The sequence below is a fragment of the Pituophis catenifer genome, unplaced genomic scaffold (assembly GCF_029215685.1).
Source record: "Pituophis catenifer annectens isolate HBS135680 unplaced genomic scaffold, rPitCat1.0.hap2 SCAF_1, whole genome shotgun sequence".
NCBI classification, from domain to species: domain Eukaryota; kingdom Metazoa; phylum Chordata; class Lepidosauria; order Squamata; family Colubridae; genus Pituophis; species Pituophis catenifer.
The window spans coordinates 186,932,414-187,044,415 of NW_027256881.1; the positions used below are offsets into that span (position 1 = coordinate 186,932,414).

The following is a 112,002-nucleotide window of genomic DNA, read 5'->3' on the forward strand; positions in this document are numbered from 1 at the left end:
TGATCACTATTTGCAGAAATAAAAGGAATGGATGTTACACATGTTTGGTCCGAATTGAAAATAATACCCTCAAAAAAGAAGGGGGTCAGAGGAGCAAGTGCAGTACCCAGCTTCCCCACTTAAGTACTCTTGGTTTGCAAATTGTAGCTGAAATAAATCTTCAATATTCCACTCTCACCCAATATAAGTGAGCACATGTCAGCTCTTTACATCTGTTTATATATGTACGCAAGTGGATATAACTGCCAGAAGCTACTTTCCAGAAACTGTAGAGGCAGGACAAAAAAAGTCACTGGTTCAATTAGTAACTACTGATTACAGTTGCTTGTAAAGTAAGGTTCTCCCTTTACCAAATGGATTGATCTCCATCAATATAAATCAACTATTTATTTATGGATAAAAGATTGGATCGAACTCAAAAACATAAGAACATTAATATTGGAAGGTTTTGCCTTGACAAGGGGATGGCATGCATATCTTTGGGGAGAGAAAATTACAAAACAAGAACAATTTCGCAGACATATTGTAAGAGACAATTTGCTTAAAATATGGAATGAAATCGGAAAATATCACTATAATAGGATTCTTAGGTGGACTTCCATAATGGAAGCACATATTTATCCAAATACAATAGATACAAATAAATTTAAAACATATCAGGACATCTTAAATGAAGAAGGAAAACTAAAAACAAGAGAAGAATTGAGAATGCAAAATGTGGAAATAGAGTGGTGGTCATATTTGCAATTAAAATCCAGATATAAATCTGATATGGAAAAAACTGGAATTCAAATGGAACCAAATCAGTTGGATAAAATTTTATTAGGCCCCAATGAGAAATTAATAACCAAAATTTATAATTTTCTATTGGAATATAAACTAGCAGAGGAAGTCGTTAAAGAGAATATGATCACATGGGCGACGAATTTTGGGTATGCAATAGAATTAAATAAGTGGGAAAAATTGTGGAAAAGTATTAATAAATTAACATTATCTGTACCATACAAAGAAAATGCTTATAAATTGTTCTATAGGTGGCATCTACCACCGGCGCGAATTTCTAAAATGTTTCCCAGTATATCTCCACTCTCTTGGAAATGTAAAGAGCATAAAGGGACATACTATCATATATGGTGGTCATGTCCCAAAGCTAAAAAATTCTGGAACAATATAAAAATTCAACTGGAACAAATAATAACTCAAAAGGTACCATTAAAACCAGAAACTTACTTATTAGGAATACCTACAAGCAAATATGAAAAAGAAATAATATATTTAATAACACACATTTTGACTGCAGCAAGAATCATATATGCACAAAATTGGAAACAAGAAGAGGTCCCGACTCAAGAGAAATTAATATCCAAAATTATGGAATGCGCTGAGATGGATAGACTCACCAAGGAGATCCAAGGAAAGGAAGAATCTGAATATTATCTGGTCTGGCAAAAGTGGTATAAATGGTTAGAGGGAAGTGAAAAAAAAGAGAAGAAGAAAGAAAGAAAAATTAAATAAAAGAAAAGATATCAATAGAGTAAAATAAATTTTTACATCAAATGAAATTTAAGAAAGAGACGCCAGATATCAATAAAATAATATCATTATATAAGGTGAGAGAAATAATGTATACTGAAGAATATAGGATATTGATATTGTAACAATTCAGTTATTATAGGTAGATGTTATTAAGATGATGCTTGTTGTAAATTGTTTTACTTGCATTTATAAATGTATTATGTGGTTTCTTAAATTAATAAAAGTTTAAAAATTAAAAAAAAATCAACTATTCTTTCTCTTGGATGCAAACCATTCCAACATATGGAAACATATAAATGTATGCACAAATATGCCCTTTCCTTCTTCCAGCAAAAACAGCTAAAAGGTAAGAGGGAAAAAAGGAAGCAAATAGAATAAAAAGAAGGAATAGCTACAGTGGTGAGAAGAGGGAAAATAGATGGAGATGTGATACAGGTAATCCTTGATTTTCAACCATTTCTTTAGTGACCAAAGTTACAACAGCACTGAAAAAAAGTGGCTTATAACCATTTTTCACATTTAGGACCGTTGCACCACCCGGTGGTCACATGATCAAAACTCAGATCGGGGTGAAATGCTCCCAGTTCAGACCAGATCGCCCGATCTGGTAGCGATGGAGGCAGGTGGTTCAGAGAACCGGTAGCAAAAATCCTTGCCCCCCCCCTCTGCTCAGTTGAGCCGCACAATCATCAGAGGCTTTTTTCCTAACTTTTAAAAGCATTTTTTCTACAACCTCTTCGGCCAAAAAAATGCTTTTAAAAGTAAAAAAAAAAAAAAGCCTCTGATGATAGCACGGCTCAGCTGGGATCGTCAAAGGCTTTTAAAAGAAAAAAAAGTCTCTGCTGATCAGGCAACTCAGCTTGGATCGTCAGAGGCATTTAAAAGAAAAAAACCCTTTTTTTCTTTTAAATGCCTCTGACGATCAGGCAACTCAGCTTGGATCGCCAGAGGCTTTTAAAAGAAAACAAGCCTCTGCCAATCAGGCAACTCAGCTGGGATCGTCGGAGCCTTTTGAAAGCATTTTTTTACAACCTCTTCACCGAAGAGGTTGTAGAAAAAATGGTTTTAAAAGTAAAAAAAAATTGGCCACACCCATCCAGTCATATTACCACCACCCCCAAAGCCACACACATAGAACCGGTAGTAACAAATTTTAGATTTCACCACTGACTCAGATGCTTGGCAACTGGCATGTATTTATGACAATTGCAATGCCTTGGTCTTATGTGATCATCTTTTACGACCTTTTGACAAACAAAGTCAATGGGGAAGCAGATTCAGTTAACAACTGTTACTAACTTAACAATGCAGTGATTCACTTAATAACTGTGACAAGGAAGGTTGTAAAATGGGGCAAAACTCAGTAATTGTCTTGCCTAGCAACAGAAATTTTGTTGATAAATTTTGTAAGATAAATTTTGGTGGCGCGACAACTACCCCGATACCTGGATGAAGTTGTCTATCTGGATCCGTTCCAGTCGGGCTTCAGGTCACGATACAGCACGGAAACGGCATTGGTCGCATTGGTGGATGATCTCTGGAGGGCTCGGGACAGAGGTTGCTCCTCTATCCTGGTCCTATTAGATCTCTCAGCGGCTTTTGATACCATCGACCATGGTATCTTACTGCACCGGCTGGAGGGGTTAGGAATAGGGGGCACCGTGCTTCGGTGGTTCTCCTCTTTCCTCTCTGACTGTTCGCAGTTTGTGTTGGCAGGGGGGCAGAGGTCGACCTCGAGGCACCTTATTTGTGGGGTGCCGCAAGGGTCAGTCCTCTCACCCCTTCTGTTCAACATTTATGTAAAACCGCTAGGCGAGATCATCCGTGGTTTTGGGGTGAGTGTTCATCAGTATGCTGATGACACACAGCTATACATCTCCACCCCAGACCATCCCAATGATGCCCTTGCTGTGATGTCCCGTTGCCTGGAGGCCGTGCGGATCTGGATGGGGAGAAACAAGCTCAGACTCAACCCCTCCAAGACCGAGTGGCTGTGGCTTCCAGCGTCCCGGTATAGTCAGCTAGTACCATCACTGACAATAGAGGATGAGATCTTGCTCCCCACAGAGAGGGCCCACAACTTGGGTGTCCTCCTGGATTCACGGTTATCTTTAGAAGATCATTTGACGGCCGTGGCCAGGGGTGCCTTTTATTAGGTTCGCCTGATCCGCCAGTTGCGTCCCTTTCTGGATCGGGACGCCTTGCGCACGGTCACTCATGCCCTAGTTACCTCCCGTATGGACTACTGTAATGCTCTCTACATGGGGCTCCCCTTGAAAAGCACCCGGAGGCTCCAACTGGTCCAGAACGTAGCTGCACGGGTGATTATGGGCGCAGCTCGTTACGCCCATGTAACACCTCTCCTACGCGAGCTGCACTGGCTCCCGGTGGTCTTCTGGGTGCGATTCAAGGTGTTAGTTATCACCTTTAAAGCGCTTCATGGCTTAGGACCTGGGTACCTACGAGACCGTCTTTTGCCACCAATAGCCTCCCACCGACCAGTTCATTCTCACAGGGAGGGACTACTCAGGGTACCGTCAGTCAAATTATGTCGACTGGCAACTCCCAGGGGGAGGGCGTTCTCTGTGGGGGCTCCAACCCTTTGGAATGAACTGCCCCTGGAGATACGGAATATCCCTGATCTCCGTGCTTTCCGCCGTGCCCTCAAGACCCTGATGTTCCAACAGGCGGGGCTAAACATACGAACATGTGAATGATTTTTTAAATGTTATCTAATTCTGGGTTTTATTTAATTGACCAAACTAAGTAATAATTTTAATTAGCAATTTTATGATGTTTGTGTGTCTATATTTTTCTTGACTGTACACCGCCTTGAATCCTACGGGAGAAAGGCGGTATAGAAATATAATAAATAAATAAATAAATAAATAAATAAATAAATAAATAAATAAATAAATAAATAAATAAATAAATTTTGGGCTCAATTGTGATCGTAAATTGAGGTCTACTTGTACAAGAAATAACAGGAGAATAAAAGAAACAATTATGTGAGTTAAAAAAAAATCATAGGTAACAGCACATAATCTTTGAATTTATCCAAGATTTGCAGCAGTACCTTTACAGCCTATTGCCTCATGCAGAGTGCTTGTTTTCAAGAGCTTATCAGTGAATGTACAGTATTAACATTTCATGTCCCCTTTTTTGCTGCAGTGCTATATTGTTTGAAAAGGGTGAAATCCAGCAGGTTCTGGAGAACCGGTAGGGGAAATTTTGAGCAGTTCGGAGAACCAGTAGCGGAAATTTTGAGTAATTTGGAGAACCGGCAAATACCACCTCTGGCTGGCCCCAGAGTGGGGTGGGAATGGAGATTTTGCAGTATTCTTCCCCCAGGAGTGGGGAGGAAATGGGGATTTTGCAGTATCCTTCCCCTGGAGTGGGGTGGGAATTGAAATTTTGCAGTATCCTTCCCCTGACACGCCCACCAAGCCACGGCCACAGTACTGGTAGTAAAAAAATTTGGATTTCACCACTGATTTGAAATAAAGATATATTTTAATTTACCCTGATTCTTCCTATTTGCTTTTCACAGATGAAGTCATATCTGATTGCCAGTGTTTTTATTTCTTACTTCTATATCAATTTCTTGCGGTTGTTTTCTTCCCAATTTGGAATAAATCCATTAAATCCATTACAGATGCAATCATATTTTTATTTGCATGAAACTGCATGGTAACAACTTCTTTTCTGCTATCACAATATAGACAATATGTTTAAATTTTCTCTTCGGACAAAGCATATTTGAGTGCCCCGACATTAACAATTCTTGGTCTTGAAACCTGAATGAGGTCAGAAGTTGTTGTGTGTGGAAATTGATAGTGTCCAGATGCTGGAATGCGGGGTTTCTCCAGAGCTTTTACTCTTCCCATTATATGTGAAGTTGGGGGAATTAAAAAGAGAGAATCCTTCGGGCGAAACTTTGCTTTGTATACTTTAACACCAGTACCTCGAAATTTTTCTAGAAAATAAAAGCAACGCTTTTACTACAATCAGTATTATCTGCCAGATATTTCAGACTGTTCAGACAAATAATGTTGCAACATGAGGAGGACTACTTGTGGGCTGGATCCTTATTCCACCTGGTTCATTTTAACAGAAGTGGAGTGAGTAGCTGCATTGGAGAATGGTTCCTGCCAGCTTGAAAATGATGGCGGTGTGTGCCCTCCTGGTCAGGCCACCTCTTAATCTGGCCATGCTACACAATTAATGAATTGCGGTGGCACAGTGGTTAGAATGCACTACTGCAGGCTACTTCTGCTGAGTGCCAGCTGCCTGCAATTTGGCAGTTCGAATCTCACCAGGCTCACGTTTGACTCAGCCTTCCATCCTTCCGAGGTTGATAAAATGGGGACCCAGATGGTTGGGGGGGCAATATGCTGACTCTGTAAACCGCTTAGAGAGAGAGCTGTAAAGTACTGTGAAGCTGTATATAAGTCTGCTATTGCTATTGCTACTGTCTGGCATCCAATCTTCCCTTTTTTTGGGAGGGGAAGTTTGGAGAAGGTGGTTGGGGAAGCAGATTGTCAGGCCTAGATATGGAATAGAAACAGCATTGGTCACTCTTATGGAAGGAAACTGCATATAGGAATGGACAGCTCCTGATCCTTTTAGATTAGTGTTTTTCAAACTTGGCAACTTAAAAGATGCGTGTGCTGCAACACGCAGAATTCCCCAGCCAGCATGCAGTGGCTTCCAAGTATGCATTTTAAAGCTGCTTTAGATCAGCCATCTCACCAAGCTCATGAGTCTTCAAGAACAACAGCTTGAATTATAAGAAATTTCTGGTGGAAAGCAACATTAGAAGCGCCTATCCACATCACAAGTTTTATTAGATAATGTATTTTTTTTATATGCCCAGCCCACTCTGCATAAATCCATGTGGATTAGGCTGCATATTTATGCTTTTATATATTTTGTGTGGTTATTAAATGCTTTCTTGATTTGTGTACTGCATTATATCTATTAGCTAGGCATAAATTACCTCGTATGTGTACAGGGACAGCAGGTGGTCCTCCATTTATCTCCAGGCTGAAAATAAAAACCAACTTTTAAGTTAGGATGCTGATAATTGCTAAGCCCCTCTGTAAAGTACTTTCACTGAAGTCCTGAAACCATTATTAAATAATGTAGTTTGAGAATTCTGTCAACCATTCTTTTTCCCCCCTGCTTAACAGTTAAACCTAATATAACCATTCTGTGTTTCTGAACTGGTATGTTTACTTCCATTGAACTTCTCCATTATCTATAATCTGATTCATCTGACAGCGATGCCGCAATAAACACATACAGGCTTCAGGAGTCTTGTTTTGATTAGTTGGCTAGTCTCCTTAAATTTGACAATGATTACATGATAGCAAGTTTATGAATCCATGACATTATAAACATTCACAGGATTTATAGAAATATTTAACATCAGTCCTGATGTAAGATCTCAGGCTTTCTAGTATTCTTTGCTTAATAAGATATGTATATTAAACTGTGAATTAAACTGAACTGCTATTCAGTAACATTTAATTAAAATTAATTAAAACTACCACAATTTTCTAATAAGTTCAAGACAATTATGAAAACACAAATAGCATTTTGAAAATGCTATAAAATGCTACGAATTATCTATAATCTGATTCAGCTGACAGTGATGCTGCAATAAACATACAGGCTTCAGGAGTCTTGTTTTGATTAGTTGGCTAGTCTTCTTAAATTTGACAATGATTACATGATAGCAAGTTTATGAATCCATGACATTATAAACATTCACAGTATTTATAGAAATATTTAACATCAGTCCTGATGTAAGATCTCAGGCTTTCTAGTATTCTGTGCTTAATAAGATATGTATATTAAACTGTGAATTAAACTGAACTGCTGTTCAGTAACATTTAATTAAAATTAATTAAAACTACCACAATTTCCTAATAAGTTCAAGACAATTATGAAAACACAAATAGCATTTTAAAAATGTTACAAAATGCTACAAAACCCAAAAGGACTACACAGCAAATAGAAAAAGAAAATATGTTGTGGAATCCAGTAAATTCAGCATGTTCTTCTCTCAGGTAATCATGAAAGGCTTTATACTTGAAACATGCTTTCTAAAACATTTAAAGGTAATCTTGCAAAAATCCAAGTGTTCTTGTTCTGGAATAAAGTCCTACTTCCAAGCCAGAAATAGACTTTCACCAAGTTTGTATTAGGGCATTCATTGTATATAAATAAAAATCTTTCATTTTCTCAGGCTTGGAGTAAAATCTCAAGCCTCCATATTTTGAATGTTTATTTCCCAAACATCCATATGATTCATCCTTTCAAATAGAAATATATTTTATTCTAAAACTGATGTGCACAGTATTTGGAAACTTCACTAAAATTTTAAATACTGTTCGTACCTGAGAGATGGGAGCCCAACTTTTTTCTGTCTCCTAAATTCATTTACAAAATCCGAATTTATTTTTGCATCTTTGCTGAGATTTATTATTAGCCTCTTGAACAATTTGGGCTTATTCCTACATTGCACCAATAGATGGCGATATGCAGTTCTGTTAAAAGTTAGATAGCCAAGAGCACATGCCACAGCTGAACGAACCTAGAAAAGATATCCGCATTATAGAAGTGCAGTTTATTAATTTTGTTTAGGATCAGTGAATCAGATTATTTTACAGTAAGCAACAAAGCAAGGGAACTATGAAAACTAAAATAAAAACTCTGGATTGTTCTGAAAAAAAATTCCTTGCAGAAAACAGAACCTCTGTATATGTCACTTCTGTCCATTATTTGGATATATCTCCCAGTTGCCCAATTTTGTATGTGTGAGTTTGTGAGCACTGTACTACATTTTTGATGGACCGAGATGAGTTTGATATCTGAAAATCACAGTCTAAAGGTACTAGAGCCACTACTAATAGGTCCAAGAAAGCAAAGATAACTAAGAGCTCAAGAGTGAAATGAACATATAATAGTACAATACAAAACAGTGTTACATGATGTGGTCAGTGGTGGGATTCAAATAATTTAACAACCGGTTCTCTGCTCTAATGATTTCTTCAAACAACCAATTTACCAAACTGCTCAAAGTTAACAACCGGTTCTCCCGAAGTGGTGCAAACTGGCTGAATCCCACCACTGGATGTGGTGCTCCATTCACATCAAGTGGGGAGGAAGAGATTCTGGTCTCTACTGAATGGTAAGAAAACTTACTAGAATTTTAAATTCCTACCTCCTCTTCCTTTGCATATAAATGATAACAAAGACGTTGGACAGTCCCCAGGCTTGTGATTGCTTCTGGAATGCCTGCCCTTGTGTGGGCCAAGCTGGCTAATAATTTTCCTAGGGATGGGGAGATGGAATTAAAACATAAATATTTGTAAATTGTTCATATAAATTATATCCAACACAATTCAGTACAACTAGAACTTGCAAAGTATCAAACCAGAATTTTTCAAACTGTGAGCCAGAATGCCCTATCATGGGATAACATGCCACTTAAAATGGATTTGGTTTTTATTTTTTGAAAACCTTGCCTAGCGCAGACAGAATAGAAGACTGAAAATATCATTTGGGCTTTGCTTCTGTCTTTGCCTACATTAGCCTAGTGGACAGTTGTGGAACCTGTAAGATATAGATTAACATTAAATTATCAAAAGTAGCGTTTTTATTTGATGCTCCACTTTAATCTCAATACTCATGGAAATTATACACATTCAGTTATCATTTTATGGAGCTCCAGCACTGCAAAATCTGAAAAATTTTGTTATCAGTCAATTGTGATTTCTTAAAATATTTTAATGAAACAAGCCTTTTAATATACTATTATATTAAAGTATAGTATATACTACTATATACTTTTAATATACTATAAATTATGAAAAATAATTTTCATTATTTTTGTTTCTCTTCTTTTGGTATGCTCAGCCAGGTGAAAAGTTAAGTATGTGTGAATTCAATTAGCCACTTCTACAGGTAGAGAAATGCATAGATATGTTTATGAAGGATTCAAACTGAAATTGACTAAAATATTTATTAAAATCTTTGCTTATTTCAGAGATATTTTCCAGAAAATTGTGATGTAAACTCTAGTGGATTATCAGCCATATAATTACTTCAGTGATATATCTTAGGCACCAGGAAAGCAAATTGGCTTATATTTATATGTAGGCTTTGTTTCAAAATAATAGAAGCAAATATTAATCCGGACCATTGTTACATCACAATATTTATTTATTTATTTATTTATTTGATTTTTTTTATCTTGCCCTTATTATTTTTATAAGTAAGGTAATGAACGTATCTAATGATCTTATTTTCCCCATAACAACTACCTTCTGAGGTGGGCTGGACTGAGAAAAAGTGACTGGCCCAAAATCACTCACCCAATTGGCATTCATGCCTAAGGAGGAATGAAAACAGTGTCCTGGTTTCTAAGCCAGCATTTTAACACTGACTGTCTATTTTAAATATATTTTTATTGTTTTTATAGTTTTGTTAGTGTATTCCAATTAACTATTTTCTATTAACTGCCTGAAGAATCATAAATCAATCTCTTTCACCACCATCCCTTTTCTCCTAGGAATTCTCCCCTCCCCTGAAGTTGCTGACCATCAAGATAGTATGTTTTGTTGTTGTTAGTTGCGTAGTTGTGTCCGACCCATTGCGACCTCATGGACAACGTTCCTCCAGGCCTTCCTGTCCTCTACCATCCCCCAGAGTCCATTCATGCCGACTGCTTCAGTTACTCCATCCAGCCACCTAATTCTCTGCTGTCCCTTTTCTTTTGCCCTCAATCGTTCCCAGCATTAGGCTCTTCTCCAGTGAGTCCTTCCTTCTCATTAGATGGCCAAAGTATTTTAGCATGCTTTACATCCTATCTAATATGGTCTAGATGAGTGTTTCTTAAACTTTTTCTTCTCAGGATTCTTCCTCAGATTTAAAAATTATAGCAGTACCAAAAGAGTTTTGTTTGTAGGGTTATATTTACTGATAACCATATTAAAAAGAGCCTTGATAGTACAAGGGTTTAGTGCACCCTGTTATTAACACAGCTGCCTGCAATTTCTGCTGGTTCGAATCTCTCCAAGGCTCAAGGTTGACTCAGCCTTCCATCCTTTCTAAGGTAGGTGAAATGAGGACCCAGTTTGTGGGGGCAATAAGCTGACTTCGTATAAAATATACAAAAGAATGAAGGCTATTGCTTAAAGCATTGTAAGCCGCCCTGAGTCTCCGGAGAAGGGCGGCATATAAATCAAATTTAAAAAAAAAAAAAAAAATTAAAATGGATGTCCTCATTGCTGATACTGCTTCTCATGATTGCTTGACTGATTTTAATATGGTATTATTTTTCAACATAGGCTAGCAAATAACTTTGATCTGGGGATCCTGACAGGATGTTGGAAACCTCCAAGGCTCCCAGAACCATACTTTAAGAAACACTGGCCTGGATGGTGATCTAATTTCTCCTTCCTTTCATACTTCTTTCAAAGTTAATGTAGACTGATGCCTTTTTCTGTATATATGAACATAATCATGTGAAGCCTTCTGAGACTGTTTAAGGATACAGGGACTACTTTAGCAGTAGCACTTAGACTTATATACCATTTCATGGTGCTTTACAACCCTCTCTGAGCCATTTACAGAATCAGCATATTACCCCAGCAATCTGATTCCTCATTTTATCGATCTCAGACTGATGGTAGGCTAAGTCAACTTAGAACCAGTCAGGATCAAACTGCTGGCAATACTGCAATACTGCATTCTAACCAATGTGCCACCATAGATTAGCCCTATTTCCTTCATTAAATCTTCACTCTTAGGTACCGCGTTATAGTTAATAACAGTTTGTCACTACAGTGATACTGCACAGTATTTTAGTATTTTATATACATTTCCCCTTTTATAGCATTAGTTACCTGTTAACACTAAAGTGGCTGATTTTTCTGAACATAGTAGGTCAACCAAGGTAGAAATTCCTTTTGCAGACAAACTAACTTGATCCATACCAATTATAATTTTTGCTAGTACTACAATCTGAAATAGAAAATACTTTTTGACACAACAGATAAAACAGGTTGCAATTTTTTCATTTCTTATTTTTCACAATATAATAGTCTAAACATTTTAGTTACAATATTAAATACACACAATACTGAGAATTTTATAATTACAAAATCATAGTAGTAGAAAAAATATTTGCATTAGTTAAGGTTTTAGGTAAAGCATTTTATATTATCATCATCATTCCCTTCCTCATTTTGGTTTTTTGGAACATTGCCATATTCATTATGCTTCAAATTTAAACATACTTACCTTTCACTAAATTTCACATAATTTAGTCAATTTTAATTCTATATAGACTTGCAGAAGATTGCAGCAAAACAAGACAAAAGCCCACAATTCTAGCAAAAGGGCTCAAAGTATCCAATAATACCTAAGAACAAACCAGGAATAGGGAACAAAATAGGCAAAATGTTTTCAAAACATTAATTAATCTCCTAGAAATATCTGAAGAAGTTTGAATCAGCCATCAAACTCCTCAAAGATTTCCTGGAAAATTAAGATTTTAACAGACCAACAAAAAGTAGAAACGAGCCTCATCAGAAAAGGTGTAGAGTGTTTTTCAAAACATTTGTACAATGATAGAAAAGCCGTTGCTTTTCATCTTATCTAGCTACTCCACTTTCTACAACAGACCATTAAAAAAGAAGGGCCCATCCCAGATCAATGCTTCACACAGCCCATCAATTTAGCCTGCCTCAATCTGTGGAAAGCCTTCCATTACATAAATTTATTTTAGGAAAGCTTTCTACATCATCGCCAGTCATTAGCCAGATTTGTGGGAACTGATGGGAATTATGAGTCTGAAATTTCCAGAGAACAACATTTGGAAAATCTGGTCATAATATTTCCATATTCGGGTGTTAAGGAAATCTACTTTTTTGGGATTCCAGTAGAATCTTCCCAGCAGGGAATTTCAAGTTCTATGTTACAAACTACATTCTTCCAAAGTGCTTATTATTAATTAATTATGCAGGAATAATTCTGAACCAACCCTTCATGCAATACCTAGTCTTGTACCTGAAAGGCAGCCATTGCTCTATCTGTCTCGACATCTGAGCCTAGAAGAGGTTCAAATACATGGATTGATATGGGTCCAGCCTCTAAAATCAGTACCTGCTGAGTAGGATTATTGTAAGCAAAAACTGCAATAGCATATCCTGCTCGTAAACGGATCTCCTTAAAAGAACAAGAAAATAGTAACATGTAAACGTTGTTCACATTTAGATATTGAGATTTTTCAAACAAACCAAACCACCGTATCTCCTCTGAATTCCAGGAGAGTTAAAAGGATTTAATTTCTTTTTTGCACTATTCATTTAAAGTTTTGATATTCTCTTCTTCATCTGGAAAGACACTCAGGACAGCATAAGTAATTTAGCATTCCTGTCTTCAGAAATACAAGATATAACAGAAAAAGATGGAAGAGAAAAAGAAAAGATAATAACAAGACCTCTAATAAAAGGAAAAGGTGATGCTGTCAGAGTGAATCCTATCTGTTATCAAATGTTATTAAATTGGCAAGAGGATATCTATGTATATAAAATGTGTATAGTTACTTCCAATACATGTGGATATTTAATTGTCACCAGTTAACAGATTGCATACACATTTCATTATTTACTTAAGTGACAAAGGTTTTTTTTTCCACATGGAAGTGGGCCACATGGACATTATACCATTGACCCAGTAAGTTAATTCTGGGTCTAGTAAACAATATTTCCAGGTTTTAGTAGGATTCAATTTATTCTTCCACATTAGCTATATCACCTAAATATTACATCTCAATTAATTATTCTATTTTGCCTAATTAATCATTACTTCAAAACAGCAGGGCTACAAGTCTTGTGCTATAAAATTGGGGATCAGTTTAGGTGCAGAAGAGAGAGAACATTTTACACTTTATTCCCATCTAATGGTTGTGTGGAAATTTGCAGCCCAGATTTTATATTCAAGGAACCTTTATTCGTCAAATGCATTTTTTAATTGCTGATTGACTGCAAAACCCAGGCAAACAATTTCTAAACACTTACTGCTAGTAATTATTCCAGTGAGATAAAGCCTTCACTGGAGCTTCTCACATTCAAGTTCTGAATAGATTCACCCACACACTCCTCCACATTTTCATATGTATATAAATGACAATATTTCAGTTAGAGATTTAGCTATGACATACAACAAACCAAGTATCCCTCTAGGAAAGATGCCAGAGGGTCCAATGCAGAGGTGAAATGCTCCTGGACTGGATCGGACTGGATTGGCCGGTCCGGTAGCAATCTTGGCTGTTGGTTCGGTGATCTGCTAGTGATGGTGGAGCAAAGCTCCGCCCACCCACCTGGGTGTCATTACTTCCTGATTTTAAGCGCGAAGTAATGTTTTTTTTACCTTCTGCATGCGCAGAAGGTCTATACGCACACATGACGCGCACAGTGCGCGCATTTCCGAACCAGTAAGGAAGTTAAGTAGATTTCACCCCTGGTCCAATGCTTCCCTAGAACAGGTTATCCATTGATGTCAGCCCTAGCCATTATCTGTTTTAATACCTAGTAGAGGGTACCTGTACCAACAATGATGATCCAGCCATGTTATCATCTATTGGCGGGGGGTGGGTGGAGGGGAGGGAATAAAATCATCCTCATTCACACAAGGTGGCAAGCACACAATAGGAGCGTTGCATCTTTCCTACCTGATGTAAGTCTCACAGGCACACCACAGCATCATCAGTACTAGAGTGTAAAGACAACCCAAATCTCCAGAAATACTCATTCTTGATACCAGTATGTCCTAGTCCACATTCAAGTGTAAGAAAGCACTAGATTGTGGAGGGAGAGGTTGCGAGAATTCAGCCTCATTGTTTTGGATCACATCTAACTCATCATTGCTTTCAGACATTTGTTAGATGTTTTGAAGAAGTAGAGCTTGGTGTTATCAGCATATTGATAGTATCACATGTCCAAGCTCCTGATAGCCATTTCAGCAGCATTGTATAGATATTAAAGTGGGATAACTAGTTCATCTGCCATTCTCAGATGGCCCATCAATCACCTGTAGATCTCTCTAGCAAGCATTCTTCTTCCACTCCTCCTGATGCAATTAACCAGTGGAACTGCTTGCCTCCAGAAGTTGTAGGGGCTCCATCACTGTAGGTTTTTAGGATGAGATTGGACAACCATTTGTCTGGAATGGTATAGGGTCTCCTGCTTGAGCAGGGGGTTGGATTAGAAGACCTCCAAGGTCCTTTCCAACTCTGCTATTCTATAAGTACCTTTTGGCATCCTACAGTAGAACTGCCAGGGTGCCAAGGCTCCGTCATCCGATATTACTCTCTAAAAATTTCCCTGCAAGTCTGAGTAGCATCACAGTAAGACTGTGTCTTCAAAGTGCATTTCATGGAAGTTATTCAAAAGGATAATTGATGAAAGATCCACAAACTTCAGAAGAATCCTACTTCCTTTATCCCTTTTCCGCAAAATGTCATCTACTAGTGTCAACAGAGCCAATTCTGTCCCTTATCAAAAGTAGAAGTGGGTATTTTGTGGTTTGAGTTAACTCTAACCATTTTTGTGCATCCTCAAAATTCCAAATTTACCTGCAGCCCTAGATGCTGAAGATACTTAATTTATTATTTGATTTTATAATTTGAATACCAAATATTTTACCTTATCTGGTGCATGAAAAAGTTTAAGGACATCCAAATAACAAAAACCTTCTTTGTCTTGTAATACAGTCTGCAGAGCGCTATTCTTTAGAACAATACAAGCCAAGGAAAATGCAACTTCAACCTAAAGATTAATTAGAATTGAAAAAATTAAAACTTGAATTATAATACCTTGTAAGGCATGAAAAGAATTGTTATGGCTTCAGGGAATCTACCTTTGGTGCCTAAGAATATTTTCTTCAGGAAAGGAAAGTTCCTCTTTTTCTTTCTTTTTCACAGCAAAAAAAAAATAATATATTTTTTTAATATATCTTTGTTGCTATTTAATGGTTGTCCAGAGTTTTGCAGCTCAGATCTGGTGCTGTAACCCTATCAGAACGTGACGTCTACATTTTTTTTCTCAACCTTTTATATCATTACATTTTAGAAGAAAATAGCAAAAGGAATTACACTATATAGGCATGAAGCATATCATAAAACTTAAAATTAAAAGCAAAAACCTTTCTATGAGTTTAAAGTGTTTTCTTCTTTTCAAATCCCCAAATCTGTGGGTTTTTCTCCTGTTCTGTTTATCCTAAATGTCATGCAAACCGTTCTAACTACTGTAACAAAGTGTACATGCATAGAAGAAAAATACACAGGCACAAATATTGTAGCAACCTTTCTTATCTGTGCAAATAACAAATACATCTCACTGAATATTCTAATATCCTTAGGAAAACCTCAGGATCTAATAATCTTTAATATTCCTTCTCTTTGTGCATCTATATAAGTGCCAGTGTGATTTATGATTCTAGTGCTGGGGTGAAATAGAGCAGGGGTCTCCAACCTTGGCAACTTTAAGACTTGTGGACTTCAACTCCCAGAGTTCCTCAGCCAACTTTGCTGCGTGAGGAACTCTGGGAGTTGAAGTCCACAAGTCTTAAAGTTGCCAAGGTTGGAGACCCCTGAAATAGAGGGCCCACTAAGCCAGGATTGATCATAGTCTTGATCTATTCTAGGCTTTCAAAGCTAGCTAATTCTATGAAACTCTCTCTCAAGGTCATTGTGTCATTAGGATATGACTATCGTAAGGTGACCAGATTTTAACACTGGTAAAGAGGGACATTGTGGGCGTGGCTTATTTTGTGGGCGTGGCTAGCTGGTCATGTGACTGGGTGGGCGTGGCTAGCTGGTCATGTGACCGGGTGGCCATGGCTATGTCTATAGGGTAAGGTGAACAGATTTTAACATTGGTAAGAAGGACACCATTGTGGGCGTGGCTTATTGTGTGGGCGTGGCTTGGAGGCCATGTGACTGGGTGGGCGTGGCTAGCTGGTCATGTGACCGGGTGGCCATGGCTATGTGTATAGGGACTACTCAGAGGGCTGAAAAGTCATTTCTGACAGGTCCTCACACTTTTGACTGGTCCTCACACTTATGACCATCCTCACATTTATGCCCGTGCAGCATTCTTAACAACCATGTCACTCATTTCACAACTGCTTCTCTTCAACAAGGTGACAAGATAGGGCAAAAATGTAAAATGTGAGGACAGTCGTAAGTTCGAGGACTGGTCAAAAGTGTGAGGACCAGTCAAAAATAACTTTTTCAGCCCTCTGAGTAGTCCATATGCACAAAAGGACTAACCAGAGGGCTGAAAAAAGTCATTTCTGACAGGTCCTCGCACTTTTGACTGGTCCTCACACTTATGACCATCCTCACATTTATGCCCGTGCAGCATTCTTAACGACCATGTCACTCATTTCACAACTGCTTCTCTTCAACATGGTGACAAGATAGGGCAAAAATGTAAAATGTGAGGACAGTCGTAAGTTCGAGGACTGGTCAAAAGTGTGAGGACCAGTCAAAAATAACTTTTTCAGCCCTCTGAGTAGTCCATATGCATTAAAGGATTACAGCAATAGAGAGGGATGAAGGAATGGAAATTAGAGTAGGAGTGAGGGTAAGAGAGGGAGGAAGAGAGGAGGAGAAGGAGAAAGAGGAAGTAGGGAGAAGAAGAGGGGGGAAGAGAAAGTAAGTAAGAAAGAAAAGACAGAGGTGGTAGGTTTGAGGAGAAAGATTGCTGTACAATAAAAAAGATGAAAGGGAAGAAAGCCAACCCCAAGCAAATATAAAGATATTAAGATAAAGAATGAATTGTTAAACTTTAAAGAATAAAAGAGAACAAATATGAATAAATAGCAATAATTAGAAACACACATACAAACATACAATGTATTTTCTTTGAACAGAATATTTGGCTGGTTCACAAATTTAAACAGCGTTTAGTCATTTCAATTAAATTTACAATTTCTATATTTCCTTTTTGCCATATTTATTCCTCATCTATTTTTTAAAAAAACCAATATTACCCTTCATCCTCATCTCTAATCTTAATCAAATTCAAATTTTCCCTTCTATTCTATATTATACCCCTTCCCATTGTCATCTATTTTTATATCCATCCTCACATTGTTTAATTATGTAATTATGTAATACAATTGTTTAATACAAATTCAACATTTTTGTTGCAATATTTTCAGGATCAGACTCAATAAAGTTAATAGAAGTTAGAGGTTTAAATATATTTCTCTTTAATCATAATAGGCATTCTATATTCGCTGAATATTCAAGATAGAAGCAAGTAAAATGGGGAGGATGGCTCCTTATATATACAAGGGGTGGAGCCAGGAATGGGAGTGGTAAATTATGAATACATTAAAGTCCAAAGAATAAGTTAACCCCTGATGTTCCATATATACATTATTTACACATTAGAGAATAAGGCATTTACATCTGACAAATCCCCCTCTAAATGCCGGTTCGTTATACAACACCAGTTACATTCAGATTCAGGACAATATAATACATATAATTTAGAAGTTAAATATTTGTGTTGTTTAGAAGGTAAGGGTTTTGTTAATATGTCAGCTAATTGTTCAGAAGTATCACAATGTATTGCTTTGATGAATCCGTCTTGAGATAGTTGTCTCACGTGCTTAAATTTTATATCAATATGCCTGGACCTTTGTCCAATTGCATCGGATCTAGATATTTCAATGGCCGCTTTATTGTCTTCATGCATAATAAATGGTAAAGTAGGTTTCTTCCAAACATCTGTGATCAAATCATTGAACCATACAAGGTTATTTGCAGCTTTAGACAAGCAAACATATTCCGCTTCTGTGGTAGAAGTGGCTACCAGTTCTTGTTTACCAGTATACCAGTAAACTGGACAATCGTTCAATAGAAAAACATAACCAGAGGTACTCTTTCTGCATGATGTATCACCAGCCCAATCTGCATCAGCATAACAAGTAATTTTTGGTTCTTTGTCATTATTGGGTTCCAATATTAAACAAAAATCTAATGTACTTTTCAGATATCTTAAAATTCTTTTGACAGCTTCCCAATGATACAAGGTTGGTCTGCTAACATATCTTGACAATAAATTGAGAGGTAATGCAATATCTGGCCTAGTCCAATTAGATATATAAAGGAGTGAACCTATAACTGATCTGTAAAATGTGTTGTCTTTAAACTCAGGGGAAGATTCATCAATGTTTCTGAGAAAATCAGTTTGCATAGGTGTGTCACATGTTTTGGCATTATTTAAGTTACATTTGTTTAGGAGTTCAATGATTTTATCTTTCTGAGTAAGTTTGAATCCCCTTTTTGTTTTGTTAATTTGTACACCAAGGTATTTGTTCACTTTACCTAGTGATTTCAATGAGAAGTGTTCGTTTAACTTATTTACAAAGATTTCCCTGCTCTCTTTATGCTTTCCAATATATAAAATATCATCAACATAAATTAATACAAATTCAATATGATCATTACTCTTTTTTACAAAGAAACAGTTATCAGCAGTGGTGGCGTTGAAATCCATGGTCTTAAGTACTTTTACCAAACAATCGTACCACCTTTTGCCAGATTGCTTCAATCCGTACAGACTCTTATTTAATAACCAAATTTCGTTCTTATTAGTGTATTGACTGTGTGGTGCTCTTACATATATTTCCTTATCTAATTTTGCGTGTAAGTATGCAGTCTGTATGTCATATTGAAACACGTCCAGATTGAGTGCAGATGCTACTACAAGAGCTGTTTTGACACTCTCTGTTCTCACTGTTGGTGAATATGTGTCAGTATAGTCTTCTGGATATTTTTGTGCATAACCTTGTGCAACTAGTCTGGCCTTGTATAAGGTATTACCTCCTTCTAAATTCTTAATTTTATAAATCCACCTGGTACCTATAATTGTTTTATCCTTAGGTGCGATCGCAGGTGTGAATACATTTAATCCTTGTAAACTTTCCATCTCTTTTTCCATAGCTAGTTCCCATTTTTCTCTTTCTTCACGGGGAAGTTTCAATACTTCCTCATATGTATTAGGTGTTATTTGTTCTTCATCCATATGCATTATGTAATCTTTGTATTTATTTGGTATTTGGTTTCTATTGTTTCTAATATTTCTTTCAGGTTTGCTATGGTTGTCATGCAAATATCTAGCTTCCTTTTTTGTTAATGTGTCTGTCTTTATTTTATGCTGACTATTTGTCCAAGTTTTGGTTTTGTTCTTACTTTTGTTAATACTTTGATTTTCTGTTGTTCCTTCCTCGCAAGATATATTATCTTTGCTTTTATTAGGAAATATTTCATTAAGGTGCAATTTAGACCAATTGGCCTGCTCATGGAACACAGCTGTTCTGGATACTATAAATTTGTTATTATTATCAATGAATCTGTACCCTTTGGTTCCAGTTTCGTATCCCATGAATCTTAATCTCCTGGATACGTTTTCTCCCTTTCTCCTCAATTGTTTAGGTATGTGTACGTCTGCAGTAACTCCAAATATGTGCATGTGTGCTAATTTGGGTTTTCTATTGTACATCACCTCATATGGTGTCTTATTCACAATACTGGACCATGTCCTATTTTGAGTGTAATTTGAATAATGTAAGGCTTCTGACCAAAATTGTTTGCCTAAACCAGCATCCTCTAATGTGCATCTAATCATGGTTTGTAGTGTGGAATTCTTTCTCTCTGCAATCCCATTTTGAAATGCAGAAAATGGATTGGACGTGAAATGTAGCATCCCTCTATCCTTTAACCATTGGGAGAATTCCTTAGACATGAATTCACATCCCCTATCTGTCATAATTTGTTTTATTTTGATATTATGTTGTGTTTCTATGCGTTTGTAGAATTCCTTAAATTTCTGAAAGGTTTCATCCTTGTGCTTTAATGTGTAAACAAAACCATAGCGACTGTAATCATCCACTATTGTTAGGAAGTAACGTTTTCTATAGGTAATTGATGGAGTTAATGGACCAACTAAGTCCATATGTATCAAATCAAAAATGTTGTTGGTTGATCTGTTAGATTTTTTTGGTCTGGGACTGGTTTTTAGTTTGGTGGATTTACATACTGAGCATTCCAAATAATTTTCACAATTTTTTATTTTGACACCTTCTGCGTGTTCAGTCATTTTTTGTACTACAGGAAAGCTTGCATGTCCTAACTTCCTATGTAAGATGTGAGCACACTCATCATGAATTGGTTTACCTATTTTTGGTTTCTTCTCATTGTGTGCATTTTTGTTATCATGAGTTATTCTACATTCATCATTGTCACTGTTACTGACATTTTCATCATCTGCTTCAATACAATCTTCCATATTTGAATCAATGTTATGTAACCATCTTTCTTTGGTTCAGATAGGGTAGACCCCCTTTTATCATCACAGTGCCTACATTTGTTTTGTTCTTTTCTATAGTTGCTTTCCCCTTTGAGAAAACTATATTGATGTCAGATTCTCTGCTTAGTTTTATAGCACTCAGTATGTTGTGAGGTATTTCTGGGATTAATAATACCCCCTCTATTTTTCCTAAACCAGGCAAGGTCACATTTCCTCTGCCTAATACTTGAACCTTTTCTTGATTAGCTACCTTTATCACAAACTTATCTTCTGTAAATGAAGATAATATACTTTTGTTGTTAGTGGTGTGATTTGTTGCACCAGAATCAATAAGCCAATTATTGTTCTCATCTTGTTGTGTTCTGATGCTGTCTTGTTTATTTAGCCCATTTAGTGACCCAGATTTTCTCTCTTTTGAATTTTCTCTACCCCCTCTACTTTCTCTGTAATTTGGTGGACTTCTATATTTGTGTCTATCTGTGGAAGATTGTCTGTAATTGTATTTGCTCCTATATTCTGGCCTATGTCTCTCCCTTGGGACTTTGGGACAGTCTCTTCTACTGTGTTCCCTGGATCCACAATTGTGGCATCTAAAGGCCTCATTATATTTATCTTGAAAGACTACTTTCCTAAAAGATTTGTGTTCTGTTTGGTTACTGGAACGATTTTTTCTTGAATTGTCTTCTGCTATCAATTTATTAGATAGACTTTCTATTGATAAATATCCCAAATTAATGGTATCTAAGTGTGACATAAAGTTATCCCATGATGGATCAAGTGAATTGATAATAACACTTTTCATTGTTTGATCTGAAATCACTTCCCCCCTCAATTGCAACTCAGCTCTTATTTTGTTTAGATTTATCAAATGCTCACTTATAGAAACCCCTGGTTTCACTCTAGAAGAAAAGAAATCCTTAGACATTCTTGTGGTTGTGGCTACGCTATCGCTGTGAAATAGATTAAACATGCATTGAATTATTTCTGATACAGTTAGGTTTGGTTTGATGCTATGATACATTGCAGGAGACACGCTAGAAATTATTATGAAAAATGCTCTATGATGTAAACAATCTATTTTTAAAGTCCAAGGTCTTCTTGGAGGACTAGTTATAAAGAATAGTAAATTTTCTTTCATAAAAATAACCTGAAGCTGTTGGTACCACTCTTGTAAATTAATGCCATCAACTCTAAGTTTTGGGAAGTCACTGGGTAAATTCCCCACATTATTTTGTCCATTACTTACAACCTGAGGCAGTCCGTGGTCTCTCAAGTGCAGGAAATTACAGAACGGCATTGGGATGCTTGTAACGAGTCTGCGCGGTTCTCTGGCCAGTTCAAGTCTTTCGGGGCTGTCTACGTAGTTTTGCACATGCGCGTTGCTCATTTCTTCTTTGGCGCCGTTGTGGAAGGTTCTCTCCATTTCAGCTCTCTCGATCCGCTCCTCTTCAGATGAGTCGGTCTCTGGCTCGGTTTTTGGGGCTTTGGTGATGGCGACGGTTCTTCTCTTTCTCTTGTGTGCGCTGGCACTCGATTCTGTCTGCGGTGTAGGACGGAATCGGCATGGCTCTCTGGGCTCGGGTGTCGTCGTTTTCGAAGTCAGGATGGGAGCGTGCAGGTCTTGAGTTGTCGGTTTGATTTCTTGCTTCTTTGTTGATGTCTTGGAAATTTTCAATCTTGGCCCAAAAGCAGCAAAAAGCGTTTTCAATGCTGACTTTACTTGAGACTTTGTTAAATCGTCTTCACTTTCTGATTTTGGTTCTTCTGAAGAGTTTGAGACTTCTTTTTCACTTTCTTCGTCTGATAGCGTTTTTCGCGCCAGAAATTTTGAACTGAGCGTTTTGATTGGCTCTGCTTCACTCTCTTTTGAAGTTCGTTGAAACCAAGATGGCTGCCATTCAAAATTTCGCGCGATGTCACATCTTTTCTTTTTTACAACTATTTTCTCAGTAGTCATTTCACTCACAGTTTTTTGATCTTTGGGTTTTTCTTTAATGACGTTTTTCTCTCTCGCTGCTCCGCTGTTTCTCAGCATCTCCTGGAGGTCCGCGATGAGGCTTTCATCATTCTTTTGGCTTTTTAGTATCTTTAATATCTCTGACCTGAGTTCGTTATTTTCTATCTCGATTTCTTCCTGGTCGTTGTTTTCACTCATCAGTTCTTCTTCTTCAGTGGTGTATTCTTCGGATTCTCTCGAAATCGCATTAGTGGATTCGTTGATCGTCTCTTGATCAGTTTCTATTTCTTTGCTGTAGGCCCTGGTGTTGGGCCTATCTTTCTTGGACATTTTTAATTACTTATTGAGTCAATTAACCATCCTCTGCTACCAGCTTGTTGCAATATTTTCAGGATCAGACTCAATAAAGTTAATAGAAGTTAGAGATTTAAATATATTTCTCTTTAATCATAATAGGCATTCTATATTCGCTGAATATTCAAGATAGAAGCAAGTAAAATGGGGAGGATGGCTCCTTATATATACAAGGGGTGGAGCCAGGAATGGGAGTGGTAAATTATGAATACATTAAAGTCCAAAGAATAAGTTAACCCCTGATGTTCCATATATACATTATTTACACATTAGAGAATAAGGCATTTACATCTGACAATTTTAATATAAATCAATTAGTTATAAAACTATCTTTTTTGTATATTAATCAATATGAACATGAATATTCCAATTATTTCCATGCAATCCAATTTCTTACAAATCAATTAATTATATTTACCAATAATAATAAACCAAATAATTTCTCCCATATATTCCTCCGAACCACAACTTAACCATTTCTGCTTTCAACACAATATACAATTAATAGTATCTCAATTATTACAATTCCCTAGTTAAATACAGCTTTTTTTCCTTTGTGTTTTAAAATCTTCAACTCTCCTCCTAAATTTCCCATTGTTTGCAGTTTTTCACCTACCTTTTTTGGGGAGGAAAAATAAAAATAAAAATAAATCTCTCTCTGCCTCATTTTGTCACGCTGCACCAAAGACCCTGGTTTCGTTTTCGTTTTCGTTTCTGAAGCTTAGCTAGGGGAAAAAAAAACTGCTTTACACTGATTGCCTGTAGGGCGGCCCTTTGAAGCCCCGGGCAAGAGTTTAAACAGTTTTTTTTTCTTTTAGCCATCAGCTGGGGCTCAAGAAAAATCGGGACTTTTTTGAAACGCCGCGGGACGCGGGACAAATTGCTCAAAAGCGGGACTGTCCCGCCAAAAGCGGGACGTCTGGTCACCTTAGACTATCCACTTCTGCTCCCAGGAAGTCAGCTACTTTACTGGTTGTAAAGGCACTGCCCACTTGATTTTAGTTGTTTTTATGGTAGCTATGTATATTTCATCCCCTAACTTCATTCCTACACACTGAAATAATATTAATATATTATCCATTATATTATCCATATTTTAATTAATGCTGATATTATGGCAAAATCAAATACAAAGTCAAGATTGAAGTTCTATTATCTAATGTGATAGGCTTTTTATCAGCAGCTAGAGCAGCTAGGGCTGTCAAAGTTGCGGCCCGCAGGCCACATACGTCACACACTGGTTACGCCCATGCGTGGTTTAGCGAAGCAGAAAAAAGTCACAATACATCACATGACGACATAACAACGCGAGTTTGGCGCCCCTGAGCTAGAGTCTTCAACATTCTGCAAATGTTTATATTATTCAATGAAGCAAAACTATCAAAGTCATTCAAGAACTATAGCTAGTCCTAGTTTAGTGACCACAATTGGAATCGGCAACTTGGTTGTTATGAGAAGTAGTCACTAAGTGAAACTGTAACTATGTTTATATTTTTAGTTCAGCTTTCCTTTGCTTTATAGATCAGTGAAGGTTGTAAATGTGGGGAGTGATCATAAAGTTATTTTTTTCATCACCATTGTAACTGAACAGTCGCTATCCGAGGCACTTGATAAATGAAGACTCTCTAGTTTAGAGCTGTACGATAAATATTTAAAACCCACCTTTATCTGAAGGGATGGATGAGTTTTAAGTAAATGAACAAGTATTGGCAAGGCCCCTTCATCCACTACATTCTCTTGACTAACTGGATTGCTTATATGAGCTTCACCTAGACGTTTGATATCAGGCAAAGAGATCCATACCAAATATCCATACAAATAAAAGAAAGGTAGGGAAGGAAAGTTAGCACAAACAAAATATGACCCCTTAACTGTTCTTTACTTTTAAGCAAACATATGCTAAATGCTGTAGCTCAAATCAATGGAAAGTCCTCATGAAGCAAAACTTAGCAAAGCCCTGTGGGTCCAGAAATGAGGCATGTTTTTCTGTCCAAGTATAAACAATATATAAGAGAGCCAATTTGGTGTAGTGGGTAAAACACCAGGCTAGAAAGTGGAAAACTGGGAGTTCTAGCCCCACTTTAGGTACCAAGCCAGCAAGGTTAATTTGGGGCAGTCACTCCCTCTCAGCCCTAGGAAGAGGGTAAGGGCAAACCACTTCTAAAAAAAACCTTGCCAAGAAAACTGGCAGGATTTGCCCAGGCAGTTGTTATGAATCAAAATTGGCACGAAGATAAATAAATAAAATCTAACAACTCCCCAAATTAGGAAACATAATCTTGTGAGAAGTAGAATTGGGATTACTTTTAAAGTTTTAAAATGCTAGATGAAGAGGTTTTTAAATTCCCAGACATTAAAAAATATTTTAGGATGTTTAGAATTTACCATTATTTTACTACTGATTTTAGTATGTCATTATCATCAGTTGCATTGATTTTACCTCACAAAGCTAGTTTTATTTTGGCTTTCTTATTTGACCCTGGTAGTATCCTGGATTTAAAAAGGATCAGGTAGAAGATTAAGGATGAGTCTGCAGCTGACATCTATACAGTACAGTACTGTCAGAGTATTGTATTCTGTACTGAGGTAGAAGGATATATGGACTGACTAATCTGATTTAAAGCAATATTGTATATTCCGAAGATATCAATGGAAATGATTGTATTGTCTATTCTTGGATAAGGTCTTCTAGAAAAACTGGGACTAAAAATAAGTTGCTCGCATTAATTTCATACCATCTGTTCTGATGATTTCTTTAGACTTACTTTAAAAAAAAAAAAAACATCTCACCAAGCCAATTATAGCCTCAAAAGCTTATACCAGGAAATTCAGAAAAAGAATGAACTAAATCCTGATTGGGCAATAGTTGGCTTTGTGAGTCACAAAGTATGTAGATGTAGGATTGTAGCTTATTGATAATGCATCTGTTTTATGAAGAGGGCTGCCATATAATGGGGAAATGGATTGCTGCAGCTCTCAAACCTGTCCAATATTGTATAATATTAAGACTACTCTTTCCTAGGCCCTTCCATGGTTCTTACTCAAAAGCTTTATACTTTGGGAGCAAGAGAAAAGGAACGACAGACCAATACACATTGTGCCTAAGGCTTTGATCACACTGAGGAGGGTGCCTTCTGCTATCCTTCCACTTCTTAACAGCCGGACCAAAGGGGCGATTCCATTCCCTTCGCATATTTGGTTCTGGTGAATTTCACTGTCCTTGCTAAGAGCTATGACAGCTTCTCCTCCTTCCAAAACAACAAAAGTAACAAACACATTTAAGAATATTTGAACTCCTGTATGAGTTTGTGCCTGTGATTGCAGAACAACAGTGACTTACCAACACACTGCATTTTATCAGATGGTGATAGAAGCATGTCTATAATTAAATTGTATCCAATCTGTTCTGCCATGAATTTCTGCTGCTTCAGGGTTTGTCCGGCTAGGGCCCAGAGGGTTACAGCCCCTTGTTCTTTCACCTTCAAGTGAAAGGCCTGGAAGTTGAAGCAAAATGAGAAAGCTACAGTATATATGAAAGCTTACAAGCATAAGCATATCTACTCTATAGGAAGAGTATTGATGCTTTTGAACTTTGCTGTTGAAGAAGGCTCCTGATAATACCATGGAGAGCCAAGAAAACTAGCCTATGGACCATCAAACAAACCAATCCAGATCTCACTTGAGGCACAAATCACCAGGCTGAAATTATCCTACTTTAAAGCCTTTATGTGAAGGCCCAGCTTTCTGGAGAAGACTTTAATTTGCGGAAAGATGAAAGGAAAGAAAAGGACCACAGCAGTCAGGCGGGTGAACTCAGTTATTGTTGGGAGACCTGAAGGACCAGGTTAGGGACAGGTAGTCATGGGAAAGTCTAGAAATGTAGTCTCTAAGAATTGACAGTACTTGATGGCACGTTGTCATCATCATCATCATGTCATCATCATCCCTTATACAATGACTTGGGTAAGACAACCCACTAAAAAAATGAAACACTTGCCTTTAGGAGCTTCAGAAGGAACTTGGTCACAGATCTGGATAGAAATCTCATCTGGATAATAGTGTTCCCTTCACAGAGTGCCTCAATTGCTGTTGCTCCTTTAACCTGGACACCGATTTTCCTTCCTCTGAGAAGTTGAATTAGAGGATCAATAACATTTGCTGCCACGATAGCATTCTGCATTTCCATATTCCCACGAGAAATTTCTGCAATTACTGCTGAGGCCACTGCCACCAGGATATCTTTAAGCAGAAAGAAATACAGGAATAAAAGCCAGATATGTGTAGAATCTGCTTTAATCTTTTAATGACTCTCATTACTTATAGTATTAATGACAATTTACAGGTTGAATATTTCCTTTTGAATGATTTTTTAAACTTCTCTGACCAATGATAAATCACCTCAAATTCATCAATGAATTCTGAAATGGTAATCACTATTATACCTATAGTTTTGAAATAATCATTTACTGTATACCCTTCATGTTATGTTCCCAGTTTAAAACAAGAAGCTATAGCAGGTTATCCTCTTTATATTGGTATTGATGTGCCAGGAGTATATGTTTTCAATGTTCATGGAAAAATTATGAAATATTATAATATACCTAAATAAGAGGCATAAACTATAGATGTTAGATTTTTAAAATATTAGGGTGTATCCTCTTATTTTATTCTTTATTATATCTATTTCCTGACTAAAAGTTAAAATGCTTGACAAAGACTTGTTGCTGTACTTAGATAATGATGTTACATTTTTTCCCCTTCAAAGTATTAAAGTCAGTTTTCTAGCACTTGTAAAGCAAGATATTCCTTAATGAGTCATACAAATGAAGGACAGAACCAGGAATGAGAAGGTAAAAGTTTCCTAGTAAATGTATTTACTCCCTTTGGCACTGAGACTTCTAAGTCTGCATTTTATTGTTGAGTCTAACTTTGTCTGTTTATTAGAGAATAGATACTGCTGGTGAAACATATGTCTTCTCCTGCAAGTCCCATCACCCCAGAAGTAAAATGATCTAGAAAGTTGTGATCAGTAAGCTGCGTCATTCCCTTAAAACCGATTAGCCAATTTTACTATTTTTGTTTTTACCTGAATCCGAACGTAAGAACTGGACAAGTGGTTCAATACCAAGCATTTCTTTCACTTTCAGTTGATTCTCTTTATTATTCTTGCATAATACTCGGATACAGCTCATTACATTCACAAGCAGATCTTGTAAGTCATATTGCAAAAGATTGATGAGAGCAGGAATTCCACCCTACATTAAAAAAGTTATAAGGGACATAGGCAAAAGTAGAATGAATAAGAACTGAACAATACAATGGGCTGAATCTAACAAAAAACTCAATTTTTCACAGGGTGGAAAGGCAATCTTTCCTAATTTACTCCTTTTCTCCACAGTTCTTGAGATCTCCTGGAACATGGGGTGGGAGGAGTGGGGTTTGTGGTATCTTCCTTAGCCTTGATGGTTCGATGGGATGAAAGGAAGGAAGGGAAAAATTCAGTGAGGATCACTCTCCTTTTCTCTACCAACAGAAATATTCCATCAGAACTCTAGCATAATAAAAGTAAAAACCTGGATTCAAGACAATCTGTCATGTTAAATACACTGTAGTTCACAAAACAGAATTCACCTTCAAGATTGCATACTTTCAACTCTTGAGGATCCTTCTCCTTTCCTCCTTCAGCTCATCACATGGCTGCTTTTCAGCACATGGCCATTTTTAAAAAACAAATCAGTGTTTTTGTTGTCCAAAGATGTGATTTAAAAATGTAATATCTCAAGTCAAGCAGAATCCCAATGATCAAGAGTAACCTTAACTACAATTAAAATTAGTTCAAGATGTAGCTCAGCAATCATTAACATTGGGGCAGAAATTCATTTCAAAGACAAGTGTAGAAAGAAAGAATTATACTCAACAGGCATGTTCCTGATTTCTCAAACCCAGTCAACAATAAGTACAACAACAAAAGTCACAGTTGTGGCTGCAATGTGAAAGCAGAACTCAGAATTGGCCAAATCCACTCAGACAGGCCTCTACTTTATAATACTTGTAAACATCAAACAAGTCTGAATAATGTCACAAATAATAAAAGGTGTGTTCCTTTACCATGGAAAAGCACAATCTTATTCTTCTTATTTAATTAATTTATTAAAGAAGGGTAACCACACAAGTGAACATTTTTTCCCCTGATTAGATTTACCAGTTCAGCGATGATGACTTGATTATTATCCAGCTGGGCAATATCATATAAAAACACTGCACAACGAGACAGCAATTCGGGTTCTTCCATAGACAAGAGTTTAATTAACACGGGAATGCCTCCAGCTTCTACAAAGGCTCTGACAATTAAGTCATGGGTGGAGATGTTACTCAGCACTCCCAGAGTGAGGCACTCCAATTTGATGTCTTCGCTCTTCAACAAGCTGATTAATGAGGGTATGGTACCTGCCACCAAGAACAAAAGCAACCCACAGTTACAGCAATGCAATATGTCGTGAATCTCTCCAAGGTTCTGACTTTCTTAGGAGAGAAGGAAGGTAAATTCTTTTGATTAAGAACTTCTGAGCAGGGGGAAAATGCAGTGAAATCTGAAGGAGGAATGATTGGCACTGTAGAATGAATATATATATGGATAATGGACTGCAAAATTGGGTGTCTGAATGTTACAGCACATTTTTGTTAGGAATCCTGACTCTTGTGGGATGCTATTTGGTTCTGTCTGAAGCCATAAAATGGCTTAGACGGCCATTATATAAACTTATGCAGACAAATAAGCCCCACAGAATATGCAAATCCTTAAACTTTGCTTGCTATTTTCTTCCTTGCCACTGAACCAAATAAGATAAAAAGCCTTTTATTCTTTTGCCATGGGAAAGCACACAATAAAGTAATCAGCAATATTTTCTCTGTACTTCCCTTTTCTTTTTATTTATCGATGCCCCTCCATTTCAATGAATTAATATTTGTATACGGATATCAATGTCTTGAAATGCATATTTTTATTTTGAAATTTTGCAAATATACAATTTTTCAGATAATTGTTTTAATTAAGTCCTCTGGTAAGTTATTTCCAGAAATATTTTTAATATTTGTATAAACTTTCCCCTAATATAAATTTGTTTTATTGGGAAAGTTATTAAATGTAACATCAGGGTTATCAAAAGCCACTGAAGGCTCTGGGGGAACTAGATGAGCTGTACTTGCTACATTCTTCTTTAGTCAGAGCTCATCTAAGCGCCTCAGTCTCAGATAAAAAGCCCAATTGAAATGGATCCAGATAATATTACACAGGTGTGTCTGCAGCTGTGAAATTATTACCTTTTCCTTTATCTTTTCTAGAAATGAAACGCTTGAGGCTAGACTATTAACTGCAGTGACTTCCCAGGTAAAGGAAGAGTATCTTTTTGGAAAGCTTTGAGAAATGCTTCTTTTAGGCAATTTAGTTGAATCACTTTAAGTGACATTCCCTCCCCCCCCCCCGCCCCCGTCCATTATTCCTGCCAAGGCTAGGAATTAAATTGTCTAGGAAGATAAAAGGGTCACATGAAGCTCCTTTACATCACCACTTTTATTCAAAGAAAACACCAAATGTGATAGGCCCTGTTTTATGTATGGTTATGGATTCTTGGCCTAGTAGGAAATTTCAGCATGACAAGTGCCTTAGGACACTAATTTTAGGTAACCAAAAGTCATGCCATCCATCTCAGGAAGCCAAAATGTTAGACTACAGATAAATAGTGTATTAGAACAGCAACCCCCACCAACTTTGGGGTGCCAGGAACCGGTTCCATAGAGGGCAATTTTTCTACAGACCAGAGGGGCATGTTTCATGTGCTGCATAGATCGGCCTTTGCTCACTTGCATAGCCTGGTGCCTGGTGGGCCGAGGAACCAGTGCTGGGCCACGGCCCAAGGGTTGGGGACCTCTGTTCTAGAAGACAGAGAAGTTGGCTTGACCTCTTTTACTATGTTCATTATTATTAAAATTAGTTCTAGCAGAAAAAGTGACAAATGGTGCACATCAGTGGTAGGTTTCAAAAATGTTTACTAATGGTTCTGTGGGTGTGGCTTGGTGGGCGTGGCATGGCTTGGTGGGCATGGCTTGGTGGGCGTGGCAGGGGAAGGATAATGTAAAATCTCCGTTCCCACCCCACTCCAGGGGAAGGATACTGTAACATCTCCATTCCCTCCCCAATCCAGGGGAAGTTACTGCAAAATCCCCATTTCCTCCCGATCAGCTGGGACTTGGGAGGCAGAGAATAGATGGGGGCAGGGTCAGTCAGAATTTTTACTACCGGTTCTCTGAACTACTCAAAATTTCCGCTACCGGTTCTCCAGAACTGGTCAGAACCTGCTGAAAACCACCTCTGGTGCACATGGTATCTTACCTGCCTGCAATATACATGCCCAGTAATCATCTTTGGCAAGACAAAGTACTTCTAAACACTGTATTGCCATTCGTTTCCTAAAATAGGATTCGCAATTCAGCATACCTGTTAAGATTTTTTAACAATAATTTGTTAACATTTAACGGTTGCACTAAACACGGTCATGCATTTGCCTTAATTCTGGTTTACAACAGTGTTTTTCTTTATAGTCTAACAGGAAAGTTAATGGTAAATACAAGGCTTGTGGTTCTCTTATTGCAGAGATTTTCCAACTGTGGGCTGGATTATAAGCAAATTTGAGGAAGGAATTCACATGGGGAAGGTGTGTTCTGCCAACAAAGCAGCATCATTCTTAAAACTTGCTTCTGCTTTAACTGGACAAACCAGCTTACCCAAGCAAATCCCAAGTAAACTTGACAAGGTCCTACTATAACTTTGGGTTACAAGCCTCACAGCACATGCGCCATCAGCGTTCACATCTGCTCTGCCTGAGTAAGCAAGCAGACAGTCAAGGCTTTCCAGAAATCAGAAAAAGATATTGATCTAAAATCAATAGGGAACCAGAAGCAAGGGTAACTGTATCAAAACCAATAGCCAGATGCAAAAGTGGGGAAGGAAGTTCATCATTGCCAATACATTTTTAGATTTAAATTTGGTTGGTTTATTTATTTCTAAATAAAGGGATTGATTTTATAAATTTGAAAGTATCTATATTTGTTTTCTTTTACATACAGATTCTTTTTCATATTAAAAGTCAGGAATATGTCTATTGCCCAATCCAAAACCCATTAGGTTTGTTTGTCTGTGAGGGTTACATAAACATATTTATAATTCTAGGGGTCATGGCGCCCACAACTTTGAGAACCCCTGTGTTATTTGATAATATTATACTCCTGTGCTGACACCAATTACTCATGCGTGCTTTCCACTGTGCCCTCAAAACATTCCTATTCCAGCAGGCCGGCCTGGCCTAACCTCTTTTTTAAACTGTTTTTAAATTTTTTAAATTTTAAATTTGTCTTATAAATTTGGGGTGTTTTAAATTTTGTTTTCTGGGCCAAATTATTTAATTGTATTTTAATGGTTTTTTAACATTTGTATTATATGTATTTTATCTTTTGGCTGTTCCCCACCCTGAGTCCTTCGGGAGTAGGGCGGAATACAAATTTAATAAATAAATAAATAAATAATAATAATAATCCAAGCTGTTGATCTATCTGCATTTACACTCTTAAGGCACTTCTGCCCTATGGGTCCTGTTAACTGGAGTAAGCTATTTTAAGAAAATTCTGCTATATCTGGCAACAGCTGGCAAAGAATTCAGCTGGTTTACAGGTCCTCCTGATGGACAATTCCTTTGCAATTGTCCCAACTTTCCTTGGAACATGAGATCCAGAGCTCTGGAGATCATATTGGGAAAGAAGAGAAGGCAACTCCACCTCTCAGCATCCCTAGGCTGCATGGCTTCATCCTGGAAGTGGGTGCCATTTTGGGAGCAGCCACAATTCAAGCACAATTCACCGACTGTTCTGGGAAAGCAGGCCCAAGGTGTGTGGGGATTCTGAAGGGTGGGAAGTGAAAGGACACGTTCCATTAAAGTTGTAGTTTGTGGACTACCTATATTTATAAAAAGAAAGGCAGGATAAAAATCTAATGAATAAATAATAAAAATATATGTGTGAATGTTTACACACACACCCACACACCCTAAAATTAAAGCTTTAAAGTGCACATATATGCATGCTGATAGCAAGCCTTAAAATTTGTTTTTTTAAAAAAGCTTTCTTGCTGATTTTCTATTCTAACATATTCTAGAGATACCTTTAAAATGGTGTCAGAATAATGCACCTGATTTGTAAGCTAGGGCGAAGAATTTTTACCTCAATTGACTGGCGAAATCATGAACAGCATGCCAGTCAATATATTAAAAAGTGTGTGTGGGAGGGAATCTAAAGCAAAAGTACCTCAAGGAAAGAAAAATATGAAAGAAACCCAAACATATTCTTAGTAGGTTTCAAATCAGCAGCTTCTTTGGGCAAGACAAATATAATAAGCACTCTACTATTTAGCACTTTTCTCATATGAGACTCTAGAACAGGGGTGTCAAACTTGCAGCGTCACTTTGTCATCACGTGATGTATCTGACTTTTTCCCCATTCACTAAAACGGGTGTGGGGGTGGCCAGCGTGTGACACATCCAGCCCATGGGTCATGAGTTTGACGCTCCTATTCTAGAAGACCATGATATCCACCGATTCTGTTAAGGAGATGTTCTTGCCTGTGCAAGATAGCCACTATTGAAAGCACAGTGAAGACTACATCCGTGATGGATAAATCATGAATATAGAATGCTATTGTCTGTTCCTGATATCCAAAAATGGTGGCTTGTATTGACAAGGCAAACTAGAGGTAGAGATAGGTCTTTTGCAACATTATCTTTGTTGACTAGGAACCTCTCACCAACTGCTGTAGAGCCTCTCCAGAATGTTTTTTTTTAATCACATCACCCTCGTGTTGTCACCAAAAGAGAGCTTTAGCCATCCAGGAGAAGGGAAGCATGAATCTGGCATATGGATTATGGCTCAGTGATTAAAGATGCTGAGCTTGTCAGATGGAAAGCTGACAGCACGGGTTTGAGACCCAAGCACCCACATGACTGGGTGAGCTCCTGTTACTTGCCTCAGTTCCTGCTAATCTGGTAATTCAAAACAATGTGAAATGTGAGTAGATAAAATAGGTACCACTTTGGTGGGAAAGTAACAGCATTTCATGTGTCTTGGGTTATAGTCATGCTGGCCATATAATCATGGAAGTGTCTTCAGACAATGCTGGCTCCCTTGGCTAAGAAACAGAGATAAGCACCATCTCCTAGAGTTGAACACAACTGGGCATGGGAAAGCTTTACTTTTTTAATCTCATTCTGAAACTTTTCAGTGATTTAATCAGAAGTACTACAGTATATAGGGTACTTACCAACAAGAGTTTTCCAAACTGGGAGAGCAGGGTTATTTAACTCAATTAGATGCTTCAAAACCTCTGTGTGGAAGTTCAGTGCAGCCAAATGTATTATGTTATTTCCTTCACCGTCTTTTTTTAGCCAGTCAGCATTAAGAAAAAACAAATACTTGATACTATCTAGTGCTCCAGATACAGCTGCAAGCAAAAGTGGTGTGGAATGATATCTATTGACAGAAAAAGAACAAAATACCGTGGTATGAAACAAACTGAACCAAATGGAAAGGAATACACTGAATTTTATTTCATGTACAGGTATTCCTTGATTTAGGACGAGTTGCTTAGCAATCATTCAAAGTTATGATGGGCTCCCCCAAGGTACTTATCAGAGGTGGGATTCAGCCAGTTCTGTCCAGTATGGATGAACCAATAGTGGCGACTGTGGGAGATTCCACCCACCCGCCCGCCCGGACATAATGCACGAGCTCTCACATTTGCGAAACAGTAGGAAAGGTAAGTGGATCCCACCTCTGGTACTTATGACCCAGTTCCAAAGTTCTAATGGCTGCACAAGGAAGCTAGCCTGCATTTACAGCCATTTGCCGTGTCCTCCAGTCATGTGACTGCATTTTACCACATTTTTGTTGAAAACGATTGTTTACAAATATATCCCATAAGGAACAAGGGGTTCACTTCGTGACCACCATAGTCACTTTACAACCACAGAAAAAAAAAGGTTGTAAAAGCAGGTCTGGTCACATGGTCACTCACATTTATGACCATCATGATTTAGGACTGTCACGGGCAAGCTCCATTACAGCCATTAAGCTGTGGACTATCTGTACTTCATCTATCAAAAAAACCTCAATGGAAGTCCAAGTAAAGAAATTAAATTTACATGGCACATTAGTATATTGATAAGTAAGCTCTAATGAGGCCTCTGAGACTATCAGATGAGACTCATTTTTCTGGTGAACTATACCAAGACTCAAAGGCAAATATAATCTATGTCAGGGATGTCAAATTCAAGGCCCCCAGGCCGGATCCGGCCCACGGGATGCTTAGATCTGTTCCACTGGACCGCTCTGGAAACAGCGAAGGACTGACCCGTGGTGCCTCTGCCAGTGAAAACGGAGCTTGAGAGCTCCATTTCTGCTGGCAGAGGGTTGCAGGAGGCCGTCACAGCTGAAAACGGAGCTTGGGAGACTGTTTTCGCTGGCAGAGCATTCAGACCACCACAAGTGCCCTGACATGAGTGATGTCGAGCTGGCCACACACACCCTGGCCACACACACACACACACACCGAGGTCAAACCCAACCCTGATGCAGCCCTAAATAAAATTGAGTTTGACACCCCTGACCTATGTCAAGGGTTAGGGGTTTTTAGCCTCCTTAGAAAAAATTCTGTAAGGAGGCTAGCAGAATTTTTTTTTAAATGTCTATTTCTATTTCTGTTTTAATAATATTACATTCCTCTCAGCTGTTCTTCCTAGGATTTATTATTAAAACAAGGTGTTGAGCTAGATAACATTTGCACACAATAAGACATTGGAATTTTGACTCAGGAGTAACCTTATTTGACTTGGTGCTAGCACAGAAGATCTGTGCATATATAGGTAATCCTTGATTAATGACCGCAATTGATCCCAAAATTTCTGTTGCTAAGCGAGACAGTAGTTAAGTGAATTTTGCCACACTTTATGACCTTTCTTGCCACTGTTGTTAAGTGAATCACTGCAATTGTTAGTAACACAGTTATTAAGTGAATCTTGCTTCCCCATTGACTTTGCTTGTCAGAAGGTCGCAAAAGGGGATCACATATCCATGGGACACTGCAACAGTCATAAATATGAACCAGTTGCCAAGCACCTGAATTTTGATCACACCTGGCCATGGGGATGCTGCAACAATCATAAATGTGAAAACGGTCATAAGTCACTTTTTTCAGTGCCTTTGTAACTTTGAATGGTCACTAAACAAACTGTTGTAAGTCGAGGACTACCTGTATAAGCATATGTATTCATTGACTGGGCCTCACTCTATCTGCCCAGATTCCTTACTATCATGCCTTCGATTGTTGTTCCATGTTTGAGGCCCAGTTGCCAAAATTCTTGCTTCCACCCTCTCCCCATGCCTCTGTTCAGGCTTCCTTTCCACTAAAGCTCCTCTCTGGATCCAATTCAATGTAGGTAACAGCTGACAACCACATCCAATTACTGTATATAGCTGCCCAGAGTCACTTAATTGAGTTGGATAGCTATAAAAATTGAATAAACAAACAAACAACCGAATAAATACCTCAGGTCTCACTCTGACCTCCCTTCTGGCTTCACAGCAGCCTAGAACCAACCCAATCATTCCAACCACCCACTCAGCGGTGGGTTTCACAAATTCTTGCCAACAGTTTGCCACGCATGCACACGCTCACTTTGCGCACACGCCTTCTGGGCATGTGCCCGGCTCGAAAACATGGCTAAATAGGATGGCATTATGCCAGGGCGGGGGGGGGGGCAGGTTCGCCAGAACTGGTATGAACCGGCACCCACTCCTTCTTCATTCTAAACTCTACCAGCTTCCTAAACCCAACAAGAGACCTGTCTCTGGTCTCCCCCCACTCCCAACATTCTTTCTGGATACCCCCTTCTGCTTACTCACAGAGATTGAGTTTCCGCCTCTATCAGCTCTGCATCTTTTCTGTAGAGGACTGTAATGCAAGCCACATTGTCATAATAGGCAGCAAAATGGATCGGCAACCATCCTCGGTCATCGGGTATTTGGTAATCTGCTCTTAAAGCCAGAAGGAAATGAAGCGCTTCAAGGGAACCGCACTGGGCTGCTAGATGCAAAGCTGTGGGTCCCCAAGCTGATAGACAACAAGAGGCAAGAGTGACTACTGGCCTTGAGGAAGGAAAGCAAAATCTCTATAGAGTAGAATGATTATGTGCTAGCTATGTATCGGTGCTGTGTTCATCATTTTGTTTTTGTGTAATTAATATTAAAATTATGCTTCCAAAGCTGTATTTGTTATTATTGCTGCTGCTCTTGATATCAGAAAAGCAACACAGGCAGATAAGCATAAAATGAACTGCATTCCAGCATTTAATAACTCAAAACAAAACAAAAATAAACTTTCTGCAAATGGGGGTCCAAATATAAATGATATATATTTGTAAATTTAGAACTGATGTGTGTCTGATAAAAGTGTAAGAATACTTTAAGGCAGACTTTTCCAGCTGAGAGTTCCACTGGCAAAATAGGGATGACATTCCAAAAAATAGGCAGATGGTGGGACCAGAACAAAATGGAGTCGACATGGAATGGGGACAGGTTGAAAACAAATTTTGATTTCAGAGTGAGAAGACCTGTGGTATTTATTTGTTTTTAACCTTTCCCTGTTCCATGTTGACTACGTTCTGGTCTCAGAATCTGCCTATTTTAATTAAAAAGAGTGAATTTGAATTCATGAAGTATATTTAATGGTTTTCACTTTGCATTGTATAAAACAGAAGATTTCAAGTGGCACTAGGAGCTGTTGCAGCTCTGGTACTCCAGCTTCCTTCTTCTGTTTTATCTTATTCTTACATGTACAATTTGGAAACATATGTACCTCAGGGCCTAATATCTTGTACTTAAAATGCATGGATGATTAGCACCATAATACGCACAAGCAAAAAATCAATGGCAAGATTAACTATGTTTAATTCTTATATGTAATTTCAAAGGGACAGCTGAGAATAATAATGTTATTAAATTATTTCCTTTGAAATAAATGGATTTGGATCCACATGCTTCATTTGAATGGATTGTACTCAGGATTTCTTGAAATAGAATAGAAAGGGCAGTCAAATGTGAAAGCAAGAGAAATAGCTGTTTGCATTTGATACCAAGCCAGATCTAGTGCAACTAATTTACCTTTCACAGGGTGCCAATTAAGATAATTGTTAATGCAATTAGAAAAACCTAAATTACTTCATTATCATGTTCGAACTGTATGATATTTTTTTTTTAAAAAACTTAGAAGTCATCTCTCATTTTCATTTTTTTGATCTCAAAAAAGGAGATTATGGATTTGGAGAACACTGCAGTGTGTATATAGGACAGAAGCGTGGGAATCATTACCAATATGTCATATCCAAGGGTACATTCTGTACTGCTATTTAAGAAAAAGCATTATCCTGCTATTCCATGATTCTCCTCTTAACATATACTTCCACACAATGGAAGAAACTGCAAGAGTACAAAGGAAAATTGCAAATGGGAAATGATTACCAGTATCCTCTGTAAAAAAAAAAAAAGTCAGTGTTTGAAATAAGGCAATTGTACACAAAAATGTGTCTGCAAATATCCTTAATAGGTACAATGTTAATCCTGCATTTATTTACAACTCACAACTTTTTTCTCCAATCATGACATCCTTTTCTATGAAGGCAGGTGTTCCTGAAAATAAAAAGATTCATTTTCAGGTCACAGTTATAATTTCTACAGGTAGTCCTTGACTTACAATCATTCTTTTAGTGACCATTCAAATTTATAACGGCACTGAAAAAAAGTGACTCATGACCAATTTTCACATATTGCACCATCCCCATGTTCATGTAATCAAAATTCAGATGCTTGGTAGCTGGCTCATAAGACAACTGCAGTGTCCCAGAGTTGTGTGTGATCATCTTTTGCGACCTTCTGACAAGCAAAGTCAACAGGGAAGCCTGATTCATTTAACAACCGTGTTACTAACTTAACAACAGCAGTGATTCGGTTAACAACTGTGACAAGAAAGATCATCAAATGGAGCAACTTAGCAACTGTCTTGCTTAGCAACAGACATTTGGGGCTCAATTGCGGTCATAAGTCGAGGTCTATCTATCTATCTATCTATCTATCTATCTATCTATCTATCTATCTATCCATCCATCCATCCATCCATCTAGACAGCTAGCTTTAATATGATAAAAGCTACATTGACAATATCACACGCAGCTACAATGTCATTAATATTGCATACAAACAAAATAGTCTCAATTATTCAGAATTTTCAGGGCTTTCACAAAATGCTGTAAGCTTCACTTTAAATTAGTTTGCCCCTCCAGCTGGTTATCGAGCAAATTGATTTTTGAAATAATTTTTCACATAACATCAAATTTGCATTTATGAATTATCTATTGGAAGACCTTTGTCTGACTACTGCTAAAGAGCACTGATTGTAAAATAGGATAGCTGCTAAAGCTTTATTTTATATAAAAAGAGGATAATAGATTCATAACATACCACTTTTTGTTTCTGGTTTTTGGGAACGTTTTCCTGGAAAAAAAACCAACCCAAATTATATTGATATTGTTCTTGTTACTGCATTTTTATATGATCGTTTGTGTTAAAACTCTTATCACATGAGAATTAATAAATAATGAATTAATAACAGATTTGGCACAGTTAAAGATAAACTCTAAACAGTGCCTACTTATTACTAGGTAAGGATTGTGGAGTGACAATCTTAGGGTGATTTAATAGGTGAGGATTAGATGACTATTGTGTATGCCTTGAAGTTTTAATTTAATTTGTTTTTCTAAAGAAAAGTTTACAATGGCTCAGTTCATATATTCAACTAAGCCATAATGTGCTTTGACTTTGGTTTAGCCCTTAACTTGAAGCTTAGCCTTTAATGAGTTTACTCAACAAACTATGTTTATCAAATCCTGGCAAAGCATGATTTTGTGTGAACCCAAACATTGAAGCAAACATTTAAATCTTGGGTGCTTAATTAGGATAAAAACTGAAAAACAGCATGCCAAGTTGGATAAATTTCTCTAATTAGATGACAGAATGTTAAGTACAAATGTTGAGAACAGATATTAAGCATGAATCCCACATCAATAAGTTATGAAAGCTATGGAAGGAGCAAAACAGGATTTCATAAATTTTGGAAAATAAAACAAGTGACACCCTGAGGAAGGAATACTTTGCAGAATGGAAACTAATTAAGGAGAAAAGAAACCTAGAACTAAGGAGAAATTTCCTGACAGTTAGAACAATTAATCAGTTGCCTGCAGAAGTTTTGAATGCTCCAACACTGGAAATTTTTAAGAAGATGTTGGATAATTATTTGTCTGAAGTGGTGTAGGGTTTCCTGCCTGGGCAGGGGGTTGGACTAGAAGACCTCCAAGGTCCCTTCCATCTCTTCTCTTCTCTTCTCTTCTCTTCTCTTCTCTTCTCTTCTCTTCTCTTCTCTTCTCTTCTCTTTTCTTCTCCTCTCCTCCTCTCCTCTCCTCTCCTCTCCTCTCCCCTTCCCTCCCCTCCCCTCCCCTCCCCTATTCTATTCTCCAAATTCATTTTTTATTATTTTTATTTAATTTCCAAATTCAGACTTTTAGTGTTTCATATAAATGGGAAGGAGTAGAAATCTGGTACTCACAACTTGTTGGCAGCATCTTATCTTTCTTACCTTGGCTCACTGGAATAGAACGCCTTTGATTAATAGTTAGATGTAATTTAACCACCTGAGCTATAATTGCCACACGGTTGTAAATAGCGGCATGATGGATGTATGCATAACCATAATCATCTGTAATAGCAAGACTGTTGATGGAGGTCCTACGGCAGAAGGTAAGGAAGATGGCAGCCAGTCCTCTATCAGCAGCAGATTTCATGCCAAAAGACAGGCTCTAAAACCATAGAAAGGAAAACAGTGAAGGTCACTCATGCTATTTATACTTCCAGTTATGATTCCTTCTTGGTTTCAAGTATGATGCTATAGCCTTGAGGGAAAATATAGTAATTTAAGATGTCATTGTGATAAGTATGTCGAGACAGCAGAATAGAAGAGAGAAAAACTGGAGAAAATAACAAAATACAAAGATCTGTAAATAGAAGTCAAATGACTGTGGCAAAAGAAAGCAAAGGTAACATCAACATTAATAGGTGCCCTGGATGCAATCCTAAAACAACTGGAATACCATTTCAATAGTATTAGAATTGACAAAATCACCATCTGTCAATTGCAAAAGGCAGTCACCCTAAACATCTGGCTGACTGTTAAGTCTAAACATCTGGCTATTCAGCCAACCATTATATAATAATATACTTTACTTCTTTTTTTCTGTTGTAGTTTTTCACTTTCAAAGCACGTTTTATATGTCATTTTATATGACATTGATTAAAAAATGCCGGCTCTTGTGAACCAGGGTTTCAGCAAAAATAAATAAATAAATAAATAAATAAATAAATAAATAAATAAATAAATAAATAAATAAATAAATAAATAATTCTGTGTAGCTAGAAACAAATTTACAGATCTGATATTAAAAATTGGATTCATGGAATGTGTTATCAACTGATGAAATTATTTACATTCTAAAAATGATATGGCAGTTGGAGGGAGTGATAAGGAAAGAAATTGTGGTAAATGTAGAAAGAAATTCTACAGATCTCAGACACTGCCCCCGCTGGTCCTCAAGAAAAAAATATTTTCTGAATATGAAACTGGCCACTGGTACTTTTCTTTTCAAATATAAGCAGGGTCTTTACTGGAAGATGTTTGCTATTATACCACAGAAAGAAAGATTTGAATTCTCCTCTAGCGTATGTGCACATCTATTAATTATCTGCCTCAATTCCCAAATGAAGCTAATTAGGTTTTTTTTTTAAAAAAAAATAATGGGAGTTTAATTTCAAAGACCACTTTAATATTGTTTAGTTTGGCTCTCCAGTGCAAACGTTTCTCGAAAATGAAACAGTAAGAAATCAGGATGTCCATTCGTCACTTGAAAATTGCAACATGTGAATGAGTTACCACAAATAACCCAATCAGGTCATTTACAAAATTGCATTGGACTCTTGAAAATCTAATAATTTTGCACTAAAATTATGAACCTTACTATTATTATTATTATTATTATTATTATTATTATTATTATTATTATTATTAAATTTAATTAATTCAATTTATATGCCGCCCCTCTCCGAAGACTCAGGGCGGCATTATTAATTAATTAATTAATTAATTAATTAATTAATTCTTATTGTTGTTGTTGTTATTATTATTGTTATTGCTATTGCTATTACACAGCTATTACACAGCTGATGAACTGTAGAAGCCCTGTTCTATTATGGAGGTTAAATATAAAGTCAAGGAACAGAAAGGAAAAGCATTAGCAGAAATGGGACAGAAACTGGGTTTGAAGAACAGTAATAAAGATTAGTTTGTTTTGGTGATTAATACATTTGCTTTAAGATAACTGTCACAGTAATAAGAATATAAATACAAGTTTTTACAGACGTGTTCTCTAGGATATATTCAAACCCTTAAAACATACCTTACATTTAATAGCTTTCCTATAGCCAAATCTTTTCTTGAATTGATCCATTGCTTGTGTGTCAGTTAATGGAAGCCTTTTTGGTTTAAGGGTGCTTATCACTTCATTGATAGCTCCCCACCACTGACTTTTAAAAAGCATATAAAAAGCTTCAAGCTCAATGCCAATTACGTAATATCTGTTTTGAAAAAGAAGCCACATTACTATAATAAGCAAATCTTTTAACGCATCAAATTGTGTCTGTATAGTTAACAATGCTTTTGGAAGGAACCTGCATGAGTAGTGATCTTTCAGTCAAGCGTAATCTATATCCATCAGCTATTTCTACTTCATCTCTGACAGGCAAATTGGCTTGGGGGGGATCTAGCAGTCTCCAATACTTGGATGGCAGTGTGGCTGGCTGCAAGCTGTGTATGAATTTAATTAATTCAACCCAATCAACCTGGCCAAACCCAATGGCCTGCAGACTTCTTAGACTACAGCTTTGTAGCATTAACTTTGTGGACGTGAGTTTTAATTAAACCAAGCTATTTGGAAGGCAGCTAATTAGGGAAAACTGATTCATATACATCCAGTGAGAGAGAGGTGACATGAATATACTAGAATACAATTATATTTTATACATCTTCCCTTCCTTGACAGAATATATGGTTCCCATATATTTTAACTTGATAAATCATAACTCGTTACTAATTTCAGAGCGAAGAACTCAAAGTCACTCAGTAAATCTTATGGCTTGCGAGAAATTTTAACCTGCACCTCCTAGTCAAACTCCATACCATGATAGCTTTGCAGAGAGACTCTATGGCAGGGGTCCCCAACCCCTGGGCCATAGTCCACTACCGGGCTGTGAGCTGTTTAAAACCAGGCCGCCCAAAGTGTTGAGTGAGCACATGTGAGTTCACACAACCCTTGTGTGAACAGTGGGCAAGTGAAATGAAGCTGCAAGGTCACAGGTGTTTGCCTGCCATTTGCATGAAACCATCCCCTCTCCCCCTCTGCACCGGTCCGCAAAGCCGGAAAGGTTGGTAACTCTGCTCTATGGGGCTGCGTGTGTGTGTATATTTGAATGAATTAATGAACAGGGAAAATCTATTTTCCATTTAACATTTCTGATTGATTGTCAGCATTTGTAATAATTTCTGCGTTTTTACTTACAGGTATCTTCAAATTACAACCATAATGGAGCCTGATCATCATGGTTGTAAGTTGTAAATTGAATCACTCACATGGCCGACATGATTTTATAACCTTGTTTGTGGTGGTTGTTAAGCAAACACCATGGTCGTTAAACGAACACTGCAGTAGTTAAGCAAACCAATGGTTTGCTATGGGCTGTTTTTACTGAAAACAAGAAGTAACTACTGGGTTTTGCTAGATCCATTGTAAAATGTAGTCTCATGATGGCCGAATGCTGCCAATGGCTGTGAATGTGGACTGTGAGCTCCCAAAATGCAATCACATGCCCTCCAGGGGAAGGGCAGCCATTGGAACTTTAAAACAGGACCCAGATTGTTGGGGGCAATCTGCTAACTCTGTAAACTGCTTAGAGAGGGCTGTAAAGCACTGTGAAGTGGTATATAAGTCTAAGTGCTATTGCTATTGCTATTATTACTAAAGGACTCAAAATGTTTCAGCTACTTTGAACTTAATCTAGTGAATTTTATAAATGAATGGAAATATTTCTGCATGCTCTTTACCTTTTGCCATCAAAATCCATTACTGGAATAGGATAATGTTCTCTGTAGGGTGCATCTGGGTCCAGCAGTTGAGTAAGATGATTTATTGCACATGTGTGCATTTCATCATAGGCAGCCTATAACAAGAACATGATAAATATATACTTAGTTAAAGAATAACAGAGTTGGAAGGGACCTTGGAGGTCTTCTAGTCCAACCTCCTGCCCAGGCAGGAAACCCTATAGCACTTCAGACAAATGGTTATCCAACATCTTCTTAAAAATTTCCAGTGTTGGAGCATTCACAACTTCTGCAGGCAAGTTGTTCCACTGATTAATTATTCTAACTGTCAGGAAATTTCTCCTTAGTTCTAAGTTGCTTCTCTCCTTGATTAGTTTCCACCCATTGCTTCTTGTCCTGCCCTCAGGTGCTTTGAAGAATAGTTTGACTCCCTCTTCTTTGTGGCAACCCCTGAGATATTTGAGATATTACATGTTTTTACAATTTACAATGTAAATTTGTAAATTTAACACAGATTTTCTGTTATTGTAAATATTCTACCTCTACTTCTTTGCAACCCATTTCCATATTTTCCTCTGTTCTAGAGAGGAACATCCCATATAGTATTATAATTTGCATGCTGATATATAGAGAATTTATAATGAACAAAAGGAGATAGTTAACAAAAAAAATTATTGTATGTATGATAATTTTGGTATATTAAGCTTTCATTACAGAGCTGAGTGCCATTACAGAAATCTGTATCTGAGAGTGTCAATTATCAAAAAGTATTCTGTGCTGCCGATTTTATATTAATACCCAATGAAGCTGATTTCCAGAACTCTCAATTTATGAAGCAGAGTCTTCAGATTAAATACTACTTAACCTTACAATTGAACTCAAATAAGCCTCTGCCCAAAATTGAGATAGTAATTCTCTCTTCTCCCTCTCCCTACCTCCCTCTCCCTCTCCTTCTCCCTCTTCTCATCCATCCACCCATCCATCCCTGTGATAACTTAGCACAGTTGTTTTTGTTCTTAAAAAAAACAGCTTGGTACCTTAACCTCTTTGGAAACATCTTCAACTGAAGGCGTCCCAACATCAAATTCAATGCCACCATGGAGATGGAAATACTGATTCTGGGCATACAAAAAATGTTGGCATTTGAAATCTGTTCCAAGCAAAAATGGGGGTAATTCACGTTCGGTTTTAACTTTGTCATCTATAAAAAAAAGAAACGCAAGAGTTTGATTTAGAACGATGATTGTCATTATTGATCGATCTGTTTTACCAATTTTTTTAAAAAAGGAATTACACTTTCCAGATAACTTCTAGAAACTAGTTTTCAATATTTTCATCAAATGAAGAGAACTGCTTCTTTGGCAAATTAATTATTGCTATTACAACAAAGAAAATGATACTGAATATATCTAAATACATGCTTGCATTTTAAAAGTACATTGGATTCAAATAAATCCAATAACCTATGGTAATTTTCAAACAAAAAGAGTTTTGGAACATGACCTCAAAAAGTCAATTTGCTTGGAAAATGAATAAAAATCACAGTTATGGTCCCAAGTGTATTTTATTAAGTTACCTATCTCTATATAAATAAACTTAAAAAAAAAGCTTTTTAAATGGCTACTCGGAAAATTAATGAGTTTATAATGAAAGACAAACATTTTAGGGACAGTAAATGCAAGTATTTAAAAGGAACTTGCAGTATATAAAGTTCTTTTGTAATTCACTAAGATTTGTAGGACAGGTACACAACTGAATAGAATAGAATAGAATAGAATAGAATAGAATAGAATAGAATAGAATAGAATAGAATAGAATTCTTTATTGGCCAAGTGTGATTGGACACACAAGGAATTTGTCTTGGTGCATGCTCAATTGATCAGTATAAAGCAATCCATTAATATTAGTATTAAGAATAGACAATGTAAAAATCTCTCTTCAAAACTGTAAAAATGTGTGTTAGCTTCCAATATAGGTTTTCATTCTACTTTTTTCACTCAGTTTTTTATTTTTCCCCCCAGCTGGTAAGCTTTTGTAGCTAATGAGCTTCCTCGGTGCTCTTTGGGTTACTTTGGGAGGTTCCTAATATCTTGGGGTTGTTTTTTTAAAAAAACATGCCAAATCTGCATCCTTTTAAGTACTGCCTCTATTTTTGTTATACACACATGCTATCAGAAAGAGACCAAATGGGTTTTCACCACAAAATGCACTTATTCCTCTCTTGGCAGGTTTTTATTTGAAGCAGATAAAAAAAATAGCTTATTGGTGTCTGCTCACTGAGAGAATTCCTTCATGTTCAAAACTATTTTTTTTTTATCAAATATTAAACATTTTATAGTACCAATTTGCAGGCAATGCAGTGGGATATGGGACTTTACATGTACAGTACCTAACAACGATGACACCTTATAGCAATCCTGCAAACTTTACCATTCATAGTGCATGTCAAAAGTGTCATTCTCTTGGGTTTTCCAGACCAAATAAAGAGCATACCACTTTTGACAAGCAATATAAATGGTGACATTTGCAGGACTGCTATAAGCCATTATGTTTCAATTCAGCCCTTCAGTCTGTAAAAAGAGGTATAAGAATTAATTGTAGTCGGGAGTTCTTATATGCTACTTGTTCGGCCTACCACTGATTAAAAATAAGGCAGGGCCTCCGGATCACAGTCTAGAGTCCCTCAAACCAAGGAGGAACCCAGATGACTTTTTAGAGACTTGCTTGTAATAGCAACACCATCCAATAGATACAGGATCAATGACTATACTGTATGCTGAATTTTGATAGGGCTGGTGATATTTTTTTTCCTACAGCCTCATTTCTTGCCTTGGGGCAGGTGAAGAATCTAACCAGTTCTGGGATGTGTGAGGAAGGCCTAACTATTTAAAATGTAGTATTATCATGCTCCAGACTACAAGTGATAAAGGAAATTCTAGTGTTATACTTGTTATACCTTTCTCCATTTCTGCACTTTATTGCTATATATTGTTTCTGAGGTATCTTCTCAATAGCTTGGTTTTTAAAAAAACTAACCCTGTTCCAGCATACAGCAACTGAGCTGTCTAGGCAGAGAATAGATTAGACTCTAGTCCCAAAGATGCTTCTTTTCAAAAGGCAACTGGTGGATCTTCTTAGTTTTTTTTCCTTTGAAAATGTTTCACTTCTCATCCAAGAAGCTTCCGTTAGAACTGAAGCTTCTTGGAATGAGAAGCAAAATGTTTTCAAAGAAAAAACACTAAGAAAGTTTAGTTGCCTTTTGGGGGAAGAAAAAAAAAACATCTTTGGCACAACCATGATCTGGATGATTGAGAATCTCCATAGGCTAGACTCTAGGTTATTCAAACCCATTTTGATAGGGTGGTTTGTGACTTGAACAACTCTGTGACTGTCATCTAATCAGTGGTGGGTTGCTACTGGTTCGCCCTGGATTGGGTGAACTGGTAGTGGCGGCAGTGGGAGGCTCCACCCACCCGCCTGGATGTCTCTGCACATGTGCAGAAGCATCACGCGCGCGAGAGAGAGAGCGCCCACAAGCGAACTGGTAGCAGCCGAAATTGAAACCCACTACTGCATCTAATGTAATGGTACATTGTAATGACACTACCCAGATTTTTTTTTTCGTCTCAGTGATACCATTTTCAATGGCTTACTTTGTCTAAGAAATATTTCATTTTATTGTCTTACGAAGAAACCTGTTTCAACAAACACATCACACTCTTACCTGAATACGGCTGAAGAAGCCGGCTTAAATTTGGGACTTTGTTTTTTCTCTTTAAATTAATGATAAACGGGATGAGAAAGCTTATCAGTTTCATGTATGCTATGTTCTTTTGGATGTCTTCTTTCTTTTCTAAATGCTTTTTCAGAAGTTTGAGCTGAAGGGAGAGTCTCTGCTGTAGTCTCTGGTATGAGAAAGCATCGAGATGATCCTCGGTCATTCTAATTGCATTGGAGAGGTTGTATGCCGCATCGAACAGGAAGACATCTTCATACTGTTGAATCTTTGTCGTGGCAAACGTCAGCTTAAGTATTATATGGTCCGCAAACTGCATAAAGAAAGTTTTTTCTTCTGTGCTGTTAGGATTGTAAGTTGGATCTTCATTCATGTTTTCATCATAGATTCCTTGAAACTCTGGCTCTTTTGTAATGTCTATTAGACCTATACCACATACATGCACATATAAGTTCTATAAATACTGTATTAAAGATAAACATATTAAAATACAGATATATCCTATAGCAGGTGTCTCCAACCTTGGCAACTTTAAGACTTGTGGACTTCAACTCCCAGAGTTCCTCAGCCAACTTTGCTAAAGTTGCCAAGGTTGGAGACCCCTGTCCTATAGGCTGTGAACATGTGAAAGAGGCGTTCACCCTGCAGTGGATAGAGAGTGGCTAAAGATGATGTTATATCCTAGGTCTCTTTAAAGGAAAAATAAAGTCAGTTATATTCATGAACGTCCAGCCTTAATCAGATATGAGATTCATTGAAATCAGTGGCAGTTGTATTAGATACAGCTCACTAGTCTCAAAGATTTCAGAATGTCTTCTCTGTGGATGATGTAGCTTGAACCCAACCCATAAAAGTACTTTTTTTTTAACTCAAGGGGACCATATTTCATGTTAAAGACAATCTTTTTTTTTTGCCAAGCATTCTAATGCTTGATTTTAAAAGAAATAATCAGAAAATTAAATTAACAGAACCATCCAATTGCTATATACAAAATATTTTGGCCATCAGCCTCTAACTATTCAAAGCCTTGGCAGCAATCATCTGGCTGGCTGGAAATAAGGCTAGAAACATATTTGTGCGCTCTGCTTTCCTTCCTATCAGAGTTTTGTTTGCTTGCTTGACTATTTCCTTTGGAAGCTAGTATAAATTTTCCTCACATTTGAGAATACCAGAAAAGCCAAAATAGCACCATGTCGAAGGAAGAACCCAGAGAGAGTAGCATGTATGCACAGGAACAACCAAGCAGAACCAGTCATCTCTAGAGGATATAAAAATCAGATAAATAATAAGGGAGCTAAAATAACCACAAGGCACTTTATCATACTTAAGCCAGGAACAGTGGCCATGGTTGGCCCAAGATGAAATGAAGGGCTATACAAGGACTTGTCAGGAGAACCCATCAGTGCATGCAACCCTATGAAACATCTTGTGTTCTCCAACCTTCCTTTCATTACCTGCATTGTATTGTAGTGAGGCTTAATGAGTGTGAATGTGTAAGTGTTTCAGCAACTGTATTCAATATAGCTAAGAGGTTAACAGGAACTTTTTTTGCCTTATGTTTCCCGGACTCCTCTATTACCTTGTCTCGGAGATGGTGCTCATCATATGAGGTAACAAGAACAAACAGTGGATTAGTAAGGGATACAGGGGAGTGTAGAGTTTTGGGAAGTATCACTACTGGAGCCACACAACAGTGTGCTACTTTTCCAGAAACAGAGCCCAGCTATTAGGCTGGGGGGCGGGGGCAGTAATGGATGAATGTAGGCATTGGAAGTCTGGTCTGATTGCTATCACAAGTCCTGCTGGAAGGGCCTTGGTGACTACAAAGGACGTTGAACAACTGCCTGGGATTAGGTACTCAATCTTTTGGTTGGTTTTGGATACTCAGGGATTTGGCTAAGCTTGTTATTTGGGGAAAAGATGAGGAGTGGCTTTGGGTGGCACCTCTGGAGTGGGAGAACCTGGGTAACAATCTCTTCAATAATTACACTAAGTTCTATATGTGTTTCACTTAGGTGTACATTTGCAAGCAGCCATGAGTGACTGAAGCTTCGTAATATATATTCACAACATCCATGTATCAGATATGTACAAGTTATTTTACGTGATAGAGTTTCATCCCGATTATTACTTCCTATGTACATCGAACCATGTTTTCATGCAGTGGTCGATGCAAACTTACCAGCTAGACAGAACTCTGCAGCAGGAGTTTTTAATGTTTGGGGAACACCGTCTTGATCAATATCCATGCTAGAGCGCCAGAGTTCAGAGAACCTTACCCTTTTTTCCTTAGGCATGTATACCCCATGCCACAGGGCTTTCAACATATAGTCAACAGCAATTAACATTTGTCCTATTCTTGTATCAAAATATGCTGGAGGGAGGGAACAAGAAGTACTCTGATCATAATTGGCATCTAGATTGATAGAAGGGATTTGGTTCAGACAATAAATGCCCACGGCCAACTCTCTGATCATTTGATGAATTTCCCGACAGTCCAGATCTAAGCCTGGTTCCACTGGCATAAGTACAATAGCTATTGAAGTATTGACGCTTTTCATCTGACTCAGAAGTCCACTGGGAAGTTCCAATGGGTGGCGCATGTCATCTTTGGATGCCAACCAGCTGCAGAATGAAGTGGTCAGTAATTCCTGAAGCTCACTTCGGTCGTACTTCTCAAAGAAGGCACTAGCATTCCTCTGTGCTGCCAGGTGTGCTAAGTAGGCTGCCTCATCTGCTTGCTCATTTCTCAAGGCTTGCTTTTTAATTGGTCTCAACATTCTTCAAAATGTTCCGTTCTGCTGTTTCTAAATGTGAATTATTTTGGAGGAGGGGGTGAGGGGTAAAGGAAGTTAAAAATTAAAATGAAGCAATATAAGATTTGCTGGAAGAAAAATATATGAAGGGCCCTTGCTGCTCTCTGAACTTGGTTGTTTTCTTGCACACATTTCACTACCAAACTAGATAACATAACCAGTGCTGGTAGGGAGTAGGATTTGCTCTCATTTTATATTCCTGCGGCTTGACTTGTCAGTGGAGTGGGAATTGGACAGGTAGTCTTTGACTTACAACCATTTGTTCAGTGATTGTTCGAAGTTACAATGGCACTGGAAACAGTGACTTATGTATGACCTGTTGTCACACTTACAACTGTTGTAACATCCCCATGGTCATGTGATCAAATTTGGGGGTTTGGCAATTGGCATATATTTATGACAGTTGCACTGCCCCGGGGTCCTGTGATCATCATTTGTAACCTTCTCACATGGCTTCCGACAAACAAAGTCAATGGGAGAAGCCAGATTTGTTTAATGACTACATGATTCACTTAACAACTTCAGTAATTTGCTTAACAACAATGGCAAAAAGATTGTAAAATGGGCCAAAGCTCATTTAACTCTCTTGCTTAGTAATGGCAATTTTGGGCACAATTGTGGCCATAAGTCGAGGACTACCTTATATAAAAATATATATTTCATAAAGAAGAGAAAGCAGTGAGGTGAAAACTTCACAGTGAAAACCCTACACCATGGGGATGACATACACCTATATTACTTTACAGACATTGCAGATCCTCCACAATTTGGCAACTTGGTTTGGGTTTATAATTCTTATCCTGTTGGGATAAGATCGATATTGCAGTCCAAAATACTTAGATTGGAGAAAGTTGGGTTAGGTCATAATTCTCTGGTTACTTAGTTAATTATGGAAGTCCCATTTTAAATTATTAAATATTATAATTATGCTTTATTAATTTTAACTTGGCACTTTTACATTTAAATGACTGCATCAGTGTGTTACACACCTATAACTATTGTTCATTTGCTTCACTGCTCACAATAAAATATATTTAAATTATGTATTATTTCAGTGAATGCCGATATGTCAATGTCTGTACATTAGATTATTACTAATAACGTTGTATTATTGTTACAATACTGTTGGTTAATAAGATTAATGTGAGATGTATAGTTGAGACTCAATTCTTTATTTTTAGAAGTCACAGCAATCTTATGAACTTGTTAAATTATTCTACAGGAATATCAAGTCAAGATGACAGCAACAACCTTGTGCAATACACATAAAAAAAGAAATGGGGTTTCAGAGATGGTGTTGCAGTAGCAATCTTAACATTTTAGTCCTCTCTGTGGATGTCTCGTGTTGTGCCTTAGTTATATTTGAATGAAAGGAATGAAGCTATGGCTATCAACCCTGGCTCCAATGGGTATTTCAGTATGCATCAAAATCAACACAAAGAGAATCTGTACAAACTGCCTTATTTTACATAGGGAAATTGGTACATTAGGAATTGTTCTGTATGCCCTATCCCTCTCATTTTTCTTAGATGATATCCATTATCCAGCTATAATGCCTGGAAACAGCATTATGTTTAAAATATTATTCATACATTGCTGCACTGAGATTTGAGTCAGGTTTTATACTTTTTCATTTATAGTTCATTAGTTTAACTTTACACTGTTTGAATTAGTGAGTAGTGTGGTCATATTTTATTATGAACAGGAGCAAAACCGTAACACTTTCCATGCAATACTAAAGTTGAATATTTGAAATGGGAGTGAAATGATTTGAATAAAACCTGTCTATAACAGAGTATGAATAGAACAGAAATTTTTTTTTCTGTTTAATAGGAGATAAACAGCAGTTTAATATAGCTATTAAAATCAATGAACTTTTAGTAAACTTCTAATTTTTTTACCATTTTGGGAGCAAATGATATTCTAGGGAAGTGAAACTATATTGATAATGGATATTTATTTGTTAATGGTTTGAGTGGGAGCCTATAGCTTTCTTGTTTTGTTGTTGTTGACTCTTGGAATCTCTCAATTGTTCCACAATAATTACCTACATTGATTTAGAGAAACTGAATTTTGCATTTTAAAAAAAGAAAGCAACAATATACAGGTGTGCAATTAATGTTCAGGAAAGCCCCACACCACATTCACTTATAATCAACATTGTATGAGATTCAAAATATTTCAAGCTGACAGAAGCATGAATGGGGCGCTGTGTCTGGAGATCAAGTGATTACCCTCATCTCAAGAACTAATTTAAAACAAGAACGAACTTGGAAACAGTCTGAGAGAAGAAACAGTGCACCATCTATCTCAACATCTTCAGAATTAAGTGACTAGAATCCTCAGATATAGAAAAACTGTTCAGAAAGACTGGAGATAGATGGAAATCTGTTCTTATCTGTTTTATGCAAATTACAAACTCTAAATTAGAAGGCAAGCATAATCTTATAATCTGTCCCGAGTCTTTTATTTTCCTTTGTATTTTTTTTATGGAAGCTCCTTTTAAGTCAGGACCTGAGATTTGAATACCTTTTATGAGACTGGCTGATCTTCCAAAAAGAAAAGAGGGGAAGATGTGGTTGATTTTCTTTGCCTCATCTCCCTAAGGCCAAGAGGTCGTGTTATAGAATTTATTTCATTTCTTTCTGATTCTTTTTTCCTTTTAATTTTTCAGAAAGCAATATAGTTAACAATAGCAGGGATACTTCCAAGCAGCTAGTTTGCAGTGCTATCAGGCAAAAGATGTGTGACTGTTTTATCTTATGCCTTCTTCACTTATATAAGAAAAACAAGAAGTAGCACTGAGTTTTACAGTAGAAGACAATAGAGCCAGTTTGGTGTAGTGGTTGAGGTATCAGGCTATAAAGCAGGACGCTGTGAGTTCAAGTCCTGCTTTAGCCATGAAAGATAGCTAGATGACTTTGAGCCAGTTATTTCTCTCTCAGCCCAACTTACCTCAGAGTTGTTCCCTGGAAAACAGGAAGAGAAAGGTTGGTATGTTCACCATCTTATTTGTAAAAATAATAAAGGCAGGATACAAATTTAAAAAAACATTTTCTATGAAGAAAATAGATTATTAATCAATCTTTATTCAGTCACAGACCAGCAGATAGATGGACTATGCAAAAAAGCAAACAAAAAAGATTTGTCTGTACATCTGCGCATGTACACATAAAGACAAATTATTAGAACATGTTATAGGAGCAACAATTTGAACCTGATAAAATCAGTGCAGGGCAAACTATCGCTCACCCAGTGAGCAAAAAAATTTGTCAAAAAAATTCTTTGACAAAAAAAAAAGTTAAAGCATAGAGATAAAAAGTTGAGGGGGCTTCCTAAACACGGAATAAAAAGTTTGAGTGCAGATAACAGGCATTCTCATTTCCTAGCCACCTGCAGCTTAGATGTAGACCAAGCAGCGCCTCTTCAAAAAACATTTAGCGTCAAACTGGCCCTCATATAAGAGAAGATAGCTCTTTAGGTATTCAGAAATATGTCACTGGGTGTACATATTGTGCCAAGCTGTAGCCTGCTTGGCTTTGACTGAACATAATGCATGAATATAGTCAATTGTAGTTTAATAAAACAGATGGCTTGAGGTGTGAATCCAGCCAGGAAATGAACCAGGAGGACTGGGTAGTGATATATATGCTGTAAACTATTATCATGTGTATCCCTACCATAGTCAAGCCAACAGTAATTCCTTCAGTCCTTGGTTTGATCAGAAATCGCCAAACACTTTTAAGTAACATTTGCACTTCAGCCTGAGGGAAGGGAGGAGAGTGAAAAGAGAAACCTACTTTCTTCGTGTTCTTTAAGCATCCTGACTGAAAAGAGAAGGAAGAAAAAGCAGTAAGGCCCCTTTAATACCCTCTAACCGTTTAAAGGCTACCTCTGCCAAATCAGGGAATAGAACTAACAGAAACCAGGAAAAAAAAAAGAAAAATTCTAATAGGTCTCTGGAAACTCAATCCTAGATAAGCAAGGTGACTGAAATACAAATCTACGCATATAAATCTATAAATAAGTGAGAGGCTTGCCTTTTGTCCCAAGACTAGAGAGCCGCCAGCTCACATCCTCAGCTGTTACGTGGTGAAGAAGGGAGTAGAAAGGAAAGACTGTCACTATGGATACCATAGAACAGTAAAAGAATCCTGCTACTGGTGAACTTACATCTTTTGGGAGCAAAGGCAGCGCCTTATCTCATGCTACATTTTCCCAGTAATAGCACATGGCATACACCTTTTTAAAAATGTGGGCACCTTCAAGATGACTAAATTGATTGCTACAGAGCTGGCATCACATATTGTTGCTCATTGCTTTGTCTGGCAGAGATAAGAAATACCTAGTGATCGCACTTTGTCAAAGACACTGGATGATAGAAGATGCATGAGATTTTTATACATTAAAATTTCATTTACAATCCAAAAAGGAAGAGCCAATAGTAAAAAAGCTAACAGATTTAGAACTATCCATTAATAAACATTCTCTCAAAACAATAGCTGGGATTCTGAGGACTCTCCTGATGAATACTGGATAGACAATGAAAATATCCAGAATAAAGATGACAAATGCTTTGCTCTTTGTAGTCTGAATTCCTCTATTGTTATTGAATTAAATAAAAGGTAGCATGATTTTAAAAACTTAAGCATAAGAGAAAAGTATTTTAAATGGCAAAGTGGACTGTAGCTTACAAACATGCCATTATTACTTTATGTTTCTTGTCCAGATACAGAAAAGCAGCAGTCTGTATAGGCATACATTGTGTACGATGAGTATTTTATTTAGAGAAACAAAACAAGATTTGTTAATATAGGACTGCCTGGGTCTTGGATCTGATGCTATCACAGAGTAGGAATATAATATTACAAGTAAGTCATAAAAGAAAACATTACAATATATTTCCAGGCCTTTATTCCTACTGAGTCTTGAGGGCCATTAACTCTTAATCACTTGAGTAGTTTCAAATTTCTATTGTGGAACCTAAAGAAGCAAAGAATCTGATTTGATTAACATTTCTTTGAAGAAGCATCCAATATATTAATAAATAAATCTGTGACAAAAACATATAAAATTTATTGCAGGTAATCCAAATAGTTATGATAAAACTACAATATTTTTAAAGTTATTATTTCTGTAATTCTTACCTCAATGGGAAGCCCCTGCTCCTATGTATAAAATTTTAAGAAATAATAGAAAGCCTCTGGTGCTTATTTCCAATTAAATGTGCAGAATCCTGATCCTAGTGTAACTGTATCCAAGGTCTTTGAAGTTTGCTTAGTAAAAAATTATGTCTCTTGAAAGAGTAGCTGTGGAATACGTATGTATGTATGTATGTATGTATATATGTATGTATATTATTATTCTCTTGAAGCTGTCTGAAGTCTTGTACATTTGTCTGATGCCTTTTCACTGGTATTTTCCATTTTTGCAATTCGAGAACCAAATTGCATGGCCCGTTTTGGCAAAACAGCAGAGGCCGTCAAACCAAGCTTAGCAGCTACTAGACGCAAGAGCAATTTTTCTCCGATCCCACGAGGTAGAGCCAAGTTTGCTTTTTCCCATACTGGAAGCGAGTTAAGAAATGACACAACCTCTTCATCAAGAAAGGGAAATCTGAAAAGGAAAATTATAGCAAGAAAAAAAAAATCAAGTTTTATAAACAAATGTAAACAAAGCTTTCTTTAATGAACTGGTTTGGTTAATAAATTGTATATTTTTAAAAAATCTCCATTTTTAATACATTCATCTACAAAACATCATTAGTGCAAAACTGTAGGCATCTACTATCCTGAATGCTATGACAACGGTAGTTAACAGCTCCAATTAATTTCAATGCTTTAGTCCAGATCAATGTAGAGAAAAGTAAAGTCTTACACTTAGGCAAGAAAACCCAAAAGTACACATATAAACTGGGTGAAACCAGGCTTAATAGCAGTAACTGTGAGAGGGATCTTAGAGTCTTAGTGGACAACCAGTTAAATATGAGCCAACAGTGTGCGGTGCCGGCCAAAAAAGCCAATGCGATCCTAAATTGCATTAACAGAGGGATGCAATCAAGATCAAGTGAGGTACTAATACCACTCTATAAAGCCTTAGTAAGACCACACCTACAGTACTGCATCCAGTTTTGGCCACCACACTATAAAAAAGATGTTGAGACTCTAGAAAAAGTGAAAGAAGAGCAACCATGATAATTAGGGGACTGGAGATTAAAACATACAATGAACTGAGACTGGCTAATCTAGTGAAGAGAAAGACCAGGGGAAACATGATAGCAGTGTTCCAATATTTGAGGGGCTGCCACAGAGAGGAGGTGGGTCAACATATTTTCCAAAGTATCTGAAGGCCAGACAAGGAATAATGGATGGAAACTGAACAAGGAGAGAATTCAATCTGGAAATAAGGAGAAATTTTCTGACCATGAGAGCAATCAACGAATGGAACAGCTTGCCTTCAGAAGTTATGGGAGCTTCACCACTGGAAGCATTCAAGAAGAGACTGGACTGCCATCTATCAGAAATGGTGTAGGGTCTTCTGCTTGGGTGGGGGGTTGGACTAGATGACCTACAAGTTCACTTCCAACTCTGTTAATCTGTAATCTGTTTACAGTACACTGAAATATTATAAATTTATTTATTTCTATAATCACCCATCTCAACAAGTGTATTTTTTGTTTTCTTTCAATGAAAGACCTCAAGAACCCAGATAATGTCACTTTAGTCTCTACACTCTTTTCCTAATGCTATTTCGCAGAATTTCTTGGATCTGAGCCACTGAGATTGTTTGCACAAAGAAAAGATAATCGATGATAAAAATTATGTTCTTCTCCACCCCAAGACAGAAATGCATTATAGTTCACATCTGTGAGAAATTCACAAACAAATATTATGGATTATTTGTGAAGTTGGATTCCCATTCCAAACATTTTTTTTCCTGATATGGCAATTATTAGTACTGAATTAATAGCTAATAATGCTATTGAACTCTGTCTCTGGGATATTAACTACCAGAAAAAAATAGTGTATTATGCCTGACAAAAAAGGACTTTTGAAAGTAGACTCTGCCTTCTTTTACCATAACATTGAATTGTTTCTTCGATTTATCTATTAGATATTTGCTGCCTTTATTCCTTATCATTATCTGAATTTTAATATGTCCGGTCAAGGATAGACTTATCTGTTGCACACCTGCTTACCTAGCTTCTTTGCCGTGATCTCCAATAACTCTATCATCTCGACCCAGATTCCTAGAAGAAATACGACTTAGTTCCATTCTTAATTCTTCAGTCAAACCCTCAAAACCACTTTTTTTGAAGCAAACACGGTGTCTGGAATACCCTGCAAGTTGTTCATCTGCTCCAATTCCTGTAAGGACAATCTGTAATGAATATAGAAATACCATCTGTAATGAACAGAGATTACAGAATACTAACATAGACATTTGGAACATTATATTCCAAATAAATCTAAAAGTAATTTACAATGGGGAATCCAATTTCTACAAGGTGTTCAACAGATGAAAATCTAGCCACAGCCACAAGATATAGAATGGTTAAATAAAAACCACAATGAAAAATATTTACTAAGACTTCCATAATACGAAAAAGAAAAAAAAGATATTAAATCATTTATTTTTGAAACCTGATCATGAAGAAATATAACAAAAGAAATTAAAATTGTAAACTCAAAAAGCAAATTATGCATAATAGTATAGGGCCCAAAACAGAGACTTATTTTGTTTCTCTGTCATAATTTCCAATGCTAAAGTCAATGTAGCTGCACGTATCTACTTCCTTGTATACATTCTCTAAACCTCTTTCATCATTGGTAGCATTATTTTACCACAGAACACTCTTAATTTTACAGTTATGCATGTAGTGTAAGTTGTGCATGTAGTGTGAGTTTTAGTATGTTGGAAATTGGTCCCATTAGTCCCCCAATGAGATTAGTCCCTATTAAGTAGCATTAGACTGTAATGCCAGTTATGGAGTTTGAATAGTTTTATACAACTTTAATTGAAAAAATGGAGATGATCAATAATTTCATACCTTTGCAGGACTTTTATATGGTCGAACAGCTCCCTGATTGGTAAGCAGACCCTCTCCTCTGGAAGCAAACCACACAGCACAACCTATACTGTCATCCAAAACAGTATCCAGTGGATAAATTAAATGTCTTATATGTTTCACTCTCATTGCTTTTAAATCCTCGAGTGTAACATTGATTTCCACAAAATTCCAAGTTCTTGAAGGATTAATTATCTTTAATTCTTCCAATCCTGCCTTGCCAGTCATTCTATCAGGAGCATTAAAAGAAGGAGAAGAGTCACTGGTCGCAGTATTCTTGACATTTAAACATTCCTGACAAGGGGGAAATTGTTTCTTCTTTTTGCTGCATTTCTTAATGGAACTGTTTTGGTTACCTTGGCTTGTAACCTCGAAGGCCACATTGAGAAGATCAATTGGTTCCTCCAATGGGACATACCTGTCAGCAAGGGCAGCTATAATCATGGAATCAAGGCCACCAGAAAAAAGTATGGCAATATAGGATTTCTTCAGATCTTTTTCTGATATTTCTCCTCTGATTGGATCACCATTTCTCCTTAGGCATATAACCCGTTTCTTTACAGCTCTACTCAATACATCAGTAAACTGATGGACTCTTTCCTTCCTGTGATGTTCTGCAAGAAATTTTTGAAGAACTTCCACATCAGCTACAGTCGAGGGAAAACTAAATTGGGATTCTACTGTCATGTCAGAAATGTCCTTATTTAAAGGAATGATAGGAGCTATCAACGAAGTGGATGTATTCATCACAAGAGACACGTAAGCAGGTAAAGATTTAGAAACCACGCTTAAATCTCCAGGGATTACTTCTCCAGCTACATTTTGTCTGGGAAGAAATCTCCAAGGATGTAACATTAAAGTAATAGATTTATGAGCAATACAATCCTGCAGATTCATCTGAAAAATCCCTGATGCTGGAACTTCCAGCCACGGATTATGAGAGGCAGAACTAACAGAACTCAGTACAACAACAGCATCACTCTCTTTATTAAACTGCCACAGCAGACTTCGACGGCCAAAGTAGTCCCTGCCAAACCATAAGCAATGCCTGGATGCCTGATAAAAAATAAAAGACCATGGACCTTGAATGGAGGACAGCGCTGTCAAAAAATCAGAGTCACTATTGCAAGAGCAGAGTCGGCGAAAAATAACTTGAGTGTCATTCTCTTCCCTTTCCACAGAAATTCCACTGAAGATTTCTCCATTCCAAAGGAATACATTACCAGAGTCTTCCAATGGCTGTGGAGTCATTGGTCCCCTTAAATGAAGTACATGGCCAGAAAATAAGCACCAATATGGAAGATGAAGAACAGTCTTTTCCAGTTGTTGGCTCCTATCAGGCCCCCTTCTTTTAAGATTATTTAGGATATCTTCTTTCAAGATACTACTTCCAGGGGCATAAGCAGATAAGCTGATCACACAGCAAATTCCACACATTGTCAACTTGTACTGGACTTATTTATTTCTTGGTCTTGGTCTTTTCTGAGTTCTCTATTTCTTGATGAGCCTTCTTTAGTTCATCTAAAGTAACTGGAGGGAAAAGAAAAGCTCACTTTTAACGTATTAATTAAAAGGTGTAGAGAATCATGCAAATATTTAAAGTAGTTTATAAATACATATAAAATTCTGTTCAATGCAACTCCAGTGTATACGTTTACCATAACCCATGCACAAGAATCTGCCTTACAGTCCTTCCAAATACACTAATCCAGTACAGGAACAAATATCAGCTGCATATGTTTCACTCCCTTGAGAGTGCAACAAGAGACCATTGATCTGATCAGTTATTCAGGGACACCTCAACCAAAGTACAGAATGGAAGAAGTCTTCTTCACTGTCACTGCCTTTGGTAGACATGGAAAATATAGCAGTAAGAAAAAGCATTATTATTGGAACATACTGTCAAAATGGTTTATGAAAGAAACTCTCCCCTAGAGATAATGTACTGCCATTTAATTCAATGTTTGAAAGCAGTACCTGAAAATACATGCTAAATCCTTTTCTAATTACAGTAATGTAATTCCCTTCAGAATATTTACTGCCCCATGTATACCAATAATTGAAATAAAATATCAGATCCTTATCTGTATAAAAACTATATTTAATAATGAAACATTTCCCTGTTATATATTATTTAGCTGATTTTTTTAAGTCTATTTAAACATTAATATTTTGGTTCCATATAAATGCCAAACAAATATAATTAAAATTTTGATATATAATCTTGATTGCAATATCCTCAATTAGTTCAAAATCAAGTTGACAGAATAACAACTGTGTAGCTAGATTGAAAATTATTATACTGAGTTCTGGAGTTGCCTAATTAACATTATTAACTTAAACAACAGTATCTAACTTTCATGTTCTAAAAAGCTCAAGACCCATTCCTGAAAATCTTCAGGGAGGCTCTTGTGTATGTATTCCCATAGTTACATGATGATAAAGTAAAGAGTCTTCTCTGCTATAGCATTACAGAACTGAGGATGATTCCCAAAGGGAAGGGATGAGCAATACATGATCTTCCAGTTATTACAGAAGTAAATTTTTTAATATACTTAGAATTGCCTTTTATGACTGCATTATTTAGCAATCAAAATTCCAGTCCTAATTAGCACTGTTAAATGAAGACTACCTGCATATGTACATCAGAGATGGGTTTCAGCAGGTTCTGACCAGTTCTGGAGAACCGGTAGTGAAATTTTGAGTAGTTCAGAGAACCGGTAAATACCACCCCTGACTGGCCCCGCCCCATCTATTCTCTCCCTCCCAATTCCCAGTTGATTGGGAGGAAATGGAGATTTCGCAGTAACCTTTCCCTGGAGTGGGGAGGGAATGGAGATTTTACAGTATCCTTCTCCTGCCACACCCACCAAGCCATGCCACACCCACAGAACCGGCAGTAAAAAAAATTGAAACCCACCACTGATGCACATATTACGTTTCTGGAGATGTACCATGATTTTATCACTTCAGATAAAAATAATCCACTGAGCATACAAAAATGCCAATATATTATTCTACAACCCCATGGTGTGAAACAAAAGTCAATTTATCTCACTGAACACTATCAATTTTAATATTAAGTTATATATTCTAAAATGTCTAAAATATAAATATATCTGAGGAACATACTTTTGCATTCGGAGAGAGTTTGAGTTTTGTCTGCTAGAAAGAATATATTGCTGTTTGGTTGTTGTCTGTAAACTTTCTGCAAATTAAAAAGAAACAGTCTGAAAGGTTCAACATTAAGAGATAAGACTTTTTCTAGTTTTCTCTTTCCATTTCTGAGTTATCTCCCACTAGGATTGAAAGTAGAAAATCGATAAACATATGTGAAATTCTCTTCTTCAACAAAAACAAAGCTTGCTTCAAACTCCCACCTTTTTTTAAAAAAAAAAGTCTGCAAGCTAGCTCTATTTTTGGAATCATATAATATGATCTATCTTTCATTTTTAGATACTCGTTAAGATGGTATGAGTTTAGGGTGCTAAATAAGTAATAAATGTCAAGAAAATAAAGAGCATGGTGGCGCGGCTGACTAAAGCACTGTTATTAACAGTTATTAACATCAGCTGCCTGCAATTACTGCAAGTTCAAATCTCACCAGGCTCAAGGTTGATTCAGCCTTCCATCCTTTCTAAGGTAGGTAAAATGAGGACCCAGATTGTGGGGGCAATAAGCTGACTTTGTATAAAATATACAAAAGTATGAAGGCTATTGCTTAACGCATTGTAAGCCGCCCTGAGTCTCTGGAGAAGGGCGGCATATAAATCAAATTAAAAAAAACAACACACAATCTCTTGTAGTAAAGCAAAATCTGAAAATCATTAAACATAACTATAGAATAGTAGAAAATAGTAGGAAACAAAAGGTCATTCCAAAATATTTTACCACTTTCCATAGTGCCAGAAAGAATGGGACCAGATGTATTGCTGACTGCTTTAAGAATGCATACGTGTGGAAATGCTACATGTTGCATATTGTGTTTTACACATTTAGGTATTACTTTGACTGTTGCTCCAAGTAGATTACTTCTGGTTTATCAATAATAGCCATTATCATTAGATATATATAGTATTAGCTTTATGCAATACTGTAACAATACCAACAAATGGGTGAGAGCAGATGGAATTGGATCAAAACTTGTTACCAAATCATACAAGACCATCACAATTCAACCACCTTAATAAAATAATACAATATTTTAGAGTGTCATCAGTTACATCTGCTCATTCTATATTGGCATAATGCTCAAATAAGTACACACCTCAGTATCAGTTATAAATTCCTTTATAACTATGAATAATATAAGACTTTTATAGTCACTTACACGGTTCTTCTTCAAGTTGGAAATTTCATCAACTACAATTTTTTGCTCTTTAATCTGCAATTAAATGATGAAAAAAGATCTCACTTCCATGAGAAACAAGCTCAAGTTTTCCAAGCATAATTTGTAAATTAGCTTTTTAAATCTCCCTAACATATATAAATATACATTTTAAAAAGTAAAATAAACACATCTTATTTACATGCATCAGGTGTATTCCATCATAAAAACTGACAAAATGATGTCTATTTAGAAACTCTTGTGTAGCATCTTCTTCACACAGAAATGTCAAGCAACATGCAAGTAAGAGATGGCCCTACTATTCCAGACTGAGCTATCTGATGAGCAAGAGCAATTCTCCTATATCACTTGCAGCCTACAGAATTTACTTCTCCAGGAGCTATTGCTTAGTTTCCACTCCATCCATAAAATATTTAAAAGCCCATCTTTTTACCAGACATTTAACTTTCATTTGCCTTATAATTCAAGCATTTGTTTTAATTTCTGTTTTAAATTTTTGAATTATTTTATTTTTTAAATAAAAAATAGTACTCAGATGAGTAGAAACACAGAATTTAGTTCAGATAAATATACATTTAAGCCATGTCAGTAAATAGTATCGCATAAACTTCTATCCCAAACATGGTTAAATGATTCAGTCAATAAGAAAACTTAGATTGTTATAGTTAGAGAATGCATCCATTATAATTACAAATAAAAGTTCTAAAGCTTAGATTTTAAGACATTTACTATCATCACATGGATTCATATGAGAAATCTATTTTCTCCCATCCAGCATTTTTTTTTTACATTTACCTATACTTTTCTCAATATGCCGAATTGAAGATATTTAACCCTCCAGCTTCAGCAAGGAGCAAAAAAATGTACATTTTTGGCAAATTCAAAATAATCCAACTGAATTTCTATGTTAAAAAGAAGCATCCCCATCTTCAGTGAGAATTGTTCTTTTAAAAGGACAATTATATTTTTCAAAGAGAAGTTATTATTTCAACAATGTTCACTACATTAGGCTGCATGTAAGCCCCAAATTCAATGAAGCCTGATCCTTAATTTGTGTTTAGCATAGTCTGGGCTATCAAACTGTTGGTATCACTAGACAGGATTTCTTTCTGAAAGTTACTCTGTTGCATCTCCTGAAAGCAGAGTTTAGTACTATTTTATCAAGATTCTACCATCAGCAGTTACAGATGTAAATTGTCCATATTAGTGTCTCTCATTCTATTAATTTCATTGTTTCTCCACTGACCTTTCTGTTCAGCTCTTCTTTATCAGGCAACGTTGACCCTTCCCCCCCTTCCCTTAGTAGTGCTTGGCTTGACATCTGTTCCTGTTGAGTGGTCAGAAACACTCCAGGTTCTTTTCCAATGGCAGATATAATCATTTAGTGCTCCCTTGTCAGGTTAAAGGCGACAGGATCTCAAGACCTAAAGAAAAAGCAAGAAACCAGAGTAATTATCCAATTATATTCAGAGCCAGTAGCCAATGCAAAATCTTTTTATAAAGGAAGAGAGCTGCATATCTTTTGTGAATAGGTGTGGTGATAAAAGCAACTACTTCCATATGTATTTGAACTGCTTTCACAACCAAACCTCCAAGATGCGCCCCCCCCCCCCCAAATCCCAATTCTTATGAACTGCTTGAAGGGATCTGGTAAGAAAACATTCACAGTAAGCTGAGTTCACCCTTAGAGGTGCTAGGAGGATGGATGTGTCAAGTACCTGTGGTTGAGGAAACCACATTGTTACTATTCACTGACCACATCCCAAAGAGTTAGTAGTATGGCTAGCAGCTGCCCTACTGGGAAGGAATAAATAATAATACGGTCAGCCAAATACGTTTATCCTACTTATTCCAACATCATGCTGTAATTTACACTATGTCCGCCTTTTCTTTTGTCCCGCCTTTGCATTATAGTAGGCCATTACCAATAATTGCCATTACCACTAGTTATGCACAGCATAAGCCTTTATATGGTATATTCTGACTTTGCTCAGGACTACCAACACACTGCCAAGTCTTAGCTGGGAATCCAGGAAATACTGTTTTATTGACCACATGCTAATAAAATTATGTTGTACCTTCAGAGTGATGTAGATGCTTTATGGGAGCCAAATTTTGGGCACAACATAGATGAGCATTCCCACTTCATTTTCTATATATTCTTTATATTCTCCATCTCTCTCTCAGTCCAACTCACCTCAGAGGGTAGTTATCATGGGGAAAATAGGCTGAGGAAAGTGTATTAAGTATGTGTGTGTGTGTGTGTGTGTGTGTGTGTGTGTATGTATACACACACACACACATATATACATATACATATACACACATATATACATACATATATATGCATATACACACACACACATACATATACACATATAATCATATATATACATAAATTATATAATCATACATAATCATATATTCATATATACGTACATACATAGACATACACACACACACATATATATATGTATATGTATGTATGTATTTCTCTTTAGCCAGGTTCTTCCTACGTAAACCAAGATTTTTATGCAGCCCTAGTTCAGTGAAATCACAATCCACTAGTTTCTAGGCTTTTTTTCTGGCAGCCAGCAAGCACCCTGCTGCCCATTGGTCTCCTTAGTCTCCCAATGGGCAGCAGGGAGCTTGCTGGCTGCCTGAAAAAAGCCTAGAAACTAGTGGATTGTGATTTCACTGAACTAGGGCTGCATAAAAATCTTGGTTTACGTAGGAAGAACCTGGCTAAAGAGAAATACACATAAAGCCTACGAAAAGGAAAGAAAACAAATATATATATATATATATATATATATATATATATATATATATATATATATATATATATATATATATATATATATATATATTTGTTTTCTCAGATTTTCGCGGGTGTTTGTATGTAGGTCTTTGGTTATTCGGGTCTTCTCCCACGTAAAATTGGAAGTGTCTTGGCGACATTTCGACGAAGTCTCATTCGTCATCTTCAGGCTGGTGTTCTCGGCTTCGTGCTTCCAGGAGCAATGTGAGATCGCAGCTGTCTCTTCCTTTTAACTGCTAGTGGGGGTGTGAGCTGATTGGGTGGGAACTTGGCTGTGTTCTGATTGGGTGGAGGTGTGTTCTGATTGGTTAGGGGCTTGGCTGTGCTCTGATTGGATGGGGGGTTGGTTGTGCTCTGATTGGCTGGGGGTGTGTTCTGTTTGGGTGGGGGCTTGGTTGTGCTCAGCTTAGTCTGAGTTGCAGGGGGATTTGAGCTGGTGAGCTGAGTTGTTGTTGTTTGGCTTCGTGTTTGTGGCCGTGCGAGCTCTTCATGGTGGGTGTCAGTCTGCTTCATGTATGGATTGGAGGGGTTTAAAGTGGCTAATGATGCAGCTGCGGTCTGGCTTCTGGTCCTTGGTCGTGGCTCATTATCAGTGTGGGTTTGAGTCTGCTTTCTGCGTGGATGTGTGGTGGTGACATCCTGTGTGGCTCTCGTGAGTGTGGGTCTGGTGTCATTCGTCGTGTTAGGGACTCGTTTGTCAATAAGGGCAGGTTTCCAAATGGCTGGTAGGCGGGAGGTATCGTCTCGTTTGTTCATGCTGTGTGGGCGTTTTTCTATCTCGATGGCTTCTCTGATTATTCTGTTGTTAAAGTGTTCAGTTTTGGCGATAGTTCTGGTCTTTTTAAAGTCAATATCATGTCCTGTGGCTTTAAGGTGTTGGACCAGGGAAGAAGTTGGTTCCTCTTTTCTAACTGAGTTCTTGTGTTCTTCAATGCGTGCACTTATTCTTCTGTTGGTTTGTCCGATGTATGTGGTGGGGCAGGCGGTGCAAGGGATTTCATATACTCCTTGATTTTCTAACTCAATTTTGTCTTTGGGGTTCCTTAGGATGGTGGATATGGATATTTTTCGGTTTGTGCAGAATGCTGTCTTGATGTTATGTTTGTGGAGGATTTTGCTTATTCTGTCTGTGGTGCCTTTTATGTATGGGAGGAGGGCTTTGCCGTTTTCTTGTTCTCTGTCTTGGATTTTAGTGGGGGTTTCTTTTTGGATTAGGTTGGTGATCTTATTTCTTTGGAATCATCACCCTCACTAACGTACTAACATCCAATGGATTCCAAAGAAATCCGAAGCCGAGAACACCAGCCTGAAGATGACGAATGAGACTTTGTCGAAACGTCGCCAAGACACTTCCAATTTTACGTGGGAGAAGACCCGAATAACCAAAGACCTACATATATATATATATATATATATATATATATATATATATATATATATAATCATGTATACATACATACATTACAAACTATTCTAAAAATACAAGTTCCAGGTATATTAGTAAAAAAAGAAGCAGATATACTGTGAACTCAGGAACTTAAGATTTTAAAATTTTAAAATCTTAAATTCCAGAGTTCAGAGTATGAAAAAAATTTTGGAGTGACTTTGAGAGGTCCACCCCTCTCAGGAAAACATACCCCATAGGGTTGCTGTTTTAGAAAACACCTGACAAGAAAAGGCATCCTTGTCCCAGGATGTCCTCATCAGCCGCATTAAAGAGGGGTAAAATGGGAATTAGAATTCAGCCTCTGAAGAGGTACATATTGTCCATTCTTGGTCTGCACGAGGCCAAGAAAGTAAGCGACTCACGGTAGCTAAATCCACCCCCACCCACAACTAGAAAGTCTAGAGCAGGGGTCTCCAACCTTGGCCACTTTAAGCCTGGCAGACTCCAACTCCCAGAATTCCCTAGCCAACAAAGCTGCCTTGGGAATTCTGGGAGTTGAAGTCCTACAGATTTAAAGTAACCAAGGTTGAAGACCCCTGCTTTAGAGCAGAGCTGAGGAACGATGGACCCTTTATGGTTTGTGGATCTCAAGCATGGCTGACTCAAGAATTCTGGCAGTTGAAGTCCACAAGTCATAACTCCTGCTCTAGAGTATCCTCAGATCTAACCTCCCCAAAACACGCTTCCGCCCCGCTACCCGTCCCTAAAAATCTGTAAAATATTAATCTGGTTATTTAATTCCCGTAGCCATACGTACAATTTTAAGTCCACCCTCCTGCCACTCTCGTCTGTTTCTCCTTGAGACTTTGAAGCAGAAGCCATTGAACCACCACTCTGATTTTGATTGGATGCGCGATATGACGAGCACGCGTTGCAACCAATGAAGTGAAGCTGGCGGAAAACGCAGCACGAGATTGCGAAAAGGATTTATGAGAAAAGGCCAGCGGAGGAGGGGCTTGGTATCTTTATCATAGATTTTTTACAAACAAGATTGCCGCTATACGCCATTGAGTGATTGATTGGAATCAGAGGAGCAATTTATCTGGATTCTTTTGCTTAAGACTTGCATTGCATTTGGAACTAGAGGGTTTGGAAGAAGTCAGCAAATCAAAAAAGTTGTTTTAAGAATGACATTCGAAGTATAAAATTTGGAGAACAATTGTATTTTTGCATTGAGCGAATTGCTTATCTTTCTTGTGGGGACCCCATTTTTTGCGATCAAAATTCTTTTGTATTATCCATCCTTGCTCTAACTTAAATGTTTTGGGATGGGTGTGTATGGAGACCTTGGCGACACATCCCTGCAACTTTCTTGGCCAAATTTTCCGAAGTGGTTTGCCTTTTGCCTGCTTTTCAGGGCTGAGAGACACTGACCCAGGGTCGCTGGCTTTTTTGTGCCTTTTAATCATTATACCAAACTAGCTCTTAAATGCATTTAATGTATGCAATGCATTTAATGTAAGTAAGACAGCTTGCAGAGTGTATTTTGAAAGAATTCATACAATCGGCAAAATTAATAACAAAGCATTATTTCAACTTAGGGTTTCAGTTCCTTAAGTTTCATTAGCCGATGTCCTCAATTGAGCCCGGAACTATTGTACCCTATCCCGAAAACAGAGCAGCCTCGGCTCAAATAGGAAATTTGACACAGGCAGTGCGTACACTACACTCTGCAAACTTTCTTCCAGAAGTCATCTCGAACTACCTCGTCTGCAACTCAACGGTGTCGCTCTACACTCCCGCATAACCATATTTAAAGCCTCTCTACACATGTTAAATTGCAAGTCGGGGGAATCACATGCCCGCTGAAGTTACAAAGATACGGCAAAGCCTGAGCAGCTGGACCGTCCTATGTAAATTTCTTGCTGCCCAAACTCGAATCACTTCTTAGCCCAACCTTAAGGTCAAGAAATCCTAACCGGGGCAAGAGAGACACTCTATCTAACGCCTCTCTATGTACCAGCACTTTCAATCCAGATATTGAAACGTCAAAGCAGGAAAACGGAAGGCGCCCCCCCCCCTTTATAGGAAAAGAGGACCCAATATGATAGAGCTCCAAGGAAATACTTTGGCTAGAGAGGTTGCGACTGTTCCTTCCTGGATTTCCCGGAGGGGAGGGGCACGAAGGTTGGAGGTCGGCTCTCGTGGAAAGATGGTGGCGCGCGAGGAGCTCCGCGTGGTTCGCTGCGGCGGGAGCTGGTTGAGCGGGTGTCGCGCGGTGTTTTCTGCAGATTCGAAGTTAGTAGAATTGGAGAGTTGAACAGCTTCCATGACGCGAGAAAGCTGCAATTGCAAGAAGGACGGCGTTTTATTTTATTGACATGTACCTACGCGTGTGCAATGCACTTGTACATAAAATGCTTGCACTGATACATTCGTTAGACATATACGCGGGAATATTCACCTGATTGTAGTGGTAATGTCTTTTCTGGGTTAGGCTGTTAATATCTTTAGGCAACTGCTTTTGAGCTCCAAAAGTTCACTCCAAAAAATTACTTTAGGATGAATTTGCAGTCCGTAATGTCACTTCAAAAGGAGAAAGTGCCATAGGATCTGCAGTTGGAATGTGACTTCCCTCTTAGATTCTTGCTGTAATCTTTAGTGTTTGTGAATAGAGAGTCTAGATTTAGTTCTCAGGCCAGTACATTTAAGGCGTGTAAAAATAGAGGCGGATCTCTTTTGTTTTCTTGTAGACTGAGGACATCACTTCTCTGGGATTTTGGCTTCTAAATTTCTGGTGGTGGATCTATGCTTTGTTTTTATATTGATGTGAAATGTAAAATGATACAAATATATGAATCTTAATAAGTTTGTTACTGCTTCATATTTATTCAAAATACATTCGTCCGTATTTTGTTTTTGAATGACGCTCCATAGGTTTAACACAGAGTTTTAGTGCTGATAGATCACATAGTGGATTTTGAACACTTTATTTTAGTCTTTTAGCTTTAATGTTAAAGATCTGACGAATCATGTTTTCTAATTCTGCTTAACATATAATATGTTGTTCGAATTACATAGATGCCTTTTACATTAACTTTTTAAAAATCATTTACAGGTATCTTCTATGTGCTTCAGGTGACTACATTAAAGTCTACAGTACGCTTACAGAAGAATGTTTACATATCCTACAAGGTCACAGCAATCTAGTGACAGGAATCCAGTTGAATCCTCAAAATCATTTACAGGTTGTTATCAGTTTCATTATGGCATGTCATTTCATTCAAACATAATTGGGGTAGAGGGACATATAAAAGGGCTAATAATTGAAATTTGGAGTTTGCTGAAAATAGGATTAGCTGTCTATCACTGTAAACCTGTAAAGACAATGTATGGCTTTTATTTTTCACTGTCTAGAATGCTATGCTTACTTCTGGATCAAATTGCTGGGCATATATCAGTCCAATTGTAGCATGATTTGAGTTTGACACTTTTGAGCCAGCAGCATTGACTTACTAGTTTCTTGTACAGTTTAAAAGTTCCATGCCATTTGAGGCCTGCATAATTTAAAGCAAACTAGGGAAACACTTGTTTTCTAGATTTATTGGATCTCAATTTCCATTATCTCTGATTATTGGGCATTCAGTTAGGACTGAGAGGGCCCCAGGAGTAAATGCTGCTTCTCATCTCTATCCTTATATGGAAAAGAGAATTGGTTAGGCTCAGAAGTAACTTTTGCATCTGTTGTATCCACTCAGTGGAATTTCTCCATGGAGTAATGCAGCAATTCTTTCTTTGTGGATACCTAAGATCCACTACATAAGGTTGTTCCCTCAGTGCTTCTTGCTGGATAAGGACTCTTAAAGTTAGTATGTATCTGTGGGACCTAAAATGGTCCTTCAAATTCTATCATGTTGGTTGGGTTTAATTATTATTGGGTTTCAGGAAAGTTTTTATTATATTTTTTAAAAAAAATCTGTGTTCATGCTATTTATGAGCCAGTGTTTTGGCAGAGATCAGGAATAAATATGCGCACATGATTTTTATCAATATGAATGATTTTACCAAATACATTAAAATATCATATACTATAATGTCATAAATAAAGCAGGAGCCACTAGGAATACAGAAACTCAACACTTTTTCTACATGTATCAAAATTGAAACTTATAGATCACTTTTTTTCTCTTCTTACTAGCTTTATTCATGGTCTCTAGATGGCACTATTAAACTCTGGGATTTTATGGATGGAATTCTTATCAAGGTTTGTTCAGTTTTCCTTTTCTTTAATTTTTTATATATCATTGATAATTTATGCTCACAAAGATATCAGACCACAAATTAGTACAGTAATCAGATTTGTACCTAATGAACCTAGAAATATTCTTTTGATTTCAGCAGTTAAATAATATGCATTATAGTGGGATGATATTGGGTGTGATTTTTGTATGGTTGCGTAGCTATAATTTGCTAGAATCATGCAAACCACATGTTAGCTATTGTAAATGATTTATTGCATATGAAATGTAATTCAAGACGTAATATAAAATATCAAACAAAATTTACCCAGAAATGTAAATGGCTCTTGAAAGACTTGAAAACTTGGCTGTTCAGGAGATTTGGGATATTTGAGATATTGTGAGCTTGTTTTTTTCAATATTGAAGTATTGCTTAATGTCATTAATGTTGTCAAATTTGTATATTTGGAATATGTTCATATTAGTAGGAATTATTTTTATTTTATTACTATTTTAATCTGATGTACAGATGCCAGGTTTTGTTTCTCAATGATCAGTGATTGGAGTGGTTTATAAGACTAGGAAAAAATAGTATATCGTATTATATTTGGTTATGATTGCTCAGTATGAGTGTTATTATTAATTTCTTGCAGTAATTTTTGTTAGTATTTAAGTTGGCTACTGTGCATATTTTAGGGCTTTTAAAAATATTTTACTGTAACTGTTTTAATTGCTGTAGCAGTTCCTGTACATTTGACAGTGGAATAAATGGAATAAATAGGTTTTCTCTAGTTTACTGTATGTAGCATGTACAGTGTAACTGTTATGTACAGGGCCAGGATGTGAACAGAGGTTTCTCAATATATAGTCTATTATAATTGCAGTTTCTTCTGATACAGTGGTTGTCCCTGAATGACCACTTGTTCAGCAACTGTTCAAACTTGTGACAGCTACGAACGAGTAGTACTTACAATTGGTCCTCAAAGTTCTGGTGATTGCAGCATCCCCAAGCTCATGTGATTGTGATTTGGGTATTTGGTCCCCAGCACACAGTTACAGTGATTTTGTGATGTCCCAAGCATGATCATTCATGCCATGAGAAAAACAGGATATTCCAGGAGTACCGTACAATTCTATCCCTACAAATGTTGCATTTTGCACATCCATATTTTATCAGACACTCTGATATCGTATCTTCTTCAAAACTAAATTCGTTACTCGAAAGGCAGCTGGAAGGTAAATGTTTTGCACAAAGTAGTTATGTGATCACCCTCTGCCGGTTTCTTTGCTGATTTTCTACTAGCAGTGTCAGTAGGGAAGCTGGCAGGAAGTGGCAAATGACCACGTGATGTCCTCATTTAATGACATGGTCATTTGTTTAATGACAGCAACAAGAAAGTGCTGGCACAGCAATCGCTAAGCAACATGGTCACATGGCATCACATTTACGACTACATTGCTTAGTGGCAGAAATTCCAGTCTCAATTGCTGTTGTTAACTGAGGACTACCTTTAATTTTGCAGATTGTGTTTATGTATTTTTTTAAATAATTGGGGGGAAGTATCCCTTTTTATCAAGTGAACTCAAGACTGCTTAATAATGAAATGAAATATTCAGCATGAATAATATGTTTTTGGGAACACATTCCGTTGTGCTGGCATAAGAGCAACTATGCCAGTAACCAAGCCAAACCAAAAGAACAAACACATTGGTAATATGGGGCAGGGAGTATTTTTCTTATTCTCCTACTTTCAAAAACTGCTTGGAACTTAGGACAAATAGTATTTCTTGCCAGGATTTCACCTTGAGATTGGCTGAAATATAATAGAGATATTGTGTCACTTTGTTCTTTTCTTCTAGACATTCGTTGTTGGGTCTAAACTCTTTGCATTTTACACCCTTGCAAGTTCAGAGAATTCTGCATTTATCATCATTTCAAAGCATAACGATGAAAAATCAGGTATGTTTATAACCTATGTCCTTTTTTTCTATAGATCTTATGTTCTCATGAACCTCTTTTAAACCTTTGTCAAAGAATGGAAGGCTGGAGTAAAATAAATTCACTGCTTGTGGTACACTGCCTTGTATTATGAAAAATAAAAGTAAGCATGTGTAAGCTCTCTTACATTCTCAGAGTTAATTAATTTTAAAGTTATTCTCCTCTCTAGCTCAGGATTGTTAACTATTTGACAGGATTTTCAGATGTATACTTGTTCTAAACCAGTTGTAAAAACAATGTGAAGTGTTGTGGTTCATAGAATGCTAACAGTTTTATTGTGATGTAAGTTTTTGTAAAACAATGACCTAAAAGAAAACCCAGGAAATAAAATAATGTAATCTTATGGCTCTTGGAACTTGAGACCTGTCTGTGAACTGGTTGATAAACGTTTATGGTTAGGCTGATGATGACTAATTTCCCATAATGGGTGAAATGAAGGAGCATCATGAGTTTATCCCAAAACTGAAGCCAAAGTAGATTTTTCTAGATTTAGCTCCAATTCTTTATCTCTCCAGAGAGAATTCGGGGATGGGGAGAGGAAGGCAGGTTAGGAAAAACGTCTCTCATTAGCTCAATGAATGTGTTCTATAATTCAAGCCATAGGGAAAAAGTGGCCTGATTTGTGCATTGTACTAAGTCATAAATGCGGTTTAATTTTGATTCAATATGATTCGTGAACCTGATAGTTATCCCTTAATCTGCAAGTCATTATTAAATCCATACTTTCTGGCAACTCATATCCATTTGTACCAATTTATTAATATGAAATATTTATTTCACCAGATAAGTTTCAGCTCATGACAGTGAAACTTCCAAAAACACCTGATCAAGAAGTGGAAGCCAATGACCTAGAAATGGTTTTAGATGGTGTAAGCCAGTTTCCCAAATGCACTGCGTTTGGAAGAGATGTATGTATACTTTCTTTACTCTCAAGCAGTAGCAAAAATAGCTGATCCTATGGGGATGGGATAGTGACTTGGCAATCCCCTCTGTTGTCACTGATGGGAGGACACCATCAGTCATTCCACTCTTTCCCAAAATCTGTGCTGCCTTTTTTTGATGATTAAATGGTCAAACATTTAAAATATTTTTTTAAAAAACACAACTTTTCAATCAGATAGCGTATAGGCAAGTGATTAGCATTTTCAGTCTTTTGTTCCCTCCTTGGGAGGTAAACCAGTTTTATCAAAAATAAACATAAGATGAACTATGTAACTGTTGTGGCTCCGTTACCTGAGCCTGTGTCATCGGCAGGAGAGGACTCCAAGAGTGAAGGAGAGGAGTTGGCAAGGCCTCCCTCTCCTGGACCCTCCTCTCTGGCAATGCCTTTGGTGTCCGCCGAAGGACAAGAGATAGGCCCGGGGCCAAGCACGTCCACGCAGCCAGAGGTGGACAGTAATGAGGGAGATGAGTCTTGGCTGGATCCTTGGCAGCGTCGCAGAGATAAGTGCGCGCAACAGAAGAAGAGGCGTGCCAGAGATTAAGCTGAGTCACTGGACCACACCCCACAGGGTATAAAAGGGGGTGAGGTGGCCATTCAGACTCTGTGACGGACAAAACTAACTACTATCGAGTCACATTGCATCTTTGGAAACAACATTATCTGCCTTGGATTTAATTACGGATGGACAATTCTTGAACTGTGTGTATTTTGTTTATGAGTAAAGTTCTTGGCAAGCAGCTACTGGGTTGCTGCCAAGCCTCTTATCGGAAGAATTTGTTGTCTGCCAGTTTATTTAACCCCCGGCTGTCTGTTTGTGTGCGTGTGTGAGACGGGGACAGAACAATAACAATCTATTTTAGTTTTAAATACAATCCTCCAAGTAGACCAGAAAATGAATGGATTTCTGAGCCTACTGTCTGGCAAGGGGGATTCACGCATAACACACACATTATGAAGAGAGATTTTTGGGCTAATCAGGCTCCAGATCCTTCTTTTCATCTCTCTGATTAGTCTGCTGCAGGAGAAAAGCAAAAATTTGGGCAATTGTCGATGATACAGGTTATCGAAAACTAGATGGCCTGTTCAGGGAGTCAACAAAGTTTTATATTTTTCAGTCAGCATCCTCTTCTCCTTCCCAAAGTTCCTTAATGGTAAACTTTTTACAGTATTTCTTCTTGACTAAAGCCTTGCTCTCCATCCAGTTTGTGATATGGAAACTGTTCATTTCAGTGACAGCTGGGTCGCATTATCAAATATGTAACTTCTTGGTGTTTTGAACAATGGAATGGGCAGCCTAATGATTGCCAGATGTCTTGTTCTACAACTTCTACAATCCATTGTTATGTGTCATAGTGACAAAAGCTGATGGAAGCAGGCCCAAAATATTTGCAAGGCACCAGATTGCCTACCAATGCATGAGGTCACTTTTACGGGGTTGCTTTAAATTAATGGGTTTTAGTCCCCTATTTGTTATCACATTCCCAACTGTTCTAATTATTTTTGTAATCAAATGAATGTTTTGAACTTGACAGAAATCTTGACTTAAAGAGTTAAGATCTTGACAAAAAGTAAATCCAGGTTCATACATTGCACCAAGTTATAGTTATTTGTTGATTTTGGCTTATTATAATTTATGCGCTCATCTACATATTTTAACAGGTTCACAATTTAAAGTGGTATATGCAAAATACTTAAGCAAAATAAGACTTAAGTTGAAGGTGGTTGAAATTTCCAACTATATTTTCATTATTCATTATGACAGGGTGAATATGTAGTATCAGTCTGGAAGCTTTGTCTTGTTGTTTATTTCTTCAAGAAGAATAAGATTTACAGGTGAGGATTAAAAGTGTAAATTGATATGTGTGATATCCAAGGCAATATGTCAATCAGTTCTTCTTTACTTCCTCTTTTACCAATTTGGATGTCGAGGAATGAATCAGTTAATTTGATTTTTTTAAAAGAGACTATCCAATTTGGGTTTAACCAGTTAATTGATTAGATTTTCTGAAAAGGTGTTTGGCTACTACAAATAAAAACTATTTATAAACCAATTCCCCCAAACAAGTTCGATGGGCTCAGTATTTCAAACGCTTTAACTTCAAGCTAAAATACATACTGGGGGGGGGAAGAAACCTATTGGCAGATGCTTTGTCCAGGAAACCCCAATTTGACAGCTGGCGAGAAGAGATAATACATGCCATGGTCTCCAAATAGCCCAAACAGCAGCCCAAGCATGCACTAGAGCACAAACCAGACTCCATTCTGACCCCCCCGAAAACAAATTGACAGTGGAGTTTTTAATTGGGGTTGGGGTTTTTTGGAATGCTGAAACCAATAATGAAAGTACTTTTTTGAAGTTTCTGACTTCATCTTTAAAGCCATGAATGACAAGAAGGCAGGGTACTTGTGGGGCTGCCTCTCTGAGGATGTCTGCCTGTTCCAGCCGGTTGGATAGGGGGAGCATGGTCCAGATTCTTCCCCTTAAATGTTTCTGCTCAGTAGGACCTAAGAGGTGTGCCTTCTCGACACTGTCCTTTTGGAACACCCTTTCCCCTTAAGATTTGGCAGGCCACTATCCTGCTGGCCTTGTGAAAACCCAGGAAGAAGTAGCTTTTACCATAGCCTTCCTATGCAGTAGGAGATGGAGCCCAGGGAAGTCTAATTTTTTTTTTAGATGTGTCAGGAAGTGTTCTATCTGGGGGCATTGGGAGGTTCTTTGTTGGATTTTAATGGCTGCTTTTTACTGTTTTACTATTTCTTCTGAGCTGCCCAGGATTGTGATTCATAAGATGGATGTCTATATAAAGCTTTTAAATAAAAATAAAATTGGGAGATCCAAAATGCATCCTATTTTAATAATGTGAGTTCGTTCATTTATGCTGCCCATCTTGCCTAGATGGCAACTTGTTGCGAGTTGTTGTTATGACTTGCTTTAAATAACAACTTGCAATTTGTTGTTTGAAAAACGCATCAAATGCTTACCACTATTGTGGTTGATCCCAGATTTTAAAGGTTTCTGTGGATATCGATTAAACATTTTCTATTTCGGATTCCAAGAATTCTTTATTAGAAGAGAAAGATAGGGAAAGGTCAAGTATCTTTCAAACTTGGCTCTAAAAAGTTTTAGAATCCCTAACCCATTCAATTACTGGGGTTGATTCCTATCCAGTGACTGCAGTGAAAGAGAAAGGAAAACAGATTAAGGGAGAAATTAATCAAAAATATCTATGCTCGTCTCCATAGAATCCATTCCCACTTTCCAAACTTTTTAGACATAGAATTATCGAACAAATAGGTTGAGAGATGGCTGGACTACTGAATACCAAGCAAATGGAATGGATGCCAAAATAGATACAGATACTGCAGTTTTGAATCAGTTTCAGTTTCTGAGTAGCCTTCGAAGGGTAATCCTATGTAGAGGGTATTGCGGTCTTCTATCTCTGTGTTGTTACGTGTGCTGCATTCTTGTGAGGAGGTGGCTCTTGCAGTTTAGCATTTTAATTTTGTTAATCTCTTGGATAATTCTGTTTAACAGCTGCACTGACTAAACTAACTCATTCTTTTTTTAAGCTTCTCTATAGGTAAAAATCTTAGGAATGCTTCAACTAGCTATTTCACCTGTATAACCTGTCACCCAAAGGAAGACTGCATAGCAAGCGGACACAAAGATGGCAAAATTCGTCTTTGGTGAGGCAAGCATTTGTTATTCTTGGGATTGGCAGCTGTTTCTAAACACATATTTCCTGAAAAAATGCAAGGGCAGAGTATTAACCTCTTGCCATAAGAATACCCAAGTGTATGGCAAAACTGTACTGTCTAGATCAAGGGCGTCCAACATTTTGACTTGCCTGGGCTTCATTGAGTGAAGAGGAATTGTCTTGAGCTGCATGCAAACCATGTATAGTAAATGTATAACAAACCTCCTTTATGATCTTGTGGGGCTGCATTACTAGTTGTCCAGGACTGTATGCAGTCTGCGGGTTGGGCATACCTGGTCTAGAGCTTGATAAAAAGCTGTTTTCCAATGAATTGAAGAATTACAGATGAGAATTTGTTCAATGCAGACCGCAAGATGGCACTGATTTATTGCAAATTAAGAAAAATCTCACTCTAAATAGAGATTGGAGTGGGATTCAATCCATTAGAGATCACAAGATGAAAAATAAAATTAATACCGTCATGCCCAGATTGAAATATCACATCATTCACTGGGTTGTACAGAAAAATAAAATCTTAAGACAATGAGCTTGACAATAACCAGCATAGTGCTCATTATTGGAAGACTTTTGTTGCAGATGTTTCCTCTGCTGGTAGCTTAAATGTATTAAAATTGCAAACTTTTAATCGGAGGTCATGATTATCCTTCATGGGAATATGGATGAATAATATGGCATGCCGGGCTGCATTCAGAACATAAGGAGAAAGATTTTTTTTTCAATGGTGATGGCTGTCACAATTAGAGGACAGTCTTCTGGCAAATAATTCAGATTTGCAAGGATTATTATAGCTAAAACTACTTTATCTTAAGTGTTGGGATTTGCCTTCAAATCATTCTTGGGGCTAATGACAAAAAAAAATGTATGTAAAGCTATGTAAACTTGATAAATCAATGAATGACAGTAGAAGGTTTTCGGTTCTTAATCCGGATGTTTTCTATATGTAAAGGGAAAAAAATCAAATAGTTATCGACAACATTGAAAAAGAGACACATTTCATTGTACATTGGGATCCACACTTCATTTGAAACACTAATTGAGAATGAAATAGAAGGCTTGTATGCTTGCTGCAAGGCACCATGTTCTAGCATATTTATTTGCAACAGGGCCTTTGAATCCACAAAGTTCCTTGGGATGGGATACTAAAAAACGTATAGATGGAGGCTTGTTGTCTTTGGCAAATGGCTCTTTATAACTGGCCACATTCACTCTAACACTTACTTTGTGAGTAGGCATGTCTTCCATGACAGCTATTTTGTATGTGACAGGCGTGCTCTCAAAATTCCAGATCTGATCCATCCTGGAGCAACTGACTTCTGTACACTTCTCTCAGTCAAATGTAAAGGCTTTGGGCTTGAATAATGCTTATTAATTATCCTTTTGCAGTAGGTTACAGCCAGGCAAGTGATGCACATGTGAAAGCAGACATGTGTTTTCACCAATATTTTCTTTGGTAGGTTCTAGGTATAATGTAAAAGAAGTAAATATTCTTATTTTGCAAGCTTAAGAATCAAAAATATTTAGCACTGATGTCTTCAGTGGATGCGCAGACTTCAGTGTCTTCAATTCTCTATATTGGCCATACTGGCTAGTTAGAGCAGGTGTCTCCAACCTTGGCAACTTGTGGACTTCAACTCACAGAATTCCTCAGCCAGCAAAGCTGCCTGAGGAACTCTGGGAGTTGAAGTCCACAAGTCTTAAAGTTGCTAAGGTTGGAGACTCCTGCGCTAGAGAAAGAAATTCACACCAGTGGATTGGGGAAGGTTGGTTTAACACTTAACCAAAGTGATTAGTATGGTAGCTCCTTTTAAACTCTTGAGATGTTGATTGCAATTCAGTGTGGTTTTTTTTATTCCTATAGGAGAAATTTTAATCATAAGAGAGAATATACATTTTCCACAATGCACTGGCATCACAATGAAGTTGTCGATCTTGCTTTCTCTGTAGAAGGTAAAATTGCCTGAGTTATAAAAGGCCAGTTTTAAGAGGGATATTTTGGAGTATTATATATGCTACCAATTTTTTTAAGCATGGACATTTTAATGATCTATAAATATGCAGACTGCTGAAAATGTGCTACAAATGCATCAAATATTCCTACAAGAAATACAGTTTGATATACTAAATACAGGTAGTTCTCGACTTATAACTGTTCATTTAGTGACAATTCAAAGTAAAACAATGCTGAAAAAAGTGACTTATGACCTTTTTTTCACACTTAGAACAGTAGCAACATTCCCAATGGTCATGTGATCAAAATTCAGACACTTAGCAACTGACTCATATTTACGACGGTCGCAATATCCTGTGGTCACGTCATCCCCTTTTGTGACATTCTGACAAGCAAAGTCAATGAGGAAACCAGATTCACTTAACAACCATGTTACTGAGCTAACAACCGCAGAGATTCACTTGCCCTCACTGGCAAGAAAGATCGTAAAATGGGGCCAAACTCACTTAACAGATGCCTCACTTAGCAAACAGAAATGTTGGGCTCAAATGTGGTCATGAGTCGAGGACTATCTGTAAATCTATCAAAGACGAGGGTTTAAAAATGGGTTCAAAAGCAAAAACAGTTTTTAAATCATGGTTACAGGTTGATTAATGGCAAGGTAATAAAATGGCTATGCCTGTTTTATATCAGTGTATGTAAACAAGGAAGTTGAGCCATTCTCTAAGTAGCTGGGGGAAAATCAGATCTCTCTGTTGGAAAATTATGGACCTTGCCAAGCACTTGAGGTGGCCCCTGCGGTGTTTATTTTATTCTTGGCTTCTTATTTGAACAGGAAACAGGAGGAATTTTGCTGTGTGGCAGCAGAACATATTTTTCTGCTAACGTAAGCAAAGTGTAAGGTTTTGCTTGGAAAATCCTGTTTCTTATGTTAAAAGAAAAACCTTAATCCCTTGTTAAAGTAAACGTTAACTATAGCATTATAGAAGTTGGATTTCAGTTTGTGAGACCTATTATATACAGAGAGATAAAAATATATATAATGATTATACTTACCTTTCCAGCAGAACATTTATCATATACAGTGCTGCACAGTTTGGAAGGGAGTCAGTTCACTGAGTTCATTCCTCAGTCAGTTTGTGCAAGATTGTGGTCTTAGCCCTTTTAAATTCCACTTAGTATGACAAGTTATTAAATCCTCATAAGATCCAAATACTTGTACAGGCTACTCAGCCAAAGCAAGAATTGGCTTTATCATTAACTAGGGCATAAATATAAAATAATTTAAATCACTTGAGTAAATTGAAAAAAATTGAGAACTGTTGCTCAGTTGTTCTTGGCTTCTTATTTGTTATTCTTACCGTAAGTTATTATAAGTTATTCTCTTATTGGTTGTTAATCGATTCATCCGCCCTTTGACTCATTTATTTCTTTTTGTTTGGAACAACAGGCACTAGCCTCCTGAGTGGTGGGATTGAATCAGTGCTGGTTCAGTGGCGAGATGGGTCAGATGCTAAAAAGGAATTCTTGCCTCGTTTAGGAGCCACGATACAGTATATCTCTGTCTCACCTGATGGAACTCTTCTTTGTACCTCACATTCTGATAACAGTAAGACCAAATCAGGAAGATTTGTGGTTGGTTTTGGTTTAGCATATGAAGTTTGTTACAATAGCAATTTGACTTATATACCGCTTCACAGTGCTTTACAGCCCTCTCTAAGTGGTTTACAGAGTCAGCATATTGTCCCCAACAATCTGGGTCTTCATTTTACCCACCTCGGAAGGATGGAAGGCTGGATATGGAACCTTGAGTCAACCTTGAGCTAGTCAGGATCGAACTCATGGAGTGAGCAGTGAGTTAGCCTGCAGTACTGCATTCTAACCACTGTATCCCCACCGCTTAGTCCTCAACTGGTCGCTTAGAGACTCTTGGAAGTTACAGCAGACACTTCCCTCCCCTCCCCTCCCCCTATGACCTGATCCCAGAATTATGGCTGCTGCAACTCTGGAATGGGGAGCCCTTGGGGGGCCTTGGGATATTTTGGAGTCCAGCTTCCATATCTTACTGTGCTGATTAAACAACCTAGAAGTTAAAATCTATCAACATCTAGTAGCTACATATACCCCATCAGTGTTGCACAGGAGGGAGTTAGCTACGTACAGTGACTTACCGTAGAAAATGATCCTGCTGCCTTATTCTAAAATAATTTTAATTTTGAACAGCCTTCAAGAATAACTTGGCATTACAGTGGACTACTTTTGAGGTCACCAGGCATCTGGTTATCTTCAAAATCCTTCTATCCTAGTAATACCTTGGTGGCCTCTATCAAAGCTGCTGAACAATACTGCTGGTTGCTGCTTCAACCAAATTGTTCCAAGCCTAATTATAGAAATGCTCCCAGGATTTAAACAGCCTTCAAAAGCAAGCTCTTTTTCCTAATAGAAGTATTTTATAATCTAGTACAGGGGTCTCCAACCTTGGCAACTTTAAGAGTTGTGGACTTCAACTATCAGAACTCTGGGAGTTGAAGTCCACAAGTCTTAAAGTTGTCAAGGTTGGAGACACCTGATCTAGTAGATATTCTGAATTGTCCAATTGTAGATAATAACTTTCCTTTACCTTTTGTGAGCCTTACTTCTTACGTTTATTAACTTTTTTTTTTAACACACAGAGATAGTAATCATACATAGCAACTTGAAAGTTTCTGCAGTAATCCAAGGATTAATCAAAGGTATGTGGGGTAACGTTTGGGGATGTGGGGGGTGGTCATGGTGTTGAAATTGTGTTTGTGTTTTAAGAAGTGACATTCTGTTTCAAACCTTTTTCTTTTTTTCAGGCAGTGATGTCAAGACTGGCTTGATAGTTGATCCAAGAACGAAAGCTTTAGTTCTAAATGGCAAGCCTGGACATCTGCAGTTCTATTCACTGCAAAATGATAAACTATTGTACAATGTAAGTTAAACTAGTGAATATGTGATAAAGCCTTGTAAATCCAGGCAAGTTACTAGCTTACAAAAGAGCTTCTGTTTCCATTCTGTGGGTAGAGAAGGAAAATACTCAGTATTGATCTCATAACAGGCTGGAAAAAAATGTATTTTACAAGGTAAACTAATAGCAGGGAACTAGAACTCAGCAGTAGGTTTGTCTTCATCGAGTCAAGGAGGTAATGAAAAGGAAGAAGAAGCTTCAAGGTTGCTAATGGATTATTCTAGTTCAGGGGAGTCAAACTCAATTTCAGGGGCTGTGGTTGACCTCAGGAGGCCAGGTGGGCATGGCTGACTGGGTAGGTGTGGCCAGATTGATGCCACTCACTGGGCATGGGTGTGGCCAGCTGGGTGGGCATGGCCAGCTTGACGTCACTCCCCAAACTGCTGGCATGTTTCCTCTTTGCATTGGGTAGATCGGGCCGAAGCCATGCTAGCCCAATGTTTCCTCTTCATATTGGGTAGACTGGGCTGAAGCGACGTGGGTAGACTGGGCCGAAGCGACGCAGACTGGCCCCTTACATTTTCCAGGACGGCCCCATGGGCCAGATCCAACCACATCGCAGGCCACATCCGGCCCACAGGCCTTGAGTTTGACAGTCCTGTTCTAGTTATTTACTAGACAAGTTATTAAATATATACCTTTTAAATGCCATCCTCAAGGTACTCAACAAGGCAGAGGGAACAATATCTTGGTGCTGACAGAAGGATTATTTTAGTGTGAAAATTAAGGGAGTTGTCTCTGTGTAAGGGATAACCATGAGTTGTGTGATGACATGGATTGGGAGTAGGGATGGGGATGTAATAAGAGTGAAAAGGAAGAAGGTGAAAAACTTCAAGATACGTTTTGCTGACGTTGGAAAAGGCTATATGATATGGGGGCAAAAAGTACACTCTGCCATGTGTAAGTAGAAGTGATTGATGCCATTAGCATAAAGGGACAAAGAGGGGTAAAGAGAATAAAGTGTCTGAGTTTCTATACAGAATCAAAGAAATATGGTGATATAAAGTGATGTTTGTGGTTGAATTGTGCATGGAGGTGTGCAAAAGCTTTGAATGGAAGCTACTGAAAGAGGGTGATGAGGGACTGTGTCCTGGTGACAAGAAATACAAGTAATACAATACTAATTTTAGGATGCCTCCTTCCTTGTACAAGCGTCCTCAATTTACAACTACTATTGAGCTAAAATTTCTGTTGCTAAGTGAATTTTGTCCCATTTTACGACTTTGCTTCCAAAGATACCTGGACTTAATCAACTCTTTTGCTTCTCTCTCTCGCTCTCTCTCTTATTGAAATACACAGCTGGATGTTGTGCAGCAGGAGTACATTCATCAGTCGGGTCTGGACCAGATTGAGTTAGTGAAAGCTGTGTTTGATTCAAAAGGCGACTGGCTGGCTACCGTGGAACAACGGCAAGGAAGTGGCAGTGAGCTTGAGATGCAGCTGAAGCTCTGGGCCTATAATGAGCAGACACAAAGGTTAAACATGTTTGAATTTATGTTGGACAAAGGGAGTCCTATTCCTATAGTTGCTACGTTGCAGAGCAGTAACATGCCCTGAGATCATTTTAAAGCCAAGATTTTGCTTCTAGCCATGGAGAATGAATGCCAAGACTTCAAGTATCTCATGAGCCCAGGGACAGGCCGCTTTTTCATGATTGGCATTTTTTATAGTGTCATTTTGATCTACAGGGAACAGAGGCGACAGGGAAGCAGAGCAGTGACTTCATGACATATTGCAAGTGGCCAGTAACACAGTTTTTTCAGGGAGAGTTAGCTTTGCAGGAAGAAATCCATGATTTGTGTCGGTGTGCTTGAACCTCCAATTAATCTTACATTTCCACCCTCTGCATTCCCAGCTATGACAGCCAAAGAGCTGAAGTCCAACTTACCCATGAGCATCAGTCTGGGGAAAGCTGGTGTACTCCATTACTGATTTGTTAGGCAGGTTAACCTTGTTCTCAGTGTTTCAGCTATTTTTATAGTCTGGCTGTTATTTTTGTCCAAGTATAAATGTATATAATTTGCACTAAGTTGATCATACTAATTATCGGTACTTAGGAAACCAAATGATGACATTTCTGGAACTGGTGGCAACCTACCTTATTTCTCATTCCCATTCCATTTGTATAGTTAACATAATACAACAGATGGTTTTTGATAGTTGGATAATTCCATTGATACCTGTAAGTCATCTCCTAGTTTCAATAAGTAGAGAGATGTCTTACAAGCCTTACATTACTGTATCCTCTTTCTAATGGTGTAGGATTTCCTGCCTAAGCAGGGGGTTCGACTAGAAGACCTCTAAGGTCCCTTCCAACTCTATTATTCTGTTCTGTTCTGTTCTGTTCTGTTCTGTTCTGTTCTGTTCTGTTCTATTCTATTCTATTCTATTCTATTCTATTCTATTCTATTCCTATTCTTTTATTCATGTTTGAGCATATGGGTTTCATAGAAGAGTGTTACTGTATAGGAAAGATACACTCTTCTATCAGATCTATTTAATGTAGATGAGAATAATGAAACAACACTTCAAAATAAAGTAATGGCAAAGCAGTTATGTGCCATATTATCCCCCAAATTTATGGATATTTAGGTGTAATTCATCAGGAGTCAAGCCCAGCTCAGAGGCAATTACTTCATTTTATATCTTGATGGCTTATAACCAGTTCTATTTCTTATATTGGCTATTTCTGTCAGTGGTACAATAGTACAAAATGTACCACTTTTATTTGAGGATAAAAATGCAACACCATCAATTGGAAATTATAATATCCAATAATTACGCCATCCATGCACTTGATGTGAATTAAATGTTTAATATATCAACCCAGCATAATATTAGTACATGCCTTGAAGCCTATTTACTTCATGGGAATGCTTTAATATAATTTTCTTTTCTTTATTTATTTTTGATGTTAGCTTTACTCTAAACACACGAATAAATACGCCACATGAGGACAGCATAACAGCGATGTGTTTCCGTGGCACAGATCATTCTGAAGATGTAACCCCAACTCTGGTAACAACCAGCAATGATGGGCACTTCAAGGTCTGGATGCTGCTGGTGGATCAAGACAACGAAAGTAAGTAAAATGGGGAGAGTAGCTTTCATTCATTTGTAGCATGAATAAAAATGTTCGGTTTCGGCTTTTTAATGAAAGTGGGGAATTTGATGAACTGCAGAGGATTGATTACAGTGCAGGTGACAATTTTCTGGTTGGTTCTCTACATCTGTAAAAGGTAATTTTTTGTGTGCTGAAGGCTAAAGGAAAAAGGATCTTTATGAAATTTCTAAAACTCAGATAAGCAGCATGACTTAAAATTTTCTGTTTCCTTCTAATTTAGAGTATTTTTTTAATATGTAAAAATTATCTCTACACAGAGAGACGTGGCTGTCACTTAGCACTTCTATGTACAGTGGAATTTGACCATTTGTGAACTTTGCAACTGGAATAAAATAATATATAGTGCAAGAGAAAAAAGACTTTAGTGTAGCTGTGATTGAGTTTCTCTGCCTAGTTGGTGGCAACTAGGATAGGAGTTCCTACTGAAGCTGAGGTTCTCTGTAACTGTATTTTCTTACCCCTTTACATTTAGTCAAGAAAGCTTGGTGATCTTTGTGAGGCCATTTTTGTGGAGATGTAAGGTTCTCCCCATCACCCCCAACCCTTAATTTTAAGCTTCTGCAGTTTTCCATGTTTAAGATATCCTAGTGTTATGGGAAAAACTGTTTATACTTGAAAGTTATTTCTGGTTTTCATAACCTGGGCAGTTAAAGTGGCAGATAGGAGCACTTATTTGGAGAAGTTTCTATCTTGCTATTTTGAGTGTTGTGTTTGGGGTTTTGTGTGTGTGTGTGTGTTCATTTCTTGATGTGGCAGATCCAGATGTTGTATTAAATGTAATGTACATTTCATGACACTAAATTCTCTTTTCCATGTGGCCTGTAAGGAGATGGATTCCAAGAAACACTGCAGCTATGGGCCCAAATTAATGATTGTAAATAAGTTATTAAGAAGCCCTTTAAAAGTGAAGTCTGTGGATTTATGTTTGGGTAGCCTAGGATTTCTCTTGAACAAAGTGCCAGCAAAAATATGTAACTTATATATGGACGTGCTTTTAGCAGGATTCCATTTTGTATAGAAAAAAACCCCTTAACTCGTATAAGGTTTTTTTTTCCACTTTTTTGCTTGCCATGGCAAGTATTACTCCCACACAGTGGTCTCTTGGTTTTATTCAAGTGGACAGAAATCTTCCCAGCAATGTGTGGCTTTTCCTGCTTCAGAAAAAAAGAGAGAGAGTAGTATGCGGTTTGTGTGGAACTGCTCCGCTGGACTACCAAGATGATTAAGCTCTTTTTCTCTTCCAGTGGAAAAAGAAACTGGAGCCTCCTTGGTCCCACGTTAGTTTGATACTGCTCAGGGGTGGGTTCTACTCACCTTTACTACCGCTTCGCAACGGGGCCGCGCGCATGCTGTTCTGCGCATGCGCAGAAGCTTCTGCGCATGTGCAGAAGTGTTCTGATGAGGTCAGGGTTGGTGGGCGGAGCCTCCCTCCGGTTTTATTACCGGTTCTATAGAACCGGTCCAAACCGGGGGCAATCCATCACTGATACTGCCCCATTGCAAAGAATTGGGAGTTTTCTTGCAAAGAAAGGAGCAAGTGAATACAACTGTTAACCTCACAAGTAAACCAGACCAAATTAGTAAAAATTAAAATTCTCACATGATTTTTCTTTTATGCCATACAGCTAACATTTATATTATTTTCCTAAATCTGTGTGCCTCTTCCTCAGCAGGTGAAAGCATAACTTGGACCTGTGATTTTGTAGGAAGTTATCATAATTATCAAGCTACACATTGCTGCTTCTCCGAAGATGGCTCTTTACTTGCTGTTAGCTTTGACAAAACAATCACCGTGTGGGATTCTGAAACATGGGATTTGAAATGCACTTTCTGCCACCCTCCAGGAACTATAATGTACGTACTTGTATGCTTGTTCTTCTGGATCTTATTGTTTTGCTTGTATTTAAATCACTTTTCAAAAACTCTCATTTGAAAAGTGTAATGTTGCAGTTTTCAGAAGTGAGTCTGAAATGTTCTTCTCAGTTTACAATTTCCTCTAATTAGTTTTAAGAACAGGATCTGACAACAGAAACAAAAGTCTTCATAAATTTAATTCATTTTCGGTGCTTTTTTTTTTTTTTTATTTGATTTATATGCCACCCTTCTCCGGAGACTCAGGGCGGCTTACAATGCGTTAAGCAATAGCCTTCATACTTTTGTATATTTATACAAAGTCAGTTTATTGCCCCCACAATCTGGGTCCTCATTTTACCTACCTTAGAAAGGATGGAAGGCTGAGTCAACCTTGAGCCTGGTGAAATTTGAACTTACAGTAATTGCAGACAGCTTGATGTTAATAACAATGCTTTTAGTCTGCTGTGCCACCAGGCTCCTTGGAATAGCATATCCAGTATGTATCATTTTAGCTTAGTCTGGAACCTTTCTTTAAAAAGATCAAATCCTTTGATTAAGAATAAAATGAGGGAAGAGAGATAATGGGAAAAAGTTGTGCTAAAGGGATGTAAAATTGCTCTTCTATAAAACAAAAATGTGCATTGGAATAACAAGCAAGGTCATTGGTCCTCCCTCGTATTCATTTCTGAACTTCCCTCAGCCAGTAAAGGGAACCTGATTAAAACGAATGATTAAATCAACAATTCATTATAACTAAGGATTGTGGCTGCATTTGTGTTTCTTAGTAAATAGACCACCCTTTTTAAACGAGAGTGCTTGTGATATAATATTCTTAAATAGGTAAATTAACAACTATAGTTCTCAATACATCTGAGCCCTCAGTCTGCTTGAATTCTGCACATTTTTGCTGCTAATAAAAAACCAGTTCCTCCTAATTTACTGCCCTGTCAGCAAGATGGTTTCAACAAACTTTTAAAATTGATCATGACCTCCTTGCCTATCAGCACTTGCAAAGTGCAGCATTATCTGAAATGGTTTCAACAGAACCGTTTGCTCGGAAGGTGCTCTTTTTCAAATGACTTCCTTGACCCTCTTTGTGTAAACATTTGCCTGATTGCTGTAGATGGTTTGAATTGTACGATTGTAAAATGGAATTTGTCCCCAGGTCTGCACATATAGTTGCTGCTAGGAGATGTAGGTAAAAAGACTAAAGTTGCTCAGTGGTGAAATTGCAAGGCTTTGGCTAATCTTAACCTCTGAACGTCCAGCTGGCCTGAACATCAGTGACGTCCTTCCTTTTGCAGGAACTTTTTAGATGACCTTCTTGTTTACCATGTGTTAGATAGGTAATAGATAGGTTACTGTTGAGTATACAGTATATCACTTTGAAGTATATATCGTTGGTCAGCACAGGAGTCTTACAACCAAATTTGAGAAATGAGTTTCTGAGATAGACCCTTGTTAATGTAGAGGGGGCATATTACGAAGTACCTCACTGAACAGGGAATGATCAGTTCTTTTTCTACCAGTTTTCAATCCTGGATGCTGACGAACATAGCAGCAAATGTTATTGGCACAATTTGGAGTTGGGCAACTATTCTGACCTTTCCTTTCTTCCTTTAGGAGCCTGTGCTTTGGGAGGCTAATTTGTTCCAAATATCTCCTTGGCACCACCAGCAATGGCTTTTTGTGCTGCTGGAATTTGCTGAATTGTTCATGTAAGTCTTTGCTTTTACTTCTCGTATTTTCTTTTCTCCTTGGCATTTTATGCTACAGGAACTCCATAGTTGAAACAATCCGTCAGTGCAAACAAAATCCTTCAGTTTTGATTTCATCTGGGTAAAGAAAACCCTTTTAGTAAATGTTTAGCAATAAATGGCAGGATAATCCACTAGCACATGCACTGGATTACTCTTGCTAACTACCAGCTGCCTGCTATTATTAATTGAGGTACAATTGCCAAAAGATACTGAGTTAATCTATGTGTTTTTGACAAATGGCCAGAATTTTTGTTCAGCTTAAAACCTAGCTGTTAAAAAAATGCATGAGGTCTACTTACCAGAAGATCACTATACAAAATTAGATGATTTTTTTTACAGTAAATAGAAATTGAAATGAGTAGTTTAGCATCAGCAAACCTATTACATAATTAGGATGCTGTTAGTAATCCTGTTAGAGTCATTTTGCTGAGGGAAACTCAGTGAAGCTAATATGTGGTTAACCTGCAGTGGAGTTGGGAGATGGATAACTGTCCCCTTTCATTGCTCTCCTATAACTTCAAAGAATTGGAAGTTCTTCCAGGAGAGTTGAGAAGGAAGACCTATTTTAGGAGTAAATAAAAGATTTACTGAAATCCAGGCAACTAAAGAAAGTCAAAAAGCCACAAGACAAAATATTCTAATAATGAAACAAGAAGAGAACCAGCAGAGTTGCGTAACTTGGGTGCCTCAATAGAAAATATCCCATCTGCTGGCCCTGAAACATTGAGCAGGTCTCTCCTGTCTACCTGAGAAGAAGACTATGGTGTTAGGTAAAGGTAAAGGTTCCCCTCGCACATACGTGCTTGTCATTCCCAACTCTAGGGGGCGGTGTTCATCTCTGTTTCTAAACCAAAGAGCCAGTGCTGTCTGATGACAATTCCGTGGTCATGTGGCCGGCATGACTAAACGCTGAAGGCACACGGAACGCTGTTACCTTCCCACCAAGTGGTCCCTATTTTTCTACTTGCATTTTTACATGCATTTGAATTGCTAGGTTGGCAGAAGCTGGGGCAAGTAATGGGAGCTCACTCCATTATGCGGCGCTAGGAATTCGAACTGCCAACTTTTCTGATCGACAAGCTCAGTGTCTTAGCCGCTGAGCCACTGCATCCCCTGGTGTTAGAGGAATCTAAATAGTGACCATTATATGAACATTATACTTTTTGGGTTGTTTTTACTCTTGTCCAAAGTGTAATCTATCTTTGTTTAGAGAAAACTAATTGTCTACTGGAGCACATTTTAATATATTTTGTTATTAACTCAAAGAAGACTAATAGCAAATTATATATTAGTTGATTTCTAAGAGTTCATGATTTCAAAATGTGAATCTATCAGGGCTCTGCTTATCCTATGCCACTTTGGTAACATGTATGGTCTCTCCTTTCCAGATGAACTAAACAGAATCTTGAGAGCTGATGGTGGCCAAAATGTGATTGATGGATTTCAGGATCCTTTTGAGATCCTGTTGGGTAACCTTAGGCCAGCCATCATTGTAGAATATCCTCTTACTCTCATTCCTTATCCAGACCCTACTCAAAAAGTTGTGTTTGAATTGAATTTGCCCCTCATTCAAGTTGTGCCCTTTCTAGAAAAAGTGTTTTCATAGGCTGTGGTTCTTTTACTGACCTGATTATTTTTCTTTTCAGTGGAATGGAGTGCCCAGTTACATGTCAACATTCTTCAGCCTGATCATCTGTCTGAGAACATTGCGGCAATTTCTCAGCACTCGGAATATTCAGATGGTGAGAATAAAGAGGCCTTTCTACTTTGTAGAGAATGGTTGATCCAAGTTGTGGTATTACCATGCCTAGAAAAATATTTTAGATTTAATGCCACTTAAAACAATTTTTTTAACTAGGCTGAACCTGGAATCTTAGATCCTACCAAAAAACTTACGGGAAATTAGTTAGTTTTTCAATCTTTTCCTTTGCTTTGATCCTGTAGAGGGCCAAGTTCTCTTGAATATGAGTAAATGTACAGGGGGATGCTGAGGTAGAAGTGGATAATTGCCAAAAATTGATAAAAAGAGCCTTGATAGTACAGTGGTCTAAGCACCCTGTTATTAACACAGCTGCCTGCAATTTACTGCTGGTTCGAATCTCTCCAAGGCTCGAGGTTGACTCAGCCTTCCATCCTTTCTAAGGTAGGTGAAATGAGGACCCAGTTTGTGGGTGCAATAAGCTGACTTTGTATAAAAAATATACAAAAGTATGAAGGCTATTGCTTAATGCATTGTAAGCCGCCCTGAGTCTCCGGAGAAGGGCGGCATATAAATCAAATTAAAAAAAAAAATTATATAATGATTTTTATCTTAGGATCAAAAACCAGTTACTCACTGTATTTAGAGTAAAGGTATCTTACATATAGAGGGAGTTATTTTCTTTTTGGGGTATCTGTTAGTAATTACTTAATCTCTTACTGTTAAAGCAGCTTCTGGTTTTCAGATTTTTACTACAGAGGGAAAAAATATGTTTTTAAAGAGAACCTATTAATCTTGATACCAGTCTCATAATAATATTGTGTCACTTTATGAACAAGCCATTTTGGCTGAGAAAATAACAGAAAAAGTACAGAGTACTGTGTCTGAATCCTATCCTTAAGAAGCTGTCATAGTGGATTGGGTTGAAGGCCATATCAAAAAAATCTGAATCTTTTTTACTGTTCCTTTTCCTGAACAATAGCCATCTCTAACTTGATTTCCTCCAAATCAAGAGATTAGGATTTTGAACCAGCGTGATAGATGGAAATTCAAGGAGTTGTTAGTCCCAATCTATTAACTGGAGGGGAAAGCTCATTGTAGCTTATTTCTCATCAAAGAGGTGTCAATCTGGTTGTGGTTTTCTCATACCATTAAAACTATAATGATGCAGTTTGGCTCTTTACTGTCAGATTAATTGTTACATTGTCCTTATAAAAGATCAATTAGCAAAATTGAGGCTGGGTCTCCATGTTTGGGATCGTTGTGGCTTTGTAACTCAATGACTCTTCAACTCTGAGTCAGAAAAACAGACAGGGTTGTTTTCAAAGGCTAAAGATATTCTTCTCTGCTTTAGTGTTTGTATTCAAGCCCAGCGAACCACGGCCCTTGTGTGTCCAAAGAAATGTCTGCAGAGGGAAAGTCCAGTGGGCGGTCTTTGTTCCAAGAGATGTGCCTGAATGTATTACCTCCGAAAAATATCAGTGGCTTAGCCAATCGCAGTTTTATTTTTTGACTGAAACACATGTAAGTGCCGGCTTTTTTAAAACTAAGTCAGAGGGAAATGGGTAGGTGTGACTAACAGATCTGAAAAGAGGCTGTAATGTTCATTTTTGCCCAGTCCTTCCATTATACTGTCATACAATATTGTCCTAGTGGTGGAGGGAGATAGAAACAAGAAAAAATAACTTAAAAGACTGTGTTTACTGACTACTACTATGTATTTTTAATCTGGATGTTTTTTTATTTATTTTAAATGTTTTTAGTATTTGTAATTGAAATGTATTTTTTGAATGGAAAACTTCCCCAGAATTATTGATTGAGATGGACAGCTACAGAAATTACATACATATTATTTCTTCAAGCACTAATGACACATTCTGCATGCTTGTTTAGAAATAGTTCCTATTTGTTCAGAGGCTCTTACTCCATTTAGGACTGCAGCCTAGATAAAGTATATTGAGTCAGCTATAGAAGTTTTGCTCTGTCAAATGTTTTGACATTTATGGGCTTCTCTGAGCAACCTTCATTTTGCATATCTCTTACTGTGTCAAGATATAGGTTATTTTCTAGCAATCTAATTCCATCCAGCAATACTATGCTGACATGAAATTTGCCCTGTCTAAATCCCAATATTGCTTTATATGAATGCTGCCTTGGCTTGTAGGCAATGTATTCTCCCCAAAAGCACTAAAAAAAAGTGTCATTTGGTCACTATTAGAGAGAAAGGAAATTTCCTATAATAATCTTTGAAAGGAAAGGAATTGTTCCAAATAGTAGCAATTTTTTTCTTTCATTATCCTCCATGTTTTGGTTAACAGCCACATCTAATATTTAAGTTCTATATCCATATGCTTCTGGACTGGTATTTTGAATTGTATGCCATTTTAAAAACCCAATGTAATTATAAGGATACTTTTCCTATTTGTAATCTTGCTTCTCTTCCCCCCCCTCCCTTTCTGATTGTGTAGGAATTAATGACGTTTAGCACAAAGACCCCAGAAGAGAGACTTACGCCTTCCAGTAGACAGGTATTAATTTTTGTAGCTACATGACTTTATGAAAGAAATGAAAATCCATTTTGAATGCTGAGTTATATTTCAGAGTATAATCCAGTGCTGTCTTAAGCATTGTGAGGCCTACCTCAGTGGGTGTCTCTGAATCCAAAGGTTGTGTCAAAACTTTCCCCAGCTTCATCTACCACACTGCCTCCTTTCACATCGTTTCATGCCTCATCACTGGATATCTGTCTTTCACATTATTTGGCCAGGATAGTATTTAATCTTTCTTTAAGATGGCAAACATGTAGTCACCCTGCATTTGTTATTTTACTTGACTATGGGAAAGGTTGAGATACCCATCTACTGCTACATGGTAGGTGCCAATAAAGATGAATAGCGAGAGTTGCTGATTTAAGTTTTGAATGCTTAAGTAAAAAACTATATCTGCAGATAATTTTAGCTTTATTTTAGTTGAAAGAGTGAAAGTTGCATTCAAGGAATGGTCAAGATGGGTACTGTATTTCCAAATTAAAAACCCATCTTAAATAGTATAAATATATATTATAATTTACAATCAGGTTGTTAAGATAAAGCAATTCCAAATGACATTTGGGCTTCATCTCAAGGACTTATAGTACCTTTCTTGGTGTTTTTGGGCTCTTAAAAGTAATGGAGAAGGCACTAAACCAGTCATGGATTGCACCAATCTTCTGGTCAAATATTGCTAGTTCAACCTTGCCTTCCTAATCTGGTACCTCCCAAACAAGTTGAGGGATACTTTCTGTAGTTCATTCTGCTAGCAGCATATTATAGATAGATACTCTAGGACCACCAGGATACAAAGGCTGACCTACTTAATGACTGCCTATCATGAGATTGCACCTGACTGCTGAACAAGCATGCACTCCAAAGATAAGTTACTGTTTTCTTGGTTTGTAGTACTTTTGGAAAATGTCTGTGCCTGTGCTTGAAAATTATTTGCATATGCCTTATTGTAGGTGTGGTTTCTCCCCCCCTCCCCATTTCCTTTATAGTTAGCAGTTGAAGAGAGCATCTCCATAACTCCTTTTTACCTGTTGTTGGGAAAGCATCGGCAGCAAATGAAACAGGGAATGGATACTGGGAAGGTTCCTGTGCAGAACCTGCTAGGTCAAGAATCACCCGCTGTTAAAGAGGCAAGAATGGATCTGATCTATATTCAGAAATGTATACATTTGCAATGACCTCTTAAGAAAGTGCTCTAATCTCACCTGCCTGTGTTTTCTCCCCAGCTGCTTCATACTCCAGCTCATGTATTACCTTCAGCTTCTTTCTTATGTCCTCTTTTTATTCACTCTTTGCTGGTGCCTAGAACAAGGTAAGTAAGAAACATGAGAGGTTCCTCAGAGATAAAATAGTAAAACATATTGCCCTGTTTTGGTTGAGATGAGTTACCCATAGAGGCTGCATGTATGTTGTGTTCAGAGATTTACGAGACATCCCATCTGACCTGTCATGAGTTCTAAAAATGAATCAACTACTGTCACCCCTCAATCAACCCCAACAATCCCTTGCTGGGATTAAACCATTTGACAAGGTGCAAGATGTGTGATACATCGCAAATCCTTCCTTTGCCATTTTTTTCTGTCTACTTTGGTCACTTCCCTTTCTGTTCCGAACGATGGAAAGTAAATGAAATATCAGCTCAAGATAGGGATGCTTGTGTTTGGGGTACATTTAGAAAGTTTAGAAATTTGAGGATCCAAAGCCTTCCGCCCTCTGCCACAGCAGGAAGGGGGCCCAAAACCTGATGTGCAACCATGCAGTGTGTTCCTTTTTTTACAGTCTTGCGTTTTGAGTTTTGATCACATGGTGATTGTTATGTTGATTTTTTTTGATGCGTGGACATCTCTGCCAATGATCATAGTGCCTTCAGGGCTGTTCTCTCTGCCCTTAGAGATTTCATCTAGGTTGTTCTTTACTCTTTGGAGCTTTTTCAGAAAGGAGAGGATTCAATCATTTGAGTATCTCATTAAAGATGGTTGATGAAGGAACATGTGAATTCATGGATTTCTTGGAATACAGGTAGTGCTGGTGTGCTAGGCATACTTAGTTGTTGGATTCTTCAGAGTGTAAGATCCAATATCCTGGATTTGGTCATAATCAAATCAATCTCATGTTGATCTGATTTTCTGCAGACATTTTGCCACAAGTCCCAGGAGATCGCCAGTCTCCAACCGTCTGGATTTCAACTCTTACCAGACCATAAATAGCACAAGGGAACTCCCACTGAATTGCTGCATGAATGTACTCTTGCCAGGAGGGAAAATATCTGCAAAAAACCCCCAAGGCCTTGTTATTGATCTCCCAAATCACAGAGAATCTCACTACCAAGTATACATATTAATGTAATAATAGCGCTTTTTCCCAAGATTTTACTTTACTATTCCTCACAGGATATATTGCAAATACATACAATGCTGGCACCTCAAAGAAAATGCCTGTCTTTCCATGACGTAGTTTGGTAGCAATAGCACTTAGACGTATATACCACTTCATAGTGCTTTATAGCCCTCTCTCAACGGTTTATAGAGTCAGCATATTGCCCCCAACAATTTGGGTCCTCATTTTACCCACCATGGAAGGATGAGTCAACCTTGAGCCTGGTGAGATTTGAACTGCCATCTCGGCAGTCAGCAGAAGTAGCCTGCATTACTGCACTCTAACCACTGCGCCATTATGGCTCATGGTACATATACAAACGCCATCAGTGCCTGTTGTATAGAAAGTAAGAATCAGAAAAGATGCATTTAAGGGATCTGTGTTCCTTTTCATACTAGGACCTATTTTATATGTTCAGGAAAGCATTTAAGAAGAAAGGAAGACTACTGGGCAGTGGAATTGTTGACCAAGATAGCTTTCTGGGCTTTTGTATATCAGCATTGTTTAGGATCTCTGTAAACAAATGATGTGTTTGTGAGACAAATAGAAAACGCTTTACATAATTCCTTTTCTTTTTAAAAAAAACAGCGCTAGTGAAATTGCTGATGAAGTCGAAATGCTAAGTGACAGTGAAGAGAAGGAATCCGAAGAGGAGTCCGAAGATATTGAAGCTTGCCCAGAGGCTTCACAGACAACAGAGTGCTTTGGGGAGGATGTATCTAAGTTATCAAAACTTCAGGAAAGAGAACTTCGTAAATTAAGGAAATTGGACTACAGCTGGGCTTCGGGACTCTGAACATGTGACATTTTCTTTCTTTCTTTCTTTCTTTCTTTCTTTCTTTCTTTCTTTCTTTCTTTCTTTCTTTCCTTCCTTCCTTCCTTCCTTCCTTCCTTCCTTCCTTCCTTCCTTCCTTCCTTCCTTCCTTCCTTTCTTTCTTTCTTTCTTTCTTTCTTTCTTACGTATTTCTTCCAGTAATTTAATAAAGTGCCAAATAAAAGCTAGTTTTCTTTGTTACTTTTGCCATTGATATAAAGTATACCTTCAGGGAATTCTTGGACACCATCCTTCATAGGCTTGAGCATGCTTGTCTAGAAAAAAGAGCTTTGTAGTGAAAACAGGACTCCTTTTAGAAGAAGTCTTTCCTTTTATGTGTTACTTTCGGCCAAGATTCAAGGGCATTACAAAGCGTTTATGTAAATGCATCTTATTTTAGCCATAGTGTTTGTGTTTTAAAAAACCTCATGGTATAACATGGGAGCTAAGGGATCTTTGGGAAGAAAAGCAGCAAACTTGCTGATCTGAAAGAAGGATTTGCTAATCTGCATTCCTAAAATGTTTAGAGATGCCTGGGGCAGAGTTTTGAAATCTAAGACGTTCAAAACAAACCCACTTTTGTCAAATGCAGACAGTAGAAATGAAATAGCTAATTAAGTAAAAGAGGTCAGTTAGGACGTTAAAAATAGCAGCCTGTGCAAAACTGTTGATCAGAAAAGAAAATTGTTTCAAGCATTAAGGAGTGTGTGTGTGTGTCGGGAGGACAAGGCTCTGAATTTGATACTGTAAACTAAATATTGGTTCACAATGGTTTTCCCCTTTATCACTGTTTCCTGCTATAAACTGCTTTAGAAACAAAAAAAACGACTGCCCAAGAATGTTTCTAAACTGCATAAATCACCAACAAGAATATTTTTTTAATAATTTGTATTAAAGTTTACAGTTATAAAGCTATAAGTGTAGCTAAAGTTATAAAGCTAAGGAACATTATTTCTAGTTCCCTCTAGTATCAAAGCTTCAAACTTATTTTTTTTTCTAATCAGCATTTTCTCATGGGAAGGTTTCTTATAAAAAAATATTTTTAACTTATGACCAATTGCTTAATGTTTGTTCAACACTTATGATTTGCAGCATCCACGCAGACATAAAATTTGAGTGCTTGGCAACTGGCGTGTATTTACAATGATTGCAGAGTCCCAGAGTCACATAATTGCCATTTGTGACCTTCCCAGAGTGGTGGTAGTGGCTTCTGACAAGCAAAGGGGGGGGGGGCAGATTTGCTTAATGACTATATGATTCAATTAACAACTGGCAAAAAATTGGGTGTGATTCAGTTAACTACCACATTGTTTAGGACAGAACTTCTGGTCCCAATTATGATTAAAAGTTGAGGATTACCTGTAATATAATTGATCCACTATTGCTTATTTATCTCATTTTTAATCATACAGTAGATGAGAACATTTCTACAATCCAGAAAGCTAGGATTTTTTTCTCCACATACAGTGATTGACACTAATAATAGTATAGCCTTGAAAGTAACTTGAGACATGAAAGGAGAGTCTCTTGTTTGAAGATAATCTCATCCCATTATGATCTAGGACTTAAAACTGCTTTGTGGATGAAAGCTAGTTCAAAATGAACCTAAAAGTCCATGTTACATCATAAGATTTCTTAAAGCAACCCATGAATACATGGTTGGAGCTAGATAAAAATAATTCTGAGAAATGCTATCCAGATAGAACTTGTTTCATTGTTGAACTTTTACCTATCATTTATTGAGATGATTTACTAATAAATTATGGTTTGAATTTTGTATTAATTTTATATGGAAGTTGAATCAAGCTTTGAAGGAAACTCGTGTCCCTGTTATGTCAGACTGTATTCATAGATTTGGTGTGTTCCTGATGGATGCAGAATTATGTAATTATACACAGTGACCTTGAGGTTCCATGTACTGTATAATGTGTTTAGCAATAGACTTATATACCACTTCACAGTGCTTTACAGCCCTCTCTAAGTGGTTTACAGAATCAGCATATTGCTCTCAGCAATCTGGCTCCTCATTTTACCCACCTCGGAAGGACGGAAGGCTGAGTCAACCTTGAGCCTGGTGAGATTCGATCTGCCAAACTGCTGGCAGCCGGTGATCAGCAGAAGTAGCCTGCAGTACCGCACTTTAACCACTGCGTCACCGTGGCTCATGATTTATATGTCCATTATAAAGTTTTACTATGACATAAAGGAAATGTTGTTTTGTAGATAGATTGAGGTTAAGGTTAATGGTGAGGTGGAAGCTGTTGAGGGTCTCATGAAATTGAATGAGAGATGCTTTTTAGTAAATGCAGATGATAAACATCAGTGAATCAATAATGTCAATAAAAGCGGTTTCTGGGGTTTAAAAAGTTGAGAAAGTATTCTAGATGAGCTATGAAAATATTGGAATATTTCAGAGCTATAATGTGCCTGGGGTTGTGCTACTGATTGGCAGGTTTATGTTGTTTTCAAAGGTTAAGCAGTTATGGGTGAGCATATGCCAGTCTCGTAGCATCTATGGCAGGGGTGTCAAACTGGCGGCCTGCAGGCCAGATGCGTCACACGTAGGCCACGCTCGCCCCAGCTCCACAAAGGGGAAAAATGTCATGTGACGGCAACGTAATGCGGTGAGTCTGACACCCATGGTGTTGACATCACAGCTGAAGCTACTCAAACACTAAAATGTTAATAAGCTGCAACCCAAAATGGATAATGATGCATTTTCTCAGGCACTGAGTGGAAGGCCCATGCTTACATACGAAGAGCTATCCAACCTGAAGCAGATTCTCACAGCAAGCAGAAACAACAGGAAGATGATGCTAAGATAGACCAAGAAAGCCAGATGTCTGTTTTGCCCCCATAAAATTTACATCACCATTACAGACTCCAAGAACTTTGCATAGAATTTAGAAGCATCCATGCATGTTTTTCTTCTAATGTGATATGACAAACCAGGCAGAGACATTTGGTCTAGTCTAGTGGTTTAAGGCACCAGGCTAGAAACTAGGAAACCATGAATTCAAGGCTGGCCTTAGCCATGAGAGTTAGCTGGGTGATCTTGGGCCAGCCATACTCTCAGCCCAATTCACCTGAAAAGGTTTTTGTGCGGAAAATAGAAGGAAGAAGGAGCATTAGATATGTTTGCCACCTTGAGTTTATAAAAATAATAAGAGTAGGATATAACTTAAATAAAAGCATAAAACAATGGATGCAAGTTTGACATCAAGTTGGACAAAATAGAATATTTTAACCACCCAAGACATTCCATTATAGATCTCAGCACTGGTATGGGGCAAAAAAAATCGGCACAAGTCAATTGAAAGATTGCTGAACTTGCATATATCAAAAGATTTCAGGTTATCTCAAAAGATAGAAAAAATTGGGTTTTAACATACCGTTTTACAATTGTTAAAAGTACCCGTGAACTGTTCCCATGTATAATCTGCATCTTCATAACTACCTCCTTTTTCCCCCACTCCTGTTTCTTCCAATTTAAATCCTACATCCGTTTAGCCATTGCATGCATTTGATGACATGGGCTACAGCTGTCAAAAGCGAATGCTTTTAATAACATTTGCTAGTCTGGAAAAGGTGCCTTGAGACTCCTGATGGCACCGAAATCTTTTCATCTGAGTTTATCATATGGTATCAAGCCCTTCAACCAGGGCTATAATCTCAGATGCATCATATGGTACCAAGCTCATGGACAGCACAGGATTGCTTTGTGAGGAGTTCAAATAACATTCAATATTTAGGGTGAATGCCTAATCCGTGGGTTTTGGAATTATAGATGGCCACAATACAATTTCTGACTAGTTTCAAAATAGAATATGCACTCTTAAGACTCCCACCCTTCAACAAACACATTATTTAATAATTGGCTTTCTGACACGGGAAATAACGATACTGTAATAGTTGACCTTGCACATTACCAACCAATAAAACAAGTTCAGTGTGTTAGATTGCTTCATCTGTTTGTCAGTATGTAGGAAATAACACTAGGATAATCTCCATTAAGACAATGGCATGATGCTAACAAAACTGTAATGTCTATCAAGTTCTGTGATTGAAATGCTGTTGGGTAGCGTCTGTTGTGTTTTGAGTTAATTGCAGAATGACTGGCCTACATGTTTTTCTACTGCTTTTCTACTGCCTTGACTTGTCATTCAAAATATACAAGAGTTTGTCTCCTTGTTCATTAATTATTATTTAGAAATTTAATTAGCATTTGTCTTACGGGTAGGATTTTCTCGGACCAATGATGAAAGGTCGTATGTAATGATCAATGGCAAGAAATGTGCCTACTAGTTTTTTCATCTTTGATTCTTTCTACATCAACAACTTTGGGAGATACATGAAGTAAGTGTTAAGTACTCTATATAACATTCTCTCATTCTCTCTCTGTCTCTTTCTCTCCCCCTCCCCCCAAATCTGTTTTCTATTTTAGGCAGAACTAGAATTCATACTCTAAGGTCAGGATGTGAACACAAATGGGGCAAGCCTTGCATTGAGATGCAAGGTGCCCAGTGTCTGGGGTCCTCATTGCTACACCATGCTGACTTTTCTATAGTATTATAGACTTATCAATTATGTATAGCTACAGTCAGAGGTGGGCTGCTGGGGGTTCGCAGGGGTTCGGGAGAACTTCTAGCTAAGATTCTGTGCAGTTTGGAGAACCCCCACATCCCACTCCTGGCTGACCCCGCCCCTCCCAGGAATCCCCACATGGCCTGTTTTGGATGCAGATAAGTGCAGGGCATGCGCAGAGGCTCAGTGAGGGCGAAAAATGGGCCTATTGGAAGTTCCAGAGGGCTTCCAGAGCCTTGGGAGGCCTTTTTCGCCCTCCTGGAGGCTCGAGGAAAGCCTCCGGAGCCCGAGGAAGGCAAAAACGCCCCCTGCCATGGTGCAGGAGGTTGACTAGGCCACGGCAACCATGGTCATGCCCACCCAGCAACCGGGCAGAAAACCCCTTGCTAAAATTTTTGAAGCCCACCCCTGGTTACAGTCCTGTGTTCCAGGTCTAGGAGTGGCTCTCTGCGTTTCAAGAGGAAGTTGTTTCTTGCTTGTTCATCTACCTTACCACGCAAATCACTCTCTGCAATGAAGACAGGACCTGACGATTTCTGCATGCCAAATCGATGCTTAGTTCCTGCTTAATCACTCTCCCAAAGCAATATCTTGCTAAGAACAGTCAGAATAGTTTTAAAATTTATCAGGTCATTCCAATTACTCACAATTATGTTGTGCAAGGAGCGATCAAAAGTGTTGGAACTGGTAAGGCATCTTGCCCATACTTCTGTCACCTCTAGAGGAGAGTTTAAGAACACACTTTCATCAAAAAGAGCAATTGTAACTGCAGTTAAGATTGGCTTTCCACTACTGAAAGATGGTTGGCAATTTTCATAATTTTCTTTTGCAGTTCTTTGCATACCTCACAGCATCCACAGGATTTTGCAGTAAAGGTTTGACATTTTCCTGCATGTTCCACCTCCTTTATGTGTGAATAAAAAATCTGCAGGTACAAAAAAGGAACAAGGCTTGTGACATACCACTGTGATGGTGCTTTCATCATTTTGCCTCCCTGTAGATGTTATCCTTCAGGAATTCTGACTTGGTGTTGGCAGGATCACTTCACTTCACAAAAGATGGAGTGCTTGAAAGCCTTCCTGTAATTTAGTCACCTGTCCACCTCAAAGTTTACCTATCAATCTTTTTTTTTTTTAATAGAGAATGTTCACTTGATGTTCTAGGTCACGTTTGGGCATACAGTAGGTATCTGCAAGTTTCTGCATAATGAAGAAAATGGCTGACGTGAAAGAATATCACAATGCAAACCTTGTCCTTTCGCATTCACGTCCTGATGTGAGAGAAGGGTGTCAGTCATGGGATTTGTCTTGTGGCGTTATGTGTGCATTTTCACTTCCCTGTTTCCTTACAGAGGCTTGTGAATCTGGAGTTATTAATTTCTCCTGACATGGGAAGCTATTTAATGTTAAAACCTGCAGAAGTCCAAGTTAAGTGTTTAAAGGCACTGCTTTCGTTTCCCTTAAAATGAAGAACTCTTAGCATTATATGGTTATTTTTCTCAACATTCTGGCTGTTCCACCTCCTCAACTAAATCTTCCTTATGATTAGTATCAAATCAAGGATAGTTGAGCTTCCTGGGGCTTCCTCTAAAGGAGAAAGTAGATGGCAAAATAACTCTGGATTCAGATCATGTTCGGTCCAACTCAGGTTCATCCCCCAAGGTAGCAAAGTTATGGTTGTGGGAGTTGATTGAATGATTAAAAATTACAATTTGCCATGGCATGCAAATTCATATGCCTAATTCATAGCCAAGGTGTAGCTTCCTCTTCTCTGTGAATGGTGGCCCTAATCTGAATTAGGTTCCTGAATACTTACACCCAACAGTAAAGAAAACAAGAAGTGGTGCTCCAAAACTTAAAGGTGACTCAGTAATGCTTTTGAACAAGAATTAAAGTGATGTCTAGCTTTAATTGACAGATTTAAATATTCCACCTGGAATGTATTCATAATTGACCAAGTTTCAGCTGAACACTATTATTTATTTATTTATTTATTTATTTATTTATTTATTTATTTATTTATTTATTTATTTATTTATTTATTTAATTTCTATACCGCCCTTCTCCCAAAGGACTCAGGGCGGTATACAGCCTAGAGATAGACACTAGACTTCTCAACTGGGAGGCTGCTCCATGAAGTCATAGGCCATGTTGTACACTGAATATATTCAGTGTACATCTATAACACAGTACAGTATTCATCTATAACTTTTCAAGAAAACAACAAAACAATATAAAATCAATATAAATTTCCAGCAAGCAAGTTGTGAGCTCAGAATGCTAAAAAATGGCATGTCTTTGTACTAGTAATATAACCTGAATAGCATATTTAGGAACTCACACTATTTATGTCTAGATATACATTGCCTTAACCCATGATTTGCTTATATTTATTTTGCCACAAATGGTAGGTTTATATGAAATGCTGTGAACACAACCAAATTTAACTTAGAATCTCTTTGGATGGTAATGTTAAAAAATATCCAATGTGTGCATTGTATTTATCCTACTTTTTATTGTTGATCTCTATGCTCCATAAATTGATCTCTGTGCTCCATAAAATTTGCATAAGTTGTGAAGTATCACAACTCTAAACAACAATTTGTACCCAGAGGAAAATTCATACATGTGTTGTAGCAATCCATGCTGTGAATTTTCCCCAAATACTATAAACATTTCTGTAGGTCCCTTCTTGTCAGACAAGATGGGTGGTTGGGAGTCTAATAACTCTTGGAAGGTCACAGATTCTGCATTCTTATGTAGATTCATAAAAAGACACATTCAAAATTTGAAGAGTTTCCAAATAGAAATATATACTATATAGCTGGTCCTTGCTTAACTACCACTCATTCAATTGGTTGCAGCATCCCACAGTTATGTGGCTGTGATCTGGGCACTTGATACCTGGCTCATAATTACAGTGTCACAGCATTCTGCAGTCACATGGTTGCCATTTGTGACTTCTGCTGGTTTTCTATAAGCAAAGTCAATGGGGAAGCCAACAGGAGGTTGCCATGATGTGTTGGTTAAATGAACCATGGTAATTTACCTAATGACAGCAAACAGAAAGGCTGGAGTTTCCATCACTATGCACTAGTTTCCATGGTCTCAGGAGTTGCACTTTATAACCACATTAATTAGTAATGGCAATTTTGGTCCCAATTGCTTCTGGATGTGACAATTTTTACATTTTCATCTGGGCAGATCAGGTGCAAGCTTTATTGACAGGGTAGGAAATGGAATTACAGCATATTTTTTTTATTCAGGCCAAATCGTATTTGCCAAAACTCCTGTGCAGCAATTAGAAGTAAAAGAGATCTGTCTTCCTTTGCAGCTGGACAATTTATCTTCTTCTTTAAGGTGAATTAAAGAGTATTTTGTGTGTGTTCTGAAAATGTTCTTGCTGAAATTCAGAAAAGGTCATGTTTCTCCTGGATTTGAATCAAAGAGTAAAAGTATTCCATAATATTATTTAGAAGTATCACAAGACTTAACATAAACCAGAGAATTAAAGAACTCTAACTAGTAATGCTTCTATTTTACAAGTTGAAACAGTTCATTGACTGTAAAAGTTTGAATTTGTGAATGATGCCAATCGTTTAGCTGCATTTCTTTTTTATTGAAAAAGTTTTTCAAATACAGATTTTTCCCCCTTTCCCCCCCTCCTCCCTAACCCCCCTCCCCCTCCCCTCCCCCCATGGCTTCTCCAAAATAAAATCCAGATTGATATCAGATTATATAATACTTTACCTTCCTTTTACACCACCCCCCATATGCTAACCATTTCTTTCTAACATTATTATTATATCCCCCCTATACTATACATTTCAAAGCAACATTCAGCTATAAAATTGTATAATAAATCCTAATTTGGCATTTATTCAACTCATAATCTACCCATTTCCTCCACCCCCATACATATATCTCTTAATTCAAATCTTTTACGTATATTAATATCTAAACATAACATCCCTTTTCCTAAACTAAACAATCAGTAACCTAACCTAACCTATCTCCACCCATTTTCCTACAGGTCTACCATACATAATATTTTTAGTATCTTTGTTCTTCTGCCCACCCCACACCACTAAAAGATATTTCCATATATAAATAAAATCCTCATATGACTTTAAGTTTGTAATCCATATAGTATCTTCTGTAATGTCTTTAAACTGGATTATTAATTCCATCGCCCATGTTAGGGTAACATCAAGTTCTGCTTCCAACAGTATATTCAGTATCTTCAATTATACCATCTGCCCCCATCAATAATAAATTTTTTCGTATATAAAGTTTAGCTGCATTTCTTCATCCTTCCCTGTAATCCATGCATTGTACTACTCTACCTATGATTCCAGCTCTGAAGTAGCTACATCTTTAAACATAGAAAGGTGTGGGAGAAAGCATGTCCAATTTATTCAAGTGTAGAACTTGCTGTACTTGGTAACAGGCTGCTCTTGTGCACCTCTATACTCTTCCCGCTGAAAACTCATTGTTTTGGAAAAAGAATCAGACTGTACCTGGAATCTGAACTAAGATTTTCATTTTGTGATATTGAGACTCTAAGACATCACTCATCTACAATTCTTTCTTATTTTTAGGTTCTCAGGCTTAGAGTCTAAAAGGAAAAAGGTTCTGTTATTGGATGGATGGGATCTCCTAGACCTGATTCTCTAGGTCCGTGATGGCAAACCTATGGCACGCATGCCACAGCTGGCACACAGAGTCCTCTCTGCGGACACATGAGCCGCTGCCCAGCTCAACTCCACCTGGCATGTGCGTGCCTCCTGCTGGCCAGCTGATTTTCGGGATGCGTGGGGGATGGGGTGCATGCGGGAGACATGCATGCATACACAGGGGGGGCAGGGGTCACGTATGCATGCAGGGGTCAGATGTGCATATGCGGGGGGTGGGCAGGTGGGAGCGTGGGAAGGTCATGCACACATGCGCATTGCATTTTGGGTGCCAGCACGTGCATACTTGCACTTTCAGCACATGACGAGAAAAAGGCTAGCCATCACTGCTCTAGGTGAACACAATGCCACAGTGGATTCTGGATTATCCTTTCTGCACTCAAGATCTTTATGATCTGTCTAGCCAAAGTTTTCCTTCATCAGCCCCTTTCGCACTTCTTCATTGGAACTAAAGTTGAACACCATAAAAGTAAATGAAGTAAATCAGTGGTTCTCAACCTGTGCTCTGCGGACTGCTGGGAGGCTGCAATGTCATCGCAGGGGGTCCAGGAAGGTGTTGTGGCCTGCCAGCAGCCTGTGCAGATCATCGCTGATCCCGACGAGGCTGGTGTGCTGTCGCGCCAGCAGCCTGCGCAGCCGGCGCTCGCGTCGGACAGTGAGGAGGCTGAAGAGGATGTGGTGCCAGAGGCAGAGACTCAGCCAGGGCTCCTTCAAGTGGAGAGAGCGAAGTGGAGGAGCCTCTCCTCAATGCTTGAGCACGCATGGCTGCCAAAAGGCAGGAGTGGCTACTCAGGAGGAGGAGGTCTCCTCAAGAGTAAGGCTTGAGGATAATTGGCCACTCCCTTAGCCTACTTTAGTCACACGCCGTTAGTAAGTTTCTTGCTGGAAACAACTTGTAATTATCATCAAAGCATTTTGGAAAAGTCTTATCGTATCTTGTTTTCTGGGCTGGTTGCCAGCCTTTGCCGGACTTTGGTTTATTCTTGCTACTTAATAAATTTGATAAGGACCATTGGTGTGTGTCAATATCCTTGGGAATCCGGAGCTGGGGCAGAACAGAAGGTTTGAAAAAAAATGTTATGATTTAAATCATGAGTTTAATTTTGGTGGTCCGTGGCCACAAAAAATATTTAAAGGGGGTCCGTGGTGAAGAAAAGGTTGAGAAGCACTGAAATAAATGATAGAGTAAAAATTGGTCAACTGAGGAAAAACTGGACTCACTGCCATACCAGAGGAATTCAAGTTGTGGATGGAGCTTGCTCGGTGTAGATTTTTTTCCCCCTCCCCCTTCAATATGCATTCCTCCTCCATGCCTGGGACTTTTCAGCTAATCTAATTATGGACACAGATTTAGTATTGTTTCGGATAAGGTATAAACTCAATAAAACAGGTCTACTGTCTTTCTAGAAATAGCTCTCTGACAGGACAAAGGTGTGGAAAACATTATGCTAATGACCTGTTAGCCTGGCAGTTTGGCAGGTATCTGCTTCCACTCATCCCATCCACCACCACATAGCTTCATTACTGTTTGGAAAAGAAGGTTTTGTAAGCAAATGCCAATGCCAATTTATTGCAACCTGGCTATCTGGTTCTGCTCTGCATCTTTCTCCCTGCATTGTATAGGAACTTGATACTGCAATAACTGAATAAAAACTAAAGGTTTCAGCAGCAGATGTATCTTTTTGTTGATCTGTCAATGCACAACTGTTATGCCATAACAGAAGAAAACACGATATCATAAGCACATGGTGCTATTTAAAAAAAAAAAAGCAAAGTTTTCCTTTTTTTCTTTTCTTTTTTTTTTCTCTAGGCAATGCTTTCCTAAAAAGTTCAGGTAGCTGAGTTGGTGCTCACAGATCGCAAGGCTTGTGACTCAAGTTCCTGTTATGAAAGTAGAAAGTGCCCACACAGCAAACTCAGCAGTGAGTGAAATGGAAGAATCAGCTAATTCTGCAAAGAGGTTCTCAGGCTCTACTAAACTGGCCAGGAACAATATTTGGACGACTGTGTGAGGACACTGGTCACAGGTGGATTGCTAACCTGGTTTTCAACCCACAATTACCAAACTTTTAATCTACTATTTATTTGTCCCTATCTTAGGCCATGCAGTACCAGATGCTGAGTTTTTGATTCAATTGGATAATAAGAACAAGAATAGCAACATTCCTGTGGCATTTTCTTTACGGACAATTCCAACTGTTTTTCAGTGCACCAATTTTATAAAACACTGCTGATGATATTTTCTTCATTTAATGTATGCTGTCCTGCTTTATGATGACACTTCTATATTCACACTGGCTGACTAAAAAGCCACTGGACTTTGGACATACATTTACAGAATAAGACTTCATATGGTGATTTGGCATTTCAGGTTCTAAAACCTGCAGATGGAATAGAATAGAATAGAATAGAATAGAATAGAATAGAATAGAATAGAATAGAATAGAATAGAATAGAATAGAATAGAATAGAATAGAATAGAATTCTTTATTGGCCAAGTGTGATTGGACACACAAGGAATCTGTCTTGGTGCATACACTCTCTGAGTACATAAAAGAAAAGATACGTTCATCAAGAATCATAAAGTACAACACTTAATGATAGTCGTAGGGTACAAATAAGCAATCAAATCATATTAGGAAACAGTCAATATAAATCGTAAGGATACAAGCAACAAGGTTGCAGTCATACAGTCATGAGTGGGAAGAGATGGGTGATAGGAACGATGAGAAGATTAATAATAATGCAGACTTAGTAAATAGTTTGGCAGTGTTGAGGGAATTATTTGTTTAACGGAGTGATGGCGTTCAGGAAAAAATTGTTCTTGTGTCTAGTTGTTCTGGTGTGCAGTGCTCTATAGCGTCGTTTTGAGGGTAGGAATTGAAACAGTTTATGTCCAGGATGTGAGGGGTCGGTAAATATTTTCACAGCCCTCTTTTTGACTGATGCAGTATACAGATGGGCAACACATTAGAGCAGGGCTGTCAAACTCGTGGCCATCGGGCCAGATGCATCATGTGCTGGCCACGCCCACACCCGGTTTAGCAAAGGGGAAAAAAGTCACGATATGGCATGTGATGTATTGTGACAACATGACAACACGAGTTTGACACCTCTGCATTAGGACAAAGTTTTTAAAGTGAGGTTCTAGAATCCCTAGGGATCTCCCGAGATCCTCTCAGGAGTCTGTGAAGTCAAAATTATTTGGCAGCTTATGTTGAAAAACAATACAATATTAAATCCCATCAAAGAATTGTGAGAAGTAGTGGCAGTGAATATGTCAATTTTAATTTTAAATATGGTAAATACAGATTACCCACACAAGCAAAAACTCTTTTGGGGCCCTCCATAATTTTTAAAAGTGGGAAGGAGTCCTGAGAGAAAGAAAAGTTTAAGAGACACTACATCAGGAGTAGGATTAAGATGTTTATTAATATGTTAATAAAAATACATTTATTAAAAACAACTAAAATTCTGAAAGTATGGCGCAAGTTTGTATTTTCTCCAGAACTTCTCATTAAGTTGAAGAGTGCATTTTGCCTATATTAGATAATGCTAGGAGAATGAATGAGTACATAGAAGAATTAGTAGGTAATGCTGTGTCATCAACTACAATGCAGCTAATTGTAATAAAAAGCAATATAAACCTTCCCAAAAGAAGAAAAAAAGTTAAGCTCTATTGTGCTTATTCCCAAGTAAATTGGTATAGGATTACAGTCTCAGAAAACAGATTGCTTAACTTGGATTTGAATCTGAAAATTTTCAGTGCATAATCTTAGTCACTATTATGCAACAGAAGGCGTTTAACAAGCAAATATCTTTAAAAATTATCTGAGAAGCACTTAAAGTGTTAAGTGCTAGGGCGAACAATAAGCAATAACAACATTAAAATATGTTCTATTTGAGTTTGAAAGAAAATTTACAGACCTTTAGGCCTGCTGCCTCAGCTTTTTTTCCTCAAATGGAAACCCCAGTTCATCCCTGCTTTCTATCAACAACAGCCTCAATGGTCCCAACCAAGTAAAATGTCTAATAATTATGAGAGGATAGAATGACCTGTGATCAGTGGTGAAATCTAAAATTTGTTACTACCGGTTCTGTGGGCACAGCTGGGGGGTGGGGGGGTAATGTGACTGGGTGGGCGTGGCCAATTTTTTTTTTCTTTTAAAACCATTTTTTCTACAACCTCTTTGGCGAAGAGGTTGTAAAAAAAATGCTTTCAAAAGGCTCTGACGATCCCAGCTGAGCTGCCTGATCGGCAGAGACTTTTTTTCTTTTAAATGCCTCTGATGATCAGGCAACTCAGCTTGGATAGTCAGAGGCATTTTTCTTTTAAATGCCTCTGCCAATCAGGCAACTCAGCTTGGATCGTCAGAGGTTTTTAAAAGAAAAAAAAGGCTTTTTTTCTTTTAAATGCCTCTAACGATCCAAGCTGAGTTACCTGATTGGCAGAGGCATTTAAAAGAAAAATGCCTCTGATGATCCAAGCTGAGTTGCCTGATCGGCAGAAGCTTTTAAAAGAAAAAAAGCCTCTGATGATCGCGCGGGTCAGCTGGGCATGGGGGGCGGGCAGGGATTTTTGCTACTGGTTCTCCAAACCACCAGCATCCATTGCTTCCGGATCGGGCGATCTGGTCCGAACCAGGAGCATTTCACCCCTGCCTGTGATGGGACCTCAGCCATGAAATACATTCTCTCTCTGAGTTTGCACCTGGTACTCAATTAATAATTTCTTTAATGACAGATGGCATGAGATTTTTTTCTCTTCTAAAAGACTGTAAGCACTAAGAGTATCTATAATATAGAAAATATTTTCTCCCCAAATACCTTTTTGTGTTGCAATTCACAAGACTAATAATTAAGATCTATCTCATTATCTAAATAGACTTCCCCCCACTCTGCTTATAGCAATACAGTAATACCAACAAACAACATGATTAG

General features: G+C 37.7%; 4 protein-coding genes across 6 annotated transcripts; 1 reads left to right on the forward strand and 3 right to left on the reverse strand.

The window, feature by feature from the left end:
* Positions 1 to 5,267: 5,267 nt before the first annotated feature.
* On the reverse strand, positions 5,268 to 51,118 carry ANKAR (ankyrin and armadillo repeat containing). The gene is made up of 24 exons (XM_070956849.1): positions 50,521 to 51,118; positions 48,327 to 48,764; positions 45,640 to 45,803; positions 44,603 to 44,718; positions 42,903 to 43,080; positions 41,033 to 41,252; positions 39,862 to 39,894; positions 38,986 to 39,033; positions 37,252 to 37,459; positions 34,613 to 34,821; positions 31,640 to 31,744; positions 29,453 to 29,697; positions 28,337 to 28,505; positions 27,248 to 27,489; positions 26,591 to 26,744; positions 26,292 to 26,498; positions 24,913 to 25,019; positions 15,258 to 15,380; positions 12,619 to 12,777; positions 11,454 to 11,571; positions 8,768 to 8,877; positions 7,941 to 8,137; positions 6,536 to 6,582; positions 5,268 to 5,512 (listed from the first exon to the last, which is right to left on the reverse strand). Exons 1-24 carry the CDS (start codon positions 51,116 to 51,118, stop codon positions 5,268 to 5,270), a joined length of 4,440 nt encoding a protein of 1,479 aa, XP_070812950.1.
* Positions 51,119 to 55,150: 4,032 nt separating this feature from the next.
* On the reverse strand, positions 55,151 to 60,659 carry ASNSD1 (asparagine synthetase domain containing 1). 2 transcript variants are annotated; one of them, XR_011601652.1, is made up of 4 exons: positions 59,205 to 60,659; positions 58,353 to 58,534; positions 56,302 to 56,770; positions 55,151 to 56,137 (listed from the first exon to the last, which is right to left on the reverse strand). XR_011601652.1 is itself a non-coding variant. In XM_070956850.1 (3 exons), exons 1-3 carry the CDS (start codon positions 60,657 to 60,659, stop codon positions 56,515 to 56,517), a joined length of 1,893 nt encoding a protein of 630 aa, XP_070812951.1. In that variant the 3' UTR covers positions 55,151 to 56,514. The 2 variants fall into 2 exon arrangements, 1 of the variants encoding a protein (XP_070812951.1); XM_070956850.1 differs by having other exon boundaries at positions 55,151 to 56,770.
* A 22-nt stretch (positions 60,660 to 60,681) lies between these two features.
* ASDURF (ASNSD1 upstream open reading frame) lies at positions 60,682 to 68,680 on the reverse strand. Its single transcript, XM_070956851.1, has 5 exons — positions 68,596 to 68,680; positions 64,817 to 64,994; positions 63,553 to 63,606; positions 62,355 to 62,430; positions 60,682 to 60,752 (listed from the first exon to the last, which is right to left on the reverse strand). The coding sequence occupies exons 2-5, from the start codon at positions 64,949 to 64,951 to the stop codon at positions 60,682 to 60,684; spliced, it is 336 nt and encodes a 111-aa protein (XP_070812952.1). The 5' UTR covers positions 64,952 to 64,994; positions 68,596 to 68,680.
* Positions 68,681 to 69,990: 1,310 nt separating this feature from the next.
* WDR75 (WD repeat domain 75) lies at positions 69,991 to 97,935 on the forward strand. 2 transcript variants are annotated; one of them, XM_070956853.1, is made up of 21 exons: positions 69,991 to 70,076; positions 70,897 to 71,026; positions 71,977 to 72,042; positions 73,877 to 73,976; positions 74,799 to 74,923; positions 76,721 to 76,791; positions 78,529 to 78,645; positions 80,536 to 80,624; positions 82,076 to 82,234; positions 83,298 to 83,357; positions 83,463 to 83,578; positions 84,914 to 85,089; positions 86,533 to 86,696; positions 88,412 to 88,592; positions 90,216 to 90,310; positions 91,999 to 92,094; positions 93,406 to 93,575; positions 94,520 to 94,579; positions 95,584 to 95,724; positions 95,821 to 95,906; positions 97,559 to 97,935. In XM_070956853.1, the coding sequence occupies exons 1-21, from the start codon at positions 69,991 to 69,993 to the stop codon at positions 97,764 to 97,766; spliced, it is 2,496 nt and encodes an 831-aa protein (XP_070812954.1). In that variant the 3' UTR covers positions 97,767 to 97,935. The 2 variants fall into 2 exon arrangements, with proteins under 2 accessions (XP_070812954.1, XP_070812953.1); XM_070956852.1 differs by having other exon boundaries at positions 88,409 to 88,592; positions 97,559 to 97,934.
* Positions 97,936 to 112,002: the final 14,067 nt, after the last annotated feature.

What these genes read in the sequence shown, in the direction of transcription:
- ANKAR (XM_070956849.1), bottom strand. Translation starts at nt 51,118, where the DNA reads ATGTTGAGACCAATTAAAAAGCAAGCCTTGAGAAATGAGCAAGCAGAT. An exon ending in GCTTCTTCAGCCGTATTCAG is followed by an intron (nt 45,804 to 48,326) that starts GTAAGAGTGTGA and finishes TTTTTTTTATAG; the next exon opens with ATGACAAAGTTAAAACCGAA. An exon ending in GAGCAATGGCTGCCTTTCAG is followed by an intron (nt 11,572 to 12,618) that starts GTACAAGACTAG and finishes TTTCTATTTCAG; the next exon opens with ATTGTAGTACTAGCAAAAAT.
- ASNSD1 (XM_070956850.1), bottom strand. Translation starts at nt 60,659, where the DNA reads ATGTGTGGAATTTGCTGTGTGATCAGCTTATCTGCTTATGCCCCTGGA. An exon ending in CATATAAAAGTCCTGCAAAG is followed by an intron (nt 58,535 to 59,204) that starts GTATGAAATTAT and finishes TATTCATTACAG; the next exon opens with ATTGTCCTTACAGGAATTGG. An exon ending in GATCACGGCAAAGAAGCTAG is followed by an intron (nt 56,771 to 58,352) that starts GTAAGCAGGTGT and finishes TTTCCTTTTCAG; the next exon opens with ATTTCCCTTTCTTGATGAAG.
- ASDURF (XM_070956851.1), bottom strand. Translation starts at nt 64,951, where the DNA reads ATGATTATATCTGCCATTGGAAAAGAACCTGGAGTGTTTCTGACCACT. An exon ending in AAGAAGAGCTGAACAGAAAG is followed by an intron (nt 63,607 to 64,816) that starts GTCAGTGGAGAA and finishes ATTTAATTGCAG; the next exon opens with ATTAAAGAGCAAAAAATTGT. An exon ending in AACTCTCTCCGAATGCAAAA is followed by an intron (nt 60,753 to 62,354) that starts GTATGTTCCTCA and finishes TTTTCCCTCCAG; the next exon opens with TTACTTTAGATGAACTAAAG.
- WDR75 (XM_070956852.1), top strand. Translation starts at nt 69,991, where the DNA reads ATGGTGGCGCGCGAGGAGCTCCGCGTGGTTCGCTGCGGCGGGAGCTGG. An exon ending in AAGAAGAATAAGATTTACAG is followed by an intron (nt 76,792 to 78,528) that starts GTGAGGATTAAA and finishes TCTTTTTTTAAG; the next exon opens with CTTCTCTATAGGTAAAAATC. An exon ending in AATCACCCGCTGTTAAAGAG is followed by an intron (nt 95,725 to 95,820) that starts GCAAGAATGGAT and finishes TTTTCTCCCCAG; the next exon opens with CTGCTTCATACTCCAGCTCA.